The sequence below is a fragment of the Chiloscyllium punctatum genome, chromosome 10, assembly GCF_047496795.1.
Source record: "Chiloscyllium punctatum isolate Juve2018m chromosome 10, sChiPun1.3, whole genome shotgun sequence".
Taxonomy (NCBI): Eukaryota; Metazoa; Chordata; class Chondrichthyes; order Orectolobiformes; family Hemiscylliidae; genus Chiloscyllium; species Chiloscyllium punctatum.
Window position 1 is genome coordinate 68,269,158 of NC_092748.1, and position 121,896 is coordinate 68,391,053.

Here is a 121,896-nt window from a genome sequence, read left to right on the forward strand (position 1 = left end):
GGCTGAGGCTTTCCCATCCCTGCTTCCTTTCCACCACCTCAGGACTTAAATTCTGGGTAGGAGAACCTATAGTCATCAGGGATTCTGGATGAAGGGCTTTTGCCTGAAACTTCGATTTTCCTGCTCCTATGATGCTGCCTGACCTGCTGTGCTTTTCCAGCACCATTCTAATCTAGACTCTGATTTCCAGCATCTCAGTCCTCACTTTTGCCAAGCCTATAGTCACCCTTCCTAACATGCTGCCAATTAAGGCCCTTCTGATCAACTAATGACCATTTAAGGGCCTCATTCTGCGACCAGCCCAGTAACTATGTTCCCCTCATGCTAGAAAAGTGTCAGCCTTCCTGACTAGTATAACCAAGTGGCCCAAATGCCAGGATTGGATGAAGGGCTCACAATCTGCCCCTACCTGAGATCCAGCATCTGCAGTCATTGCTTTTACCTCATTTCCTGTGACCCAGTAGCCTTGGTCACTGCCACACTTTCCTTCTCACTGTTCCAATTCCAAGCTGGTCTCTCACAATGAGCCTATCAGCAGCAAGCACAGAAAACAAACAGCCTATGATTTGGGTGGGGGGGAAGGGGAGGGAGGTTGTGGGGGGAGGCAACTGTTTGGATATTCTGACTGTGTCACTTATTGGGCAAGTTTATTTCCATTGATCATCTCCTTGTTTGATGTTTTCTCCAGATATTTTGGGACGTCTTGGGGGCAGACTTTCTTCATCCCTATGTATTTTGAACCCTGCCAAGAACTGATTCATCAAGACCCTTTTCAGGTGACTACTTAAGTGCCAGACTGGAACCTGATCTGGTGGAGTGTCAGTGGGTGGAGTGTCTCACGAGTAAAGATGTCCCACAATTAATCAAAAAATGTATAGAATAATTTTACGAAATTCAATCTCATACCAAATTGTTAAAAATGGAATAAAATAGATGGACTCTTATTAGCAAACAAAACAATTTGGGCAAAAAATTTCTTATCATCGTTTACTGATAATCACGGTAGTGTTTTTCACTTGTGGTTCAGTGAACTACACTAAATGTAAATTATGCAAATTTCACAATGTATTATTTAAAGCTTGCAATTAAAAAAGCTGCAGAAACACCTATACAGTTGATACATAACATTGCCAACAGAGCTGGAAGATACTTGGAAATTGTAGTTGGAAGCAGTAAATTTTACCACATATTTAAAAATTGTTTAAAACTGTTAAGTGATCATTTTCTGGAAATGTTTCTAGAAGTTTTAAGGATATGGTTGCTTAACCAGAAATGATAGATTTGAGTTCACTTGCCTATATGTCAAACCATAGTTTCTGTATGTTGATTAACTAATGGGTTGGGTGGGTAAAAACAATGACTGATTGAGTAAGGCGTCTCCCTGAATTTTGTGACTGGGTAATCATACAGACAATTCTTAGCAGATTAATACCAGGGACATTTAATACTATTGATGCTTAAAGGTAGAAAAACTGCACCCAAGAGGTCCCAAAGCACCTGGAGAAAAGCTGCTTGGCAGTATAGAACTTGTGTAAGACTGAAAAAGGAGACATTGCTGACAAAGCTCTTCTTGCAATTATAATGACAGAATCGCAAGAATACCCAATCTTAAAGGAAATAATAATTTATACTGCATGACAAGAGTTGCTGGTGGTGTATTTTAAAATTCATTTATGGGATGTAAACTGGCTAGGCCAACATTCATTGTCCTTTTCCAATTCTCAGTTATGAGTCAACTGTATTGCTGTGTATCGTGAATCATACATAAGCCAAACCAGGAAAGGATGGCAGGTTTCCTTTCTCAAATGACAACAGTGAACCAGATGGGGTTTTATGACAATCAACAATCGTTATATGCCATTACTAGTATGCCACCGCTTCTCTTGAAATAGTTGTACGTATGTTCTAATCAATTTATTAGGAGATGTTATTATACACCCTTGGAGCTTGTGGAATTTAAATTTGGGTTTCCAGGCTCAGAGGTAGTGACACTACTGAATTGCCACAAGAACTGTTGGCAAGTGGGTCCTGATTGGTAGATGGAGGATGTATCAGGAAAAGGCCATATGTCAAGATTTTGTTCAATTGAAACAGACATAATGTGTGGGCATAGTCTTTCTATTTGCAGAGGATAGAAATCTGCATGGGAATACATTTGGTTTCTTGCATCCTAAGTATGTGAGACTGGAAACCTGATTGATTGCCTTAAGTTAATGTAATTCGTAACAAATTTTTGTCCAGTCATGGAATCATGTTTAATATTTGATACTACGTTCTGAGTTTTGCAAGTATGTGCTAGTTGGATACATAGGAACATAGGACTTATGACCAGGAATATGCTTTTTGGTACCTTGACCCTGCTTTACCATTCTATATGATAATGGCTAACCTAGTTGTTGTCTTAACTCCAATTTCCTACCTATCTCCTCTAAACCTTGACTCCTGTCTAACAAAAATCTCTCACATTCTTTATTGAATAATTTCAATGATCCAGAGGCCAGGGCAATACCACTTTGCTGCAAGAGGCTTGGCTCAAAGGTAGACATTTTCTAATCAGCCTGTTTAAAGAGGTTGCTCCACATGTCCTGAGCAAGAAGGGTTTGAATTAGGGCCTCCTGGCTCCAAGGTGTGTTCACCATCACTTTGTAACAAAAACCCCGAAAGCTGAATTTGCTGCTTAGGTATTTTCTAATCAACCTATTGAAAGGTGATATTACCCATCTCTGGAAAGGGAGGGCTTGAACATGAGGACTCTGGCTCAGAGGTATGGCAAGGATAGGGAATTAGCAATGGTAGAAGATCAACCTTTGTTGAGCCTTAACGAGAAAAGCTTATGATATAGATAAAGTTTATTGTACAATTGCAATAAGTGGAAGTTACATTAACTATTTAGGTGTAAATACAAAGACTATCAAATTCTAAAGATAATATTTCTGACTCCATTGAAATCTCATATTAGACTTCCTAATTTTTGCTGAAATATTATACAATACCATCAGATTGGGTGCAGCTTAATGCTGTTTCAAAAATAACTGTTCCAGAATAATATCTCCTCCTAAGTTTTTTCTTTTCCTCAGAGTTAAATTTAAAAATCAATGATATAACTACATTTCCATCATCCCATTTATCAGGTTTACAATTTCATTTACTTTACAAGGTTGCAATTGTACTAGCCTCCACCACTTCCTCTGGCAGCTCCTTCCACACACATACCATCCTCTGTGTGAAAACGTTGCCCCGCAGGTGTCTTTATATCTTTCCCCTCTCACCCTAAACCTATGCCCTCTACTTCGGGATTCCCCCACCCCAGGGAAAAGACCCTGTCTATTTACCCTATCCATGCCCCCCATGATTTTATAAACTTCTATAAGGTGACCCCTCAATTTCCAGGGAAAACAACCACAGCCTATTCAACCTCTCCCTATAGCTCAAATCCTCCAACCCAGGCAACATCCTTCTGACACACTTTGCTGATTTTTTTGCCTGAATTTTCCTCACTGTTGTTAGGAATGAAAAACATTTCCATGAGTCAACAAAGTCTGCAACTTCCTTCTTTTTTACTGTATGAAACAATTTTCTTCTGCCAAAATAGGTAATGTAAATAATTTGTTTCTTCTTTTTGGGTTCCACCAAGAGTCTAAAATGTCAATGGAATCTTCTGCTGGTTGCAGTTTGATTTGTTTCTCTTGTTATTCTCTTGGAACTAGTTGAACTCCTTCTGCTATCGTTAGAATGTTGAGGTCAAGACATGCACCCAGGCTCAAAAATTATGTGTTAATTATGAACCATATAAACATTTTGAACTCTTGTGCACTGTTTGCATGTACTGTTACTTGAGGCATACCTTTACATCCATGGTGTCTAATCTGACAGGACACAAATACTTGTTCTCGTATGAAGCTTAAACTTAATCAGATGTTAATTGGCACAAATAAGTTCTGTCAAAATAAGTTTGATTAATCACTAACTTTCTTTAGGAATACCTCTGGTATATTTTCACATATATACTGAAATTTGATCTCTTTGCTTGTGTAGCACATATACTGCTCTGAAACTTCTGCAAATCTTTTGGAAGTGATCTATAATTAGAAAATGTACCATTGTTTTGTCATAGCTGGATGCCTCTTGTGCGGTTTCTTTCAACCACATTGCTAACACTGATTCTTTGCATTTGCTGAATCCGAAAATTGTTACAGTGCAGCAGGAGGCCACTCAGTATATTGTGCCTCTCCAAGCTCATTAAACGGACATCATTACCGAATGCAGATCTCTGGCTTTTTCCCCATATTCTTGCGCACAATTTCTATCCAAATAATCATTCAATGCTCTCTTGAATGCCTCAATTGAAACTACCTCCACCACACTTCCAGGCAGTACATCCCATATCCTTGCAAGAGGGGAGAGATAAGTGAGAGAATGCTGCCTGAACTGCTGTGCTCTTCCAGCACCACGAATCCACATCCCATATCCTAATGACTTGCTGAGTGAAAAAGTATTTTCTCACATTCCCTTCAAATCTATGCCCTCTTACTTTTGTTCCTATTATGAGCAGGAACAGCATTTCCATACCTACTCTATCCAGTGCACTCATAATTTGAAAACCTCTAACAAATCTCCTTTTAGCCTTCTTCTTTTCAAGAAGAACAGTTCCAATATCTTCAATCTAATCTCATGACCAAAGTTTTTCATTCCTAGAACCTTTTATGTAAATCTTTCCAATGTATTCACATCTTTCCCAAAATATGGCACCCATAACAGTACATAACACTCTAGCTAAAGTCTTAAAAACTATCTTAAAATAAAGTTCACCATCACCTCCCTCCTGTTACTCTATGCATCTATTAAAAAAGCCAAGGATACCACATGTTTTACTTACTCCTGTTTTGCCATGTTCAACAGTGTACATATACACCCAGCTCTCTTTGTTCCAGTATCTCCTTTAGAATTGTACCCCTATTTTATATTATCTTTCAACGTTCTTCCTATCAAAGTGCATCACCCCACACTTACCTGCATTGAAATGTACCTGCCACTTAGCTCTCCACTCCACCCTGCTATCAATGTCCTTTTAGATGTCATCACCATCATCCTCATAGTTAAAATTCTTCCAAGTTTCATGTCATTTGCAAATATTTAAATTATCCTCTGCACACCAAAATTCAAATCATTAATATATATTAGGAAAAACAAGGGTCCCAATACCAACCCCTGTGGTACTTCACTATACACCTTCCCCTCAGCCCAAACAAAATCCATCGACCATTATTGTCTGTTCACTATCACTCAGCTAATTTTATATCCATGTTGCTACTGTCCTTTTTATATCAGGTCCAATACATTGTCCTCATAAGTCTGTTGCATGGCACTTATCAAACTCTTTCAAATGTATATTGCTTTCTTGTTTAATTTGGTAATTTATAATATCATCAGGTGCACAAAATATTGAATAGAATGATGTGTTTACTTATTCGACAAGCAGGAAAATCGACATTTCGGGCAAAAGCCCTTCATCAGGAATGAGCCTTATTCCTGATGAAGGCGTTTTGCCTGAAATGTCGATTTTCCTGCTCCTCGGATACTGCCTGACCTGACCTGCTGTGCTTTTCCAGCACCACTCTAATCTTGACTCTAATCTCCAGCATCTGCAATACCCACCTCCGCCTATGTTTACTTATTCAGCAAAGGATTTAATCTTTAGCAATCAAAGTAATTCCAAACACAAAGAACTCTTTTCTCTAAGATGTCCAACCTGTGCTGTTTGGCTTAAAGAGTCTTGGAATCATAGAGATGTACAGCACAGAAACAGACCCTTCAGTTCAACTTGTCTATGCTGATAGGATATCTTAAATTAATCTAGTCCCATTTGCCAGCATTTGGCCCATATCCTTCTCAACCCTCCTATTCATATACCCATCCAGATGCATTTTAAATGTTGCAATTGTACCAGCCTCCACCACTTCCTTTGGCAGCTCATTCCATATACGCACCACCCTTTGCGTGAAAATGTTGCCCCTCATGTGTCTTTTAAATCTTTCCCCTCTCATCCTAAAGCTATGCCCTCTAGTTGTGGACTCCCTGCCCTAGGGCTAAGACCTTGTCTATTTACCCTATCCATGTCCCTCATGATTTTATAAACCTCTATAAGATCACCCCTCAGCCTCCAACACTCCAAGGAAAATAGCCCCGGCATATTCAGCCTCTCCCTCTAGCTCAAACCCTCTAACCCTGGCAACATCCTTGTAAATCTTTTCTGAATCCTTTCACAACATCCTTCCAATAGAAGGGAGACCAGAATAGCATAAAATATTTCAAAAGTGGCCTAACCAATGTCCTGTACAGCCATAAAATGACCTCCCAACTCCTATACTCAATGCTCTAACCAATAAAGGAAAGCATACCAGGCGCCTTCTTTAGTATCCTGTCTACCTGAGATTCCACTTTCAAGGAACTATGAACCTGCACTCGAAGGTCTCTTTGTTCAGCAACACTCCCCAGGACCTTCCCATTAAGTGTACAAGTCCTGCCCTGATTTGCCTTTCCAAAATGCAGCGCCTCGCATTTATCTAAATTAAACACCATCTACTGCTCCTCGGCCCATTGGCCCATCTGATCGAGATCCCACTGAGGTAACCTTCTTCGCTGTCCACTACACTTCCAATTTTGGTGTCATCTGCAAACTTACGAATTACATGTCCTACATTCATATCCAAATCATTTATAGAAATGACAAAAAGCAATGGACCCAGCACCGATCCTTTTGGCACACCACTGGTCACAGGCCAGTATTCTGAAAGGTGAACCCTCCACCACCATTCTCTGTCTTCTACCTTTCAGCCAGTTCTATATCCACACGGCTAGTTCTCCCTGTATCCGTTTGATCTAACCTTGCTAACCAGTCTACCAGAGGAACCTTGTTGAATGCCTTACTGAAATCCATATAGATCTTCTCTCTCTCTGACATTATAAGACCATAAAATAAAAGAGCAGAATTAGGCCATTCGGCTCATTGGCTCTGCTCTGCTACTCAATCATGACGGATATGCTTCTCAATCGCATGTCTCTTTGTAATCTTTGATCCCTTTATAAGTTATAAATTTCATTCCTATGAAATATTGTTTAAAAATACATTTTAATTGATTAGTACTAATTGTTTAAGCAGAGTTATGCAGCCTTCAATACGATACTATTTCTGCTGCATTTCTTCTTAATGTGATTATTTATTCCTATTTCTTTAAAACTGTTTCTAAGTATGCAGTGTTTAGCTTTGTTCTGTTTACCTAAAAAAAATTGAATGATTCTGCAAGTGATGAATGCAGATGGCTTTCAAGACTGTAACCCAACATCAAATCATTGCTGTTTCATTTCTCTTGCAACACTCCTCAAACTTTTAAATGCTGCATAATAGTAATGTTGCAGCATTTTCTTTGTCTGCAAGTCTTTTGAACTTTCTGATATATTGATCCTATGTCATAAAGTTTTCAGTTCTATATTGTGACAACATTGTAGCATGTCACTGCTTTAAATGTCAACTTATTTTTGTCAATTCCATACCTCTGCCCTGGTTACTGATAGTTTTCCTGCTTTCTTCCCCCAATCAAAATGTTGTTTAACTGCTCTCTGCAACCAAGATGGAGGTTTCTTGTCTCTTCATAGGCAAATTGGATGTTTCCCCACCATTCACGATCTAAAGCACAATATATGATCCTTTGTACACTTTTTAAAATAAAGTTCTGTGGCTGCGTGCTTAATATATCTTCTAGTTTAATTTATGATATAAATGATGAATGTTCTGGTATTATTATATTCTTAAAATTCTTCTAACCATTTTCTTCCAATATACTATGAATTCAATCTCTTTTATATTGCCCTTTTAATGTGTTAAATGTGCTCCGTGACCTTTCTGATACCGTGTCCTCAGTATAAATTAATGTCTGTTCCTTGCTCTGTCTGCTGTAGCCAGACCTCATGGACAGAGCTGATGATGTTGGTAACATTTGTTTTGATGGGTAAGTACTCCTTTTGATTTCTATCTTTCCCAGCTGGTCCTTTGCACCGTCATCTTTTCCTTTTTGCCTAAAGGGATTTCTAATTTTACTCATTGAGCTTCAAAATTCTTCAACAGACCCTTCTCCTGGAAGGACTCTCTAACTTCCCATTGTGACTAGTTTTTACTCTCTTCCTAGCCCACACACTTTGTCCTGTGCCCCTTACCAGCTCTGAAGTGGTGCTCTTCTGAAGTGCTGCTTTTGTCCTGCTACTGCTTCCATGAATGCTGCTGACTGTCTGCGCCTTCTTAAAGTGATTGTGATGAACCCTTCTTCTTGTATTCTTTGTTCTGAAAGCCAGCATTCTGGGAAAATGACAACATTGTAACATTCAGAGGTACAGAATGTTCCAGAGTTTCTCAGTATTAAATTTAAACTCTGCGCTGTGACAGGAATGGAGCATATTGCAATGTCTTTGACAGATCACTCAGGACAACTTGGGGTCATTGCAAAGCAGTTCTGAGGTCACAGGTCATTGAAAATTAGACAAGAGACAGGGCAGACTCCCATGTTAGGAGCACTGATTTTTAGATGCCCAGATTTAAGCAGTCAAGAGCAGATGGATGGCTCTGTGCTGTTAGAACAAACCCAGGAACATGTTATAGGAATTAATAAGTAACTAAGAGTTGGAGTCAGGACTTGGAGCTGTGAAATTGGGAAAGTTGTTGGCACTTTGTTGGTGGAAGCCATGAGGTGCTCACAAACAGCCTCTGAACAATAATACTGCAGCTGGGAGATTGGGGAGCTGTATTTGCTTGGTGCAACTGAACAAGATTAGAGTTTAGGTAAAACTCATGAGCATGTTTTAACTTGGTGATACAGGCTCTGAAAAGCTGAAGTTGTGCCCATGAATATGTGTTGGAGTACAGTCTTCAACACTTAGAAAAGGAGGATGATCAAGCAGAACAGGAGCAGCCATTCAGGCAGTCCATGATGAGGCAGCTCTCAAGTTGAATTGTAATCCTTTGTGAAGTTTAAAGAGACTTGATAACCCACTGGCTCACAGAATCTCATTTAAAAATTGCACAACACCAGGTTATAGTCCAACAGGTTTATTTGGAAGTACTAGCTTTTGGAGTGCTGCTCCTTCATCAGGACTCTAATCTAGTGTTGTGTGATTTTTAACTTTGTCCACTCCAGTCCAACACCGGCACCTCCATATCATCACAGAATCACAGATGTGTGACAACACAGTTGAAGCCATTCAGCTCATTGTTAAATGAACTTCATTACTTAGTGATACTTCATACCTCCCCATAGCCTTGCACATTATTTTTATTGAAATAATTATCAAACGTTTCAAGTTGTCCCCACCACACTTTCAGGCAGCACATTCCTTAACCTAGCTACTCACTGTGTGCAAAATGTTTCTTTACTTCACCTGTGCATTTTTTGCAGATCTCCAAATCAATGTTTTTTGTACATTCTGGAAGAGTTTTCCCTAACCTATCCAGCCCACTCATGATTTTGAAAACCTTATCAGATTTCCTTTTTTGCTTTTCTCCAAGGAGACCAGTTCCAACATCTCCAGTCTATCCTCATAACTGAAGTTCTTGTCAACCACTTCTGCACTCTCTCTAATATGTTCACACCTTTCTTATAATGTGACAGCCAAACTGTACATAATACTCCAGCCGAGGACAAACAAGTATTTTGTACAAATTCAACATATTCTCCTTGCTCTTGTACTCAGTACCCCTATTAATGAGGCTCAAAATATCATATGTATTCCATATTGGTCTCTCTACCTATCCTGCCACGTTCAATGATCTGTGCACATGTACACCCAGGTCCCTCTGCTCCTGTAACCCCTGCCCCTTAGAATTGTACCTTTTATTTTATATTGCCTTTCAATGTTCTTCCTACCCAAATGCATCACCTTATAATTCTCTGCTTTGAAACTGATCTGCCACTTAACTGTCCACTCCAACCAACTTTTGGAGTCCTGCTCTGTCCTATTCACCATTTACAATTCTTCCAAGTTTGGTGTTATCTGCAAACTTGAAAATTGTCCCCTTTATATCAAGATCTAGATTATTAAAATACATCAGAAAAAGCTGGGTTCTTCCACCATAAAGCTTCCGAGACATATCCATTGACTGTTACACTCTGATTCTCATCACTCAGCCAGTTTTGTATTCAGGTAAAAACAATGACTGCAGATGCTGGAAACCAGATTTTGGATTAGTGGTGCTGGAAGAGCACAGCAGTTCAGGCAGCATCCGAGGAGCAGCAAAATTGACGTTTCAGGCAAAAGCCCTTCATCAGTTTTGTATTCATGTTGCTACTGACCCCTTTTATTTTGAGCCTCAAACATTGCTCGCAAGTCTGATATGTACCACTGTATCAAACACCTTCTGAAAATCCAGGTACACCATTTCTACAGTGTTACCCCCATTGAGCTTTATGTTACTTCTTTAAAAAATACTAGCAAATTATTTAAACAGGATTTCCCCTTTCAAAGTCCATGCTAACTCTTCCTAATCAACCATATAACCATATATTTTTCCATATAACTACTAGCTCTATGCAGAAGCACTATCTCTAGAAGCTTTCCCATCACCCATCTGTTGTGAATAGTCAAAGCTAAACTGACTGGTCTGTAATTGCTAGGCTTATTCTCACAACCTTCCTTAAAAAAGGCTGTAATATTTGCAATTTTCCTTCCCTGAATATAATGAAAACTGAAAGATTGTGATTCATGCATCTGCAATTTCCACTCTCACCCCCTTCAAAATCCATTAATATCGAGGGGAGTTACACTGAAATAGCATTGGATCGGTATTGATTGCAAATGCTATTTGATGTGTTCTGTGAAATGTATGATCACAGTATATTACCCATGTGTCTGCATGTTAGTTCTGGGTGGTAGAATTAAATTGTACATTTATTGTAGATTGCATTAGTATTCAAAGTGGTATGATGAACTATTACCATTTGTTCAAAACCAGGGAATCTTGTGTTTTTATTCCTAAGTCCCCTTGATCTTACCTTTTGTATACTTAAAAATTAAAAGTTAATGAATAATATGTTGGTGGTCTGGTTTGGGATCATAACATGACACTGTTTGCAAAATGGTAAATTTTTCTACTAGATTAAATTTAATGTTTACCCACCATTGTTACCTTGAGATATTTATACAACAACTCCCACTAGTGGCTACGGTAGGAATGAAGTGCTGCTAATAATCCACCTTTCTATGCTGACTCTAAGGGCATATCTAAGTAACAGTGGTAGAGTGTAAATGACCATTGAGTCTAAACAGAAGAAGTACTTGTCTTACACCAGAAGATCTAGTTTATTGCATGGCATAGGTACAAGTTACACTGTCTAGTTTAGCATATTACAAAGAATATTAGGAGTCAGAGATGACATGCTTGTCACCACTGGGATCTTGTGCTATACTGCTTCTCAATCACCAAAGACTGTGACATCAACAGATTGAGTACAGCTTAAAGTAGCTTTAAAATGAACTTTTTCAGAATTATTCCCTTAGACATCACATCATATTCATAGGTTCTCCTTAATCTATCTTACTGTACTTCTTCAAAAACCTCAGTTAAATGCAATTCCCCTTTTACAAAACTATCCTGACTCTGCTTGGTCAAGCTTGATTATGATTTTCTAAACTATTCTGTTATAACCTCCTTAATCATTGATTGTATCAATTTTCCTATGACAGATGTTAGGCTAATTGGACTATAGTTTCCAGATTTCTGTCTCCTGCCTTTCTTGAATAATGGTGTTGAATTGCCCAATTTCTATGCACTGGGATCCTTCCAGAATCAAAGGAATCTTGTAAGATTGGAATCTGAGCCACTTATTTTAAGGCTCTGGAATGCATGCTATCTAGTCCCGGGGATGAAATGGTACTTTGTCTGTTGTGAATAGTCAAAGATATGTGCTGTTTGATGTGATTTGTCGGTATGGCCCACATACCTGGCCTCACACTAACACTGAATTTATGATACATCATTATTCATTGGCGTGGAGGGCAGAACATTTTTCTGATTTGACAGTTGCATCCTGTTAGTGGATAATGCCATTCTGTGCTACTGCTTTGAAATAACATAAAATGGCTAGCTTCAGCTGTTGTTCAAACTTTTGAGATACTGTACCCTTCCAAATTCATGAGTAAATCTGTCAGAACGGAACATGGTGGCTTTAAGCCCATTTGAGCGTTTGAACAATGTATCATGAGCAATTATCGAATGGGGGTGGTCATCATGGTTCATGGACATAATCATAGCCACTACAAAGGTATGGTTCCAACATCAAAAAGGTGGGAACTAAATATTCATGGAAAGGAAGGAAAACTTGGTGGGATAGCATTGCTAGTATGGGATGGGAGAACAAGAAATGGTCTTGAATCAGAAGATCTAGAAACATAAGGGTAGAGGTAAGAAACAAAAAGGGCAAAACACTGCTAAGAGTAGGCCCCAACAGTAGTTATACTTTGGGTCAGTGGATAAATCAGGAGATAATGATGGCATATAACAAAGGCAAACATTAACCTTATTGACTTTAACTTTCATGCAAATTGGGATAGTCAGATTGGCAGAGCAAGCTATTAGGAAGAATTCATAACAGTACAGGCATACACAAGTAACTATGTAGAGTTACAGAGGGACAGCAGCTTGTCAGAAAGACATGGCAATCATCACAGGAGTTTTTAATCTATATATAGACATGTGAGGTCAGATGGGCAAAGGTAGCCCAGATAGGAATTTCAGAGAATGTTTTCAGGGTAGGTTCTTAAGCCAAACAGCAGAATCCACCAGTTCTACTTTGACCAGTGCACATATTAATTCCTCAAAGAACTTCAATAGATTGGTTAACCATTATTTCACTTCAGCAAAATTTTGTTGATTTGACCTGATTGCTTTGAATTCATGAAAGTGCCTAGTCAAACTTTTTTTATTAATAACTTCTTAACATGTTTCCTCTGACAGATGTTAAACTAACTGAACTGTCCTGAATTCTGGTTCCCTCCTTTTTGAATAAAGGAGCTACATTTGCTATCTTCCAATCTTATAGCAGGTTCCTGAATATAGGAAGCTTTGGAAAATTAAAGCCAGTACATCAACTATCTCATACTCCATTTATTTTAAGACAATGGGATAAAATCCATCAAGACCCAGCTCCAACAATTTACTCAGTTCCAAGTGTCTGGTGATTACAACTTTCCTGACTCCCTCCCTCCCTTTTGTTTAATGATTGAAAGCTACTTTTGGATTGCAATTCTCTGGATCAACTTTGATACCAGATGAATCCCCCAATATGCCTAACAACTTGACAGTCAGCTGTGAGAAGTCACACTTAATGTTGAGCCCTGCTTTTTGAACGCACTGCAGTGTAGCTTACACTCTAGTGTCATACTCTGAGTGTATCCACGAATCAGGATACTTTTCATATGACATTTGACTCCATCCAGTCCATCTAAGATGCTTGACATAATCCAATGGAAGATTTCTGATGCTGATCTGATGTCAGAGGGTGATCTGTTGAAACAAAATCTTACAAACAGCATAATGAAGGCTGTAAACAGCTTAGAATCTTTATCATGGGGTACTTGTCAAAAAGCAGTGTTAACTTTGTTAACATTGAACTCTTACCTAATTTTCCTAAGATATAATCCACAGATGACATAGGATCACAACTTGTTTACATCCAACTTGTTTAGCTGTCTTCTTCTACTCTTCAAACATCTCGAAGCTGGCACAGTCCTTCCTGCTGCTCTGGTTTAGTATCACATATAAGGTTTCAGTGATTTTTCTGTCTCTGTATTGATATATTGAATTCAATTGTCCATGACTTTAGTTTATGTATCTGCTAATTTTATGAATGATTTCTGAAGAGATTTTTTTCCAATGATCATACAGCATCAGAAAAAAATTGAAAATGCTGTGCTTATGTCTGACTTAAAGAGCTGAATGTTATGGATTTTTTGGCTGAAACCAAGTTGTGAGAATCATTTTGCAGGGTTTCTAAGCTCTGGCAAGATCTTACTTCACGAAGTTGCTTTCAGTCCACTTTGACCAGATCCTGTCTTATTTTATTAAAATCAGCCTTCTCCTAATTCAGAATCGTTATTGCCATTCCATTTTTGTCTTTATCCATAATTAGCCATAAAGCTCACTGAATTATGGCCACTATCATTGAAATGTTCTTCCACTACCACATCTACCCCTATTCTGACTTTGTTCCCTAAAGTTAGGCTCTGCAGCACCTCCTTCTTTGTGTGTTAGGAGTTTGTGTGTTAGCTTAAAAAGCTATCCTGGACATATTTTAAGAATTCTGCCCTCTCTAAACCTCTCTTTAAACCATTATACTTGTTGGGTTCAAAGATAATGATGAGGGTTTTGCTAATGCTGGATGCCAATTTTCGTGGATGAAGGATGCATATACTGGTGTCCATGGATCCTGCCCTCAGCTGCAGTTTGATGCTGAACAATAGGAGGTCATTCAGAGCAAGAGGAAAGCTGAACACTCCAGGTAATGGCTCTGGTTTCCACGTCGAATTTTCTTGTTTGGTAAGATAGAAAACTGAACATTAATGAAGTGAATTGGGTCATCAACCAAACAAGTAATCAATGAGAAATAATCTCCCTTAATTGGCAACTTCTCGCTGTCAAAAGGGTTACTAAAATAATCAACTCTTGGAATCCAGCAGTTTACAGCTTATATAAATAACTCACAATCAGACCCTTTATAAAACATCTCCCCATAGAGCTTGATTCTAACCATTTGATTTCATTGCATGTCTTTGACGTTAGTTGCAAATCATCTTGGTACAGTTGGTAACATCACTGACTAGTGGTCAATAAACCCAGGCAAATGTCCTGGAGACATGGGGTGAAGTCCCACAATGACAGCTGGTGAAATTTGAATTCACTATAAATCTGCAATGAAAAGACTGTGTCATCAGAGTTGTTGTCATGAAAACCCATCTGGATATGAAAGGGTTAGATAAATGAAGGATTATGGATAGCAGGCCAGGAGAGAAGAGAAGCCGATTTTTTTTATTCATTCACAGATAGTGGCATCACTGGCTAGGGCAGCATTTATTACCCATCCCTAATTTCCCAGAGAGCAGTTGAGAGTCAACCACATTGCTGTGCACCTGGAGTCAAATATAGGCTGGACCAGGTAAGGAGGGCAGTTTCTTATCTTAAAGGACACTCGTGAACCAGATGGATTTTTTCCAATAATCAACATGGAGTCGTGGTCATCATTAGAATATTAATTCCAGATTTTTATTCAATTCAAATTCCACCATCTGCTGTGGCGGGATTTAAATCCAGGCCCCTATTACCTGGCTCTCTGGAACAACAGTCTAGCGATAATACCACTCGGCCATTGCCTCCCCTTCAAGTAAGTGAGAATGAGACCTGAGAATAGCAGAGAATCATAGAACCTTGACAGTGCAGAAAGAGACCATTTGGCCCATTGAATCTGTACAGACCCTGTTAAGAGCATCCACCCAGACCCATCCACCCAATAGTGCTAATCTTTGTGCCACGATGCTAATTGGATAGTCTGTGCTGAAAGCAAACGATGTAACACGATAATAGGCGTGACAGTGAATGAAAATGGGTTGGCTCTGCTAAAAGCAACCAGTGTCATGACAGAACTGGGTGCGGGAGTGGGTAAAAAAACATGAAAGGATGGAATCAGGCTCTAAAGTTGTTGAACTCAATGACAAAAATAGAAATTGCTGTAAAAGCTCAGCAGGTCTGGTAGCATCTGTGGAGAGAAATAAGAGTTAATATTTTGGGTTGATGCTGCTAGACCTGCTGAGCTTTTCCAGAAACTTCTATTTTTATCTCTGACTTACAGCATCCGCAGTTCTTTCAGTTTTTATCGAACTTGATGTTGAGTCCCAGATACTGTAGGGTCCTGAAGTGGAAAATGAGATGCTGTTCTTTGAGCTTGCTCTGAAGCTCACTGGAACACTGCAGCAGCCCTGCATTAGATATGTTGGCATAGGAATATATCTATCTCTGAACTCCATTCCAACTTATCCACTCATCTCTCCCTTTCCTACTCACCCTCCCATCTTCCCCCAATTTTGTTTTCACCATAAATACCAGCTTTTCCTAACTGCTATCAGTTCTGTTAAAGAGACAATGTATTCAAAACATTATCCTCAGACAATGACAAGATAGCAGTGTCTGTAAGTTAGGCAGAGTTCAGGCTCCTGGGCCTGTCTGCTTCAGGTCGCCTCTTCCTCTCATCTTTGCTTACCCTTTTGTCTTCTTTCTTTTTCATTTTCTTCCTGTCAGTGGAAAGGGTTGACATTGCTGAGGAGACCAGCCTCAGTGGAATGCTCGGTGAGGCGACAGCCTGACCTGGCAGTGGAGCCAGGGACACCTAGTTGTGGTGGGCCTGGAGTGGGAATTCAGTGAGGTAGTGGTTGAAGTGGTGGCAGTGTAGTATGCCCAGAGCAGGGACTCCTGGTAATGGTGAGGCAGCGGCAGCAACTCCTGGTTGTGGTAGGCCTGGAGCCTGGGGCTCCTAGTTGCGGTGAGAGTCTGGATCCAGCACAGGACCCAGCATTGGTGGCCTGTCAGTATGGAGGGCCCAGCAATGAACAGATGGCACCTGAAGAGTAACGATTCTGACACTGGTTGGTCCACGCAGGTGGCAGTGCAGGTGTCGTAGATCGGTGGACTCATGGTAGAGGCGGCGGCGTGAAGATGGCCTTTCTTTCAGCTTTGACTTTTTATTCTTGAAGTATTTAAATGGAGCCAGATTGTGGTTACTGTCGAAGGTTTTCACTGTATTTTACTGTCTTGTTCATTGGTAAGTACAAGTGAGAGTAAAGCATCATTAATTTACATTAACTTTGCATTCTCCCCACAGATGATGCCAGACCTGCTAAATTTCATCAGCAATTTCTGTTTTTGTTTCAGATCTCCAGCACCCACAGTTCTTTGTTTTGTCTTACTTTCTACTTATTTGAAGTTGAACTTCAAAAGCAAATAAGGTCACTTTGTGGCAACCCAATTAGAAAGGAATTGGGACTGGGGATAGGGAAGAGGAAACTGGTTGATGGATGGTAAGGGCTCTGGCAACTAATCTTTAGAGGAAGCAGACAGGAGTGCTGTGAGTGTTAAGAATGGTCAATGGTCAAAGTGAAGCACGCATAAAGAATTGACACAAGAGGTTGAGTATTTTGTTCAAACAGGAAGAGAGTGATGGTAGAAGTAGCAGATTGAAAGTCTCATTAGAAGTGAAGGCTAGAGCAAGGAAAAGGGAAAATTACACCAGGTTCTGTGCTTTGTTCAAGCAGGAAGGGGTACTTGTGGAAATGACATGTTGATAGAAGAGGTATTGGGAAGTTAAGAGCTAGGTGCCATGTTCAGAGTGAAGGAGAGGGGAATGAAGGACAATTGAAGAGAACAGAAGCATTTTCCCACACCACTGAAGGTTATGTTCTCCAACATACTGATCATCTGGAAGGAAAAGGAAGATGAAAAGGACAGAATGTATAATGGAAAAGTTGACATAATAAGTGATACCAATAATTAAGACTTTGCAGAAAAAAATTGATGCAGTTATAAAATCTCTAATATATTATTGATTATGAACAAAGGTCTTTGAGTCAACTTTAGGGCTGCTTGCTGAATGACTGCTGTTGATTGTTGGCCTTACTTTCCTATTATTTAGGTAATTTATAAAATATTTAATCTGAAACAGCTTTATATCAATCTTGGGTGAACCATTACATCAAATGCCTTCTGAAAATCTTATTTAAATGTTTAAACAGGCCTTTGGTGGCACACCTTTTTTTCAAAACTGGAACATGGCTGTGAGTACAATCCTGATGAATAAATTTAAATTCTTTCATGTTGTTTCACTATAAATGTTATATGTTGACAATCTCAGTACATTACAGGTAGTTCTCCTATCATGCGGTAGTTGCATTCCCATGCAACACTGTGTATTAGAAAATCGTGCAATATAACTAATGGGGCCTATGGGAAAAAACAGGGTTGGGGCAAACCACCAAAAATGTCAGTAAAAATCAAAACAAAAATCGTAGTTAGCCTTGCACAAATGATAGCACAGTATAAGCAAATCTTTAAATACACTAAAACACTAAAATCACTGACTGCAGCTCTGTACCTTTCACAAAGTTCTTCACCAGAAAGTGTGTAAGCTGACTGACCACTGACGCTGCTGCAGAAGTCCAGTCCTCCTCAAGGCTCTCTCTAGTTTGAGAGTTCCTTCTAAATGTAGACTACAATTCCCAATTTCTATCCAAGTTTCAAGACTTGCAGAGATGATGCATTCCTGTTTTAGCTAAGCACACTGAATTTGCATTTTGCAGACTGAGGATCCTGAGGCTGGGTATTTTTGTTCAGCTAGTGCCAGGGATGGAATTGTGTAACTGCAAACATGAGTTCGCTTCATAAAATAAAGTTGACAATTCACTAATCGTGTTTAATAAACACGCATTATAGGAGAACTACCTCATAAAAATGTGTACACACACAACATAGTAGAAATCTCACACAGAAAGTCTATAAGGAAATGAGGGAAGGCACAAAGTTGAGGCAAAATAAAAGCAGCTTTGCTCTACATCTGACCTAGTGGTGTCTGATGTTGACAGGAGATAAATGGAATAAATATGTCAAAACCATCTTCTTCTGTGGGCAAGGATAAAAGGTTCATCAAAAAAAAACTTCTCAAGTGTTTTTTAATCTACTGTTTCATGATAAATAACCAAAGCCTCCTAAACAGCATGCATTTCCTCCTGAATAGATTTTTGAACTTGCCCTTCACTGGGCTTCTCACTTTAACAGTTCAGGAATTCCATTTGAACCAAAATTACTTCAGGCAAATTCCTGTCTTGAACAAAGTGCTTACTTACCTTCAGGAATTCTAACAGTGAGGGAATTTGGTGAGTGAGGGGATTTGGTACAGTGAGGGGATTTGGTACATCGAGGGAATTTGGTAAGTGAGGGGATTTGGTACAGTGAGGGGATTTGGTGAGTGAGGGGATTTGGTACAGTGAGGTAATTTGGTACAGTGAGGGAAATTGGTGAGTGAGGGATTTGGTGCAGTGAGGGGATTTAGTGCAGCGAGGGGATTTAGTGTGTGAGGGGATATGGTACAGTGAGAGGATTTGGTGAGTGAGGGGATTTGGTGAGTGAGGGAATTTTGTACAGTGAGGAGATTTGGTACAGTGAAGGTATTTGGTACAGTGAAGGGATTTGGTGCATGAGGGGATTTGTTGAGTGAGGGGATTTGGTGAGTGAGGGGATTTGGTGAGTGAGGGGATTTGGTACAGTGAGGGGATTTCATACAGTGAGGGGATTTGGTACAGTGAGGGGATTTGGTGAGTGAGGGGATTTGGAGAATGAGCGGATTTTGTACAGTGCGGGGAATTGGTACAGTGAAGGGATTTTGTGTGTGAGGGGATATGGTGACTGAGGGGATTTGGTACAGTGAGGGGATTTGGTGAGTGAGGGAGTTTGGCGAGTGAGGAAAGAGATGCTGTTTAGTCCTACAAAATAAGAAGTAGTCCACTAAAGTGGTTAAGGGACAACGAAACCTGAGAGCTGAAGTTCTGTTTGCATTAATCAGGAAATGAGGAAAGTGTAAGTTTTTTCCAACAAACTGGGGCAGTCATTTAGACAAGGATCAGCAAAGTCTGATATGAATACTCTAATAACATACAGTTTAATTAGTTAAATTACTTTATTCAAAATTAATTCTAATTAGCTGAAGATATTATTTAAATAAGTGAAACATGGTTTGTCTAAAACATGGCAATGCGGGTTATATTTTTGAATCTAAGAATTCGAGAATTGGTGGATGACAGGACAGTACTACAGGAGATATCTCAATTTCTAATCTCTCTGTCTTTGAGTAATTGAGCAGCAGGACAAGTTGGAGGCTTGACCACAGAAAGTGAACCATGTTATTTATAATATAAGTACACCCTAGAGGAAAACATTGGTTCAAGAGAGGGAAGGTGTAACTAATAGCAAACTGGATAGCAGGGTCTTAATTATTTACACAATGCTGGTGGTGCTGTTCAATGCAAGGAGCTGCACTTTTGGTGGACAATTTGTCAAAGCTATAGTTATACAACTCAAGGAAACCTTGAAGGATATATCACAGTCACTGTTTCTGTCAAACAGGCATGATCAAATAAAGAGAAAGACTGTAGGTAGGACAGCTACAATCCACATAAAGGAATATGGCTCAAAACCCGATTTGGGGAGAAAAACAGAACATAAACGTGATTGGAATCTGGATATTATCATTTGGAGGACAGATAGCATCCACTATGATTTGAGAATCATAGAATTGTACGTATAGAAGAGGACAGTTATCCCATCAAATCTGCACAGATAAAACTACTCTACATCTACACCAATCCCACTTACCAGCACTTGATGATAGTGTTGAATGTTATGACATTTCAAGTGCTCATTCAACAGTGCACTTTTTAACAGTTGTGAGATTTTCTGCCTCAGCCACTTTCCTGGACTCCCACCACCTTCTTGTAAATTTGTTTTTCTCAAATCCCCTCTAAACCTCCTGCCTTTCATCTTAAAATAGTGCCCCCTTATTATTGACCCTTTAGCTAATGGGAACACCTGCTTCATATTAATCTTGCCCATGCCTCCTACCACCATCCCGTTCCCCAAAAACCCCCATAATTTTACACACTTTAATCAGGCTCCCCCCCAACCACCACTGCTCCCACCCCCAGCTGCTTCACATAGGATACAAATTTGAGGGACAGGATGTAGGTATACTAGGTAGGTAGGCTCCAAAGGAACATCGATGGGGACATTTCCTTGTGGAAAAGTTAAGTAGGAAGCTTGCAAATTGAAATAGTGCAACTGGGGAAGGGCTATGTGAGAAACATAAACACCAAAACGTAAACAAAACAGGGAAAACAAGCATGAGAAAGAGTAGAGTAAGAGAGGACATCAATGCAGGAGAATAAATAAGACAGGAGGCTAGAAATATAGTTGAACATAAATTGAGAGGAAATCCCATTAAAAATGTGTTAAGACGTCTGTATCACAATGTACACAGTGTTTGTAATAAAACAAAGGAGATGGAGACAATCATGCATTAGGAGGAGTTAGACATAAAGGGATTACTCAGGACTTGGAACTAACTATGTCGTCCATCAGTGTACATACCTTGGCTCTACTATCACTGCCAACCTCTCCTTGGACACAAAGATTGACAAGAGAATCAGGAAAGCAGCCTCAACTCTTGCTTGCCTCATGGCTCGAGGATGGACAAATCCCAAACTGACAGTGAAGGCAAAAATGTCAGTCTATGATGCCTGTGTCATAAGCACACTGCGTATGGCAGTGAAACGTGGACTACATATGCCAGACAGGAGAGAAGACTGACGACCTTCCACTTGAGGAGTATATGCCATATCTTGGGCATATTCTGGCAAGACAGAGTGTCCAATGCAGCCGTCCTAACTCGCACTGGCCTTCCCAGCATATACACTCTGCTCAGGCAGCAGAGACAGTGCTGGCTGGGCCACGTCCATTGCATGGAGGATGGCTGAATTCCAAGGGATATCTGGGAAGAGACCCATTGGGCATCTCCAACTGCACTATGAGGACATCTGCATGAGGGACATGAAGGTGCTTGATATCATTACTGAGTCCTGGGAAAGGCTTGCAGCTGACCACATGAGGTGGGGAAGCACCCTGAACCAACACCTCAAAACAGGGGAGAGAAGCTGATGAGCGCTGCAGCAGACAAGCGGGCATGAACGAAGGAGTGCAACAGCTCAAGCAAATCAACGACTGCATACAGATGTGACCTCTGCAACCAGGACTGTCTCTCCAGCATTGGTCTCTTCAGTCACAAGCAATGTTGCTTCAGGGAAGCAGAAAGCTACAACAACAAGGATGCAGCCCATGGTCAGCTATGACCAAAAGAGACCTCATGTGAAGAAGATACAGAGGGAACCATAGAGTCATAGAGATGTACAGCATGGAAACAGACCCTTCGGTCCTACCCGTCTATGCCGACCAGATATCCCAACCCAATCTAGTCCCACCTGCCAGCACCAGGCCCATATCCCTCCAAACCCTTCCTATTCATATACCCATTCCAAATGCCTCTTAAATGTTGCAATTGTACCAGCCTCCACAACTTCCTCTGGCAACTCATTCCATACACGTAACACCCGCTGCGTGAAAAAGCTGCCCCTTAGTTCTCTTTTATATCTTTCCCCTCTCACCCTAAACCTATGCCCTCTAGTTTTGGACTCCCTGACCACAGGGAAAAGACTTTGTCTATTTACCCTATCCATGCCCCTCATAATTTTGTAAACCTCTATCAGGTCACCCCTCAGCCTCTGATGCTCCAGGGAAAACAGCCCCAGCCTGTTCAGCCTTTCCCTACAGCTCAAATCCTCCAACCCTGGCAACATCCTTGTAAATCTTTTCTGAACCCTTTCAAGTTTCACAACATTTTTCCGATAAGAAGGAGACCAGAATTGCATGCAATATTCCAACAGTGGTTTAAGCAATGTCCTGTACAGCCACAACATGACCTCCCAACTCCTGTATTCAATACTCTGACCAATAAAGGAAAGCATACCAAATGCCTTCTTCACTATCCTAGCTACCTGTGACTCCACTTTCAAGGAGCTATGAACCTGCACTCCAAGGTCTCTTTGGTCAGCAACACCCCCTAGGACCTTACCATTAAGTGTATAAGTCCTGCTAAGATTTGCTTTCCCAAAATGCAACACCTCGTATTGATCTGAATTAAACTCCGTCTGCCACTTCTCAGCCCATTGGCCCATCTGAGCAAGATCTTGTTATAATCTGAGGTAACCTTCTTTGCTGTCCACTACACCTCCAATTTTGGTGTGTTGCCTTCCATTGTCAAAGAGGACCAGGCGGGTTTTATAAAGGGCCGCAGATCCTCCAACAATGTTAGGAGATTACTTAATATGATCCAAGTGTGTCAGTGGTGATCGGTTCAGGGATTAGTAATTTTTTTAGATTCAGAGAAGGCATTTGACTGGGTGGAGTGGCCATATCTTTTTTACACCCTGGAATGGTTTGGTCAAGGTGAAGTCTTTACTAGGTGGGTAAGGGTCCTTTGTAGTGATCCTCCAGCTGTGGTTTTCACCAACGGAGTAAGATCCAGTAATTTTTGTATCTGTCGGGGCAGTCAGCAAAATTGTCCTCTCTCACCTCTACTTTTTACATTGGTTATTGAACCACTGGCAGAGGCTATCTGTAGGAATCCTAACATAACTGCCCCAGAAGTGGGATCAAAGATACAAAATTCACATTATATGTGGATGACGTTCTTATCTTTCTGTCAAACCCAGTAGTTTTTGTACCCCATTTGATACCCCATATTAATTTATTTGACTCTTTTTCGGGCTCTAAGATCAAGTTTTCCAAATCAGAGTCTGTGCCTATTGGGGGGGGGTTCTTGGTGAAATATTTGATGTTGAAGGTGAGTCATGGTCTCCCTATAGGTAGTTACAGAGAGGTTTTCTTTTTTTAGGTATTTTGTTACTCCTGTCTTCAATCAATTATTTAAGGCTAACTTTATCCACTTGCTTGACAAGATTAAGCAAGATCTTCAGAGATGGGAGGCTCCTCCAATATTCTGGTTAGGCCGAGTAGCCCTTACTAAAATGAATGTCCTTCCTCGTTTGCTATACTCTGTGCAAACGCTTCCCGTGACGTTTCCCAGGCTAACATTTCAGAGACTTAATAGCTGGTTAGTTCTTTTACCTAGCACCATAGGCAGCCCCTTATGAAGCTCACCAAATTGCAATTGCCTTAAGGACTGGGAGGGACTAGACCTCCCAGATATTAGTAGATATTGATTACCTTTTATCTTTTGTGAGCGACTGGGCTTGTGAGTACCTGTTGTCAATATGGTTGGATATTGAGGCCTCCCAGGCAAAGAGTCCTCTTATTTGCCTGTTGTTCTCAGATAAAATGATGACAGTTGCAGAATACTGTTGTAATCTAATAATTATTAATATTGTCAAAGCATGGAGGACAATGCAGCAGAGTAAGGGTAATATTCCTAAAACTTCTTTTCTTATCCCTGTAGTTGGTATGCCAGCTTTCAAATCCGATAGAGAAAAGAGGGTGCTCCATGCCAAGAGCATTACCTCAGTTAGTACTGTTTATCATCTGTTGGGGAATGGTCACACTGATGATATTAGATTAGATTCCCTACAGTGTGGAAACAGGCCCTTTGGCCCAACCAGTCCACACCGACCCTCCGAAGAGCAACCCACCCAGACCCATTTCCCTCTGACTAACGCACCTAACACTACGGGCAATTCACCTAACCTGCACATTTTTGGACTATGGGAGGAAACCGGAGCACCCAGAGGAAACACACGCAGACACGGGGTGAATGTGCAAACTCCACACAGACAGTTACTTGAGGCTGGAATTGAACCCAGGGCTCTGGCACTGTGAGGCAGTGGTGCTAACCACTGTGCCATCATGCCACCCACAAATATTGAGCGACTATGTGAGGTGTGGGAGAAAGTTAGGACTTGAGATTTCCTCTGCAACATGGGGGGGATATCAATGAAAGTGCAAGAAAGATTTCGATTTGTAATAGGACCCCTGCCATGCAGCTGAAGATTCTTCATAGGGTCCATTAGGCCTCAGACCATCTCTTGAAATTCAAAGTGGAAGTATCCTCAGTGAGCCCCAACTGTAAAATAAGTACTGGTACTCTCACTCACTGTCTGTGGTCCTGCCACAGGGTTCATACATACTGGAGTGCTGTGGCAGGAGTAATAGTGAGGGTCTTGGGGACCGATGCCCCTGGTCTCTCTTCTCCTGGGCCTGCCCAATGTATCTTCTTTAGACACTGATGGGAGAAAGCTTTTTAATATCCTTACTTTCTGCGTGAGGAAAAATATTTTGATGTGTTGGATGTCTGAAAACCCCTGGGAATTTCAGGTTGACATATCCCCTTAGACATTCTTACAAATATGGTGCACCAAAAACCTGAAAATGTTTATAAGATATGGCAGCCCTATTTGGATTACCGAGATGCAGATTTGTCTGCCATTTTAATTAAGGCTTTTCTGTAGCCATGATGATCTGATTTAGCAAACTTGGTACCCTGAGAGGAAGAATTTCGAATAAATACAGGTATTATATTCAATGGGTCTTGAAGTTCAGAAGCTATTGTTTCGTTGCGCTGAGCAATGTTGTTCATTTATTTATTTACTTATTACTTCTACTGGACTGTTTATCTTGCACATGAGTATAGTTTTGTTTATTTTTGTTTTTTTGTTATCTTCCTTTTTTTTATACTTACAGTGTTGTTGTTGGTTTATTGTTGTTGTAATTTTGTAATTTTAGACAAAAAAATCTTTAAAAGAAGACACTTCACTGCCATCTTCTCAAGAGCAATTAGGGACATGAAGCACACTCGCTATTAATGAATTCTTTAAAAGCAATATCTTCAAGTCAGCTTTCACTCGCTGACCTCTTTTTCACTAATCTATTTTGCAACATCTTATTTAGAAAATCAAGGTTAGTTCACCAAATGCTGTCTATTCTCTGTTGCCCCCTCAAAGCAAGATATTCCCTTTTGAAATTCATGCCAATTATTCATTATTACATTTCTCCTTTCTAAATGTACTTCCATTGCCTCTTTGAACATGGATTCCATTATTTTCTTATCACCAATGTTAAGCTGATGGTTGAATACTCACCAGAGTACGTTATGCCCCCTTTTTAAACACAGGAATTACATTCGTGATCCACTAGTTTTCTGGCACTAAACTGTTTTCTAATAATTTATTTTAAAATATCCTTTGAGAAATCACATGGATGGGTTAACTCCAGGAAAGGTAAGAGAGGTAGGCACATAGTGCAGGAGTCTTTTGTGGAGATACCCATTTCAAACAGGTATGATGTTTTGGAAAATGTAGGGGGTGAGGGATTCTCAGGGGAATGTAGCATGAACAGCCAAGTTTCTGGTATTGAGACTGGCTCTAATGCAACGAGAGGTACGTCGGCTTCCAAGAGATCAATTGTGTGAGGGGATTCTGTAGTCCGAGGTACAGACAGATGTTTCTGTGGTCAGCAGCGATAAAGCAAATTGATGTGTTGCTTCCCTGGTGCCAGAATCAAGAATGTCTCAGAGAGGGTGCAGAATGTTCTTAGGGGGAGAGGGGCCAGCAAGATGTCATTGTCCACATTGGAACCAATGATACAGGAAGGGGAAAGGTTGAGATTCTGAAGGGAGATTACAGAGTGTTAGGCAGAAACTTTAAATGGAGGTCCTCAAGGGTAGTAATATCTGGATTACTCCCAGTGCTACGAGCGAGTGAGGTCAAAAATAGGATAGAGCAGATGAATGCATGGCTGAGGAGCTGGTGTATAGGAGAAGGATTCACATTTTTGGATCATTGGAATCTCTTTTGAGGTAGAAGTGACCTGTACAAGAAGGACAGACTGCACCTAAATTAGAAGGGGACTAATATACTGGCAGGGAAATTTGCTAGAACTGCTTGGAAGGATTTAAACTAGTAAGGTAGGGTGGTGGGACCCAGGGAGATAGTGAAGAAAGAGATCAATCTGAGACTGGTACAGTTGAGAACAGAAGTGAATCAAACAGTCAGGGCAGGCAGGGACAAGGTAGGATGAATAAATTAAACTGCATTTATTTCAATGCAAGGGTCCAAATAGTGAAGGCAGATGGACTCAGGGCATGGTTAGGAACATGGGACTGGGATATCACAGCAATTACAGAAACATGGCTCAGGGATCGACAGGACTGGCAGCTTAATATTCCAGGATACAAATGCGACAGGAAGGATAGAAAGGGAGGCAACAGAGGAGGGGCTGTGGCATTTTTGATAAGGGATAGCATTACAGCTGTGCTGAGGGAGGATATTCCTGGAAATACATCCAGCGAAGTTATTTGGGTGGAACTGAGAAATAAGAAAGGGATGATCACCTTATTGGGATTGTATTATGGACTCCCAAGTAGTTTGAGGGAAATTGAGAAACAAATTTATAAGATGATCTCAGCTATCTGAAAAATAATAGGGTAGTAATGGTAGGGGGGTTTAACTTTCCAAACATCGACTGGGACTGCCATAGGATTAAAGGTTTAGATGGAGAGGAATTTCTTAAGTGTGTACAAGACAATTTTCTGATTCAGTATGTGGATGTACCTACTAGAGAAGGTGCAAAACTTCACCTATTCTTGGGAAATAAGGCAGGGCAGGTGATTGAGGTGTCAGTGGGGGAGCACTTTGGGGCCAACAACCATCATTCTATTCATTTTAAAATCGTGATGGAAAAGGATAGACCTTTCAACTTCTAAAAGTTGAAGTTCTAAATTGGAGAAAGGCCAATTTTGACGGAATTAGGCAAGAACTTTCGAAAGCTGATTGGAGGCAGATGTTCGCAGGTAAAGGGACGGCTAGAAAATGGGAAGCCTTCACAAATGAGATAACGAGAATCTAGAGAAAGTATATTCCTGTCAGGGTGAAAGGGAAGGCTGGTAGGTATAGGGAATGCTGGATGACTAAAGAAATTGAGGGTTTGGTTAAGAAAAAGGAAGCATATGTCAAGTATAGACAGGATAGATCGAGTGAATCCTTAGAAGAGTATAAAGGAAGTAGGAGTATACTTGAGAGGGAAATCAGAAGGGCAAAAAGGGGACATGAGATAGTGTTGGCAAATAGAATTAAGGAGAATCCAAAGTGTTTTTACAAATACATTAAGGACAAAAGGGTAACGAGGGAGACAATCGGGCCCCTCAAAAATCAGCAAGGCGGCCTTTGTGTGGAGCCACAGAAAATGGGGGAGGTACTAAATGAATATTTTGCATCAGTATTTACTGTGGAAAAGGATATGGAAGATATAGAGTGGAGGGAAATAGATGGTGACATTTTGCAAAATGTCCAGATTACAGAGGAGGAACTACTGGATGTCTTGAAATGGGTAAAGGTGGATAAATCCCCAGGAACTGATCAGGTGTACCCGAGAACTCTGTGGGAAGCTAGAGAAGTGATTGCTGGGCCTCTTGCTGAGATATTTGTATCATCGATAGCACAGGTGAGGTGGCGAAAGACTGGAGGTTGGCTAACGTGGTGGCACTGTTTAAGAAGGGCGGTAAAGACAAGCCAGGGAACTATAGATCAGTGAGCCTGACCTCTGTGGTGGGCAAGTTGTTGGAGGGAATCCTGAGGGACAGGATGTACATGTATTTGGAAAGACAAGGACTGATTAGGTATAGTCAACATGGCTTTGTGCGTGGGAAATCACGTCTCACAAACTTGATTGAGAATTTTGAAGAAGTAATAAAGAAGATTGATGAGGGCAGAGCAGTCGATGTGATCTATATGGACTTCTGTAAGGCGTTCGACATGGTTCCCCATGGGAGACTGATTAGCAAGGTTAGATCTTATGGAATACAGAAAGAACTAGCCATTTGGATACAGAACTGGCTCAAAGGTAGAAGGCAGAGGGTGGTGGTGGAAGGTTGTTTTTCAGACTGGAGGCCTGTGACCAGTGGAGCGCCACAAGGATTGGTGCTGAGACCTCTACTTATTGTCATTTACATAAATGATTTAGATGTGAGCATAAGAGATACAGTTAGTATGTTTGCAGTTGACACCAAAATTGGAGGTGTAGTGGACAGCGAAGAGGGTTACCTCTGATTACAACAGGATCTGGACCAGATGGGCCAATGGGCTGAGAATTGGCAGAAGGAGATTAATTCAGATAAATGCGAGGTGCTGCATTTTAGGAAAGCAAATCTTAGAGCAGGACTTATACACTTAATGGTAAGGTCCTAGGGAGTGTTGCTGAACAAAGAGACGTTGGAGTGCAGGTTCATAGCTCCTTGAAAGTGGAGTCGCAGGTATAGGATAGTGAAGAAGGCGTTTGGTATGCTTTCCTTTATTGGTCAGTGTATTGAATACAGGAGTTGGGAGGTCATGTTGCGGCTGTACAGGACATTGCTTAAACCACTGTTGGAATATTGCATGCAATTCTGGTTTCCTTCTTATCCGAAAGATGTTGTGAAACTTGAAAGGGTTCAGAAAAGATTTACAAGGATGTTGCCAGGGTTGGAGGATTTGAGCTATAGGGAGAGGCTGAACAGGCTGGCACTGTTTTCCCTGGAGCATCAGAGGCTGAGGAGCGACCTTACAGAGGTTTACAAAATTATGAGGGGCATGGATAGGATAAATAGACAAAGTCTTTTCCCTGGGATCAGGGAGTCCAGAACTAGAGAGCATAGGTTTAGGGTGAGAGGGGAAAGATATAAAAGAGTCCTGAGGGGAAACTTTTACACAGAGGGTGGTAGGTGTATGGAATGAGCTGCCAGAGGATATGGTGGAGGCTAGTACAATTGCAACATTTAAGAGGCATTTGGATGGGTATATGAATAGGAAGGGTTTGGAGGGATATGGGCCGGGTGCTGGCAGGTGGGACGAGATTAGATTAGATTAGATTACTTACAGTGTGGAAACAGGCCCTTCGTCCACACCGCCCCGCCGAAGCACAACCCACCCATACCCCTACATCTACCCCTTACCTAACACTACGGGCAATTTAACATGGCCAATTCACCTGACCTCACATCTTTGGACTGTGGGAGGAAACCAGAGCACCCGGAGGAAATTCACGCAGACACAGGGAGAACGTGCAAACTCCACACAGTTAGTTGCCTGAGGTGGGAATTGAACCCGGATCTCTGGCGCTGTGAGGCAACAGTGCTAACCACTGTGCCACCGTGCCGCCCACGGTTGGGTTGGGATATCTGATCGGCGTGGACAGGTTGGACCAAAGGGTCTGTTTCCTTGCTGTACATATCTATGACTCTATATAAAAGAGACCTAAGGGGCAACCTTTTCATGCAGAGGGTGGTACGTGTATGGAATGAGCTACCAGAGGAAATGGTGGAAGCTGGTACAATTGCAAAATTTAAAAGGCATTTGGATGGGTATATGAATAAGAAGGGTTTGGAGGGATTTGGGCATGGAGTTGGCAGGTGGGACTAGTTTGGGTTGGGATATCTTGTCGGCATCGACGGGGTTGGACCGAAGGGTCCTCTTCCGAGTTCTCTCCTGGAAGATCCAGGTTCCTATAAAGGACTCCATCTTAGCCCGTGTGTCCTCAAAGCCTTCTCACTGGTATAATCTGGAGTAAAATCTCTGAAATGCAGCAATGATCTTCTTAGAATCATAAGTAAAAGTTCCAGTCCCTTCCCTGATTGAGGAAAAAGATTGGGGGCATTCTTTCTCCTAGCCAGATATGCCATATATTTGCCCGGACTGTTGCCATGCTTAAACAATCTTTATTTCACAAAGGAAAGTTCCTTCTTCGCTGTCTGTGTGAGCATGGAATTCGAGGTGGATCGAAGAGCTTTGACCCACTGCAACTTAGCCACTGATGGCCTATCAAAATATACCGTCTCAGCTACCGTCTTAGTTGTGCCTTCTGTCACTTCCGACTAGCAGAGTAAGAGGTAATTATCCCCCAAGTGTAAACCTTGGCAGTCTCCCAGAGAACAGATGGGGTGCTAGCCATATCCAAATTAATGGCCAAGAGTGCTTTAAATTCATTAGAAAAATACTCGATAAACTTACTGTCCTTGAGAATAAAGGGGTCTATTCACCAGTGGCGTAAACATGCTACACTGCCCTTAATCTTGACCACTAGATATACTGCTGCATGATCGATGGAGATGCCCCCAAACATCCATCAATCCCAATCCCATATGTAAATTAACTAGTTGTTTAAAATGCAGACAAAGTTTTGAGGGAGGCCTTTTGGCATTCTGGGGGGCAATAAGCATTCAAAATACCATACTCTTCACCATATGCTGAGGCTATAACAATTATGAACCATCCATACTCATCTTTAATAAGATCTGGAAATTTAAATGTGAGATTCTTCCGAACAAGTATGGCCACTCCCCTACTCCTAGTATTGAAAAACAAAATAAAACCTGCAACAGGGCAATATCAACCCTTTCCTTTTAAAGACTCGTGAGTACCTTTTTCCACTTGACCAGTGATTGACTCCCTTTAATGTTCCAGGTACACCATTTGAGACCACAATTAGCCATGACCCTCTGCAACAACTTCTGAATTCCTGAGACGAAGAATTCGACTTACAAATCACTGAGTATAAATGAAGATGAACTCATGGAGCCTAAAATCTATGCACACTAAAACTACAACACCTAACAAACTAACAGAACTTTGTTATGAAGATGTGGGAGAACTGTAACTTTAAGAGTTACAAGCTAGCAGTGACAGCACCAAGTGTTCTTAATAAAATATAATGTAATCTTTTGATTCAGCAGATAGGGTAGCTGGTTGCCTGGAAACGACAAAACAGATTTGAATTAGGCCAATCAGTTTAAATTATACCCTGAAAAATACCAAACTCCAATCCAGTTTGAATTGAGTATATATGACAATCTTAAAAACCAATGACATAATCCGATGCTTGGGGGGGGGGGGGTATAAAACCGAGGAAAATTGAACAGTTGAGAGGAGAACTGCCAAGCCACCAGTATGTAAAGACTGTTTGAAAAATAGCTCTCTTAAAGGTACCATTATCGATCAGTAACCTGGGAAGTAGGATCCCCAACAAAAAGAAAAGAAGACCAGAATACAGAGAAGACCGAAAGCTACCTGGTTTTGAGAAAAGAAATTTAGTTTTGTAAATCTCAGTTGAGAGTTTTATCATACCAGTATTATAGAAGGAATGGTAAAAGATAACTTAGAGGAAGGACTTGTAAATAGTTGTTAGTTAATTATTCTCTGTTATACTTTAAGAAATAGAGTTGTTCATTTTTACTTTAACTAGTTCTTGGCCTATCAAATGTTCACAGAATACTGCAAGGGATAAAGTTTTTCTGTGATGCTGATTTTAAGTTAAGCAGGAGAGTTTACCCCATGTCATAACAGTTTGAGGGCTCGGGACAGTGATTTAAACTGGTTTAGCCAGATTTGAATAGATTTGGACGTACAAAAAATCCCAACAGATTTAAACATTTGCAGGTTAGTGTCCTAGATCTTTAAATAAGACATAGGTGAGGCAATGTGACTTGTGGTTGATTAAATTAAAACTGAGAGAAATGGCTCCTAAAATTGCTAAAGAGGTTCTGGGATTTGAAGATGACTCTCAAATTTGCCAAGAAAGTGTAGAAGGAAAGAAAAAGGCCATACAATTACAATTAGCAAATAAGTTAGACTTGAGTTTAACCAAGGAAAAAAGTAAAGCTGAAATTATAAGAGGGTTACTCAAACATTTAGGTGTGTCAGAGAAACAGATAAGTGCAGTAGAGGTAGAATAACAAATTACAATTGAGGAAAATGCAGTTAGTAGATAAACAAATAGGGAGAGAGAAAGGGAAAGAGGGAGAGAAGAGAAGGAGAGAGAAAGGGAAAGAGAGAGAAGAAAGAGAGAGGAAAAAGATCGAGAGAGAAAGTTCTTGGCTGAGCAAAGAAAGAGAAGAAAGAGAGAGAGAAGAAAGAGAGAAAAAGGAGAGAGAGAAAGTTCTTAGCAATGCAAGAAGGGAGAGAATTTGAACTTGAGAAGTTGTGACTTAGTCAAAAAGTCAAGTGAACAGGATAGAGATTAAAGGAGAAGGTGGTGATATATATAAATATATCAAAATTCTGCCACATTTTGATGAGAAAGATGTTGAAGCCTTATTAATTTCATTTGACAAATTGCCTAGCAAGATGGAGTGGTCTGAGGATTTATGGATAATGCTTGTTTAGACTAAACTGGTAGGCAGAGCTAGTGAGGTATTTGTCGCACTGTTGGATGGGGTGTCAAGAGATTACGAAGAGGTTAAACAGGGTATTTTATATGCTTATGAATTGGTATCAGAAGCATATAGACAGTGGTTCAGAAATACAAAGCAAGAACCAGTCCAGACTTATGTTGAGTTCGAAAGAATTAAACACAGTTATTTTGATCAATGGGTGTATGGTTTGAAAATAGATAAGGCCTTTGAAGCTCTAAGAGTGATTATTCTGCTGGAGGAGTTTAAAAACTCACTTCCAGAGATGCTAAGAATTCACGTGGAAGAACAGAAAGTTCAGGAAGTGAGAAGGACAGCAGAATTAGCAGCTGAGTACATGTTGGGGCATAAGACAAGGTTCTGGCCAGAATTTCACTCTGTGACGGATAGAAGTTGGGAGAAGGGGAGATACTACATTACGAAACCAAGGGTAGAGAGCACTGGTGAGAATTTACCACAGGATAAAAAAGAAGCCCAAGAGGGTGGAAAGAAGGTGAAAGGCCTCAGATATTTCCACTGTGGTAAAGTGGGACATGTAAAGTCACAGTACTGGTTGTTAAAGAAAGGCACTGTGGGACAAGATGTGGTAAAAGAAACTAACCCAGTGGCATTAGTGAAGGTAGTAGAGGAGACCCCAAGAACAGCAGAGGAGCTGCAGGAGAGTGCAAAGCCTAGGCAGGGGCTGGGTGTGGAGTTAATACCCTACAAAGAATTCACCTCTCTGGGTAAGGTTTATTCAGAAAGAACAGGGGGTGTAAGACAAGAAGTTATAATTTTGAGAGATACAGGATCTAACCAGTCGCTGATAGTAAGAGATGAATGAATATGCATTCTTTCTGATCTGTTACCTGAGAGTGTGGTAATTTGTGGGATAGATGGATAGAAATTTAGCATTCCCCTATGTAAGATCAGATTGGAGTGCCAACTCAAGACTGGGAAAGTTACAGTAGGAATGATTGACAAAGTGTCAGTTCGAGGAATTCAGTTTGTTCTTGGGAATGATTTGGCAGGATCCAAGGTGGGAGTGTACACCTTGCTGTGGTGAAGCCCAAGGAAGATCAAGCAACTGAGTTAAAACAGAAATATCCTGGTATTTTCCCAGACTGTATAGTAACCAGATCCCACTATCATAAGTTACAGAACAAAGTGAAAAATAAAGAGAAAGATGAAGGAGTTGAGGTTCAGTTAGTGGATAGCACAGCAGGTCAGGCAGCATCCAGGGAGCAGGAAATTTGATGTTTCGGGCCAGAACCCTTCATCAGGAATGAGGCTGGGAGCCTGCAGGGTGGAGATCTCTCCACCCCCGAGGGTCTCAGCCTAATTCCTGATGAAGGGCTTTTGCCCGAAATGTTGATTTTTCTGCTCCTCAGATGCTACCTGACCTGCTGTGCTTTTCCAGCAACACATTCTTAACTCTGATCTCCAGCATCTGCAGACCTCACTGTCTCCCCTCAGTTAGTGGATACCCTGTTTGACATAATGGTGCAGGAAAAGCCTGAATACGCAGAGGGTCAGACAGAAGTGTTTGCTCCTGAAAGACTAAGACACTTGCAACAATAAGACAAGACGATAAGAGATATATATGTGGATGCGTACTCTGAAAAGGAGGCAGAGAATATTCCAGAGGGTTATTATCTGAAAGATAAAATGCTAAGATTGAAATGGAGACCACAGCAGATTACTGCAGAGGAGAAATAGGTCAAAATGCATCAGATTGTGTTGCCGATAACATACAGACAGGAGGTGTTACGGTTAGCACATAAACTACCTGTAGGAGGTCACCCAGGGGTACGAAAGACTCAGGCTAAGGTACAGAAACATTTTTTTGGCCTGAAATGCACAAGGATGTGGTTACCTTTTGCCGTATGTGTCATACATGCCAAATAGCAGGTAAGCCACAGGCAGTAATAAAACCAGTACCTTTGTTGCCAATTCCCGCATTTGAAGAACCTTTCACGTGAGTTATAATTGACTGCGTAGATCCCTCCCAAGAACTAAAAGTGGGAACCAGTACTTGTTAACCATGATGGAAGTGTCTACCAGATTTCCAGAGGCAATTCCATTACGGAGTATCAAGGCAAAAAGGGTAGTAGAGGAGTTAGTAGCTTTCTTGTCATGGTATGGGCTACCCAGAGAGATTGAGTCAGACCAAGGGTCAAATCTTACTGCTAGGCTGTTTAAGGAGGTTATGGATAGCTTAGGTGTACAACACTTTAAATCCAGTGCATATCATCCTGAATCCCAGGGAGCTTAAGAAAGGTGGTATCAGACCTCTAGCATACTATCATGACTATCCAAATGATTGGGATAAAGGTATCCCATTAATATTGTTTGCCATTAGAGATACCTCAAATGAATCAGTTCACTCACTTTGAGTTAATGTTCGGTCGTTGAAGTGAGAGGCCCTTTGAAATTAATTAAAGAAAAATTGACAGAACCAAAGTCAGATCTCACACTTAGATGATGTATCAGTGGTGAGGGAGAGACTAAATCGAGTAGGTGAGTTAGCTAAACAGCACCTAAAGAGAGCACAGTGTAGAATGAAATAGGTAGAAGATAAAAGCTCTGAGACTCGGATGTTTTTATGATGGGATGACGTGTTAGTACTGTTACCAGTGATATCCTATCAAATTGAGAAAACATTGAGTCAGGTGAACTCATTAGTAAAGTTGCCAGACAGGAAAAAAGTTACAAGAAAAAGCACAAAGGGTGGTAGATGTTTAGAACTCTTTTCCTCAAATAGCAATGGATGCCACATTTGTTGTTAACTCTAAATTTGAGATTTACAAAGATTTGTTAAGCAAAAGTGTTAAGGGATATGGGTCAAAGGCAGATGCATGGAGTTAGGTCATGGATCAGCCATGTATTCAGTGAATGGTGAAGCATGCTCAAGGGGCTGAATGGCCCACTCCTGATCCTTTGAGTCAGCACCTCTGGTGGGTCTGTCCTGTTGCTATGATAGGTTGTTGCTGACATGCATTTTAATGTTTTTTATCTTATATCTTATCTTGTATTTTTATCCCCATATTGGCACTGCATCACCAGGCGCTAGTAAGAAGGACATTGCAGCATTGAAAGAGCTGAGTTTGTTGTTTTCATTTTCAATATCTGGATTGATGCCAGGTGGTTCATCTAGTTTCATTCCCTTTAATGAGGCCTTTTAGCAGATAGATACAACAAAGATAATTTCAGAGGGCAGTTAAGAGTCAACTGCATTACAATGGGTCTGGAAACACACGTAGACATTATGACAATCAACAATGGTTGCATAGTCATAATTGCAGATTTTAAAATTTGGAATTCAAATTCAATCATCTGTCATGGTGGGACTGAAGTCCAGGTCCCCAGAGCATTACCTCGGTCTCTGGATGACTATTTCAATAATAATACTGCTGCAATATCTTCCCACCTGTGTGGGAGTAAAGGTTAATTACTCAGATGTTCAGAAAGTGGGAAGTGCAGGGACCACTTCTGTTCAGAATTTACATTAATGATTTGGGCTTTAAATCAAAGATACAATTTCTGAATATGCATGACACCAAATTGTGGAGGGTGTAAGGTGGGGCAAAAATTCCAATCAAATACTCTGGAGTAAAACCCTCTGATCTTGGAACATGAGTTTGTGGAATTTACATTTGAACTAAGAAACACTGAGCTGTCTGGCTGAGACAGACTAGGCAACATACAAACCTAAGGGCAACTGTCTGGAACAGGGGTTTAGCTTGTAAAGCTAAAGGAAGACCCCCACAAATGCCTCAGCTAAAAGACAATGAACACCAGCTTGCAGAGCAAACAACCGAGACATCCTGGAGCTTACAAAATTACAAAACCATTCAACTTGTGTTCAGAATACAGGGTCAAAGGCAGGATTCTTGACAGTGTGGAGGAACAGAGGGATCTGGGGATCCACGACCATATTCTGGTTGCGTTAGTTAGTTAATGCAAAAACACCTTTCTTTACTTAAACAAGCAACTGACCCTCCAATTTGATGTTTGAACTTTGTTGATTTTGTTACAGTAAATTTCTTAAAAGACAAAATCTTGTCCTTCAGCAATACAATATTTAGTAATTGATACATTTGTGATCTACATATCCATTATCCTTCACATTACTGAAACTTGCACCTTCCAAGTAAAAAGTGATCTGTCAATGGTTTAACTACCTACCCTTCCTAACAAAACACACAACTTCAGATTTATCAATGTTGAACTTCATTTTTAACTATTTGCCTATTCTACAAGTTATTGGTGCCCTCTGTATTCTTTGCTGTGCTCCTCTATGGTCAGTATCGTCTCCAAACTTACCCCTTGTAGGGAGTGCTGGTCAGTTTCTTGTACAACAGCTCTCTGGTTCTGACACTGAGCTTATGTAGTGAGATATGGTGTGATGAAAAACACAGGAGGCAAATGCTTCTGAGGCAAAGGGAACTCTAATTCTATTAAAACAAGCAAAATTGAGAATATATGTAATCCCTGGCAAGAAAATAAATATTTATAAGAAAACAATGCTATACATCAAGTGAAATGAGACTTATCTGATAGCTACTAACACTCCAGGTGACTCTTGCAGCCCCGACTTGATACAGTGTGTTTTGCATTACAGAGAGCTGTTAATTACTAGGTGACAGAGAAGAGAGAGAGAGAGTTATTGCAAATCCTGGGGTCCTATCCTATTTCCTTTTCCTAAAGAGTGCCCTGTACTGTCTGCCCCAAAGCCTACCCTTCCTACCCTGCCTTACTGAGCTGGGATAGAGTCTCGATGATCTAATGCTCACCTGCAAAGTGGCTTCTGTTGGCTTGGACAGTAGTGGATATCACTGGCGCTGCCCCCAGTCGGTCTCTTGGCTGTCCAGTCACTTCTCGTCAGTAAGTGGAGGCTCATGGATGAGAAGATTGCTCACGTTTCTTCTTTTCCTGAGTCTGCAGTTGGCTGTGGCTGATTCTCTTGATGCTGGCCAGACCTCTTGCTGAACAACACAAGAGGTCTGGGTTCCCAAGTATACTGACTGTCAGCTTCCCTTATCTTCCACCAAGCTGTTATTCCTCCTCTTGGGACTGAATGAGCATCCTGTCACCTAAGATTCCTTCACTCTAACATCCCTTCCTTACCTCAGTGGGACAAACCTATCCAGCACTATCAGCAAGTGCTCCCTAAATATCTCCACATTTCTGTCATGCATTTCCCTGAGAAGGTCTGTTCCTAACTTAGGCACCCCAGTTCCTGCCTAATAGCATTGTAATTCCCCCTCCCCCAATTAAATACTTACTCATACCATCTGCTCCTATCCCTCTCCGTGAGTATAGTAAAGGTCAGGGATTGTAATCACTATAACTAAAATGCTCTCCCACTGAGAGATTTGGCCTGGTTCATTGCTAGCACCAATTCCAGTATGGCCTCCCTTGTAGTCAGCCTATCTGCTTATTGAGTCAGGAATCCTTCCGGGACACACCTGACAAAAACTACTCCATCCAAACTATTTGAACTAAGGAGGTTCCAATCAATACTAGGGAAGTTAAAGTCACCCATGACAACAACACCCTACCCATTTCCAAAATCTGCCTCCTAATCTGCTCCTCCATCTCTGTGCTATTTGGGGTTCTGTAGAAATCTCCCAATAAAGTGACTGCTCCTTTGCTGCTTCTGACTTCCACCCATACTTTAGACCGTAGACAAACCCTCCTCGAAAATTTCCCTTTCTGCAGCTGTGATACTATCCCTGATTAGCTATGCCACTCCCCCACCTCTTTTACTTCCCTCCCTATTCTTTTTGAAATATCTAAACCCTGGAACATCCAAAAGCCATTCCTACCCTGTTGATATCCAACTCTCTGTAATGGCCACAACATCATATTTCCAAGTACTGATCCATGCTCTAAGTTCATCGCCCTTATTCCTGATACTTCTTGCATTAAAATTGACACACTTCAACCCATCGCGTTAACTGCAACTTTGCCCAATCAATGTCTATCCCTCCCCTCAGACTCTCTGCATGCTGTATCTGGCTGTACATTAGATACTCCATCCTCAGATCCGTAGCTCCGGTTCCCACCCCCTGCCAAGTTTAAATCCTCCCAAATAGCTCTAGCAAACTTTCTGCCCAGGATATTGGTGCCCCTCTAGTTCAAGTGCAACCCGTCCTTCTTGTACAAGTCACACCTTCCTCAGACGGTATCCCATTGATCCACAAATCTGAAGCCCTCCCTCCTACACCAGCCCTGCAGCCATGTTTTCATCTACACTTGCTCTCTGTTCCTAGCCTCACTAGCCCATGGCACTGATAGCAATCCTGAGATTACTACACTGTTTGTCCTATCTTTTAGCTTCCAACTTAACTCCCTATAGATGGTTTTCAGGTCATCTCTTTTCCTAGTTATGTCAATGGTACCGATGTGTACCATGACTTCTGAAATTCTTTCACCACTTGCTGCACTTCTGGCAGAAATGTAGCATGATGGGAACTGTCCCAGAATAACTATCAATAGGATCACTTTCGCCCCAACTCCACAGTCGATTAAACCTTTCAGTGTCCTTCCACTATCATTTCTCTTGTGTTCAAGTTTTCTGGATCTGATTATCACCAGTTAAGCACTTATCCAAGAAAGGCATGTCTTAACAAAATTCCCAGTTCCCTAATTCCTCAAGAGTCATATTTGCTCTGTTTCCTTTCTTCTGACAACAACCAAACTCTCACAAATATTCTGCTTGGGCAATAGTACAAAAATGTTCACCTGCTGCCCATGTTTGCTTTGTTTCTTGCCTCAAATGGCAATTGTACTTTTTCTTTGAGTTAAGGTGGATCAATATTAAACTGTCATCCAACACTTTGATGCGTTGCTGTTTCAGTTTCTCTTCTCATGGTGACTGGGTCACATGGGAAATTTCTAAGCTGAGGTGTTTATCGTGACTTCATCATCACCCTTTTCAGAACATTCTGATCCACTGTAAATTAAAGGGGCCATTTTAAAACATAACCATCTCTGGCATGAATTAATGTTCATGATAAGATTGTGAAAAGATTAACAGGCTGGTACCCTCATCTTTTGAAAGACAGTAGCTGAGGAGTGACCTAATGGAAGTCTTTAAAGTTATGAAAGCTTTGCTTAGAGTCAATACAGAGAGAATGTTTCTTTTTCTGGGCAGATGCATAACTAAAGACTATCAATTTAAGCTTGTTATCAAGAAATTCACTTAACCAAAAAATGGTTAGATTGTAGAACTTACTATCACAGGGAATGGTGTAAGTTAACAAGAGGTGAATTTCAGGGAAATACAGATAAACATACATAAAGGAAAGAGGATTATGAGGGTAAATTTAGATGAAGAAAGATGGGAGGAGGCTTGTGGAGTATACATGCTGCAATGACCTGTTTGGGCCTAATGGAAATTTTCCATGCTGTACATTGTATGCACTCCCAACAGTATTGTGAAAACCTGAACACATCAAGCGAGAGATTCCAAATGTTTTCATCACCACATTATGGCTTTATGATCTGTTCAACTATTAGTTCCAACTCACATCTACTATTTTATCTTTGCTTCCTGCCAACTGCCTAACTCCTGTAAAACTGGGGTAAATCTTTTAATACTGGTCTACATCTTTGCTCCTTTACATTCTTTACCAAAGCATTGTGCCATTATTCCCTTTGTTTAAAAATAATCCCTTTCCCTTCTCCCATAATCATTCCTATTTCTAGTTTAACAGCTTCAGAGTAGTGGACAGTGTGAGGAAACAGTCCCAGATCTGTGGCCATCGTGGAGAAGCAGTCCTGGAACAGCAGCTGTTGTAGGGAGCGCGTCCCGGGCGGAGGCTGGCATGGGGAGGGAGTCCCAGGTGGAGGCTAGCACAAGGAAGTAAGACCCTGAGGAAACTTACCATGGAGCAGCAGCTGAGAGCCAGTGCAGAGCAGACTGGAGGCTGAGAGCGGAGCGGGGACAGTTATTGGACTGGGTCTGGTACGGGCGGTCAGACCATGTGTGGAAGCCCCCGTGCTGAGCGACTGCAAGGTAATGCTTATTTGTAATTTGTTTATCTGACTATCATGTTAATCCTTTAACTATGTCTTATTTTAACTTATTACTTAAACAGTAAAGTCATGCAGCTACTTTTCTTTCTTATTCCTCTTTTGTATCTAAGATTTGCACCTAGGTACTTATACCTAGGACGGCTCCATAACACGCGACATTGTAAAACTTCTCACTGTACCTCTGTACTTGAACACATGTGACAAGAAAGGACAGTCTAATTCTTTAGCATATTCTGAGAAATGTTTACTTTGTGGGGTGGGGTAAGACTACGTATATGCAAATTTCTAATACCATATACATAAATGAACTAGGAACCTAACTGCAAGAAGGGTGTATCATTCAATACATGATTTATTGATTTGGTCATGAGTCACTCATACCTTTGTGCACTACTGCATACGAATCAGCTTAATCAGCATTCAAACTAACTTAAAATGAGTTGTGTTTGCGACACTTTGTATCTTGTGATTCAAACCTTGGAACCTATTACTGGCAGCAATCATTTTGATAAGTATTCTTGCAACTTGCACCATAAAAAGTAAAAAAGCCGGAAAGGTTTAAACTGATAGCAGCACACATAGAATGGTTACAGCACAGGAGTCCATTTAGTCCACTGCGTCTGTGCGAGTTGGCTACGAGAGCAACTCAGCGCAGCTCAGTACAGGACGTTGGTTGGGCTAAAGCTGGAGTACGATGTGCAATTCTAGCCACCATACTGTAGGAAGGATCCAATTGCATTGAGGGGATGTAAAGGAGATTCACTAGGATGTTGCCTGGGACGGAGCACTTCAATTGTGAAGACAGATTGGATAAATTGAGGTTTTTTTTTGGAACAGAGATAACTAAGGGGAGATCTGATTGAGGAATATAAGATTACAAGGGGCATGGACAGCGTGGATAAAAAGCAGCTGTTCCCCTTAGTCAAAGGGTCAGGGATAAGGGTGCACACTTTTAAAGCGAAAGGCATGAGGTTTTCATCAAAAGCTTTTGAGAAAAACTCTGTCACTAGAAGGTCATAGAGTCATAGAGATGTACAGCATGGAAACAGACCCTTTGGTCCAACCTGTCCATGCCGACCAAATATCCCAACCCAATCTAGTCCCACCTACCAGCAGCTGGCCAATATCCCCCCAAACCCTTCCTATTCATATACCATTCAGATGCCTTTTAAACGTTGCAATTTTACTAGCCTCCACCACTTCCTCTGGTAGCTCATTCCATACACGTACCACCCTCTGCATGAAAATGTTATCCCTTAGGTCTCTTTTATATCTTTTCCCCTCTCACCCTAAACTTATGCCCTCCAGTTCTGGACTCCTACACCCCAGGGAAAAGACTTTGTCTATTTATCCTGATGGGAGTTTAGAATGCACGGTCTGGGAGGGTAGTTGAGTTGGATAACCTCACAATCTTTAAGAAGTACGCAGAGGAACACTTAAAGTGTCATAACATTTATGTCTGAGTCGAGTGTAGGAAAGTGGGATGCGTGTAGCTAGTGGCATATAGACCTATTCTGTATTGTATCATTCTATGACATGATTCAACCAGCCTTATCTGGTAGCTATGCATTTTAATTTCTCTTAAAAAGATTGAAAGGTTAGCAGGGGTTGGCGGGAATGTGGGTTTGAGGTAACAATCAGATCAGAACTTATTGAATGGCAGAGCAGGTCAGAGGGGGGTCAATGCCTTCATCTATTCCATATGTTTATGTGAATTCTGGAAAGCTTCACCATTCACATTATTATAACATGAAGTCACAGAGTCATATAGCACAGAAACAGACCCTTCGATCCAACCAGTCCATGCTGAACATAATCCCAAACTAAACTAGTCCCACCTGCCTGCTCCTGGCCCATATCCTTTCAAACCTTTCCTCTTCATGAACCTATCCAAATGTCTTTTAAATGTTGTAATTGTACCACTTCCTCAAGAAACCACCCTCTTTGTAAAGCATTTGCGTCTTACATCTTTATAAATCTCTCTCCTCTCACATGAAAAAATGGGCCCCTTATTGTTGAAATCCCCCATCTGTGGGAAAAGACAACTACCACTAACTCTATCAATACCTCATGATTTTATAAGCTTCTATCAGGTCGTCCCTCAACCTGCTACTCTCCAGTGAAAAAAGTCCCAGTCTCTTCAGCCGTTCTTTATAACCCAAACCTTCCATACCCGGCAAAATCCTGGTAAATCTCTTCTGTACTCTCTCTAGCTTGATAATATCCTTCCAATAACTGGGTGACCAGAACTTGACACAGTATTTCAGAAGAGGCCTCACCAATGTTTGGTATAGCCTCAACATGACATCATAACTCCTATACTCAAATGTCTGAGCAATGAAGGCAAGCGTGCTAAACGCCTTCTTAACCACCCTCTCTACATGTGAGACAACCTTCAAAGAACTATGTAAGTGAATCCCGCAGTGTCTGTTCTACAAAATTATCCAGGACCCTACTATTTATTGTGTAAGTCTGCCCTTGTTTGTTTTATCAAAATACAACACCTCGCATTTATTCAAATTAAACTCGAGCTGCCACTCCTTAGTCCAATGACCCAACTGATCAAGATCTCTTCATAATCTTAGATAACCGTCTTCACTGTTCGCTATTTTGGTGTCATTTATGAACTTATTAACAAGCTTCCTACATTCTCATCCAAATAATTTATATAAATGACAAACAAAAGTGGATCTAATACCAACCCCTGTGGAACACTGCTGGTCACAGACCTACAGTCCAAAGCAACCCCTCCACCACCACCCTCCATCCCGTCTCCTATCATAAAGCCAATTTTGTATTGAATTGACAAACTCACCCTAAATGCCATGTGATCAACTTTACTCATCAGTCTACCATGTGCAACCTTATCAAAGGCTTTAGTAAAGTCCAAGCAAATAAGTCTACTGCTCTGTCGTCACCTATCTTTGTCATAACTTCTTCAAAAAACTCAATTGAATTTGTTAGATTAGATTAGATTGCCTACAGTGGGACACGATTTCCCTCATTCATAACCATGCTGACTATCCCTAGTCAATCCTTGCCTCACCAAATGCATGAAAATCCTATCTTTCAGAGTCTCTTTCAACAACTTAGCCACCACCAATGTTAGACCCAGAGGTCTTTAGTTTCCAGGCTTCTCCTTAGATCTTTCTTAAACAAAAGGCACATTAGCCACGTTGTAGTCCTCTGGCACTTCACCCATGGTTATAGATGAAAGAAATATTTCTGATAGGGACCCCGCAATGTCCTCCCTAATTTCTTGCACTAAGCTGGGATACACTTGATCAGGTCCTGAAGATTTATCCACCTTTAATGTTTTCTAAGACCTCCAGCACTTTCCTTTTTTATAACATGAACTGTTTCCAACACATCAATATTTATTTCCAAGTTCTCTACCGTCCATTTCTTTCTCCATAGTAAATACTGACATGAAATATTATAGTCATAGAGATGTACAGCATGGAACCAGACCCTTCAGTCCAACCCGTCCATGCCGACCAGATATCCCAACCCAATCTAGTCCCACCTGCCAGCACCCGACCCATATCCCTCCAAACCCTTCCTGTTCATATACCCATCCAAATGCCTCTTAAATGTTGCAAATGTACCAGCCTCCACCACTTCCTCTGGCAGCTCATTCCATACACGTACCACCCTCTGTATAAAAGTTTCCCCTCAGGTCTCTTTTATATCTTTCCCCTCTCACCCTAAACCTATGCCCTCTAGTTCTGGACTCCCCGACCCCAGGGAAAAGACTTTGCCTATTTATCCTATTCATGCCCCTCATAATTTTGTAAAGCTCTAGAAGGTTGACCCTCAGCCTCCGATGCTCCAGGGAAAACAGCGCCAGCCTGTTCAGCCTCTCCCTATAGCTCAAATCCTCCAACCCTGGCAAAATCCTTGTAAATCTTCTCTGAACCGTTTCAAGTTTCAAACATCTTTCTGATAGGAAGGAGACCAGAATTGTGTGCAATATTCCAACAGTGGCTCAACCAATGTCCTGTACAGCTGCAACTTGACCTTCCAACTCCTGTACTCAATACACTGACCAATAAAGGAAAGCATAACAAATGCCTTCTTCACTATCCTATCTACCTGCGACTCCATTTTCAAGGAGCTATGAACCTGCACTCCAACGTCTCTTTGTTCAGCAACACTCCCTAGGACCTTACCATTAAGTGTGTAAGTCCTGCTAAGATTTGCTTTCCCAAAATGCAGCACCTCGCATTTATTTGAATTAAACTCCATCTGCCACTTCTCAGCCCATTGGCCCATCTGGTCCAAATCCTGTTGTAATCAGAGGTAACCCTCTTCGCTGTCCACTACACCTCCAATTTTGGTGTCATCTGCAAATGTACTAACTGTACCTTTTATGTTCACATCCAAATCATTTATGTAAATGACAAAAAGTAGAAGGCCCAGCACCGATCCTTGTGGCACTCCCCTGGTCACAGGCCTCCAATCTGAAAAACAACCTTCCACCACCACCTTTGAGCCAGTTCTGTATCCAAATGGCTAGTTCTTCCTGTATTCCATGAGATCTAATCTTGCTAATCAGTCTCCCATGGGCCCAGCAATCACATCCCTAGCTTCCCACAGAGTTCTCGGTTACACCTGATCAGGTCCTGGGGATTTATCCACCTTTGCCCGTTTCAAGACATCCAGCACTGCCTCCTCTGTAATATGGACATTTTGCAACATGTCACCATCTATTTCACTAAAGTCTATATTTTCCAGATCCTTTTCCACAGTAAATACTGATGCAAAATATTCATTTAGTATCTTCCCCATTTTCTGCAACTCCACACAAAGGCCTCCTTGCTGATCTTTGAGGGGCCCTATTCTCTCCCCAGTTAACCTTTTGTCCTTAATAGATTTGTAAAAACACTTTGGATTCTCCTTAATTCTATTTGCCAACACTATCTCATGTCTTGTTTTTGTCCTCCTGAATTCCCACTTAAGTATACTCCTACCCTCTTTATACTCTTCTAAGGATTTACTCGATCTATCCTGTCAATACCTTACATACGTTTCCTTCTTTCTCTTAACCAATCCCTCAATTTCTTTCGTCATCCAGCATTCCCTATGCCTACCAGCCTTTCCTTTCACCCTGACAGGAATATACTTTCTCTAGATTTTGTTATCTCATTTCTGAAGGCTTCCCATTTTCTAGCCATCCCTTTACCTGCGAACATCTGCCTCCAATCAGCTTTCGAAGGCTCTTGCCTAATACCGTCAAAATTGGCCTTTCTCCAATTTAGAACTTCAACTTTCAGATCTGGTCTATCCTTTTCCATCACTATTTTAAAACTAATAGAATTATGGTCGCTGGCCCCAAAGTTCTCCCCCAGTCACCTGCCCTGCCTTATTTCCCAAGAGTAGGTCAAGTTTTGCACCTTCTCTAGTAGGTACAGCCACATACTGAATCAGAAAATTGTCTTATACACACAGAAGAAATTCCTCTCCATCTAAATCTTTAACACTATGGCAGTCCCAGTCAATGTTTGGAAAGTTAAAATCCCCTACCACAACTACCCTATTATTCTTTCAGATAGCTGTGATCTCCTTACAAGTTGTTTCTCAATTTCCCTCTATTAGGGGGTCTATAATACAATCCCAATAAGATGATCATCCCTTTCTTATTTCTCAGTTCCACCCAAATAACTTCCCTGAATATATTTCCAGGAATATCCTCCCTCAGCACAGATGTAATGCTTACCCTTATCAAAAATGCTACTCCCCCTCCTGTCTTGCCTCCCTTTCCATCCTTCCTGTAGCATTTGTATCCTGGAACATTAAGCTGTCAGTCCTGTCCATCCCTGAGCCATCTTTTTGTAATTGCTATGATATTCCAGTCCCATGTTCTTAACCATGCCTTGAGTGCATCTGCCTTCCCTGTAAGGCCCCTTGCATTGAAATAAATGCAGTTTAATTTATTCATCCGACCTTGTCCCTGCCTGCCCTGACTGTTTGACTCACTTCTGTTCTCAACTGTACCAGTCTCAAATTGATCTCTTTCCTCACTATCTCCCTGGGTTCCACCCTCCCACCTTACTAGTTTAAATCCTCCCAAGCAGCTCTAGCAAATTTCCCTGCCAGTATATTAGTCCCCTTCCAATTTAGGTGCAATCTGTCCTTCTTGTATCGGTCACTTCTACCCCAAAAGAGATTCCAATGATCCAAAAATGTGAATCCTTATCCCACACACCAGCTCCTCAGCCATACTTTCATCTGCTCTATCCTCCTATTTCTGCCCTCACTAGCTCGTAGCACTGAGAATAATCCAGATATTACTACCCTTGAGGACCTCCATTTAAAATTTCTGCCTAACTCTCTAATCTCCCTTCAGAATCTCAACCTTTTCCCTTCCGATATCGCTGGTTCCAATGTGGACATTGACTTCTTGCTGCCCCCTCTCACCCGTGAGAACATTCTGCACCCTCTCTGAGACATTCTTGATCCTGGCACCAGGGAAGCAACATACCATTCTGCTTTTTCACTGCTGGGCACAGAAATGTCTGTCTGTATCTTGGACTACAGAAACCCCTAACACAATTGATCTCTTGGAAGCAGACGTACCCCTCGTTGCATTGGAGCCAGTCTCAATACCAGAAACTTGGCTGTTCGTGCTACATTCCCCTGAGAATCCATCACCCCCTACATTTTTCAAAACAGCATACCTGTTTGAAATGGGTATATCCACAAAAGACTCCTGCCCTAGGTGCCTACCTCTTTTACCCTTCCTGGAGGTAACCCATCTATGTGACTGATTCTGAGACTTACCCCCTTCCTATAACTGCCATCCATCACATACTGTTGCTGTTGCAAATTCCTCGTTTCTAACTGTTCCTCCAACTGATCCATTCGATCCGATAAGATTCACATCCAACAGCATTTATGGCAGATATAATTCGCAGTAACCCTTAAACTCTCTTTAAACTCCCACATCTGTCAAGAAGTACATATCACTGTACTGAAGGCCATTTTTGCTCCTTCACAATCTACAGACCCAGAAAATAACACTGTCTTATTCCTCTACAAAACACTGCCCCAGGTTAAATTAATAGTTATGGTTTATATTTTAAGTTTAATCAAAAGACTTATCTCCAAAAACGTAATCAAGAAAGAACCCACTATACTCACTACTGCAGCCTTTCTGTTGGACAGATTTAAAACAACGATTAACTTATCTGATTCCGTGTTGTGAACTTCACCCAACTTAATTTAATATCTCTCCCATCACCTCAGGATCAAAACAAAGATAACCTTATTGATCTTTAACGTGCTCTAGTTGCTCTTTTTCTTTTAAAGTATTTGCAGAATCTTTGATTACCCTTTACCTTATCGGCCAAGGCCATCTCATATCCCATCTTTACCGTCCCGATTTCTTCTTAAGAATGCCCCACACTCTTTATACTTTTCAAGAGGTTCATTTGATCCCAGTTGTCTGCATCCACAATTCGCTTTATTCTTGATTAGAACCTCAATATCTAGATTCATCAATTGTTCCTTAATCTTACCAGCCTTATCTTTCACTCTGGATTAGTGGTGCTGGATGGTGAAGGGCTTTTGCCCGAAACGTTGATTTCGCTGCTCGTTGGATGCTGCCTGAACTGCTGTGCTCTTCCAGCACCACTAATCCAGTATTTGATTTTCAGCATCTGCAGTCATTGTTTTTACCTTATCTTTCACTCTTACAGGAACATGATGTCTCTGAGCTCTCGTCATTGCACTTTTGAAAGTCCATCCCCGATCTCAATGCCATATTTCTGCTTTTTCCCCATATACCTTGATGCCTGTAGAATCTAAAAAGTTCTTTCTCTTGCTTAAATATATTCAGTGACTTGACCTTGACAGCCTTCCGTAGTAGAGAATTCCACGACTGAGCGAAGAACTCTCAGTCCTAAATGGTCGAGCTCCTATTCTGGAGTTCCCAATCAGGGAAATCATGCTCCCTGCATTATACTGAAGCTTAATATTTTTTTAAAAACAGGGTTGGACAATCAGAACCCCTCTCATCTTTGTAAACTCTAGAAAATACAGGTTCAGTTGAACCAATCTCTTCTCATAGAATGGGCCTGGCATCCCTGATAACAACATGAAGAACCTCTGCTATACTCCGTCTATGCCAAGTATATCATCTCTGAGGTAGGGAGTCCAAAAGTGCACACAACAATCAAGGCCTTACATAACTACAGTAAGGCAACCCTCTTGAACATCTTGACTGTTAACCATTTCTCCTGAGTTTGTACATGGAATTGCTACTAGCAATTCTCCAATCCTCTGATTGCAACGGTTGTTGTATTGTCAATTCTTCTCAATGAAAAGCTTGCTTTGCTTTCTCTAAACTTGTCATACACCTTTTTTATTCCAACGCCAGTGCTCATCTAAACCTTTTTCACCTTTACTGTATATACATTCTTTTGATTAAAGAACACCAAATCAGGACATCTCTGCTCATCCAATCTTGGCAGAGCATTGACACTCACTTCTCATTTGATTTCTTATGTGGTCTTGGAGACTCAATATTGAGTTCAATAACTTTAGGCCTAGAACTCTCTTCAATCTGCAATTTGAGAGGGAGAGGGTACAATCGGAAGTGACAATTGGAAGTGACAATATTTCTGTTGAATAGAGGGAACTATGGAGCTAAGAGGGAGGAGTTGGCCAAAGTTCAATGCTTAATACCTTAGTAGGGATGACAGTGGAGGAACAATGGCAGATGTGTATAATGTAGAAGATGCAGGATCAGTTCATTCCAAAAAAGAAGAAAGATCCTAGGAGGCAGCATGGGTGGCCATGGGCTGATGAGGGAAGTTATATGAGGGAAGGCTGACGTGTGGGCGGCGCGGCGGCACAGTGGTTTGCACTGCTGCCTCACAGCGCCAGAGACCTGGGTTCAATTCCCGACTCAGGCGACTGACTGCGTGGAGTTTGCACATTCTCCCCGTGTCTGCGTGGGTTTCCTCCGGGTGCCCCGGTTTCCTCCCACAGTCCAAAGACGTGCACGCCAGGTGAATTGGCCATGCTAAATTGCCCATAGTGTTAGGTAAAGGAGTAAATGTACAGGAATGGGTGGGTTACGCTTCGGCAGGTCGGTGTGGACTTGTTGGGCCGAAGGGCCTGTTTCCACACTATATGTTTCTTAAGATTAGATTACTTACAAAGTTAAAAAGAGAAAAAGTATAACATAGCAAAGATAAGTGGGAAAACGGAGGACTGGGAAGCTTTTAAAGAACAGAGGATTACTAAGAAGGAAATACGGAGAGAAAAAAGGAGGTACGAAGGTAAGCTGGCCAAAAATATAAAGGAGAATAGTAAAAGCTTTTTTAGGTATGTGAAAGGCAAAAAATATGGGCCCTTGAAGACAGAAATAGGGGAATATATTATGGGGAACAAAGAAATGGCAGAAGAATTGAATTGGTACTTCAGATCTGTGTTCACTGGAGAAGACACAAGCAATCTCCCTGATTTAACAGTGGCTGAAGGACCTGATCTGAAGGGAATTTATATTTGCCAGGAATTGGTGTTGGAGAGACTGTTAGGGCTGAAGGCTGATCAGTCCCCGGGGCCTGATGGTCTACATCCCAGGGTACTGAAGGAAGTGGCTCGAGATATCGTGGATGCATTGGTGATTATTTTTCAGAGTTCGATAGATTCAGGATCAGTTCCTGCGGATTGGAGGGTGGCTAATGTTGTACCACTTTTTAAGAAAGGTGGGAGAGAGAAAGCAGGAAGTTATAGACCAGTTAGTCTGACCTCAGTGGTGGGAAAAATGCTTGAGTCTATTATAAAGAATAAAATTACAACACATCTGAATAGTAGTAACAGGATAGGACAGAGTCAGCATGGATTTATGAAGGGGAAATCATGCTTGACTAATCTTCTGGAATTTTTTGAGAATGTAACTCTCAAGATGGACGAGAGAGATCCAGTAGATGGAGTGTACCTGGACTTTCAGAAAGCTTTTGATAAAGTCCCACATAGGAGGTTAGTGAGCAAAATTAGGGCTCATGGTATTGGGGGCAAAGTACCAACTTGGATTGAAAGTTGGTTGGCTGATAGGAAACAAAGAGTAGTGATAAATGGCTCCATTTCAGAATGGCAGGCAGTGACCGCAGGGATCCGTGCTGGGACCGCAGCTTTTTACAATATACATTAATGATATAGAAGATGGTATTAGTAAAAACGTTAGCAAATTTGCTGATGATACTAAGCTGGGTGGCAGGGTGAAATGTGAGGAGGATGTTAGGAGATTACAGGGTGACCTGGACAGGTTAGGGGAGTAGTCAGATGCGTGGCAGATGCAGTTTAATGCGGATAAATGTATGATTCTCCACTTTGGTGGCAAGAACAGGAAGGCAGATTACTACCTAAATTGAATCAATTTAGGTAACGGGACAGTGCAGAGAGATCTGGGTGTTCTTGTACACCAGTCAATGAAGGTAAGCATGCAGGTGCAGCAGGTAGTGAAGGAGGCGAATAGCATGCTGGCCTTCATAACAAGAGGGATTGAGTATAGAAACAAAGAGGTTCTTCTGCAGCTGTACAGGGCCCTGGTGAGACCACACGTGGAGTACTGTGTGCAGTTCTGGTCTCCAAATTTGAGGAAAGACATTCTGGCTATTGAAAGAGTGCAGTGTAGGTTCAGGAGGTCAATTCCTGGAATGGCAGGACTACCTTATGCTCAAAGATTGGAGTGACTGGGCTTGTAAACCCTTGAGTTCAGAAGACTGTGAGGGGATCTGATTGAGACATTTAAGATTATTAAAGGATTGGACACTGGAGGCAGGAAACACGTTTCCGCTGATGGGTGAGTGTCAAACCAAAGGACACAGCTTCAAAATATGGAGTAGACCATTTAGGACAGAGATGAGGAGAAACTTCTTCACCCAGAGAATGGTGTATGTGTGGAATGCTCTGCCCCAGAGGGCAGTGGAGGCCCAGTCTCTGGATTTATTTAAGAAAGAGTTGGATAGAGCTCTCAAGGATAGTGGAATCAAGGGTTATGGAGAGAAGGCAGGAATACGATACTGATTAAGGATGCTCAGCCATGATCATATTGAATGGTGGTGCAGGCTCGAAGGGCAGAATGGCCTTCTCCTGCGCCTATTGTCTATTGTCTCTCCTATCCTTAGCCCAACCCCAAAAAACCCAGGCCTTGTTATCACAATCTACCATTACATACAACCCACGGTTAGCTACTAACAGTTCTCATTAATAGCGTTCACCCTCCTAGCCAGCTCATTATGCACTCTTTTGTCTATCCAATTGTTCTTCTTTTTCTTTGAACTCCATGCTCACCTACTATTTACTCCTTACACACTCCCCCCAGTCTATCGTCAGTGAAAAAAAAAACCTGACATTTTCCTTGCTACCATCAGTTCTGAGACCTCAGACATTAACTGATTTCTCTTCAAAGATGATGTCAGACCTGCTGAGCTTTTCCAGCAATTTCACTTTTTGTTTCTGATTTTATAGCAGCCGCAGTTCTTCAAATGTTATTTACGTCACATTTAAAATAAGTTATTGGAAATCATTAATACAGGGAATTCGAGAAATATTACAGCATGGCAAGAATGTGCAATAGCTACGACAAAGAGATACTATGTATATCTGTGTAAAAGTCAATTTCTTGAGATGAATATTTTAGACAAAATGTTAAAGATTGACTTTTACATGGTAACATCTGAAGGCTGTACATGCAAGCTTGATTTGGGCCCACGCAGCACTCATTCAATCCATGCACAGTCTAGCTGCATCCACTGTTTGGCCAGGTACTTTGGCCTGTTGCAGTGATACAAATGGGTGTATCCTGGAGAGGTCCAGTCTGCTGATGTCAGACTGTGCTGTTTAATTCCAAGCCCTCACATGGCAGTGAGAGCAGCAGATTGCTCGGTCATGGCCCAGATCACAGCTCTGCACAATCTGTGCTAGCAATGTAAGCAGAACTTCAGTTCAAGAAAATTTTGGTAAACAAGTAGATTAACACAAACTTTCCTGGATAGCATACTGAACAAAGGCAGCAAGTAAGGTAAGCGTGTGAAAAGGCTGAACAGGAAAGGGAAGGTAACAGCCATCCAGCTTTGATTCTTGATAAAAGTAAGGACAATGTTTACATAAAAGTGATACAAATAACTACAAAATTTAAAGCCAAAAATCATGGGTCGACTTTTAAAGAAGAATATATACAAGTTGAGGCAAAGACCATAGATGTAAGCGAGATGAGGTAGAAAGGAATAAAAGGAACAAAATAAAGAATAGAAGGAGGGTGGAATGAGATTTATGTACAAAATTAATACAAACATTGAAATAAGCCACTTGGTCATAGTGGTCAATGCTGTAAACTTTATGTAATTTATTCAAAATTAAAGGACTAGTTAGACATACACACTTGATGGCAGGCCATTAGGCTTCATCAAACTTGTTCTGGCCCTGTTGCTTATGGAACATTCAGGTAGTACACAATGATTATTCCATTTGTGCATTAGATCGAGATTCAGTATACATTAATTTGATCAGATGGATATAGATATTTTGAAAAAAAAAGTACTGTAGGAATGAGTGTAATACAGGGAATCTAATTCTAAATGCCAGCATCAGTTTTTAGCCCTCAAAAGGTAAACCAAAGTCTGATTTTAAAGATGTTCCACAAAAAAAACTATGAAAAATCTCATTACAACTAATCATGCAAACAACCAAAATATTTAGTTCTTAAGAGAATGCAAAGCGAGCTAAAGAGAACAATCAGATGAGGAAATAGCAGGGTAGAGGGGGAAAATAGCACTAACATGTCAGATCAATGACATGTCAACAGAAATGAGAATCTCAAATGGCAAAGTTACTTTTCTCTGCGCAACAATGCTGCCTGACACGTTCAGTGTTTCTAGCATTTTCCCCATAAATTTCAAATTTCCAAAATCTGGCATCACTTGCTTCAATTAAGTCAGCGAAAGACTATGGACACAATCCCTAACTAGCACAAAACATTAAATGTAACATTTACATTCATGTGTGTTATGCATCTTTATACATCATGTACCTAAAGAACAGTTCTGTATTCACATTTGGTGAAGAAACTGCATTTTTTTAAAAATGGGAGATCAGAGTAAAATGATTTGTTCTTCATCTAAATGAATAAAGATATACTGAATGGTTCTTTTTGCTCATAGTAATCTCATAATTTAGGAATAAAGATTCCTCCCACATCAAAACAAAATTTACTTTATGTATCTGAATATACTGAACTCTTTGAAGCACATTGTGTTGAAGATATTATGTGAAGCATGTTACTAAGTGTTTAAAAATTACCATAAATGTTATGGTACTTTGCAGTTACATTATCTCCAACAGTTGTAATAAATCTAAAAATGCAACAAGTTCATTTTTTTAAACTTTGTATCTTTAATAATTTTATGAACAAAAACTGTTACTTTATTCACCACATCCTATGTTTTGATAAGGCAGATAATTTTACCTGGATCTCAAGTTTTGGTAAATGACATTCAAATGAAATGCACTCAATGTACTACTCAGGCCCAACAAAAAGTCTGACCAATTGATTTAAAACTGCAGCAAGATCCTTATTTGACAGGTGCATGTACTCATGAAAGGAAACACACTTGCACAAAGTAAGAATTTTAACAGAATTTTCTAACAAAATCCAATAACCTATGCTTCTTGCATTTCCTGCAAAATTCTGGAATTCAGAGCTCCTCGGTCAAATTTCATCAAAGCAACTCTGACCTGAATAATCTGCTGCAAATTCTTTATGTCCAGACTCAGTGAGACAAAATATTAAAAGTAAAAAGTAGATTATACATATATACGGTGTGTTGCCTTGCTGCTTAGTTTCTAATGCTAATTTATAAAAAGCTTTGCTTAATTGTTATTTTCTCAAATTATAATGCATGTCCTCATTACTTGAGTGCAGTCATAAAAAACTGCACTTAATGTTTAGTATTATTCTTTGATGATGCTCCACTAGCAATTTCTAGAAACAGCAAAATTGAAATATGAATACAATGTTTAGCCACTTGAATACTATAGGGGCTTTCCTTGCTGCTGCACTGATTCCATTTGTGCTTTACAAGTCCCACTGAGTCCACTAAGCAGAATCGCCTGGTATTCTACTGCTGTCAAAGCTATCCTGCTCCTCTTCAGAATCTTCATCTGTGGCTGTGAAGATTTCAAACAAAAAAGAATTTTAATTTAAAAACTGCACATGCAACAAGACTCAAGAATGTCCAAGATTAAACAAACAGTTTTAGCTGATTAGCAAATTTGAAAACTGAACAGGCTCGTCAATTTTACTGCAGTTCTGTGGCAGGGATTAGGAGTTAACTACCCAGCAGATACTATCAAAATTCCTAAAGCTAAGGCAAGAATCTCATTGCAGCACAGAAAACAAATCAGCCTGATTACCAAGTGACTACTTTCGAACCTAACAACTTAAATTGTCAAAAAAACCCTAAATTGCTCAAACCCATTGTATTTTGGTGGTGGTTTATAAAATCAGTTCCTTGCAAGTCAAAGATAAATCTCAGTTTAAAAAAAACAAGAGATTAAGAAACTACTTTTGCATTGGAACTGGCAAAGAGATGGCAAGTCCAGAAGTGTACTCTAAATTAGGTCCAATTTCCATAAAAGTAGTGAGCTGAGAGAGTCAATTGCATGGGCTTAACAATGTTGTTCCTGTACATTGTTCTCATAAACCTGCTAAGTTGAAGCACACAGGAGTCCTTTTGTTTGCAGGGGAGGGGAGGGAGAGAGGGAGGGGAGACAGAAGTAGAACAGTCCAGTTGTAAGCTGCCAATGGCCGACATAGATTACAGGAACCTAAAATAAGTTGGTCCTCCTGGAAAGTAAAAGTGAAGAGATTTACCTGCTCTTCAGTGGCTTCAAGAAGTCCCTTTAGAATCACTGGCTAGGCTGTGAAGACCAGGAAAAACTGAAATGGAGCATGTTCTGTGTAAATTTAATAGGTTTCACTGTGGGAGCCCAGTTAATGTGTTATCTTAGGGGATTTGCTATATTGTTTGCCTCATTCATTATCTTAACTAATACTGAATTAAAGCACAGTTCAACCCTAATTGCATTCTCTACGGTAAGGCCTTGGTAAATGGAGGAAGTGTAAACAGCCAAGTTCAAAGTTAATTTAAAAAAAATGCAAAGATTGAGCTTATTTCTTTGGTTCGCAGGGCGCAGTTCTATATATGAATGCACACCACTTTTAGCAAGTGTAAGTGACCTATTTATATTTGGTGGAAGGGGCAGGTAGAAAACAGGTCTTTGCACATGAATGCGCAATGGCTTTGTCTGGAAGCGCTGCTGATTTCCACAGTCAGTGATACTGTCTGTCCTGTTTTTCTCTAATGGACTTAAATTGCTGTCCCAGAATTTGCTTAACTTGATACATTACAGCCAGGTTTTGTTCCAGAATAGCCACTGAATCATCTCATTCCACAAGCTATTTCAAATGGTTCAAAGATTCTTGGCATTTCCTGTTTTGTTTCTGAAGAGCTTCCTGCTCTTTTTGAAGCTTTTGGTTTTACACTCTGGATTCTTCTATATTCTATCCACATTTCAGCTTCCACTGGTTTAGAAAATTTTACCTCAAATTGCTCTATGATTAGGAGAGAAACTAAAATTTCAATGACTGCTTTAATGATAATTACACAAAGTACATTCCTTGATAAATCTAGTTATGTTATTCTGCTTAACTGCAACTAATGTAAATTTCAGTACTTAATGTAATGGGACTCTGCTTTGTCAAACCATAGAAAGAAATGCATCATGGATTTGAAAATCGATTGAAGACAACATACTAAAGATCTTAGAGGTATAGATAAGATGGGGGGGGGGGGGGGGGGGGGGGGGGGAAGAGAGAGAAAACACCCTGTTTAGCTCATTCTCATTTCGTGATTGCAAGGAGGCCCCAAAGGTGAGTAAAATTGAATGCAAACTCCCAGCTCATTAGCTGACTTTTATCAGTGACTAAGGAATCAAAAAGTCATCGAAAAATATCATAGCTGTGCTCTTTGCCTTTTAGAAAATTTTTATAAGTTAAGCATTTATACATGACTAAACTTAATTTGGACTAAGTGTAGTTGTGCATTAGAGTTAAGTTTGTTACAATGTACATTTAAGTTTAGAATTGCACAATTCTTTTTAGATCTTAATCATTCAAAATTATGCACTGAAGAATATTTCACTTTTTTTTTTACAATCTTTGACCACTTGTTCAGGTTAGTACTTTATATTCTATATAAAGGTTTCTACACCAAGGTTGCGAACAACGTTTCCCACCATATCTTTTGCCTTTTAAATAAAGGAATAAAAATTATTTCAAAGTTTTCAATCTCCAAAGAGGAAGAAAGAAACAGAACCTTAAATACTTCTAAGGGAGCAAAATGAGTGGTCAATCATAATATCTGATTTAATGTGAATTTGTCAATTAAGCAAAGTTTGAGACAGAGTCTAGAAGTATCAGTCACAGGGTCCTGACTGTATAGGTCTCCCTTTTCTAAAACAGAAGGGGTAAAGAACATTCCAAATTATCCTCTTAGGATAGTCATAAGGAAACAATAAAAAGACAATACTGAAGAGGTTAGGCCCGTGGGAAAATTGGCAACTGAAGGAACCAGACAGAAGACTGGGGTCAGGCAATATCTAATCACTTAAAAACCAATTAGTGATTTTCAAAACAATTAGAAATAAGCCTTGCCTCAACTGGGCCAATCAGAATGTAATTGATCATGATGCAAATTGTGACATGGAAAGAGCTAATTTTAGTAAGCAGTTGCTTTCAGCACATCAAAAGGTGCAAATCAAGTTCAAAAATGAAGTTATTCTGCAAGGGACATAACAGAAATTCCCAAGGTGCTGGAGACACACCGGAGATGAAATATCTACTGTTAGCACTGTTGCCTCACAGCGCCAGAGACCTGGGTTCAATTCCCGCCTCAGGCGACTGTGTGGAGTTTGCACATTCTCCCCTTGTCTGCGTGGGTTTCCTCCGGGTGCTCCGGTTTCCTCCCACACTCCAAAGATGTGCAGGTCAGGTGAATTGGCCATGCTAAATTGCCCGTAGTGTTAGGTAAGGGGTAGATGTAGGGGTATGGGTGGGTTGCGTTTCGGCGGGGCGGTGTGGACTTGTTGGGCCGAAGGGCCTGTTTCCACACTAAATAATCTAAGCTAATCTACCTCTGCGTATTAGACTCAGTTGCAAAGCAACAGCCTTAAGTACACCTCGGAAGTTGCTGGTCTACTTTGATTTATAACTTATGTAAAGTTGCTAGAGTTATTGCACTAGTCTGTCTGCTGTTGCCTCATTTGATTCAAATGAGCAACTTAAGTTTAAAAACTGTACCCTAGAACTTAAACTGCTCTAATATCAGTCCAGCCTCTTAAACTTTCCCCCTCAAGATTGGACTTCTTGCACTTGCCACTTCAATTTCTTTGGTTTCCTTTATATCTTGTTCAAATTCTTTCACCACAGCATCACTGCTGGGATTTATTTCTGAAGGATCATCTGAGGAGTGATGTGCAGTTCCTTGTGTGCACTGTACATCCCTACCGTGTTTTTTTTTGCAGATCTGCCATTTTCTCTTGCATTGCTTTGAGCTCAAGCTGCTATTTCTGTAACTGCTAAGTCAGATTTGTTTTACATTTAATATGCTCCAGATGGTCCTGTATAAATTGGCAATCTTTTTAAATTGATTGATGGTAGAGTTTGTAGTCATTCTGCTTCCTTTCTTTCTCTTCCAGCTTTTTATTCATGTTGTGAGCTGAGCAGAGATATCCCCGAAAGACTTCATCTCAGAGATGATATTCTCAATTCTGGATTTAAAAAGGCAAAGAGCACAGCTGTGATTTTTAAAAAAATGACTTTTTGCCTCCTTGGTCACTGATAAAAGTCAGCTAATGAGCTGGGAGTTTGCATTCATTTTTACACATCTTTGGGGCTTGCACCTTCTTGCAATCACGAAATGAGAATGAGCAAAACAGGGATCCCTGGCCTAATCTATAGTTCTAAAATCTTTAGTATATTGCCTTCAATAGGTTTTCAAGTCCATGATGCTTTTTTGTAAGGTTAAACAAAGCAGTTACATTCAGTATAATACATGCAACCTTTTGAACGTTCATTCTTCACCACACAGCAAAACAAAACCCTGAAATTTTAGCTCCACTAAATCATAAGTTTATTTTCCTCCATATCCAAGTCAGCAAATGTTTCTTGAATACTGTTTTGCAATAAGTGTCCAACTGATTCCATGCATTGCGATGAGTCCAGGGTCACAAACGTACACCTACAATTGTTCATCCAACTTGGAACATCTGTAATCCAGGTAGAATGACTGTAATTACAATCCAACACCATTGATCCTAAAATGGAATTTGTGAATTCCTGTACGTTGAATGTTTCACGATCATAAATTTCATTATAACTTCCCATGTGTAGGTCGAGCTTTCTTTCCAAAAGACTTTGCAACAATAGTAATACTGGCATTTGCCCATGTCAACCTTAGCTAAATGATGAATAGTAGCCAGTTTTCTGAGGATGTACAATTTCAGTTTTTGCAAACACTTCAGATGATGTGATGACACTAACATTTATGATGAGATTGACACTGAAATGTGTTCACCACTGTCAAATAGTGATTTGTCAGTTCTGGTTTATCATTCAATTCATGTATATGCCTCCAAAAGGATACCAAATGGTCTCCGATTGAGGATACTCCTTGTCCATAGTATGGGTTGGTGCATAGCTCTTGGTAGCTGCATCAGTCTTTGCTCTACTGCCAAAGACCTTTTCTGCTGCATGTCTTACAAAATTGATTGAATGCTGGGTAGTTCACTGGTGCATGCAGAAAGCTATACTTTCTAAGTCTTGCTATGTCTGGGTGTTCTTGTGATTTGACAATTTTGCACTTGGATCTGTTATCTTTGTTGACGCACAAGGATCACTTCATATTTATGTCAGTAATTTCAACACAAGAATGCTACAAGTCTTCAGTTTGACTATTAAAGCTAATGAAAAGACCCTGCACAGACAAGCAAAATGAATGCCATTTACAAAGTACTTTTGAGAATTGTAACAAACACTACATTGGACAAAAAGGCAGAAAATTAGCCACTAGGAATCATGAACATCAACTCGCCACCAAAAGACATGACCCACTATCACTAGTATCCTTACATACAGAGGAGGAAGGACACCACTTTGACTGGGATAACACATCCATCCTCGGATAAACCAAACAGAGATATGCACGAGAATTGCTGGAAGCATGGCATTCCAAGTGACACTATTAACAAACATTGATTTGGACCCCATTTTGGAACATCTGGAATAGTGGGTACTTGCAGCATGGGTTAGTACCTGGGATTTTGATGTGGTGGCCATTTCGGAGATGGGTAGAGCAGGGAGAGGAATGGTTATTACAGGTTCTGGGATTTAGATGTTTCAGTAAGAACAGAGAAAATGGTAAGGGGGGGGGGGGGGGGGGGGCAGAGGGTGGCACTGTTAGTCAAGAACAGCATTACAATTGCAGAAAGGGATTTTGAGGACTTGTCTAATGAAGTAGTTTGGGCTGAGATTAGAAACAGGAAAGGAGAGGTCACCCTGTTGGGAGTTTTCCATTGGTCTCCAAATAGTTCCAGAGATGTAGAGGAAAAGATAGCAAAGATGATCCTCAATATGAGTGAGAGTCACAGGGTAGTTGTTATGAGGGAGTTTAACTTTCAAAATGTTGACTGGGAATACTATACTTCAAGTACTTTAGATGGGTCAGTTTTTGTCAAATGTGTGCAGGAGGGTTTCCTGACAGTATGTAGACAGGCCAACAAGGGGCGAGACCAAATTAGATTTGTATTGGGTAATGAACCAGGCCAGGTTTTAGATTTGGAGGCAGGTGAGCACTTTAAATGATAGTGACCACAATTTGGTTATGTTTACTTTAGTGATGGAAAGGGATAGATATGTATCGCAAGGCAAGAGTTATAGCTGGGGGAAAAGGCAATTACAATGCGATTAGTCAAGATTTAAGATGCATAGGATGGGGAAGGAAACTGCAGGGGATGGGCACAATTGAAATGTGGAGCTTATTCAAGGACCAGCTTCTGCGGATCCTTGATAAGTACACACTTAGCAGGCAGGGAGGAAGGTGTTGAGCATGAGAGCCGTGGTTTACCAAAGAAGTTGAATCTCTTGTCAAGAGGAAGAAGGCAGCTTATGTTAGGATAAGATGTGATGGATCGGTTAGGGCTCTTCAGAGTTACATATTAGCCAGGAAAGAGAGAGAGTTAAGAAGAGCCAGGAGGGGACATGAGAAGTCGTTGGCAAATAAGATCAAGGAAAACCCTAAAGCCTTCTATAGGTGTATCAGGAATAAAAGAATGACTAGAGTAAGATTAGGGCCAATCAAGGATAGTAGTGGGAAGTTGTGTGTGGAGTCAGAGGAGATACAGAAAGCGCTAAATGAATACTTTTCATCAGTACTCACACTAGAAAAAGACAATGTCGTTGAGGAGAATACGGAGATACTGGCTACTAGACTAAATGGGATTGAGGTTCACAAGGAGGAGATGTTAGTAATCCTGGAAAGTGTAAAAATAGGTAAATCCTATGGGCCAGATAGGATTTACCCTAGGATTCTCTGGGTAGCCAGGGAGGTATCAGGCCTTTGGTCTTTGATCTTTATGTCATATTTGTCAATAGGAATAGTACCAGAAGACTGGAGGATAGCAAATGTTGTCCCCCCCCCTTGTTCAAGAAGGGGAATAGAGACAACCCTTGTAATTATAGACCAGTGAGCCTTACTTTGAGTGTGAGGTATTGGAAAGGATTAGAAAAAGGTAGGATTTGTAAACATCTAGAAAGCAAGAAGTTGGTCAGGGATAGTCAACACGGTTATGTTAAGGGTAGGTCGTGCCTCACAAACCTTAGAGTTCTTTGAGAAGGTGACCAAACAGGTGCATGAGGATAAAGCAGTTGATGTGGTGTATATGGATTTCAGTAAGGTATTTGATAAGGTTCCCCACTGTAGGCTATTTCACAAAATACGGAGACATGGGATTATGGGTGATTTTGCAGTTTGGATCAGAAAGTGGCTAACTGAAAGAAGACAAAGGGTGGTGGTTGATGGGAAATATTCATCCTGGAGTTCAGTTACTGGTGGTCTACCACAAGGATCTGTTTTTGGGGGACAACTGTTTGTCATTTTTATAAATGACCTGGATGACGGCATAAAGGATGGGTGAGTAAATTTGCGGATGATACTAAGGTCAGTAGAGTTGTGGATTGTGACAAAGGACGTTGAAGGTTACACAGGGACATAGATAAACTGCAGAGCTGGGCTGAGGGGTGGCAAATGGAGCTTAATGCAGAAAAGTAAGAGGTGATTCACTTTGGAAAGAGTAACAGGAATGCAGAGTACTGTGCTAACGGTAAGATTCTTGGTGGTGTAGATGAGCAGAGAGATCTGTGTCCATGTACACGGTTCCTTGAAAGTTGCCACCCAGGTTGATAAGGTTGTTAAGGCGGCTTTATGGTGTGTTAGCTTTTATTGGTAGAGGGATTGAGTTATGGAACCATGAGGTCTTGCTGCAGCTGTACAAAACTCTGGTGCAACTGCGCTTGGAGCACTGCATACAGTTCTGGTCACCACATTATAGGAAGGATGTGGGAGCTTCAGAAAGGGTTCAGAGGAGATTTACTAGGATGTTGCCTGGTATGGAGGGAAGGCTTTATGAGGAAAGGCTGAGGGACTTGAGGCTGTTTTCGTTAGAGAGAAGGTCGAGAGGTGACTTGATTGAAAAATAGAAAGATAATCAGATGTTTAGATAGGGTGGATAGTGAGAGCCTTTTTCCCCAGATGGCGATGGCGAGCATGAGGGAACATAGCTTTACACAGAGGGGTGATAGATATAGGACAGAGGTCAGAGGTCAGAGTTTGTTTCTTTACTCAAGAGTAGTAGGGGCGCGGAACACACTGGCTGCAACAGTAGTAGACCCGCCAACTTTAAGGGTATTTAAATGGACATTGGATAGACATATGGACACGAATAGAATAGTGTAGGTTAGATGGCCTTCAGATTGTTGCACCAACCTGTGAAACCATCGAGGGCCAGAGGGCCAAAGGGCCTGTAGTGTGCGGTAATGTTCTATCTATTATCCTCCTGAGAAAAATCACAGGAAATAACATTACCAACCCAAGGAAACCTAAACATATAAATAGAAAGCGGGACATAACACCCGTGCTTCACTGGAGGCTCACTGATGTTACCTATTATGGTGAGGAAACATCTGAAAACAAACCTTCCAGCTCAGCAAGCAAACTTACATCCGGAACCTCAAACCGAGCTACAAATCTTCTCAAAATTCTGAACTCCGTTAGGAGGTCTACTGTGACCTTCCTTAAACTAAGGAATTTTGTGCACATTCTGACAATATACCTTAGACCTTCCATTGCATGTCACTGGTCTAGCAATACCCTTAACATTAGCCTTACACAAGTGAGTAAACTAGCCTCTCGATAGGATGTACTTGCACAATAGCAAGTCATTTTTAATGCTCTCCACTGCTAAAATGAACAGACTTTAGTATGTAATGCTCTTGACCACATTTCACCTGTAGATTAATTTGCTTACTAAATATTTATTGATACAATTTATACCCTCTGTTCGCCATGTTCTGTTATAAATAATGTCCTAATGAGCAATCATTCATCAAGGTCTTATTAACCCAATGGCAATCGATTTAAAACAGTGGTACACATTACAAGTTAAAAGCAGATTCTGCAGCAAATTGACAAATTTGAAGGTGCAACTTGCAGAATTGCCAGCCAAAATCACAATATTGTATTTATGTATTCCTTAAGAATTGCCCCTCCAAGACAAAACACATACAACATTCTTGCCACATAATCAGCACCGTTTTCTCCTGTAGTATAGAATTGATGCAATCATTTCAAGTTTGGCAGTGGTTTATCCTAATGAGTAGAAGATAAAATGCTACAAGTAACAAGACCCTCTTTTCAGCAATATTCAATTTCTTTTCAATGAATGGACTGTTATCAATTTTATCAAAAACAGCTCCTCAAAAGTGCATGTGTCTTAGCCACCCCTTAAGAAAGAAAAACCTTAACTTTCCATCTTTCTTTTGGGGACGATTTTAAACTGCTCAATCATACTTGGTAATTTCTGATACTGATGAAAAATATCCAAGCTTTTCATAATTTGTTATTCAAAAAATGTTATAATTATCCTGCAAACTCTTTTGTACCTTTCCCTGGTTGTAAGGCTAGTTTCTAATAAGCACCACCCAAAACAGCTACAAAATTCCAGCTGCTGTCGAAACAACTATGTGTACGCAATTACTTTTGTACAGAACGTTTTCTTCAAACATTTAGTCAACTTGTTCTAGTACAAAAGATCTGTGTACCATATGATTGTGCTTGGTTATTGGAAATCTGTTTGGTCCAGACAGGAAATATGCAGTTCAGAAAAGAAAGTAATTGTGCCCAACCAGTCCATCGAGCATTTATTACTGCATTTCAATCTCTTCCCAACCTTTCCGATCCAACTTCAATGCTGGTGAAGAGCAGCATGTTCATAAAGGTTTTCATCTTACATTCAGAACAAAATGCATGAATGGCAAATTTCACACCTACAATTTATACTGAAATTCATTTTCCAATTAGATACGCTATTTACAATATTATTAATGACTTCCTCTAATTAGTTGCACCCTTTCACATTGGCAGCCCAACCCAATTTGGTTTCGACTGCAAATTTAAATTGCTTTTGATTTCAAAGTCTAAATTGCTAACAAACTGTGATCAACAGTGGTGTCAGTACTGATCTTCATGGAGCTCTATTTTCCACCATCTGCCAATCTTGTTTATATTGTTTCCTGCTATTTCTTGCTTCTTACTTTGTGTAGAGTGTGGTGCTGGAAAGTCACAGCAGATCAGGCAGCATCCGAGGAGCAGGAGAATTGACTTTTCGGGCATAAGCCCTTCATCAGGAATGGGGCTTGTGGGCCGGGGGGCCTGAGAGATAAATGGGAAGGGGGTGGGGCTGGAGGAAGGTAGCGGAGATTGCAATAGGTAGATGAAAGGAGAGAGAAGGGTGGAACGGATAGCTGGGAAAGTTGATGGACAGGTCATGAGGGAGATGCCAAGTTGGAGACTTGGAACTGGGATAATGTGGGGGGGTGGGAAATGAGGAAAGTGTTGAAATCCATATTGATCCCGTGTGGTTACAGGGTCCTAAGGTGGAGTATGAGGCATTCTTCTTCCAGGCATCAGGTGACAAGGGTTTGGTGATGGGAGGGGCCCAGGACCTTCATGTCCTCGATGGCTTGGGAGGGAGAGTTAAAGTGTTCAGCCATGGGGCAGTAGATTTGGTTGGTGCGGGCATCCCAGAAATGCTCTCTGAAATGATCCGCAAGTCGGCGCCCTGTCTCCCCTGGTGGCGACATCAGGTGCAATGGATTCAGCAGATGACACTGGTGGAGGTACAAGTAAATTTCTATCTAATGTGGAAAGATCCTTTGGCGTCTGAGGCGGAGGGGTGATCTTATAGAGGTTTACAAAATTATGAGGGGCATGGATAGGGTAAATAGGCAAAGTCTTTTCCCTGGGGTGGGGGAGTCCAGAATGAGAGGGCATAGGTTTAGGGTGAGAGGAGAAAGATACAAAAGAGACCTAAGGGGCAACTCTTTCACACAGAGGGTGGTATGGATATGGAATGAGCTGCCAGAGGAAGTGGTGGAGGCTGGTAAAACTGCAACATTTAAGAGGCATTTGGATGGGTATATGAATAGGAAGGGTTTGGGGGATATGGGCCGGGTGCTGGCAGGTGGGACTAGATTAGGTTGGGATATCTGGTCGGCATGGACGGGTTGGACCGAAGGGTCTGTTTCCATGTTGCACATCTCTATGACTATGAGAAGTTGTTGAGGGTGAGAACCAGTTCAACCAGGCGCATGAAGGTGTCAGTGGAAGGGTACTGGTTGGGACGCGAGAGAGGAAGGAACAGAGAACTTGGAGGCCTTTGTCAAGGCGGATGGATGTGTACAGGGACTGGATGTCCATGGTGAAGATGAGGCATTGGGGGCCAGGGAAATGAAAATGTTGGAGGTGGTGAAGGGCGTGGGTGGTGTCCCGAATGTAGGTCTGGAGTCTTTGGACTAAGGGGGACAGGACAGTGTCAAGGTATGCAGAGACAAGTTCAGTGGGATAGGAGCAGGCTGAGACAATGGGCTGACCAGGGAAGTCAGATTTGTGAATCTTTGGTAGGAAGTATAAATGGGTGGTGTGGGGTTCACGAACAATGAGGTTGGAGGCTGTGGATGGGAGATCCCCAGAGGTGATGAGGTTGTGGATGGTCTGGGAGATGATGGTTTGGTGATGGGAGAGGTGGTGGTGGTCGAGGGGGCAGTAGGAGGTGTCTGCTGTTTGTTCAGCGTGTGACTTCTTCTGACAATGTAGAACAGCGGAGGTCTGTTGCAGGTCTGAGCTGAGGCAGGGCTAACAGCAGGTAGAGTAGGTGGTGGTGCATGGCTTCTAGCTAGCATGGAGCAGAAGATCCAGAAAGAATTGTTACTGAAGTTTTTGGATTTGTAGTGTGTACTAGGTATCCTGTTCAGGTACAAAAATTGTGTTGGTCTGAATGTAGTCTGGAGTCCATGTGGCAGTCAGTCAGTTCCGTAGGCAGGCATTGAGTAATGTTTATTGAACATGTGAATTCTTCTGAGGATTTAGAACAGCTGAGGTCTGTTGCAGGTCTGGGGGAGTGACCAGAGCTGAGGCTGTGCTGACTTGTTTGTCGAGTGTGAGAACTCTTTGGAGGTGTTTGTTGAGGTTGTGAATTCATTTCCTACTTCTTTGCAAGGCATCTATTCTGCTACTTGTCCCCCAACTTCAATGTTCTGACTTTTGTTTTAGCCTCATCTGCTCTACACTGAAGGCCTTTTGGAAATCAAGACATATCTTCTGTATTAGATTTGTCTACTTCCTCTCACCACAACAAGCTCAATAAAAGGTTAATCCAGCATGGTCCACGAGAACAAAACCATGAACTAATATGTAAAGGAATCACGAAAGCTAATCAATCAATCAATCAATCAATCAATCATCGGCAGTCCCTCGCAGACAAGGATAACTCACGTCCACTCTCAGGGTGAGGCTGTAGGTGGCTGTACAGACCAATATTACTTGTGCAGGCTCTATCATACGGGCAGGTGGTGGTCACGGGAAGGGGCATTGGTGTGGCAGTGTGTTCCTTTTGTTTTTGACCAGCTTTCACTTTTTCCTGACAGCAAGTTGAGGTGCTCGAGACCTTCTTGGATGATGCTCCTCCACTTTGGACGGTTTTGGGCCGATGATTCCCAGGTATCTGTAGGAATGCCACACTCTGCCAGTGAGGCCTTGAGGGTAACAATGATATGCCTCCTCCGTCCATCTGGGGTTACCCTGCCCTTTTAGAACGGAGAGTAGAGCACCTGCTTGTGGAGTCTCATGTCGGTCATGCAGATGACTTGCCGAGCCCATTGCAGTTGATCAAATATGGTCAGTGCCTCAATGCTGGGGATATTGGGCGAGAGAGAACGCTGCTGAAGGTGTATCTTTCGGCCCAGCGGATTTGCAGGATCTAGCACAGGCAGCTTTGGTGGTACTGCTCCAATGCCTTGAGGTGTCTGCTGTTGGCAGTCCATGTCTCCAGCCACATCGGAGGGTGGGAACCAACACAGCTCTGTAAACCATGATCTTGGTGTCAGATCTGATGTTCTTGGACACCCTTTTCTTCAGGGTGCCGAAGGCTACACTAACTCTCATCAATCACAGTTTTGACTGACTGGTCACTTCCAACACATAGGACACTCCCAAATGTTCTGAGGCTTCCCCATCGACCTTAATGATCACAGGTTCACTCCACAATTCCAGGCCAGGTTGGTGAAGGACTTTTGTCTTACAGATGTTTGGGTGAGACCTATACTCTCAAAATGCCTTCATAAAGACTGCTGACGATGGAATAGAGTTCATCCTCTGACTGCACATACACAAGCCTCATCTGCATACTGCAGCTCCATGACACTAGTTAAGGTGACTTTGACTTGAAGGAGATTGAATAATTTCCCACAGATTCTGTAAGTTAGCTCCACTGCAGTAGGGAGCTCGTCGGCAGTGAGGTAAAGCATTGCAGAGTAGATCAAGAATAGTGTTGGGGTGATGATGCAGGCCTGCTTGACACTGGCCCAAGTGGGGAATGGGTCAGTGGTGGAACCATTTGCTATAATCACGACTTCCATTTCATGTGGAATATGTGAAGGATGGTGACAAACCCCATGTGCAACAATTGTGGAGAAGGCTCCCCTAATGCTTTGATTGAGAGTGTCAAAGTCCTTTGTAAAGTTGAAGATGGTCATGTACATGGGTAAATACTTTACTCTTGATTTCTCCTGCAGCAATTGCGTGGTGAAAATCATGTTCATTGTGCCCCTCTGTGGTTGAAAGCCACACTGCAATTCTGGGACTAGTTCCTCAGCCACAGTGAGGAGACTGTTGAGGACGACCTTGGTGATGACTTTTCCCAATGGTCGACAACAGGGAGATTCCCCTACAGGTACCACAGTCGGACTGGTTTCCCTTTTTTGAAAATGCTCATGACTGTGGCATCTCTGAACTCTCCTAGGATGCTCTCCACTTTCCAGATAAGGCGGTTTAGCTGCAGCAGGATTTCTTTGTCTCCAGGCTTCAATGCCTCATCCAGGAGGCCATCTGCTCCAGATTTGCTGTTCTTAAGCTATCGGATGGCCTTCTCTCCCTCATGTAGGGTTCGGATGTTGCTGAGCTTGTGGCATGTAGCTTGCTGTGGGATGTGTTCAAGGACACTCAGATCGACACCAGAGCCCTGGTCTAGGTGCTCTCTGAAGTGCTCCCCCCAGCATGGTTTGATCTTTTGTCTCTGATAAGAGTCTCTGTATTTGGCCAGAAGTGGGGTGGAACCTTGGCTGTTTGGTCTGTAAGTGGGCTTGACAGCACAGAAGAAACCCTGAGTACAATGGATGTCACCCATTGGTTGGACCTCCAGTGCTTTCTCCACCCACTACCTGTTTTTCATGTCATGGGTTTGTTGTTGGAAGTCAGCCTTCAGTCACCCGTAGGCCTGCCTTTTCTCTTCAGAGTGTGGTTTTCACTTTAAACTCAAATGCCATGCACTTCCAGCTTATCAGTTCTTGGATCTCCTGATAATTCTCATCAAACCAATCTTGGTGTTTCCTGGTTGAGTGACTGATTGGATGTTTGCAGGTATTAAATGATGCCAAGAGCAAACCAGAGGTTATTGCTCGGATCAGGCAAGGGTCCATCAGCAATCATGAGCTCCTTGTCATGCCGCAGGTGACTTTAACATCTTTCTGATCCTTTGTTCTAACAATGACTTCGTCAAGGAGGTGCTAGTGTTTGAAGCATGCATATTAACATGTTTGAACTTAATATTGCAAATCTCACAACAAACAGAATCTCACAAAAGATTTTAAAATACCATTAAAAGGCACATGTTGCAAACTGCCTGCGACTTTATCAATCAACTTTGAATACAAGATTGCCTTGCTATCTCGGCTATTCTTTCAACCTGTCCATTGTGCTGGTATTTCACCATACATACTACTTCAAGCAGGCTCAAAATACATGGTGATGGGGAGGCAGGCTATTTTACCTGGGAAGGCGCCTTAAAAGCAGGAAAATATGATCACTTCCTGTCATGTCATTAATGAGAAGAAAGTTACCCTGGTATATGGAAGTCTCAGAATCAGTGATGAGCTGCTTTTCCTATTATAGGTACCGTGAATTATTAACATTAATGAGCCTGATTGGAGCAAGTGAGTATATGAGCAGCAAATACAGGAGAGCATCAGTCTATGACTGGAAATGCAGGGAAAAAGTAATTAGCAGCATTTTAACAGACACAAAAGCAACAGTGGTACCTCAACAGGCCATCTTTGCAACATAAAAGCTTGAAGCTGATGAAGCATTACATTAGCAATAGAAGTAAAATCACTAATGTTCTACTGAAACAAGAGCGGTTATCAGATGGATGCAGATTACTTAACAGTGTACGATAGAGTTGGGGGATATAAAGGCAGGCATATAACCCTCCAGCAGTTAAGTCATTCCTCCAACTGCAGTTAGTATAACCTGCCAAGTTGTCAATCATTGATGGCTATATGAGAAATGGCATCCTCCACATCATTCTAGGCTGCCATTGCCACTCTAAGGTTTACCATCAAAACGGAGCTTCTTTTGATGCCATCATTCCCACTTGACCCACGCTGAGTGACCAACTTGCTTGGATTTTCTTAATTTCATTAACTAATTGAAGACTCATTTTAGAAAATGCTTACTTAAACCACTTGTTTTATCATTGCTCCTTATAAAATCTAATAATTGGAATTTTGTTTCCTTCAGGTCAATTGCAAAACAGTGATGTCAAAATTGGACACTGTCCTAGCTTTTGTTTAAATGCATTGACAAATTTGTGCAAATATAATGAATAAACATGTTCATTTCAGTAAGTGAGAATGACAGATTTACTTTAAATTTAAACAATCCTATATATAAAAAAAAGAGAGGGATTTGAAGTCAAAGCTCTTTGTCGATCTCCACAACCGGAAAACTACATGAAACACATTCTTCTGACTGCCTTCAATAGGCAGTAAGCTGATAGTGTTAAACCAGCCAATGCTTGCAAAATGCCGTCATAATGTATAACATTAGAGGTGATTCTGCTATTGAACATCTTTTATTAAGTAAACCAGATTACGCTAAGAATTATACAAGAAAATCAATTTGTTATTTGCTGGGGGCAAAAAAACCCACATTTTTGTCAAAGCTTTTTGTCTGTCACTTATCAGGACAACTCACAAGAATACAAAATACAAAGAGAAAAGGAACATTTATTCTACATGAGAAGAGAATACTGATTGGTTGACTGATTAGTACAGGCACAGCCATGGAGAATGCAACCACAATTGATAAAATTTAAATGTCTTGTCAGTACTATTTATGTACTGAGCAATTATTTATAATAAGGAAAACATCTTATCTATTGATTTAAAGCTCAGAGACTGAATGACATTTTAAAAAATAAAGTTATTCTTTTATTGGATAGGGGTTTCACTCATTCCAAAAGGCACGTGGTGGCATTCCTACACGAGTGGCATCATTGTCCTTCTAGGTGGTTGAGATCACAGATTTCGAAAGTACACGCGAAGGAGTTTTGGTGAGTTGCTGCAGTGAATCTTATAGATGGCCACGGTGTGTCAATACTATAGAGAATGCACGTTGATCGGTGTTAGATGCGGGAGCTAATCAAGTGGGCTGCTTTTCCTGGATGGCGTTGAGGTTAGAGTGTTGTTGGAGCTTCACTCGTTTTTCAAGTATTCTATCACTTTCCTAACTTGTGGATGGGTTTTAAAGGAATCAGAAAGGAAGTTAATTGTTACAGAATTCTTTGCTTCCGAAACTCTGGTCTTGTAGCACAGTTGTTAAATGGCTGGTCCACTTCAGTTTCCGGTCAAATGCTAGCACTCTTGCAAATTCTTTATTTAATTAGAACTGCTGCAGGTTGCTTTGATCCCAATGCATATATAAAAAAGTGTTTAGGAGGAAAATTAAACTGTGCTATCAAACAGTGAACTTCAGGTGACCAAATTGCTCACACCTATTATTAGTGCCATTAAATATAGCATTTGTAGAATGCCAGCATATTGCATACCTAAACAATTAATGAGAATGGACAATGATGGGAATGGAAATAAAACCTAGCTTAGAATGGCAGTTTTATATCACACTTGATCATCATTTGTGGAAATCCAGATGGTACAGCCTGAAGTTAAACCTGTGGTGTTTCTGCCACCTTGACTATTTGGGTAATAAGGATTCTGCTTGAGAGAAATTCGACCATTGTTACTCATGAATATCACAACATTTTACAAGTAATTTCTAACCAGGGTTGGTCATCCATTTCTCACTGAAGGAACGGTACCTTGGGCCAATTTTCCCACCTGATTCAATTTTTAAGACAGCCCTTCCAAAGTTCCACAGACCAACAGAAAATAGGAAAGTGCGTGTTCATCCCACTTGATCCATGCCTTGAGTAACCTACTCAACAGCTAATGAAATGCCTCTTCTTATACCTTTTAACCACCTTGGGAGCAACTCCTCTCTTGGAAGACGGAGGATTCCTGCTTTCTACAACCTGTGAGTAAAGTGAATTATTTTTGTCTTTTGTGACCTAATAAATTACCCTGGTCCTCTTTTTTAAAAGCAGCTTTATTGGATAAATCCTGCTCTTCCCAGCACCAAAAGAGAAATCAATCCTTTAACAGACTTCCCTGGACAGTTCACACTTCCTGTGGTGCTGTTAATAATAATGCCTGTTGTATTACAGATTCTTCCAATGAGCTACCAGAGGAAGTGGTGGAGGCTGTTACAATTACAATTTAATAACAGCATTTAAAAGGCGTCTGGATGGGTATATGAATAGGAAGGCTTTAGAGGGACATGGACCAAGTGCTGGCAAATTGGACCAGATTAAGTTAGGATATCTGGCTGGCATGGACGAGTTGGTCCGAAGGGTGTGTTTCCATGCTATACATCTCTACACTATAACCAAAATATTAAGAAGCTTTTCTGAATTGTTATTCCCTTTCACTTTTCCGATTAAGTAATTCAATTTCCATCTCCTAAAGGCATTGATTATTTGTTGCAGTATAGCACTTCAGGGAGTGATTGCTTCTCCATTTTACTAGCCAAGATGTTGACACATGTGAGCCATCAACAGCGACAATAGCCATTTCAGGATTTCTCAAACTATTCTGTCTGGGAAATTCTTTGGAACTACAACTTTTCAGTGCATAACTTTGCCAGAAGTGCTTCAGAAACTCTATTTAAGACCTTAAATATCTATTCAAGTGCACTGTGGGTGATGCAAGTCATCAAAACAGGAATAGAAAAAGGAACAGATTTCACTGAAAAGAAAACTAATGCATCTCTTTTTGGGATCAGCCGCATCAGCAAGATGGACCACACTCTCCAGACAAGCACTGTGAAGGAATCATTTACAGCTAGTTCCTTCGTTTACATGGAGGTACATTACACAAATGATGAAAAGCCAGTTTTAACACATCTACAGAATCAGAAACTATGCAGGAGTAGGTCATTCAGCTTGTCAACCCAGTTTGTAATTCGATATGATCATGGCTAATCCTCTATTTCAATGCCACATCCGAGGAAAGGACATTTTCCTCATCTCAGCCTAAATGATTCATCACATATCCAGAGACTGTGTTCCCTGGGTCTCGACTCCATAACAGGGTAAATGCCCTTCCCGAATTAAATTGGTCCAGTTCTCTTAGATACCCTTCATCTTTCAATCAGATACCCTCTCATCTTTCTAAACTCTAGTGAATACAAGCCAAGTCAAACCAAACCAATCTCTAATCACATTGTAGTTCCAGCGAGTTTTGAGAAGATTTGTAGCTCAGTTTGAGGTTCTGGGTGTAGGTTTCTCACTGAGCTACAAGGTTCATTTTCAGACATTTCATCACCATACTAGGCAACATCTTCAGTGAGCCTCCGGATGAAGCGCTGCTGGTGTTTCCTGCTTTCTATTTATATGTTTAGGTTTCCTTGGATCTGTGATGTCATTTCCTATGATATAATAGGAAATGGCATTATAATAGGAAATCGCGTCACCATAGAAAATGACATCACCAACTCAAGGAAACCCAATAGAAAGCAGGAAACACCAGCAGAGCGTCATCCAGAGGGTCACTGAAGACGTTACCTAGTATGTTGACGGAACGTCTGAAAATGAACCTTCCAGCTCAGCGAGCAAACCTACATCCATATTTATAGGTCTTTCATCCTCAGAATTAGCCTAGGGAAATTCAGCTACCTCTATGGCAAATATATTCCTTCTTAGGTATGGAGACCAAATCAATATACAATACTCCAGGAATGGTCTCACGTATAACTCCAGTTAAAAAACCCTACTTCTGAACTCAAACCCCCACCCTTAAATAATATAATTCATCCATAATTATTTGTATTTCCTTGGGATGATCAGAGGGATGTATGCGCTTGTCATTCCTAAATCTGAATAAGTTGAGATATCGAAAAGTAGTTACTTGGAGTCAGAAGTTGTACTAACACATATTCCTGACTTCTTGTAAAGAGTTCATACAGTATATTGTAAAATGGGGGCAAATGCAAATATTTCAATTGTATCAGTACTGCTTCTTTAAGAATCATTACGTTTTCTGGTAGATGTCTTTGAAACCTGTTGTACACATCTATCTTTTCAGTCAATAAAAAAAGTGCTCAATTTAATTTTTAAATTAAGACAACTTTACACATTTACAGTGTCTAGTTTTAGCATTTTGGGATTATAACTTTCTGAAATGTTCTTGTGCTTGGACTTCCAGAACAGCATGCCAATACGTTTTCACAAACAGACTGAAAATACAGTACAATTTTAATAATGGGCAACAAAGACCAATTTAGGGCCCTAAAGGGTATCCAAAAAACCTACTTTCAAGATCTTGTATGTGCTGCTGAAGGGTTCTTGCCAGATGGATGAACTGAAAGTAAGAAAAGTGGATAACGTCAAAACCAAATATCTGGCTTCACCCATGTACCAAAGAGGGGGGGAACAAAAAGGGCAGTACAACTTTCAAACACAACACCACCCAGCTGGTAGATAGTCTTGTTGCACAGTGCTGAATTAGTAACATTCAGTTTACAACCGCATCAATGAACTTTGCACTGGTGAGCCACTTCCTCAAATGATCCAAAGTAGTCACTGATTTGGTTCTTCCGATACGATTTACACAAGCTAGGAGGTTTCACATGAAACTCAAACAATAGTCCACAACTTTATAAATAAGGTATCAGGAAGCTAGCAAATCACATTTAACCTGATTAAAATTTTAAAATCCCTTTTGCATCCTGAAGTAAATCAAATAACTGCTTGACTTGTTGCCTACCTTGCAGTGCAGATAATTTCAGAAAATAGCTGCCCACAGTGACAAAGCATTGAAGTGACTTAAGCTATTTGCCATTAAGTTGACAACAATTACTCAGTTACATAAAAAGTTACTCTGATGCAAATAACACACTGTCAATGTTCAAAAGGAAATGCTTTAAAATCACATTTCTTAGTTTCTACTCTTCAGATTAGTTATTTTTGTATTCCATATTTCACTTAATCACTTACCCGAAGTCTAGTCCGTGATTCACTTGTGCCACCCACTATGTCAGAAAATCTCTGTTCACACAGATGAAGTAACAGAACAAGGTAGAGACCAGAACTGATGAATTCATATTGTGCCTAAATAAAATTGTAAAAGAAATTGCACAGAACCTTAAAACAAGAAATCCATACGACTGATAAGCAAATATACAAAGATTTATTGAGTTTACTATCTTTACTCATTAAAAATTAGTGCAAGACTGACAATATGCAGTTGTTAAAGGCCCAAAAAGTGAGACAGAATTAACTTTGAATAATGAATATGTACTGTACAGGATTTCCTTTCAGCAGGAGAAAGCAATAACTGATTTTTCAAGTTTCAGCTCCCTTTGCCTGCACCTGCATATTTATTCAGTGTTTTTAAAAACCTAATAGATGTATGGGATTTAAGCAGAATTTTAAAAAAGGGAGAATATTTTCTTCCAGAAAAAGAAAGTGAATTTCCAAATGTCAGATTGAGCCAGATTCACATGGCAACTCTTGCAGGTAGAAATAGCTTACATTACAATATTTCTCTCCCGATCATCTATGAAAGTTCCGTTTACATCGGGAGAACAATTCAAATATCTATTTACAACAGGATAGATTATTCTAAACTGTAGGAATGCACAAGTACAACTACGATATTCATAAGTCTTTTAAATATATATATAAATAGAGCTCTTGTGGAGCAGTGGTAATGTCCCTACTTGTGGGCGAGTGGCCTGGGTTCAAGTTTCATCTAGACCAGACATGTGCCTGAACAAATTGATTAAAAAACATCCAGAATAGAGAGTTTGCCATTCAAGTTGGATTTTTTTCCTTTGAGACCACATCCAGGAGCAAATTTGTATTGGACTTCCATTGCATTGATCTTAGGCAAACAGGAATGTTTCATTGTTGGATAACACAGGATAAGAATCCTGGTCAACTTTCTTCTTCCTCACTCTGGGATATTGATGTCAACTGTAGTGCCCCAGAGACTTTTGAGATAATGTGAAATACCTTTACTCAAGCAGAAATTAGCCAATTTGGCACTGATCAAGCACCAAAACTGGACTCTCTTGGTCTTGAAGTCTCACTAAACAAACAGACATCAGAACACTTGAACTAGCTGTGGGAGCTGAGTATTTTTTTTCTCTTTCCCTTTTTTCTCCCCTCCCTGTAACTCTCACTCAAAAACAATATCCCACTGACTCATCCAAGAATTGCTCTCATTTAGAATTGAGAGGCTAGATAACAAGGACTGTATTTTAAAAGGAAATAAATACTTGGCATGAAATTTAGTAATTGCACACTAACACAGATGCAACGGATTGGAAATTTGAATGGGGAATTCAAAATCCTGATCATTTCCCAACAAGATTGTTGCTCAAACAGAACAAAGTTCCAGGGGTGACAGAAAGAGACATAGCAACTTTTAAAATATGGTGCCTACAACTGTTCCAGAGAATTGAGAGTCAAGCAAAGCTTTTCCTAAATGGATCCCTAGAATTACAGGACAATACAAAGTGAATACCTTGCCAAGATCAATAATGAATTTCATAACAATATGAAACAAATAATTAACTACATTCAATATTTGCATTCATTGGAAACAGTCAATTATAAAGGCTATGCAACCTATACACACCTGTTCATCTGCATGTATTCTATACAATTCGTGAACGTCAAAATCTTCAAAATCCAGCTGCAGCTTCTCTTTACACAATTCACAGGTGGTTATAGCAGTCAAATCAGCACCTGTATTGGGTTTAGTAGACAATATCTATTCAACGTGTTTGGTTATACATTTATTATTTTGTTAATACAATATAATCATGCCTTAACACACACGTCAGTTATTCTTCATCGTTATCATTCACATGAAGTATACAAGTATGCTAATTAATGCTGCCCCCTCATCAATTTATACTGAGTCAGACAGCAATCAATCCTGGATAGTTTGAGATGACGAAAATCAAATATAAAGTGAATGCCAGTTGTGATTTGGTTCTCTTAATTCACATGAATCCTAATCAAGACAGAACCTTCAAAAAGTAAATGGCAGGCGGGTAGACAATCTGTTCAATGGCCTTCAACAGTGTTCAAATCGATAGGGACTTTATTAATTGGGAAGTTTTACTTCTCATCAGTACCTGAAGCCCATACATTTGAGAACATACAGGGGTAAAAAAAAAATCAAAGGATCCATATCCCAATACTTATTTCAAGAAGAATATAGATCTTTGGGTGAAAGGAATCAAAGGGTGCAGGGAGAAAGCAGGAACAGTATGTTAAGTTGTATGATTAGCTATGAGAATGGCCAAGCAAGCTCGAAGGGCTGAATGACCTTTTCCTGCTCCTCTCAGGACTGTTACAGCGCAGGTGGTGGCCATTTGGTACTAAGGAATAGAACTAGTGCAGGCACAACCTCCTAACTTTGTCCTGTATCCCTTTACACCATTTCCAGCCAAATCATCATCAGTGCCTTCCTGGACGCAACAAATGAACCAGCCTTCACCACATTTCTACATTCCATAACCCATGTGAAAGATTCAAGCAACATCTTAAATCCATGCACTCTCATCTTTTTCTTTTATGAATGGGAACAGTTTCTCCCTATCTACTTTGTCCAGTCTGCTCAGATTTTGAAAACCTCTGCCAAATCTCCTCTTTGCCTTTTTCTCTCCAAAGAAAACAGTCCTAATTTCTTCAATCTATTGTCATGCCTGAAGTTTCCCATTCTTGGAAGCACTTTTATAAACTGCTTCTGCACTCTCTCCAATTCATTCACGTCTTTCCTATATTGTGGCGCCCACAACTGTGCACAATTCTTCTTGCAAGGTACAACAATTGTCTTGTGTAAGTTCAAAACCACATCCTTGCTATTGTATTCCATGTCCCTTTTAATAAAAAGTTGAGAACATAGTATGCTTTACAAAATGCTCTCTCTACCTGCCCTGCTCTTATTTTCTAAGCTTCTATTCTATTAGATATAGAAACCAGAGCTCGCAGGGGAGGGCTGTAGTTTTAAGTGCAGCTCCATCCTGAAAGGTGGTAGAGCATGATCAAGGAAAGACAAGCCTTTCAGAAACACTTTTGGCAAATAACTTGGAAAGTTCAGTCCAAATCCAAGTTATTGAGCATCTAGCTGTAAGAAATAAGTAAGATCAAGTATTTACTGGCCACCATACTGCTCACCTAAATGCACATATTACCTGAATTTATTTTTGATTGCAACCATTTCTTCATACATTCCTGATGAACATATTGCAAGCTACCAGTACAATTGCATGGCTGTATTAAAGGATTTGGAGGTGTCGTAGCTCCAGCTCCCATTTGGCAAATACGGCAGATATCACCTTCGTCATCATCAGAATCCTCTAAAAGCAAGCTGTCATATAGAAACATACATGAGAAAATTAAATACACAATCTTGCATTGTTGCAACATGAAACAGAAAAATAGAAAGGCTGCTGCTACAACATTAAAGATTTGAATTCCAAGTCGTTATCGTCATTAGATTGAAATTTCTAGTTCAATATACCAAAACATCTAACTTGATCCATCTTTTAAAAAACAGCTTTTAAGATTTTTTGCAACTTATCTTGTTGTAGTATTGTTGGATTTTTAAAGATTTATTTTCATACCATGAAGAAAAATTGAGGAATGAAGTTGGACAAACATGGACTTTAACAGGAAGTTGACCAAATTGGGGCCTTGCTTTACTCCAAAAGTTTATTAGCAGCACAGACTCTACAATTGCTCTGGGGTACTGCAGAACACAGATTCCACCGGAGTGCTAAAATCAGTATCCCTGGACTAGGGAATTGCACACAAAATCTCACTGCCTACTCAGTTATTCTAGCATGAAGGGAATGCATTGACACCAGTTAAGGATTGATCCAGGCTTATGTGAAATTTTCAAATAACCAAATATCACACTTCCAGATTTGCAAAGGAATAACCACATCCGAGTGAACATGGTTTCACAAAAAAATAACTGCGCCTTTAAAATCCCTAAAGCAATTTAAAACAAAATTCAGGACAGGAGTTCTAGTCCTCTTGAATGTTAAGAGACATGCCTTGCCCATTGCATGGATACCTTTGGACTAAATCAGATCCTGCATTAAGAACAATACACACACTTAGAAGTTTCAACTTGTAAAATTTGCATAATTAGAAATAAATCATAAAAGATAGGCACTCTGATAATCTTGGCTAAAGAAGTGGGAGGTCCAACTATCGGTCAACAAGTTTTACTCAATGAATTTGTGAACAAGTTATATCAATATTAGTAGGAACATTATCTGACTGTTTGGGCAGGGAGGTACTTGTTGAGGTGCAGGTTGTTCTGCTATAAGCGACAGTTGTGTTCCTCTGCAACCTCATGCTATGGAAAACCGTGATAGAAAATTGCTCATAGGAAAATTGCTATACCTGTTCAGTAGAATGTTTGCGTTATCCAAACAATGCGTCAATCACATTATAGCCAATTCACGCCGATGAAAAGATGTTATAGCGGAACAACCAATTATATGGTGCTTTCTAATATCTGGGCTTTCCATGAAATAATTACGAACATCAGCAAGTTTATGTAGTTTAATTTTAGGCTTAGCTTTCCAAGGCTTTTATTTTAAAGTGTTCGGGTATTGATCAATACCCGAATATTGGATCAAGAAAGAACTCCAATCAATATGATTAAAAGAGTGAAAAATCAAGTATACTATTGAAAGTTAAGTTGACTTCTATGCCCAACAGGTGAATAAAGTGATTCATATGTTCAACAATCTGTCTGTTCCCTCTCCCTCTCAAATCAGGCATAGAAACAGTATCTAAAACCAGAAATTAGTCATCTAACAAAGGACATCAAGCTCTCTCTTGTTTTGCAACCCCAACAACACAACGAGAGAGGACAATGCTTGGTCAATTTGAGGGACAATGGCTTGCTGCTCCTTTCAAAAGTTAACATTTCAGTCTAAATATGATGTATAGCAGGTAGTTCTTTGGCAATTCTATTAACTAAAAAGACTCTTCCTGTAAAATATCATTTGAAAACAAACGAATGCATACAAAATTGACTCACTTTTAGAGAGTACTATTTTCTCAGCAATTTCATCAGTTATTTCAAATTGTCAGAAATGATAGATTCATACCACACACAGTCGAAAATAATTTGACTTTACATGAAAACATTTGTACATGAAATTGCAATAGCGGTGTGTGTGGGAGATCATGTTTCACAAACTTGATTGAGTTTTTTTGAAGATATAACAAAGAGGATTGATGAGGGCAGAGCAGTAGACATGATCTATAGGGACTGCAGTAAGGTGTTTGACAAGGTTCCCCATGGGAGACTGGTTAGCAAGGTTAGATCTCATGGAATACAGGGAGAACTAGCCATTTGGATACAGAACTGGCTCACAGATAGAAGACAGATAGATAGTGGTGGTGGTGGTGGAGGGTTGCTTTTCAGACTGGAGGTCTGTGACCAGTCATATATCACAAGGATCGGTGCTGGGTCCACTGCTTTTTGTCATTTATTGAAATGATCCGGATGTGAACATTAGTTACTAAGTTTTCTGCTGACCCCAAAATTGGAGGAGATGTAGTGGACAGTGAAGGAGGTTACTTCAGATTATAATGGTATCTTGATCAGATGGGCCAATGGGCTGAGAAGTGGCAGATGGAGTTTAGATTAGATTAGATTACTTAGTGTGGAAACAGGACCTTCGGCCCAACAAGTCCACACCAACCTGCCCAAGCGCAACCCACCCATACCCCTACATACCCCTTACCTAACACTACGGGCAATTTAGCATGGCCAATTCACCTGACCTGCACGTCTTTGGACTGTGGGAGGAAACGTGAGGTGCTGCATTTTGGAAAAGCAAATCAGAGCAGGACTTATATACTTAATGGTAAGGTCCCAGAGAGCGTTGCTGACCTTGGAGTGCAGGTTCATAGCTCCTTGAAAGTAGAGTCGCAGGTAGATGGGATAGTGAAGAAGGCACTCGGTAGGTTTTCCTTTATTGGTCAGAGCACTGAGTATAGGAGTTGGGAGGTCATGTTGCGGCTGTACAGGACGACATTGGTTAGGCTAACGTCAGAAGGATGTTGTGAAACTTGAAAGGGCTCAGAAGAGATTTAAAAGGATGTTGCCAGGGTTGGAGGATTTGAGCTATAGGAAGGCGCTGAATAGGTTGGGGCTGTCTTCCCTGGACCGTCAAAAGGCAGAGGGGTGACCTTATTGAGGCTTACAAAATCATGAGGGGCATGGATAGGATAAACAGACAAGGTCTTTTCCCAGGGGTGGGGGGAGTTCAGAAGTAGAACGCATTGGTTCAGGCCAAGAGGGGAATGATATAAAAAGGGACCCAAGGGGGAACTTTTTCATGCAGAGGGTGGTGCGTGTATGGAATGAGCTGCCAGAGGAAGTGGAGAAGTCTGGTATAATTACAGCATTTAAAAGGCATCTGGATGGGTACATGAATAGGAAGGATCGATAGGGATGTGGGCCAAGTACTGGCAAATTGGACTAGATTAGGTTAGGATACCTGGGTGGCATGGACGAGTTAGAGAACATAGAACATAGAACAATACAGCACAGAACAGGCCCTTCGGCCCACGATGTTGTGCCGAACTTCTATCCTAGATTAAGCACCCATCCATGTACCTATCCAAATGCCGCTTAAAAGGTCGCCAATGATTCTGACTCTACCACTCCCACGGGCAGCACGTTCCATGCCCCCACCACTCTCTGGGTAAAGAACCTACCCCTGACATCTCCCCTATACCTTCCACTCTTCACCTTAAATTTATGTCCCCTTGTAACACACTGTTGTACCCGGGGAAAAAGTTTCTGACTGTCTACTCTATCTATTCCTCTTATAAACCTCTATCAAGTCACCCCTCATCCTTCGCCGTTCCAACGAGAAAAGGCAGAGAACTCTCAACCTATCCTCGTACGACCTACTCTCCATTCCAGGCAACATCCTGGTAAATCTTCTCTGCACCCTCTCCAAAGCTTCCACATCTTTCTTAAAGTGAGGCGACCAGAACTGCACACAGTACTCCAACTGTGGCCTAACCAAAGTCCTGTACAGCTGCAACATCACTTCACGACTCTTGAATTCAATCCCTCTGCTAATGAACGAAGTTGGTCCAAAGGGTCTGTTTCTGTGCTGTACATAGAGTCATAGAGATGTACAGCAATGGGAACAGACTCTTGGGTCCAACCTGTCCATGCCAACCAGATATCCCAACCCAAATATAGTCCCACCTGCCAGCACCCAGCCCATATCCCTCCAAACCCTTCCTATTCATATACCCATCCAAATGCCTCTTAAATGTTGCAATTGTACCAGCCTACATCACATCCTCTGGCAGCTCATTCCATACACGTAACACCCTCTGTGTGAAAAAGTTGCCTCTTACGTCTCTTTTATATCTTTCCCCTCCCACCCTACAGCTTTGCCCTCTAGTTCTGGACTGATTTTATGAATCAGGCCAACAGGAACAAAGATTATTCACTAAAATTGAAATATTTTTCAGTACTCATTACATAACGCAACAATAGAAGTTAATTTTCTATTGAGAAACCAAGGAACAAACAATCTGAAATGGCCATTGCACATCCAGTACAACTACAAAAATATGTTTTAACATTGTTGAGTTGTTAAGGTGCTTCTGCGCGCAGAATAGAGAGGGGAAGAAATGTCTTCAAACCCATTACTCATCAAGCTTATAGACATGTAAACTTTAAGCTGCTTACTTCAAAGAACGAACAGCCACTTGGCTCAGAAATCTTCTGAAGAACCTCTATTATTCACAATACCTCCAGACCAAGCCAATTCCCACAAAGATGACAGTCATTATTTTCTCCTCCTGCTACAAGTCACAGGCTGGAGTATTATATTCCCTGCAAATAATATCACATCCAAAGACTCATAATAAAAACAAAAAATATTGGAGAAAAATCAACAGGTCTCGTGGGGGGGAGATGGGGGGGGGGGGGGAAGGCGGGGGGAGGGTCATCCCTCAAGCAGTGGTCTTCATCTAACACTATGTCCCTACCTCAGTGAATTACAGGCACAACACAACAAATCAACTTTTCTGCTGTTACCTTCGACTCCCTTCTTTGGGCAGGAGTCCTCTCTCTGCTCCATACTGGACTTGTATAGTCAGCTGTTTCTCTCTCCATAGATGCTGCTAAGCCGGCTGAGTTTCTCCAGCATTTTGTGTTTTTATTTCTGAATTTACAGCAACCTGGCTATTGCATTTGTATTAAAGATGTAGTTGTGATGTAGTAAAGAAAATCCCTTTTGTGAACAAACAACAAATATACAGGCCAGCTAATCAAGGGAAATCTGATTGAAGTGCAGAGAAAGTTTCGGAGTATATCAGCAAACTGATGCTTAGAGGAATTCTACAGGTAATAGGTTATATTAACAAGTGCATAAAACATACCTTTCCTGTATTTTTCTGAGTTTTTCTGGGTCCTTAGATGCACTTGCAGTTTTCTGTTTCTCTTGATGAGTATTTACATGGTTTGCGAAGTCAACTGCTATCAGTATATTATCTGAGAATTCATCTCCAAGGCCATATGGCATAGAAAGGCGAATGACAGAATTAGGGAATATCCCTGCAATTCCTGAAGTACTTCGACCTCGAGGGCTCTCTGGTACAGATGGAGTGCAAAAGGTGGAGCTCAAAGCCCCTGAAGCAGCTGCAGTAGCACCTTGGGTAACATTTGATTGTTCCCTGCTTGAGTTTTCAAACATTCTAACTTCTCTTTGGAGGACTGATGGCTGTTCTACTCTGGCTTCATTAATAGTACTACTAGGTGTGGCAGCCATTCTTGCAGTTTCATCCCTTCCTTCTCTTCTCCTTCTGTTGAAAAGAGGGGTGCATCTGTTTCGTAACGAAGATGATAACCACGAAGCAGTATTTCTATATTCAGAATCATCTTGCCTCAAGTTTGGCAAACTCTCTACACTATCATTAGCATTTTGAGACTGTGAAATGTTTGATACTCCTAGTCGTCTCCATCTTAAAAATCCAAATCCCTGAGAAGATTCAGAGGATCGATTATTTGAAAAATTGGTAGCTTCACGCCTACCAGAGCTATTAGCTTGTGCTAAATTTTGTCTTTCACCTAATGAAATGTCGGTTGAATGACCAATGGAACACGCTGCTTCAAAAGACCTTATATTTGAATGCCCTTGGTTAGGTCTTCGGTTGCTAGAGAAAGTTGAAGACATACTGGATGCCAGACGGGACAATAGCTGTCTTGGTCTACATCTGCTGCTAGACTCTGATGCGAAGTCATTTGGTGATCTTGGCTGCAACACAGACATATTTCTCCTTTGTGAGGTTATTGATTCCGAAGTTCCAGAGCCAGCTCTACTCAGAATAAAACCACATTCTGTACTTCTTTGTGGTGTCACTTCAATGTTTGAAAAGGCAGTGCTGTTATTAGAGGACCTGGGAGAATTTCTGCTAGAATCTCTCAAGAACACAGATCGGCCATCTGAAGGAGGAGAGTGTAATTCACTTAGATTTGATGCGGTGTGTCTCAAAGAACCAAGCCTTGGCCTTGCGCCTTGTGCAGTGGATAGAATTCGATTTTCAACACCTGCAGTAGGAAGTATATCAAAATTAAACAAACCCTCAAATTAAAAAACTCTTAATATAGCTTTACATATATTAAAGAAGTCCATGCAAATGTTATGAGTACCATAATAGAGTGAATGCTTATTTGGCAGCTGACCTACCATATCAGATGCATCAGTAGCAAACCAGTCAATAGAATAGAATAACAGGGTAGTTATTATGGGAGACTTTAACTTCAATATTGACTGGGAATATTATAGTTTAGATAGCTTAGATTTTGAGACACGGTTCCGTTAGAGCCAGGAGGGGACATGGTTCAGTTTTTGTTCAAATGTGTGTAGGAGGGTTTTCTGACACAGTACGTAGACAGGCCAACAAGGGGTGATGCCATACTGGATTTGGTACCAGGGAATGAACCCAACCTGGTGTGAGATTTGGAGGTAGGTGAGCACTTTGGCGATAGTGACCACAATTCGGTTATATTTACAATAGCAATGGGCAGGGATAGTTATATACTGCAGGGAAAGAGGTATAACTGGGGGAAAAGGTAATTATGATGTGGTAAGACAAAATTTAGGATGCAAACGATGGGGAAGGACACTGCAGGGGATGGACACATTTGAAAATGTGGAGCTTATTCAAGGAACAGCTACCGCAGGTCCTTGATAAGTACATACCTATTAGGCAGGGAGGTAGTGGTTGAGAGAGGGAGTCATGGTTTACTAAAGACGTTGAAGCTCTTGTCAAGAGAAAGAAGGCAGCCTACGTGAGGATGAGGCATGACGGCTCAGTTAGGACTGTTGAGAGTTATAAGTTGGCCAGAAAAGATCTAAAGAGGGCTTAGAAGAGCCAGGATGGGGACATGAGATGTTGTTGGCGGACAGGATCAAAGAAAACCCTAAGCCCTTCTATAGGGATACCAGGAATAAAAGAATGACAAGAGTAAGATTAGGGCCAATTAAAGACAGTCGTGGAAAGTCGTGTGTAGAATCATAGGGAAATCATAGTGCTTAATGGGTACTGTTCGTCAGTATTCACATTGGAACAGGGCAATGTTAGAGTGAATACGGAGGTACAGGCTACGAGATTGGATGGGATTGCGGTTAACAAAGAGAAGGTTTTAGCAATTTTGGGAGATCCGAAAATAGATAAGCCTGTGAGCCGGATGGAATTTATGTTCAGATTCTCTGGGAAGCCAGGGAGGAGATTGCAGAGCCTTTGGCTTCGATCTTTATGTCACCAATGTCGACAGGAGCAGTACCAGAAAACTGCTGTTCTTTTGTTTAAGGAGGGGAGTTGGGTAATTATAGGCCAGTGAGCCTTACGTCAGGTTGTGGGTAAGGTGTTGGAAAAGGTTATGACACATGGGATTTGTAATCATCTGGAAAGGAATAATTTGATTAGGGATAGTCAACACAGTTTTGTGAAGGGTAGGTCGTGCCTAACTAATCTTATCGAGTTCTTTGAGAAGGTGACAAAACAGGTGGATGAAGATAAAGCAGTTGAGGTGGCATATATTGACTTCAGTAAGGCATTTGATAAGGTTCCACACAGTAGGTTATTGCACAAAATACTGAGTTTCGGGATTGAAGTTGATTTAGCAGTTTGAATCAGAAATTAGATTAGATTCCCTACAGTGTGGAAACAGGCCCATCAGCCCAACAAGTCGACACCAACCCTCTTTCCCTGTGACTAATGCACATAACACAATGGGCATTTTAGCATGGCCAATTCACCTAACCTGCATGTCTTTGGACTGTGGGAGGAAACCGGAGCACCCAGAGGAAACCCATGCTGATACGGACAGAATGTGCAAACTCTACACAGACAGACAGTTACCCGAGCCTGGAATCGAACCTGGGTCCCTGGCGCTGTGAGGCAGCAATGCTAAACACAGTCACTGTGCCAAGCTGATTTGACTAGCTGAAAGACGACAGAGGGTGGTGGTTGATGGGAAATGTTCATCCTGGAGCTCGTTACCAGTGGTGAACTACAAGGATCTGTTTTGGGGCCACTGTTGTTTGTCATTTTTATAAATTACCTGGATGTGGCATAGAAGGATGGGTTAGTAAATTTGCAGGTGACACTAAAGTTGGTAGAGCTGTGGATAGTGCCGAAGGATGTTGTGGGTTACTGAGAGACATAGATAAGATGCAGAGCTGGGCTGAGAAGTGACAAATGGAGTTAATGCAGAAAAGTGTGAGGTTGTTCACTTCGGAAGTACTAACAGGAATGCAGAGCACCAGGCTAATGGTAAAGTTTTTTTTTAGATTAGATTACTTACAGTGTGGAAACAGGCCCTCCGGCCCAACAAGTCCACACCGCCCCGCCGAAGCGTAACCCACCCATACCCCTACATCTACATCTACCCCTTACCTAACACTACGGGCAATTTAGCATGGCCAATTCACCTGACCTGCACATCTTTGGACTGTGGGAGGAAACCGGAGCACCCGGAGGAAACCCACGCAGACACGGGGAGAACGTGCAAACTCCACACAGTCAGTCGCCTGAGGCGGGAACTGAACCCGGATCTCCGAGTTCTTGGCAGTGTAGATGAACAGAGAGATCTCAGGTGTCCAGATGCATAATTCCCAGGTTGATAGGGTTGTTAAGGAGGTATATGGTGTGTTAGTGTTTATTGGTAGGGGGTTTGAATTTTGCAGCCACAAGGTCAAGCTTCAGCTGTACAAGACACCGTTAAGGCCGGACCTGGAGTACTGCATACAGTTCTAGTCACCGCATTATAGGAAGGATGTGGAAGCTTTGGAAAGGGTTCAGAGGAGATTTACTAGGATGTTGCCTGGTATGGAAGGAAGGTCTTATGAGGAAAGGCTGAGGAAACGGAAGCTGTTTTCACTGGAGAGAAGGTTGACTTATCGAGACTTGTAAGATAATCAGAGTTAGATAGGGTGGACAGTGAGAGCCTTTTCCCCGAGATGGTGAAGGCTAACACGAGGGACATAGCTTTAAATTGAGGGGTGATAGATTTCGGACAGATACCAGGGGTAGTTTCTTAACTCAGTACAGTAGGGGCGTGGAATGGTCTGCCTGCAACAGTAGTAGACTCGCCGACGTTAAGGGCATTTATATGGGCTTTGGACATACATATGGATAATAATGGAATGGTGTAGGTTAGATAGGCAGATTAATCTCATAGGTCAGTGCAACATCGAAGGCCGAATGGCCTGTACTGTACACTATGTTCTATTTTTCATGTGCCACGTGATTCGACCATGCACCTCACTGTTTACTCTTACACATAAAATACTAATTCTCCTAAACAAAAGGATGTTTCTAGAATTCAGGAATTATTTCAGATAACACATTATAAATGCAGAAAAGAAATCTAGAAAGAAAGCCAAATTTCCTGAAAGCAGCAAGGATTACACCTTTCTTATAAAGGACTAGTGGAAGACTGTTTCCCCTTTTAACAAAACATTTGTTTTTAAATTTGTTCTCCCCTGAAGGTCCACATGTGAATTCAATATTTTAATATACAGAGCAGGGGCTCAAATGTTGATTTAAAATCTCTGTGGTTAGTGGATCCTGCACACAAGGAAATCAGGGTGCTTAAAATTTGCCAGCAGATATTTGCAATTATACAAGTTGAGACCGCCAGCATACAGGTATGAGATCATAATGAACTTGACTGCAATATCATGTAGACTGCTGACATTTACCATAGTAGCCACGTGGACGAATCAATGGATTGTACTTGGCACCAAAGGTGAAATAAATGTGCTGCTAACTTGCAAATTATTTTATATATAAAGATTTGGTGCAGTGCTTGAGTGAAGATTGCAAATCTTAAAAATCTGAACCACAAACTCCCATTACAAATTTGAAAAAAATAGGTGCCCTCATCCCTTTGCTATTACTCCTAATAGTGATTCGATTGAAAATCTTTATTCCTGTTTTAAATACCTATTGAAGTAGAGGCAATCTGGCAACAAGTTCACAAAAAGTGGAAAAATCTCTTAGAAGTTCAGTTATCTAGTTATGCAATTAAGTAACATGCAAGATGCTATACTACAAGTAAATAAAAACACATTTTTACATCGCTCTTTCCTTTCCTCAAGTACTCAGCCCAAAGGTAAGTCCCATAGTGGTACTTCATCACAAGCAGGAGCCAAGAATCAAATGGCCACCAATCTGACCCACACCAGCAGCCCAGTCAACTGGCACCTTAAGGAGTCAGAGCTGCTCAAGTCACATACACTTGGAGTTGTGGCCTGAAGCTAGGGAAAGTGATGGGACAAAATTCCTTTTATCATGTGGCTGACCAAGAATCTCTCCTATTCTTACCACCTGTCACTGGTGTACGTTTGAACTACTAACAAGTCGACACTCAATCCAAATGGCCATGTTATGAACACACCTTCCTTGGTCATAAAGTCCTGAGTGGGATTGGAATGTGAATTCAGAATTTCAAGTTCACATGCGGGGATGTTATCACAAGGCCTCTTTATCGATGGAAAAATGAAACTACCTACTTCAAAGGTCTCAATAATTATTGGAGTTTAATGTCGCAAGCAGTGTGGACATGATGTTGATTGTAAAACACTTCTAAAACACAAAGCTGACTATCATTTTTTCGAGTTTAAGAATGAAACATTCAAATGCTTGGTCAATTCAGTCAATGGACTGAGGAGTGGCATAGAGTCATAGAGATGTACAGCATGGAAACAGACCCTTTGGTCCAACCCATCTATGCCAACCAGATATCCCTGCATGATGTAACATTTTAGTAAAACTTAAGGGCAGGATAGTAGAATAGAGACACCTAGGGGCTCAAGTACATAATTCTTGGAAGTTTGTGTCACATGTGGACAGGGTGGTTAAGAAGGCATTTAGCACACTTGCCTTCATTGCTCAGACCTTTGAGTATAAGAGTTGGGATGTCATGTTGAGGATTGCTCAGGGTGTTGGTGAGGCTAGTTGTAGATTACGGTGTATAGTTCTGGTTGCCCTGTTATAGGGAGGATATTATGAAATGGGAGAGGCTTCAGGAGAGATCTATTAGAATGTTGCTGGGAACATTTGTTTTAAACAGTGGTTTTCCAAAGGAAGTGGTGGATGCAAGTATAGTTACAATGTTTAAGTGACATTTGGATAAATGCATGATTAAGAATATGTTTTGAGGAATATGGACCAAGGGCAAGCAGCTGGGACTAGTTTAGTCTGGGATTATGGTTGGACTAAAGGATTTTGCTGTGCTCTGTGATGCTAAAACATTTCGAATGGGTAAATGGTATTAAGTTGTACCCATGGTTAATTGTTATTTCCATGACTAAGTTTGTCACCTTCTACAGGTCTGGACTCTGTTCTCCTTTCCATCTCGATTCCTTCACTGAAGATAGTTTCACCTCTAGATGTTGAATTGAATTGCACAGCTGATGATCTTGGAAACGGAGAGCACCTCCACATCGAATCTGAGACACAAGGAAAAAAATTCTGTTTACCAAATTCTGAAACTACACAAGGAATACAATCCAAATCAATACAATATTGAAAACAAAAAAAGTAAAACAGTGATCTGCGCAGCTATGTAATTGTCAGCTTTTAAAAGAGTGAACAATATTATAAATATTAGCGTACACTATCTAATGAGTCAGCTGTGCTCTGGGCTATTCTTAGATACATTCACACAGAGCTCTTCAGCAGTTATTATTCAGCCAATTCAAATTAAGAAACATCATGGAAATCAAATGAATTAACCAACTCATTTGATCAAAACAATACACTCAGTTCACAAGACATTTGTCTTCAGGCCCATTTTTTAAATGGCAATCAAGACTGAAAGAGACACTTTAAACCAATGACTGAAAAGTCAAACTGAATGTCATTTGGAATTTTATTACTCTCCATATTAAAAAGCAACATTCCATTTTCCAGGCTCTCATTCTCAATTTTTCAATTCAACTATCATTATGTTATAAATAAAGTATGGATTGCCATCAAACTTTAAGCAAATATTTTTTTGCAAAACACGTTACTCACTGTTAGCTGCTGCATTCTGGATCTGCATAATGCATTGAGGGTGGGTTTTCTGCACTTCATTGTAAAATGTCAAGGATGAATCCATCTCCACTTAGTGTACCATGCTTTAACTTATACATCTCTAAGAACTGTCCTGCTATAGAGCGGTCAGTCAATTGGAGGCTCTGTACATTGGCATACCAGTAAGAGCAGTGTCCAAGGCTCATGCTGAAAGGTGCAGATATATCAAGGGTCTCACCGGGACTAGATTGACAGACTTAAACTTGCACAGGGTTAAACCTGTGTGGTGGAGGAAGCCAGTAAGTTAGAAGCATACAGGCAGTGAGGAATAGGTGCCTGCCAGGCAGTTTAAAAGAACTAGCTAGTCTGTGCAGAGTCCCAAGTCTATGGTGCTTGCTAACCGGTATTCCATTTTGGATTTTGGTGAGGAGCAACTGTCGTCAAGAAAATTCAGCCATTGGCATCACAGATGTGGGTGAAAGGGTAATAGTGATAAGAGAATCCAAGTAAGTTCCACACAGGACATAATAGCTAGGGACTTTAACTGGGGACTAAAATATCAGTGGAAACTAGTGTGAAAGACCCAGCAGGCACACAATTGCTGAACTGTATTGCAAGCTTATTTTTAAAGCTAGCAGGTAATGAGGCCAATGAGATGATGGAATTCTAGATTTAGCTTCAGGGAAATGAAGCTGAGCAAGGGGTTAAAGTAGCAGTAAATGGCACTGGAGATAATGATAATAGATTTAGCATCATGATGGAAAGGTACAAAGATGGAACAAGAGTAAATGAGGAGGACTGCCCAAGGCTCGCTGAAGGAAAGTAAGTGACAAGTCAATGCCAGGCAAAAGTGAGATTCGACAAGCACAGTGTAGATGTATTCTCATTTTTAAAAAGGTGGTACTGTCAAATCTGGAGTTAAGATAAAGTTGAAAATTAAGAGCTTATGACAATCTCAAAAAAAGTGATACTTTAGGAGTCTTGGAGAAGTACAGAAAGTGAAGGGGTGAAGTGAAAAATAAAATTAGGAAAGCAGAAATGAAAGATTCAAAGAAACACTGACCAGTAATTTTTTTTTCATTACATTGAGCAAAAGGTGTCTATGGAAAGTCTGTGCCTGTCAGAGATCCACATAGTAACCTGTGCATGGGTGCAGAGAATATAGGCAGGGCTCTCTATGAGCATTTTCTCTCTATCTTCACAATGGAGAGGGAAGATGCAGATATTTCAGTTGAACAGGAGAAGTGTGGAAATACTATATAAATAAGCATAATGAGAACAGAAGTACCAAAGTGATCAACCTCTTTGAAGATGGAGGAATCGCCACGGCCAGATGAATAGTATCCTAGGTTGTTTAAAAGGAAGTGAGGAAAGAAATAATGGATGCTCTGAGGATCATTTTCCAAGCCGCATCAGATGTAGGCATGGTGGCAGAGGATAGGAAGTCTGCAAACTTTGTTGCATTATTCAAAAATGTTGCAATGGATGTTTCAAATAATTGCAAGGCAGTCTGATCTCTGATGGGTAAGTAACTGGAATCAATATTTAAATAGGATTATCTGCTACTCGGAAATGCAGAGATTAATCAGGGATAGTCAGCAGTGTTTTGTGAAGGGAAGCTCACATCTTGCTAGCTTAGTTGGTCCTTTTGAGGAAACAAAAAGGATTGATGAGGGTGGTGCAATCAATTTTGTCTGTGGATCTTAATTAAGGTCGCAAATGGCAGATTGTTAAAAACTGAAGTCACTGAAATACAGGGGAAAGTGATTAGTTGGATCCAAAACTGGCTCGGTTACAGGAAACAAAGTGTAACAGTTGACAGATGGTTTTGCAAAGGGCAAGTAATTTCTAATGATGCTTTGTTTTGGCTCCATTGTTGTTTGCGATATGTATTAATGACTTGGTCTTGAATGTAGGCTGTATAATTGGAAAATTTGCGAACCACAACAATTTGACATGCATTTGATTGTTGATGATTGTTGATGAAGTTTAAATGGACAGAAGTGTAAAATTAGTTTGAGAAAGACAAAAAGCAAGAGACTACAGAATAAACAGGAGGATATTGACAGAATTGCATGGACTGTTCAGGGATAGTCAACATGGCTTTGTACATGGGAAATCGTGTCTTACTAACTTAACTGAGTTTTTTCAAGTAACAAAAGAGAATTAATGAAGGCAGAGTGGGTGGATCTATCTGGACTTCGGTAAGGCATTCAACAGGTTCTGCATGGTAGACTGGTTAGCAAGATTAGATCATATGGAACAAAGAAGAACTAGCCACTTGGATACAGAACTGACTCAAAGGTAGGAGACCGAGAGTGATGGTGGAGGATTGCTTTTCAAATTGGAAGCCAGTGACCAGCAGTGGGGTACAAGGATTAATGCTGGGTCCAATACTTTTCATCATTTATATAAATGATTTGGATGTGAACATAGGAGGTATAGTTAATAAGTTTGCTGATGACACCAAAATTGGAGGTGCAGTGACAGCAAAAAGTACAATGTGACCTTGAACAGATGCGCTAATGGACTAAGGAGTGGCAGATGGAATTTAGTTTAGATAAATGAGAGGTGCTGCATTTTGGAAAAGCAAATCAGAGCAGGACTTACACACTTCTAGTAAGGTCCTGGGGAGTGTTACTGAACAAAGAGACCTTAGAATGCAGGTTCATAGTTCCTCAAAAGTATGATCTCACAGGTATATAGGATAGTGACAGGAGTTAGGAGGTCATGTTAAGGCTGGACAGGACATTGGTTAGGCCACTTTTGGAATACTGTGATCAATTCTTGTCTCCCTGCTAATAGGAAGGAAAGAAGAACTTCAAAGCGCTCAGAAAAGACTTACAAGAATGTTACCAGAGTTGGTTATAGGGAGAAGCTGAATAGCCTGGGGCTATTTTCTCTGGAGTGGAGGCTGAGGGTGATCTTATAGAAGTTTATAAAATCATGAGGTGTATGTGTAGGGCAAACAGTCAAGGCCTTTTTCTCAGGGTAGCAGAGTACCAAACTAGAGGTTTAAGGCGAGATGGGAAAAGATTTAAAAGGGACCCAAAAGGACAACTTTTTCACGCATGAGGGTGGTGTGTGTATGGAATGAGCTGCCAGAGGAAGGGGTGGAGGTGGGTACAATTACAACATTTAAGAGGTATCGGGATAGCTATCTGAATGAGAGTTTAAGAGGGATATGGGCTAAATGGTGGCAAACTGGACTAGATTAATTTAGGATATCTGGTCGGCATGAACAGGTTGGACCGAAGGGTCTGTTTCCATACTGTACTTGATAACTCAGAAGTAAATGGTATTTACAAGCTTGGATTACACATCCCCAAGTCTCTGTCGGTGACAGGACTGGTAGATTTAGTGGTAAAGAAGGAATATGGGATGCTTTTCTTTATTAGATGAGGTATTGAATATGAGAGCAGGGATGTAAATACTGGAACTATTGAAGATATTAATGAGGTCACAGACAGAATTATGTGCACAGTTCCTATCACCACATTACAAGATTGACATAATAGCTTTGGAGAGAGTCCAGAAGGGACTTCCAAAACTGTTGTTAGTGCCTGAGTAGTACAGGTCGGAGGAAAGGTTGGGTAGAACAGAGGAAGCTGAGGGACAACTTAATGGAGGCATACAAAATAATGAGGGGCTTGTATAAAGTAGACAGGGAAGACCAATGGTCCCTAGCAGAGAGGTCTGTTACCAGGGCACAGATTTAAGGTGATTGGTGGAAGGGTTAGGGTCTACAAGAGAAAATAATTCATTGCCTAGTTGGGTAGTGAGACAAAAACCCTCAACTTAGTTATAATGAACCTGGATTCTGTGTCTGAAGGCTATGAACCAGGGCAGAGTGGTAGATGTGATCTACATGGACTTCAGTAAAACGTTCGACAAGGTTCCCCATGGGAGACTGATTACCAGGGTTAGACTCATGGAATACAGGGAGAACTAGCCAATTGGATGCAGAACTGGCTCAAAGGTAGAAGACAGAGGGTGGTGGTGGTGGAGGGTTGTTTTTCAGACTGGAGGCCTGTGACCAGTGGAGTGCCACAAGGATCAGTGCTGGGTCCACTACTTTTCGTTATTTACATAAACGATTCGAATGCGAGCATAAGGAGGTACAGTTAGTAAGTTTGCAGATGACACCAAAATTGGAGGGGTAGTGGACAGTAAAGAAGGTTACCTCCAATTACAACATGATCTTGCGCAGGTGGGCCAATGGGCTGAGAGGTGGCAGATAAATGAGAGGTGCAGCATTTTGGGAAAGCAAATCTTTGCAGGACTTATACAGTTAATGGTAAGGTCCTAGGGAGTGTTGCTGAACAAAGAGACCATGAAGTGCAGGTTTATAGCTCCTTGAAAGTGGAGTCGCATTTAGATAGGATAGTGAAGGAGGTGTTTGGTATGCTTTCCTTAAATTGGTCAGAGTATGGAGTACAGGAGTTGGGAGGTCATGTTGCAGCTGTACAGGACATTGGTTAGGCCCCTATTGGAATATTGCATGTAATTCTGGTCTCCTTCCTATCGGAAAGATGTTGTGAAACTTGAAAGGGTTCAGAAAAGATTTACAAGGATGTTGTCAGGGTTAGAGGATTTGAGCTACAGGGAGAGGCTGAACAGGCTGGGGCTGTTTTCTCTGGAGTGTTGGAGGGTAAGGGGTGACCTTCTAGAGCTTTACAAAATTATGAGGGGCATGGATAGGATAAATACACAAAGTCTTTTCCCTGGGGCCGGGGAGTCCAGAACTCGAGGGCATAGGTTTAGTGTGAGGGGGGGAAAAAGATATAAAAGGGACCCAAGAGGCAACTTGTTCACGCAGAGGGTGGTACGTGTATGGAATGAGCTGCCAGAGGATGTGGTGGAGGCTGGTACAATTACAACATTTATAAGGCATTTGGATGGGTATATGAATAGGGCGGAGTCGGAGGGATATGGGCCGGATGCTGGCAGGTGAGACTAGATTGGGTTGGGATATTTGGTCAGCATGGACAGGTTGGACTGAAGGGTCTGTTTCCATGCTGTGCATCTCTAGGATTCTAAGTGGGATTTGAATTGGCGGCTAGTTAATTTGGCCGATAAGCAAGAGGCTAGAAGCACACAGCAAACCAGGCAGCAACAGACGATGGAGAAGTCAACATTGAGTGCAACCCTTCTTCAGTTCATTTGGCCAACATGACTTATGGCTCGGGCTGTTCACTTTTCTATGGTCCTAATTCTTTAAAAAAAACTCTAGGTTTCAACCATTTTATCTTATAAGATTTTATATTTAAAATCCTGACTGTCTTAGCACAACTAATTTTAGTCTGTTCCACTGAAATGACTTATTATCTTGTTTGAGCTACATGCATGACCCTTTAATGCCATCTCCCACTTGAACAATTCATGGATTTCATGAAGTTCGACAAAAGCTTTAAGAACAAGACTTGAACACATTATAGCCCCCTGGTCAGACTAATGACAGGCTGATTTTTACAAGTGTTAACTTCAATGTCATATTTTCAACTAAGTTCATGGAGATGTCAAAATAAACAAAAAAAAAGAGAAACGAGGAGATAATAGGACTGCAATTTCCCCTCCAACTTGGTCAACAATGCCTTCCAGTGCATCCCCTCCGCTTCCCACACCTCCAACCTTCAACCCCACACCTCCAATCACAACAAGGACAGACTCTTCCCCTCGGTCCTCACCTTCCATCTCACCAACCTCCAGATATAATGCATCATCCTCTACCATTTCTGCCACCTTCAAACAGACCCCGCCACCAGAGACATATTTCCCCTCCCCACTCCATCTGCATTCCACTGAGACCATTCACTCTGTGACTCCAGTGTTGGGTCCTCGATGTCAACTCCCCCATCCCACCCCCCATCAACCCACCCTTCACTCCCAGCACCTTCTCTTGCCACTGCAAGAGGTATAAAACCTGCACCCACACCTCACCCCAACCTCCATCCAAGGCCCCAAAGGATCCTTCCACACCTGGCAGATTTTCCTGAACCTCCATACGTCATCTATTGTGGCCATTGCTCTGTGTTCTCCTCTACATTGGACAGACAGAACGCCAAACTACAGAACATTTCAGAGAACAACGGGACACACTCACTAAACAACCCCACTGCCCTGTTGCCGAACACTTCAACTTCCCCTCCCACTCTGCCAAGGACATGCAAGTCCTGGGCCGCCTCCACTGCCAAATTCTAGCCACTTGATTTCACCTCTATAGTCTTGGTTTGAAAGTAGACAATAATGAGGTCAGGAGTTGAGGGTTCTGGTGGAATCCAAACTGAGCATTAAGGGATAGCGTTACAATTAGGGTTAGAGTTGTTGCTCAGCAAGGGCTACTTGCTCGCATTGTTGATGGCACCTTCCATAAGTTGACTGATGATTCAGAGTATTCTGATAGCCTGGTAATTGGCCAGTTTGTTTTGGTTCTGCTTTGAGTGTACAGGACAAATATGGGTAGCTTTCCACATTTTTGGATACATATTAGTGTTATAGCTTAACTAAAATAATTTGGCTGGGTGAGCAACAAATTCTGAAGCAAAACCCTTCAGGATTTTTGCAGGAATGTTGTCAGGACCCACAGCCATTGCTAAATCCAGTGACTCCAGTCATTTCTTGACAGTCATAATTTTTTGACATAATTAACTCCAAAAGGTAAAATAGATAAAGGAACTAATTTTGCTGATTGGCGAGTCAAAGATTAGTCAAAAAATATAGCCAGATCATTCAGGACTGAAATAAGAAATATTTGTGTCCACAAAGATAGAGTTCTAGCACTCTTCGATAAGCAGCATTTAAATGGCATGGATTTGCTAATTTTACACCTGGGATTGATAATACCTTTATGATAACAAAAACAGAGGAGTATGGGTATGTGGAATTAGTTGGCAGATGAAATGACCTCATCAACTGGCAACACTGCTTCAAATGGCAAGTGCTATTGCTATACTTAAGAGTTTTAGTGATGGATGGGAGAAGGCAGTCAATTGAAAAGGTGGAACAAGACCATTTTTGTAATGGTTAAGATCGGGGTAAATGCAGTGACAAGTTTGATTTCTGCTCAAATCAGTCCAATAGAACTCAAGATACTTGGCACAAAAAGGGATAAGGAGCAGTTAGCTTGTACAGGTGAGCAAAGTTGATGGATTCAACTTTCCAAATACTTATCCAGAGAAAATTCCACCTTACCCAAGACTGAATACTGGACAAGCATTCCGAAAAGATCAGGAGAAAAGGAAGAAGAGGTAGAGCTGGCCATCAGTATTTATCATGAAAATGAAGTTCATGTCTGTGGATAACATTACAAAAGCAGCGGTAGGTAAGAACAAGGAGGGTGCCCGAGGGAGAATGTTCAAACTATCAGCTTGCTAAAACAAGCCAAACTTCTCATTCCCCTAGCCTTGTTTTTTTTTGCCACAAATATTAATTGGAACTTGAGAAAAATTGGCAGCCTCTAATTAAACATACTTATTGCATAACATGCTACTCCTCCACAATTCTCCCAGAACAGACATGCAAATTCTACATGCATTCCATAATAAAAACCCACTTTATGGCTTAATTTACTTACATTAAGACTTTCTGAAAACTGCAACTATATCTTTAGGTATTATTTTCGATTAAGCATTTACTTCAATTTCTTGTCCTTTGCCCCAAATATGTCAAATCACATTTATTCACATCAAATTGTATGTTTTCCATTTTGTTTAATATTTTATAGCTCGAAGCACAACTTTGTTCAACTTTCTGTTTCAAAGTTCCAGGATAACAGTACCTACAACTAAATCCAATTTATCTACAGATCAAGAACAAAGAAATGCTAACAGACTGCTTCTGGTTTCTCCCTAGTGTGATACATTAGAAATATTTCTAATAAGCTTCCTCTTAGGGATAGAGGATCCTGGATGCACCCTTCATAATTTTCAGAATATGAAGTTCTTGCATTTATGCATGTACAGGAGAAGGATAGCTGTAAGTATGAGAATTGATTGATTTGCTGCAAACCAATCCTAAGTTCAAGAATGGAGTTTGTGTTCTTGGAGTGGACCAGGCCCTTATCCACTTACAACTGGACGAAATGCATTGTTTAATTTGAATTCTGTGTTTTTAATCTAAGTTGGATCCTTTACATTTTTAATTTATTTCTTGCATATTGACCTCCTGTCTTCCCACTACTTCTCTCCTACTTTTGTTCAATCCATTTTACTGTATCAACTGTGATATTAATCTTAGAAAGAGCAATTGACAAGTAATTAGCAAGTTATTAAATACAAACTCACCATCTGGTTAGTGTAGCTGTACAGCTCTAGTCCTAGAATCAGAAGATGGAGGGTTCAGGGCCCACTCTAAGGACGTCTGAAAACCTGGCTGTCTTTTAGAGGAGATTAACGTCTGCCCTCTTAGGTACCATAGGTGCAATCTGAAGAGGCACAGGGAGAGCTCTCCCCACTCTCATGGTCAATAATAACTTTGTAACAATTAATAAAAAACTGACCACAATCCAGTAGCTGTTTTGAGCAATTTGTGCGCAAATTGAATGCTGCATTCATTATAACAGTAAGTGAAAATGTGCTCACATTGTGGATAGGGTGGAGTCCTGTTGTAGATTGCAACGAGACATTGACAGGATGTAGAGCTGCGCTGAGAAGTGGTAGATAGAGTTCAACCTGAAAAAATGTGAAGTGATTCATTTTGGAAGGTTGAATTTGAATGCAGATTACAGAGTTAAAGACAGGATTCTTAGCAGTGTGGAGGAAGAGGGATCTTGGGGTCCATGTCCACAGATCCCTCAAAGTTGCCATTCAAGTTGATAGGTTTGTTAAGGCGACTTATGGTGTGTTGGCTTTCATTAGCAGGGGGGGTTGAATTTAAGAACCGTGAGGTCATGCTGCAGCTCTATAAAGCCCTGGTTAGACCACACTTGGAATACTGTGTTCAGTTCTGGTTGCCTCATTATCGGAAGGATGTGGAAGCTTTCGAGAGGGTGTCGAGGAGATTTACCAGGATGCTTCCTAGACTGGTTTTTCTCACTGGAGCGAAGGAGGATGAGAGGTGATTTGATCGAGGTCTACAAGATGATGATAGGCATAGATGAAATTGATAGCCAGAGACTTTTTCCCAGGGTGAAAGTGTCTACTACAAGGGGGCATAATCGGAGGAAGGTTTAGGGGAGATGTCAGAGGTAGGTTCTTTACACAGAGTTGTGGGTGCGTGGAATGCACTGCCAGTAATGGTAGTAGAATCAGACATTAGGGACATTTAAGTGACTCTTGGATATGTACATTGATGACAGTAAAATGAAGGGTATGTAGGTCGGTTTGATCTTAGAGCAAGATAAAAAGGTTGGCACAACAGTAAGGGCTGAAGAGCCTGTATTGTACTGTTCTATGCAGCTATCTGGAGGTTATGAAAAGATGGAACTTGTCAATACGCCATTATTTTTCCAACCATGCCAAATACCTGTTTATCTCAGACTTCAGACCGAATGAAAACACAAAACAATAACTTGTTCTTTCTTGATTCTTACTTGCTTGTTGTATTATTTTAAACCATTAAATGCTTTAGTATGGACCTACACACAAGGAATCAAAAATTCCAAACCAAAACCTACCTCAGTGAAATATGTAATGGAAGATTATTACATTAGAAAGTCAAACTCAGAAACTAGTTTCCTTTTTTGAGCTTCAAAGCACATCATATATGTCCCAAATTCTACATTAGCAGCTCACATTTAGGATAATGAACCTTTAAATACGACCTTTTCTATCAAGGAAAGCCTAAGTTAGTACAATTCAGCGATGCAATGCTCTTACATTAAAATGAGAGAGAGAGAGAAAACCGTTCCAGTTATGATTTGTGTTAAAGTTATAGAGACAATAACAATTGCATTAAGTAGGTAATGTCAATACACTAAAATTAATGCCTCCAATACAGATGTTTCTTATTCTGGGCACTTTCCAACCCTGACATTACCATTACTCCCACATAGCTGCAATATCTGTTTTCTCCATTGGTGATAACAGTAAAAATTCCATCTCATCCTTCTTGAGCTAACTTGTCACGACCTACTCTCTCTCCAAACTCAGACATCTGCAAAGAGTACAAAACAAGCACTCGCTGCACTTTCCAAATCATGCTTCTGGTTCAAACAGCAAAAAGTGAAAGAGGCAGCGAAGAGCAATGTGGAAGTAAGGAAGACAGCAGGACAGCAATAGGCAGGTCAGGTGAAGATGCAAAAGGAGACCCGTGGATGAAGTAGGATTTGGGAAGCAAGTGCAGATGACTTAAGGCAGCATTAAAGGAAGCACCTTGTCTTGGCCCAACAGTAAAGCGGTATAAAAGAGTGTGATTGCAAACGTGGGAGTGGAAGCAGCAAAACAAAAAGACTTAAAAGCTGCAAATCAATTCTCAACTTAAGGAGAAACGTAATTGGGTTGGGATATCTGGTTGGCGTGGACGGGTTGGACCGAAGGGTCTGTTTCCATGCTGTACATCTCTGTGACTCTTTAACATGGTGCACCCAGTGACTGGAGATTTGCAACTACATGTTAACTGGCACTCAGTTACATGTAAATTCCCACAATGAACTTCCATTGTAAATGCTGAATAATTCAAATTTAGTAACAGTTTTGTGGATAATATTTTCTTTCAGAAACAAAAAGCATGCAAACACAAATTACAAATGAATTTTGTATGGCGGGGGGTTGCATTGGGCTGAGAGAGATTTGTACAACTTACTTAAGAGCTAACAAAGATTTAGTACCCACACCATTCAATGCTTTCCAAAATAATTCAATTAGTCTCTAGATAAAACACAAAGATTTCCATTGTAAGGAATTTTTGAAACATACAGGTATTCAGGTTAGAGCTGAAAATGTGTCGCTGGAAAAGTGCAGCAGGTCAGGCAGCATTCAAGGAGCAGGAGAATCGACATTTCGGGCATGAGCCCTTCTTCAAGCTCATGTCCGAAACGTCGATTCTCCTGTTCCTTGGATGCTGCCTGACCTGCTGTGCTTTTCCAGCGACACATTTTCAGCTCTGATCTCCAGCATCTGCAGTCCTCACTTTCTCCTAGGTATTCAGGTTAGTTTGGATCACAAACAGTTAGTGGGGCCATAAAATAAATGGAGTTCTGAATTTTGCCAAAGGATCTTGTGAACAATTCAAAATATTTATATTTGCAAATGAAAGATATATAAAAAAAAGACTCCAGTTTTATCCTACCATGCATGGTGTTAATAATGAGGCAACTTAAACTGCAAGAATGAGGCTCAATACTTTCAGATTATGCCAAATGGAAAAAAAAGCTTATTTTCACTATGCTGACGATTATACATATAGGTAGATACAAAGAGACTGATATAAAGCAAAACCATATTAAGTTTAAGTGAATAGCTTCATTTCCCCTCTGTGCTCCTCTGCCTCCAACTGAGCAATCCACTAACACTGGGATAAACCAGGAAACTACAGTCCAGTCTAACCTTGGTGATGGGGAAATTACTGGAAGCAAATCTGAGGGACGGAATTCATCTGCAGTTGAGAGGCAGGGATTTATCAAAAACAGCAACCAAAGTTCTGATAAGGGAAGATCAAGCCTAATAAACTTGACTACATTTTTTAAAGGAGTGACCAAATGAGTGCATGAGGGAAATGCATCCAACATAGACTTCATGGACTTCAGCAAGATGTTTGATAGAATCGTGCATAGGAGACTTATAGCAAAGCTAAGAGCCCATTAGATGCAAGGAAACATGGTAAAGTGGGTCCAAAATTGGCTGTGGCAGACAGAAGAGGCTGACAGTCAAGGAGTGTTTTTATAATTGAAAGACATCATTCAATGGAGTTCCACAGGGATCAGTGTTGAAGCCCCTGCTGTTTGTAGTCTGTATGAACAATTTAGACTTGAATGGAGGAGGGCTCATCAGTAGGTTTGCAGGTGATATGAAAATTAGTGGGGTGGTAAATAGTGAGGATTGCTTTAGATTACGGCATGATATATAGATGGCTGGTCAGATGGACTGATCAATGAAAAATAGAAATCAATTCAATGCACTTGGACAAGACAAGAGAGAGTATATAATGTACAGCAAGGCCTTGGGAAGCACCCAGAATCAGGAGGACCTTAATGCGTGGGTTGACTGGTTCCTTAGTGAGACAGTTATTATTTCACTGTTAAGGTGGCACAGTAACTCAGTGGTTAGCACTTCTGCCTCACAGTGACAGGAACCGAAGTTTGATTCCACCCTTAAGAGGCTCTTTCAGTGAGACTTGCACATTCTCTCAGTGTTTGTATGGGTTCTTCCAGGTGCTCCAGTTTCCTCCCACAGTCTGAAGATCGACCATGCTAAATTGCCCTATAGTGTCCTGGGATGTGTAGGTTAGGCGGGTTAGCCATGGGAATTGAGGGTTAAAACTATAGGGTAAGGGGGGAGTCTGGGTGGGATGCTCTTTGGATAGGATAGGCCGAATGGCAAATTTGTACAACTCTATGGTTCTATGATTCAAAGGTAGATAATGTAAACAACATTGCATATGGGATATTTGGCCAAGGCATAGAGTTTAACAGCAGGCAGGCTATGCAGGAGCTGTATAAACACTAGTTAAGCTGTAGCTACAGTACTGTACGCAGCTCTGGAATCCAAATTTTGGGATTGCACTTTCCAGAGGAAATTCATCATGATGTTGTCTGGGCTGGAGAGATTTTGTTTTAAAGGCGATTGGACAGACTGGGGTATTTTTCTTGGAGCAGCTGCAGTGACTTATTATTCAACACTCCACTTACACCATTTTTATGATCTTTTTGATCATTCTGCTTATAAATTCCATTAAAGAAATCACAACACCAGGTTATAGTCCAACAGGTTTATTTGGAAGTACTAGTTTTTGGACTGCTGCTCCTTTATCAGGTAGCTTTGGAGTTGGATCATAAGACACACAATTCATAGCAAAAGATTACAGTATTATGCAACAAACAATATATTGAACAAACCTAGATTGCTGATAAGTTCTGGATGTGGGTTTGCTCACTGAGCTATAAGGATTGTTTTCAGATATTTTGTTACCATAATAGGTAACATCATCAGTAAGCCTCCGGACGAAGCGTTGGTGGCATGGCTCGCTCTCTACTTGCATTTAGGTTTTCTTGGGTTACTGATGTCATTTCCTGTGATAATGTCATTGCCTGTTCTTTTTCTCGGAGTGGTAAATGGGATCCAAGTCAATGTGTTTGTTGATAGAGTTCCGGTTGGAGTGCCATGCTTCTAAGAATTCTTGTGCGTGTCTCTGTTTGGCTCGTCCTAGGATGGATGTGTTGTCCCAGTCGAAGTGGTGTCCTTCCTCATGTGTATGTAAGGCTACTACTGAGAGTGGGTCGTGTCTTTATGTGGCTAGTTGATGTTATGCATCCTGGTGGCTAGTTTTCTGCCTGTTTGTCACATGTCTTGCAAGGTATTTTGTAAATGACATTAGTTTTGCTTGTTGTCTGTATAGGGGTCTTTCAAGTTCATTAGCTGCTGTTTTAGTGTGTTGGTGGGTTTGTGGGCTACCATTATGCCAAGAGGTCTGAGTAGTCTGGCAGTCATTTCCAAGATGCCTTTGATGTAGGGGAGAGTGGCTAGGTTTTCTGGACATTTTTTTGCCTGCTTGTTGGGGTTTGTAGCTGAGAAATTGGCAGTCTGTGTTCATTGGGTCTTTCATCTTTCATTGGGTGGCACAGTGGCTCAGTGGTTAGCACTGCTGCCTCACAATGCCAGGGTCCCATGTTCGATTCCAGCCTCGGGTGACTGACTGTGGAGTTTGCACATTCTCCCAGTGTCTGCGTGGGTTTCCTCGGGGTGCCCCGGTTTCTTCCCACAGTCCAAAGATGTGCAAGTCAGGTGAATTGGCCATGCTAAATTGCCCATAGTGTTGGGTGCATTAGTCAGAGGGAAATGAGTCTGGGTGGGTTACTCTTCTGAGGGTCGGTGTGGACTGAAGGGCCTGTTTCCACGCTGTAGGGAATCTTATCTTTTAGAATGGGTTGCAGGTTTTGATTCATTATTATGTAAATCCTTGAACTACTTTTAAGTTCTCAAGAATGTAACTTAAGGTTTGTATAAAATGGTGACATCTCAGCTCATAGAAATGTATTAAAGGTGTGAGGTTAGAATGTGTCTGTTTTACAATCTTGAGTTTTTACAAGACTTTAAGTTATCTCGAGAATGTGACTTAAAGCAAGCACTGGGATTTACATATTAATGAAATGAAACCTGCAACCCATTCGAAAAGATAAGACTTAACAGCAATCTAGGTTTGTTCAACATATCATTTCAGTTTCGTGATACTGTAATCTTTTGCTATAAATTCTGTCTTATGATCCTGCTCCACAACTACCTGATGAAGGAGCAGCACTCCGAAAGCAAGTACTTCCAAATAAACCTGTTGGACTATTACCTGGTGTTATGTGATTTTTAAAAAAAAACTTTGCCCACTCCAGTCCAACACTGGCACCTCCACATCATAAATTCTGTGCCTGCGTGCTTTTCTTCATTTCAACTGATGAAGGAGCAGCACTCCTAAGGCTTGTGATTTCAAATAAACCTGCTGGACTATAACCTGATGTTGTGTGACATAAGAACAGTTACAGTGGAGGTCAGCAACTAAAAATATCAAGCAAATAGTAATGCAACTTCTTGTTCAATGTGATAACATGGTTCTGAATATCATGTCAGTTCTCCTTTACAGTAAAGAGACAACAGAACCAAGAGGTAGCCGTAGCCACTCACATCTCATTGTAATACTTGTCTTAGAACAATATGTTGAGGATCATAAAGCTAACACCTGTAGCTATAAGTCCTTCAAAAAGCAGAGAGAGAGAAAGTGCTGATTGCAAATGTTCATGAAGTACCTGAATTGTTTCTCTCACAATTGGCACCATTTCTAGGAGAATACGTTGACACAAGTTTAGGCCTCTTGGAATCAACATTCTGGGGTGTTAAACATCTTGAAGATGCTCCTGGAAGTCTCTCTGTTTCATTATATAAAGTAGACTGCAAAGGTGCAGACAAACGGCAACCTTCAGATGTGGAGAACTGTGAAAAAAAAAAATAAATTTGATAGGGTTTTAAATGTTAACACTATTGTAAAATTAATGGATCTTTAAATCAATAAGCAGCAATGACACTTCATTTCCAAATTTGAAATTGGTATACCATTCTGTTTCCCGAAAAACCCACAGGCCATGGTCTTTCAGATCTTGAGTTGTGCGTTGAAGTGGTAGTTGATAGTTTCAATGGATATTCACTGCATTCTGGTTCAGATATAGGAAAGCCTCCACGGGCATTATGATGCAATTGAGACTCCTGCACAAAATACTAACAGTTGTAAGGCAATAAATTGGAAGAGTTGACAAAAGGGAGCATGGGGAAACCTGGATTTATTGAAAAATTAGAAGGACAAAGCAATTTGAGGCAGAACTCAGACTCAACAATCAACACAATAAAATGCAGCAAGTTTGCATGTTATATATTAGTAACAGCAGAGGTATCTGTTCCCATAACCAATACATTCTGAATATAAAAGACAAAGAACTAGGATAAGGCGGCTCCTTGAACCGATAACATGTCACAGTAACGATAACCAGCATACCAGCGCACTTCCAGTTTCCTGGCCCTAACCATCATCTTTTCACCAATGACACCCAAATCACCTAACCTTTGACTGCAACACAGTCTGAGAGCAAAGCTTATTCCTTGAATGGAAGCCGACACAATCCCAAATCGCCCTCACCTAACTTCCTACCTTGCTGAACTAATTCTCAAAAACAAATCTCACTTTAAGTCCACCCACTTCCTCCAAATAAAGAATATGTTGCAATGGAAAGCAATTTGGTCCCAGCTATGAATGCCTTTTTGAAGGGACAGACCATGGGTTCCAACTGGTACTTCAGTTCTGAGATGTAGGTCAAATTAGAATATGTTTCTGCTGCCTTGGAACAAAGTTTCTGGGTAAGCAGTTTTATTGAGCCTTTGTAGAACAAATGATACATTCCAAGATGACAAAGAATTGAGGAATCAATGTTGCTTGATTTTGAAATTATCCAAATGCTGGGCAATGGCATCAATGTAGGATGAAGGTCAAACAAAATGAGGATAAAAACACCTTTAGCAGATGTAATTATTAGTGTAAATGACAATTAATATAAATAAAAATGAAGGGATCTAAAGAACAGTTAATAAGTACTTCTAGAGTGACTCAAAGTATCATTACGCAGTGAATTGCCCAAAACATAAGAGGCAGGATCTCCAGAATTGCACAAAGTTCTGAGGAAGAGGGTGAAGAAAATGATGCATTCCAACAAATTACACTGACCACAAGTTTTGGTCATTGAGTGAATGTGTTAGTTGTACACTGCTTTAACTGTTTGATAGGGTTGGCATTTCAACAATACGTGCAACAATTTGAGTAAAATGTCATTTTGATTCACTAAGTAATGAGGATCAATACAGCAACAGCACTACTTGCTTTAGATTTGGAATAATACAGATGGCACTGAAGAGTTTGAATTTTATAGAAAATGGTTAGAATAAGCCTCTTTAAGTAGTGATAACATTTATTGTGAGATGCCTCCTGTTGAGTAAACCTATCAAAGGAAAATAAAACAAAACAATTCAGTAGTTGACGACCTGTATCTAGCATTTCATTTGAGTGTTCCTGAAAGGAACTTAATTGTTTCTCTCTACAGATGTTGCTTGACCTGAGTTTCTCCAGCAATTTCTACAAAAGAAAAATACAACTGAAATGTGATTTGGGAGCATATCAGGACAATTTATATTTGGAAAGTCAGAGGATCTGTGTTTAACCAATCAAAACATTATTATATCCCCTTTACAAAACCTGCGTACCTCAGAGTGTGAAGAGGAATATTAGTGGCATTGATCAGAAAGAAAAAAAAGACAAGGATCACAGACAATTTCTTCATCATACTTGCCAAAGGTTAAAAATTGTGTGAAATTAACATAGGTGCACTTGATGGAAAGCATACAAGGTTAACAGAGAACCATTCTAAAAGTGTGGTGCTGCAAAAGCACAACAGGTCAGACAGCGTCATGTCCTGTTGGCTTGAAACAAATCTGGAGAGAAAGGAACATGCAAAGTTAATGCTGGATGCAAGTTGTGCAACTAGTGAGTTGCTTTACAAAGAGGAATATGCATCTCAAGAAGTTATTCAGTGGGTTCCCGAAGTGGTGTGTCTTGCAATATGAGGTTTGTACAGAATATGGAAATCTGATTCATTTCATTTTAAAGTAATTATATTTTGAGAGAAGGGAATTTGTTAACATTACATTAATTATGTTTATTTGTATGCAGTTGATGGGCAGTAACTGGAATTTCATTTATGCAACTGAAACAATGGCCCTTAGGTTAAAAGATGTATGCTTGTAATGTACAACTGAAAATAAACATTTGCTCAGGTTTTTAACTTTCAACTGGCTTTCTGGAAGCATTAAAAAAATCTCATCGATTTTAAAATTATTTATTGACCTTTCATTTTGCAGCTTTACCCATCCTCCATATTCTTCAGTCATATAATTTTGACCTTCTCTGCACCTCCTCACGGTTGGTAGAACACCTCACCCAAATTTCCAAACTTCTTGCCATTGTCAGCACTATTAACATCCCTTATAAAACCCATCTTTCTGATCCAACTACCATCTCCAAAATACCTGACATAACCATTCTTTTTCTTCTCTTCCCTACCATAAAACAACTTTAAACATTTTAGACATCAAAAAGGTTATATTGCAAGTTATTGTAGCTTAAAAATAAATATCATAATCACCACAAGATACATAAAAAGGAGCTGTTACCTGAATTTCATTTTCAATTTTATTTGGAGTTTCTCTCGTTGCATACAAGTCACCCAGGCCATTTGATCTACTCTCGTACAAAATTTTTGTTCCTGAAGGCGGCGCAGGTAAAGAGTTGTGTCCTTCAACAGGCAATCTTGTGGATTTCCTGGAAGGCTTGGGCTCCATCCCAGAAAATACTGCAAAACAAAAATCAAAATGAATCAGATGTTTGAACATTTTAAATGCAGCTGGGAAAGCAATAGATAGATACATGTGGGGGTTGATAGTGATAAGTCAGAGAGGAGGGTGGAGTGGAAAAGTGGGAAGGGAGCTGGACAGTTCAAGAGGGCAGCACCGAGTTGGAGTGTTGGATCTGGGATGAGGTGGGGAGAAGGGAGGTTAGGAAACTAGTGAAGTCAATGTTGATTCCGTGCAGTCTCATTGAACAGGAAATTATACACTGACAAGAGCTCGGTCAGAGAAGCTGCAGCGGAAGAGAGAAGAAAATCTGGAAGTGAACAGCAGACGTGGAACTTCTGGATGGAAGTTTGAGCATCAAGGCCCAGATCAAGTTCACACAGAGCAGCAGTGGGAGAAGAAAGGAGCAGGTGCAGCTTCCAAATGAATTCAGAGGCAGAGCACTTGAGGTGACATCATGATTCAATAGGAACTAGCTTTAGAGACTGAGAGAGTCGTTCCAGGAGGAACAAAGTGTGGTCGGTATTGTGTTAGGAAGAGAGTGAGACAGAAAAATCTGATTTGGTGAGTAGTGGGTAAGGTTGAGTAATTTGTTCCTAGTTTGTTGTCTGTAGTTGGTAAGGTTTAAAAGGCTGGAGAACCTGATGCCGTAGAATGTACTTCAAGTGCCCATAATGACCACGTGTACAGGAAGTGTTCAGTGGAGAGGTGGGGCTTTGTATTAGTAACAAAGGAAGGTATCACTGCAGTAATGAGGGAGGATGTCCAAGAAAGGTCTTCAAATGAGGCCACCTAGAGAACATTACAATGCAGTACAGGCTCTTTGGCCCTCGATGTTGCGCTGACCTGCGAAACCAATCTGAAGCCCATCTAACCTATACTATTCCATTATCATCCATATGTTTATCCAATGACCATTTAAATGCCCTTAAAGTTGGCAAGTCTACAGGCAGGGCATTCCACGCCCTTACTACTGAGTAAAGAAACTACCTCTGACATTGGTCCTATATCTATCACCCCTCAATTTAAAGCTATGTCCCCTTGTGCTAGCCATCACCATCCAAGGAAAAAGGCTCGCACTCTCCACCCTATCTAATCCTCTGATCATAAATGTCTCTATTAAGTCACCTCTTAACTTTCTTCTCTCTGGTGAAAACAGTCTCAAGTCCCTCAGCCTTTCCTCATAAGACCTTCCCTTCATACCACGCAACATCTTCTAAATCTCCTCTGCACCCTTTCCAATGCTTTCACTTCCATCCTATAAATGCAGCGACCAGAACTGTATGTATATTCCAAGCGTGGTCACACCAGACTTTTGTACAGCTGCAACATGACCTCATGGCTCTGAAACTCAATCCATCTATCAATAAAGCTAACACATGGTTTGCCTTCTTAACCTCATCAACCTGGGTGACAACTTTCAGGGATCTATGCACATGGACACAGATCTCTCTGCTCATCCACACTACCAAGAATCTTACCATTACCCCAGTACTCTGTATTCCTGTTACTCCTTCCAAAGTGAAACACCTCACTTTTCCACATTAAACTCAATTTGTCACCTCTCAGCCCAGCTCTGCAGCTTATTTATGTTCCTCTGTAACCTGCAACATTCTTTGGCACTGTCCACAACTCCACTGACTTTAGCGTCATCCACAAATTTACTAACCCATCCTTCTACGCCCTCATCCAGGTCATTTATAAAAGTGAAAAACAGCAGTAGCCCCAAAACAGACCACTAGTAACTGAACTTCAGATGAACATTTCCTCTCAACCACCACCCTCTGTCTTCTTTCAGCTAGCCAATGTCTGATCCAAACCAGCTAAATCCCCCCTCAATCTCATGCTCCTGGATTTTCTCCAATAGCCTAACGTGGGGAACCGTATCAAAATGCCTTACTGAAATCCACAGACACCACATTAACTGCTTTACCCTCATCTACTTGTTTGGTCACCTTCTCAAAGAACTCAATAAGGTTTGTGAGGCATGACCTACTCTTCACAAAACTGTGTTAACTATCCCTAATCAAATTATTCCTCTCTAGATGATTATAAATCCTCTCTCTTATAATCCTTCCCAACATTTTAGTTACAACCAAAATAATTACCAGGGCTGTCTCTACTCCCCTTCTTGAACGAGGGGACAACATTTGATATCCTCCAGTCTTCTGGCACTATTCCTGTAGACTATGAAGACAAAGATCAAAGCCAAAGGCTCTGCAATCTCCTCCCTGGCTTCCCAGAGAATTCTAAGATAACTCACTGGGGCCAGATGGGATCTATTTTCACTCTCCAGAATTGCTAACACCTCCTCCTTGTGAATCTCAATCCTGTCTAGTATAGTCTAGCTAGAGCATAGAAATAAAGAAGGGCGATTACTTTGCTGGGATTATACTATAGTCCTCCCATCAGAAGGAGATAGAGCAGATATATAGGCAAATCACAAAGATGTGAATGAAACAGGGTTACAGTTGTAGCATATTTCGACTTTGCTACCATCAGCAAAGACAGCCGCATTAGATGAAATTATTAGATAAGTTCAGAGGGGGAGTTTTTGAAGTGCATCCAGGACAGCTTTTTATGCCAGTACATAATTGTTCCTCTCAGCAGAGGAGGAGGAGGAGGCAGTGCTAAACCTAATCCTGGAAATTAAGCCAGTCATGTGGCTGAAGTTTCAGCAGGCAACCATTTTGGGGATAGTAACCACACCTCTCAGTTTCAAAGTCATTATGGAAAGTTTTAAGGATAGTGCAAACTGGTGCCCAAGTTGAGGGAAGGCCAATTTCAATATCAATAGACAAGATTTGGCAAACAGACTGGGAGCAGCTACTTACAGGCAAGTCGACATTTCAAAAGTGGGAGTCTTTTAAACATAGTATAGTTTGAAGGCCAGCGTGCTCCTCTAAGAGTGAAGAGTGAAGTGCCAGATTCCCTGGCAGTAAGTCCAGGGAATCCTGGATATCAAAGGTTTTTGAGAGTTTAATGAAGAAAAAGCAGCAAGCACGTGTTTTGTAGAGGGGAAAGATTTTGTAGCTGGAAATTTAAGTTAGGATGATGAGGTTGCAGAACACATTAAGATTAATGAGGAAGAGATTTTAAAATGTTACAGTGGTTATAAAAGGTGCATAAATCCTTAGGGCCTGATGAGATGCATCCCAGGCTGCTATGGGAGGCAAAGAAGGAAACTTCTGAGGCCTCGTAGAGAAATCTAATATTATTTTGGCTATAGGTGAAGTTCCAAGTAACTGGAGGATAGCTCATGTGGTTCCTTTGTTCAAAAACAGCAACAGGGTTAGGCCAGGTCATTACAGACCAGTTAGACTAGATAGGCTTGGTGTTTGTTGGTTGGCATAGACATGGTGAGTTGAAGGGCCTATATTTCTATGCTGTATGACTAAATCATTCATTAACAAGTAAAAAAGCTTTGGATGATGTCAGAATTCTTGACTCAGTGGTTAAAACACTCATTTCAAGGAGGGATTTAATCTTGGCATGCTTAAAATCTGTGTAAAAACAATAGGCACAATGAAATGGTTGGTGGCGGAGGTTGTTTTTCGAACAGGAGGTCTGTGACCAGGGATATACCACAAGGATTGCTGCTAGGTTCACTGCTTTTTGTCATTTATATAAATGATTTGAATATAGGAGGTATGGTTAGTAAGTTTGCAGATGACACCAAAATTAGTGGACAGTGAAGAAGATGATCAGAGTACAAATGATCAAATGGGTCAATGAACTGAGGAGTGGCAGATACAGTTTAGCTTAGATAAATGTGAGGTGTTGCATTTTGGCAAGGCAAATCAGGGCAGGACTTATACACTTAATAGTGAGATCCTGGGGAGCGTTACTGAACTAAGTGATCTTGGGTTCCTGGGAAGTGGAGTCACAGGTGGACAGAGTACTGAAGGTGGTGTTGGCATGCTTGCATCCATTGGTCATTTGCATTGAATATAGGAGTTGGGATGCCATATTGTGGCTGTTTAGGCCACTATTAGAATACTGCATCCTATTCTAGTCTCTCAGATATAGGAAAGATCATAGAATCTCGAGTGTGGCAACAGGCCTTTTGGCCTAACACATCCACACCAACCCTCTAAGGAATATCCCACCCAGACCCACTTTCCTACTTTGTTACTCTGCATTTCCCCTGCCAATTCACCTGACCTGCACATCTTTGGATGGATGCTGTTAAACTTGAAAGGGTTCAGAAAGGATTTACAAGGATGTTGCCAGGATTGGAGGGTTTGAGCTATAGAGAGAGGCTGAACAGACGAGGGTTATTTTCCTTCAAGTGTCAGAGGCTGAGGGGTGACCTTATAGAAGTTTATACAATAATGAGGGGATGAATCAGGTGAATAGCCAAAGTCTCTTTCTCAGGGTAGGCGAGTCTAAAACTAGAAGGTATAGGTTTAAGATGAAAAAGGAAAGATTTTTAAAAAGTGACCTGAGGGGCAACATTTTCATGGAGAGAGTAGTATGTGTATGGAATGACCTGCCAGAGAAAGTGGTGGATGCTGGTACAATTAAAAGGCACCTGGATGGGTACATGAATATGATGTGGAGGTGACAATGTGGGACTTGGGTGAACAAAGTCAGATGTCACACAAACACCAAGTCAAAGTCCAATAGGTTTACTTGAAATGGGGCAAGAGATAAACCCTCATCTTGCAACTCTTATAGCTACCATATTATTCCAGCCATTTGGTTTATCTTAAGAACCATCTTATTTTTGATTTTTTGTGTAATTGAGGGGGCGCAAGCAAGGGAGGGCATCTCTGTTCGCCCTCTGATGCTGCCTAATTTGCTGAGTGCTTCCATAATTTTCTGCTTTTATCTTGGGTGTTCATAACCTTGCTGTGGATGATTCCAGTGATATCACATCTGGGCTGAAACTTGGCTCACACATGTTGACACCTTTGTCCTGACTCAAAAAGTCAGCCTTACTTAACGTTCCACCATTTGCTCTGAGCAAAATGCCATAGTAACCAAATCTCATTTTGTTAATTCCCAGGCTGTGTTAAAAAACTTTCTTGTCCTTTGAACCAGCCAAGCTGTTCCAGTTACTCAATCTCTTCCTTGTAATTCTCACTCCTTATTGCACAACAAATTCAATCCTTGGTTTCTGACAGATATTCTAACTCCTTTCAGCCTTCAGCTCCTGTATGGAAAAAATGATTATCTTGGGTGATTTCAACCTTCATCTCAACTCACTTTGCTTAACCTCAAAAGGTCACTAATCTCCTGTACTCCCTAAACCTCGCTTGCCACAAACTCCCCTACCCATATTTATGGCCACCATCCTCAATCTTGTATCTCAATTTGAATATTCTGATCACAGACAAGATCCTTCTTTCATATTCCACTTCCTTCTGCCACAACCTCATACAATATCAACTGTCAAAGATCCGTTGACCCCCCCCTCACTCCCCAACATTTCTACAATACCTTGACTCAATCAATTCCTCATCTTTGCCTCCCTTATCCTCAGTACAACTTTTACTAATTCACTGAAATATTTTCCCTTGACGATGACCCAAACTTTCTCCCTTTGAAGTCTAAGGGCTATAGATTGTTTCATAGACTAATATCTACATGTTGTATTAGGCAACCAAAATCTTTCAGAGAACAAAACCTTTTTTTATAAATCTATAGTTGAACACCAATATCAGTTTCCACCCTTCCCTCAAGACATTATTCCTGTTCAGCAACTTACTGCCCCATTTGGGAAGAACACTACTTTTCTTTAAAAGAAAACCAACTGGTTTTGATTTATTATGACACATGCTTGGGTCAGGCCAGACTTGAATCTAATCATCCAGCCCAGAAACCATCATTGCACCAAGAGAGCCCTCAATACATGACTCTGACAACGCTGACAGTGCAGCGCTCCTTCAGAATTGTCAGCCATAATTTTTTGCTCAGATTCTGGAAATGTGTGGTTTGGAACTACGTGTGCTAGCGTTTAAGCCTCTTGTGATTTGAAGAAGCTACCCTCTGGAGCCAGACATTCTACCATCATGCCACAAGCCCAGACAAGAACCAAGCTCTTTCTAAAGGAGCTGTGACGTGAATAGTTGAAAAAAACAAAGGAGCTTTAATTATTTTAAGCAACCTGTTCTGGCGTGTCAGGACACACCTGCGGGCAGGTGGGACCTAAGCTTGGGCCCTCCAACATAGAGGCAGGCATAGTACCACTGCGCTAAGAACCCAGCATTTAGATATTTTTAATCAACCGTTCAGAAATGTTATGGCATACCTCTAGAGCAGGTGGGATTATATCCAGACTTCTATGCAGCTGTTCTGGTTTACCCTTGAAGTAACTAGTAGTTCAAACACTGACAGACTTGTTTATTTAGCCATTCATTGCCAGATCCAGCTTGACCACAAGCACTCCTGGCTGATCAAATAGCCTTTTTCAACTGGATGATCTGGAATGCTTTGGATAAATGCATGAGGTTCATTAATGCCATTAAGTCAGTCTAAGTTACTGATATCAAATGGAGAAGGAAGTCCATATTAACCCTTTACCAGAAGAGTAGCTCAAGCTTGATGAATAATAAATAGGTTTTTATATATTACTTAATTTTTAGTTATATCACATTTGAGATACATGTTAAGCTAACAGCAAGTACATAACATTTACAGAGTTTGAGACAAACAACCAGTTAGGTCTTTACAGGAACAGTCCTCTACATTGCTGTGGGCAACGCTTCTCATGATGTCAGTTAACCCTTTCAGATACTGTCTTATGTAACATCTATCATGAAGTTTTTTCTAGTTACTGAAACAGTTATAAAAGAAATTTAAAATAAGTCACTTTTCCCATCATTTTGTACCCTAAAAAATAGATGACATGCACTGCTTGAGATATTTGTGCGCTTTTTAAAGTGGAAAAATTACATTGTACTGGCATTATGGCTTTAAGAATATTTTCCGCTATACAATTAAAAAGATGTATATTCCTGTCAAGATAACTTTTATAAAAAAAATCTCAGATTTTTCCACTCAAATTATTTTAACTATTTTCTTAATAAGCAGCCTTTCTGCAAAATTATTTTGCAATTGCCCTCCTCATTTTAAAACAATTATAACTGTTTGTTTACTAAATATTTACACAAATCCTTGTAGATCGCGACACAAGCCTTTTCTGTAATTTTCACTATTTCTAGCTTTAACTTCTAGAGGCAGGCTTAGCATTGTGATCAGTTATGCAGCATTTTTAAACTGGCAGCTCCGTTCACAGAAGCTAACTGACTGTGTGCTTGTACACCCACAACTTCCTAAATTTTGATCTTCCTCCTTAGATGGTTGTGGTTTTTTATAATGCTAACCTGAAGAAGTCTCAAGCTCTATCTAGAGAATCTACACTATTGTTCACGGTGTTATATGTTACAGTGGTGCCCACTGCAGCTATCATCTCAATGGCTAAATTAAATCTTCAAATGATCATTGCTTATAACGTCATGGTTGTGTGCACGTGCACCATTTGGGATGTGACAACTAGATTATTGCCACCAATCCTGCTTTGAGATATTATTCCAAGTTACTAAGACCAAATGGAAAAGGATACCTCATTAAGTCTTTAGGAGAAGACTGGCTTAGTCTTGATAACAGGGAGAAAATGAGGACTGGAAAAACGAATGTCAGGTAATATCAGAGCAGAAAAATCGACGTTTTGGGCATAAGCCTTCATCTTTCCTGACAAATAGCTTATGCCCAAAATGTTGATTCTCCTGCTCCCCAGATGCTGCCTGACCTGCTGCGTTTTTCCAGCACTACACTCTCGACTTTGATCTCCAGTATCTGCAGTGAGGATTGCAGATACTGGATTCAACTATTCCAATATTCTTCTTGGAAGTTTCCCCATCTTGCACACTCCACAGATTATCACTCAGAAAATTCTGCACTCTGTATCCAAGGGGACATCAAGTCACATCCACTTTAATTCTACGGTCATGGATCTACACTTATTTTCAGTCCACCAATCCAATCATGAAAAGTTACAATTTTCTGTCTTGTAGTCCATATTCTGCCTTCGTATCTGTAACCTCCTCCATCTTGCAGCACTCTCAGAACTCTGGGTTCCTGTGATTCTGGTCTTGTTTGTGACCTCATGTCATGTTTGATGCCAGTGGCTATTGTGCTTTCAGCTCTGTAGGTTCTAGCGTGTAGAATGATCGCCACTAAATTTCTGCCCCTCCACTCCTTTGACTAAAAACTTTTTCACTAATCCCAATAGCTCTTCCTTTATTCATCAGTTCAGAGGAAAGCTCACTGGACCCAAAACGTTAACTCCAATTTCACGTCACAGATGCTACCAGACTTTCCGAAGTTTACTTTGGGTTTGATTTCACTCCTGTGAAGGGTGACACTTTCCTGAATAAAGATCCAAAACGTTTGTGGAATATAGCCAAACATTGAGTCGGATTCATTCTTTAAAAGGATAACAGCAACAGGAAGACTTGTAATCGCATTCTCAGTGTTTACAGGTATTAAACAAGTTTGTTATTAGTTTCATTACAAAACACTAAATTCTAACGTATCATTTCTGGTTGAGCTAAACACATGGAATAGATTGTAGTAAATTGCATGAAAGAGTTAACAAAGACCGATTGTATAAAATTCCCATATTCGTTCTGAGCACTTGATGCTGTGTAGAGCAGTTCAAGGATCTCTCAAGAGAAACACGAGCATAATGATTGTTTTGGGATCAATAATCCAGAGGACTGAACTAATGATCCAGAGGCAAGAGTTCAAATTGCACCATGGCAATTTGGTAATTTAAAGTCAGGTAAATTACATCTGGAATAAAATGCTCACAGTGACTATGAAACCACTGGAAAAACTTACAGATGAATGCTCATGGATAGGCACGTCAAAGTGGGTCAAGCCTGCAATCATTACGAAGTTGATAATTTGGAAATTAACTCTTTGTATAGTTTTGGACAAAAACACTGATTGATTGATTGATTGATTGATGTTCCAGCTTCCACTACAGCAAAAGCCCAATTAAAATAACACACAGGCACTAGAGTTGAATTTCAGACAGCTGTCATGCAAAGTTAACTTATTTCCTTGCAACTTCAGGTGCTACCTTTTTATGGATTACAGTATTCAAAAGGTGTATACAGGGAGTCACAGCAGTTCAGCAATCTAACCTTCAATAGAATTGTTAGGATTACGAGACACTTTCCTGGGTAAATTTGTCCACAAACTTGTCCCACTCCACCATACCTTTGCTCTTACATGGCCCACCAAATCCAGACTGCTGACATCCAATTTAGGATGTACTACTTCAGCCAGCTCTTGTAGGCCCTGAGCCACTCTAGGTTGTCCTCCAAGGACATTTGCTGTCTCCATGAAAAATCAACAACATTCCACCAGCCGCTGGGATAACACTGCACTGGAGCAGTGAAACAGACAGATTCACACAGTTTAGATAATCTTAAAAAAAAAGAGTAATATCCATGTAAAGGGAGGTAACTCAAAAGTTTCACTGGGTTGATTACCAAGGGTGAGGAAAGGTTGAGCACATTGAGCCAATCCTTAATGGAGTTCAGAAGAATAAGACGGGATGATATCAAAACATTCAACATCCTGAGGAAGCTTGACAAGGTAGATACTGAGAAAATATTTCCCTGTGCGAGAGAACTTGGAACAAGTGGCAAAGTACGAGAATTAGTGGAAGAGGAGAATTTAGCCTCAGGGTGATTAAAAATATACTCCAGACAGCACAGTAGGTTAGGTCATTGAATATATTTGAGGTTCAGCTAGAGAAATTTCTGATCTACACAAGATATGCTCTTAATTTGTAGTGATCTTATTTTTGGACAGCCACACGGACACAGGAAATTGGTGCTGTTATTAGTGGGATTGGACACTTGTGATTTCCACAGGCATCTCAGCCACAAAAAGGACTGTCTGGATTACCTGTTCTCTCTTTCTCAGCAAATACCTGCTGCCAACACACAACTCTCTCATATCGGTACAATTGTACAGCATGAAGTAGACATGTACCAGTGTCACTCTGCAGGCCCCATTCAAATTAGCATTTCAATGGTCTCTCACTTTCTATAAGCACTCCAAACATTGTACTTCCAAATAAATCTGTTGGACTATAACCTGGTGTCATGTGATTTTTAAACTTTGTCCATCCCAGTCCAACACCAGCACCTCCACATCATGACTTTGCATATGCATAGTTGCACAATGGAGTTATCTACCACGTTGAGCAAATAGTCACCTAGTAACTAAACTTTGATATGGTGGTTCAAATGGAGTTTTCAGTTCAGACAAAAAGTATTATGACTGCTGCCAGGATGCTGGGCATTGACTTAGGCAACAGTGGAGCACTGAAGGAAAGCAATCCCTCTTAGTTCTGGTGTAAGACAGAAGTGACATGCAGTGCCAGCAAAACATTAACTGTGCAGATGATAACATCCTGAACCATAGTCTGAACAAAAACACATGCCTGCTTCTCCCTAATAAATGAACAAAATGTAGTTAACTCCCTAAATGTAGGGAATAGCAGATGGCAACTCAAGGGGCTGCTAAAATCTCTTCGTCAAACTAGAAAGAACCAAACAGGTTACAAGTTCATAACCATGGTCTTTGCTCTACTGAGGCTTCAGTTGAGAGTGCAGTAGGTAGTATACTTCAGGAAGGTCATTCTTACTGAAAACAGCAGATGTTTCAATCATCATTCATCAGAGGTTCAGGATGGAGTACTTTGGGCAGAAATGGCCCTTTAGGGAAAAATATTTCTCAACCTCCCTCTTCCATTAGCATCCATTGCTATGCTTGGCCAGATTATATTTGAAGGAGATTGCCTACAACACATACGTTTGGGATCAACTAGCTTGCCAGAGGCCTTGAAATCAGCAATCACTTTACTACCAAACTGCTTCCTGTAAAAATTCTGCAACTTTAAAACAAATATAGAAAGGAAATACCCCCAAGTTCAATATAAGGCTGCAAATATTTCTTTAAATAGCATGAAATCGATGGTGGGTAGGGGAAGGTCCTTCCTACCAACTGACACATACTCATTTGCACTATAAGATGTGATAGCTTCCAACATGTTACAACTGGTGTGAAATCACTACTGTATACCATACTCTGCATACTTATAGATGCTTCACCACTCACCAACATAGCACTAAGCACAATCTGTCCCAAGTGTGCACAAAATATTTTTGAGGTCTAACAGTATCTATAGCATTTCCATCTCTCCATCATACCCCTTTCCCAACAGTATTTTATCCAAAAGCCGAGTTTAAAATTAAATCAGTACACCGACAAAACACAGACTCCAAGTTACGCTCTTCAATGTCTTGAACATTCCCTTATCTCCATTAGGATTACCATCGCAGGTTTCCTCCAGAACAAAGTTTTTAAAAAAAACTTAATGATATTAAACCACTGTCAGACTTTGTTCATACTTCTGCGATGATGTATTCCAACGTTACGAAACTGTTAGCCCGAATGGCGATCAGACGATTGGGGTGTTAAAAGATATGCGTACACCGATAGAAATCGCGAAAACCGTACAAGTAATTCGAAGCAATTTCTCCAAGGTCAGATAAAAGTTAACTGTTTTTCATCGTATTTTTCCACAAACCAGTAAGTAACTGGTTCTGAACAATCCGTGGACTATCCAGGCGTTTGGCTCGAGTACTTCCTTCCCTGCTGCAGGCCCAACCCACCATTAGTCCAACAGACCGGCGGTGTTTAAACTCTCAAACACTTTTTAAAGGCAGCAGAAACAAGCTACTTACGTCCCTTCGACACGCACCAGCCGATATTTACAAGAGAACACGAATAACTCACCTTTTGAATATTAACTGAACATCGATAACAACGAGCACTGCTAACAGCGTCTTCCGGTGAGAATCGGGCCGGCCGGATGTAGATTACACGTCAGTTCCGGCGGCGGTATCCATTCTGAGGTCACTGCCCTCAGGCAGGGGGAGGCTCTGACAGACTGGGCCTGTGTGTCAAATGTCACACTGTTTGTACCAAAGCTAGTTGCTGTTTCGTACTTTTAAATCGGGAAGCACATCCACGGTTTTTTAAACTCCTAGTCACTTTTCCTCATTCCGCGCAGTTATACCTTAGGTCATTCAAAGCTCCTATTGGCTGTCTTGAAGTCGAAACAAATCCTATTTCCCCATCTCTCAGTGAAACGGAAGATGTGAGGTTTTCTGCCTTGGTAGAAAAAACGTGAGGAAGGCGGATTATTATCTGAATCGCTATAAATTGAGATTTTAATTTGATTTATTGTTGTCACATAGCGTCATAGAGTCATATAGATGTATAGCACGGAAACAGACCCTTCTGTTCAACCCGTCCATGCCGACCAGATATCCCAACCCAATCTAATCCCACCTGCCAGCACCAGGCCCATATCCCTCCAAACCCTTCCTATTCATATACCCATCCAGATGCCTTTTAAATGTTGCAATTATACCAGCCTCCACCACTTCCTTTGGCAGCTCATTCCATACACGTACCATCCTCTGTCTGAAAAAATTGCCCCTTAGGTCTCTTTTCTATGTTTACCCTCTCGCCCTGAACCTATGCGTTCTACTTCTGGACTCCCAACCCCAGGGGAAAAAACTGTATATTTATCCTATCCATGCCTCTCATGATTTTGTAAACCTCTATAAAGTCACTCCTCAGCTTCCGACCTCACAGCAGGTTTTTGTTTTGCCTGCAGTAACAGGCAGATCATAGAACATAGAACATAGAACAATACAGCACAGAACAGGCCCTTCGGCCCACGATGTTGTGCCGAACTTCTATCCTAGATTAAGCACCCATCCATGTACCTATCCAAATGCCGCTTAAAGGTCGCCAATGATTCTGACTCTACCACTCCCACCAGCAGCGCATTCCATGCCCCCACCACTCTCTGGGTAAAGAACCCACCCCTGACATCTCCCCTATACCTTCCACCCTTCACCTTAAATTTATGCCCCCTTGTAACACTCTGTTGTACCCGGGGAAAAAGTTTCTGACTGTCTACTCTATCTATTCCTCTGATCATCTTATAAACCTCTATCAAGTGACCCCTCATCCTTCGC

At 40.9% G+C, this 121,896-nt stretch overlaps 1 protein-coding gene across 2 annotated transcripts; it reads right to left on the bottom strand.

The window, feature by feature from the left end:
• Window positions 1–53,211: 53,211 nt before the first annotated feature.
• Window positions 53,212–120,768, bottom strand: marchf7 (membrane-associated ring finger (C3HC4) 7). 2 transcript variants are annotated; one of them, XM_072579430.1, is made up of 11 exons: window positions 120,641–120,768; window positions 108,632–108,810; window positions 105,974–106,123; window positions 105,670–105,853; window positions 90,086–90,214; window positions 83,634–84,801; window positions 78,383–78,558; window positions 76,816–76,925; window positions 75,168–75,281; window positions 74,484–74,532; window positions 53,212–55,055 (listed from the first exon to the last, which is right to left on the bottom strand). In XM_072579430.1, exons 2-11 carry the CDS (start codon window positions 108,797–108,799, stop codon window positions 54,985–54,987), a joined length of 2,319 nt encoding a protein of 772 aa, XP_072435531.1. In that variant the 5' UTR covers window positions 108,800–108,810; window positions 120,641–120,768; the 3' UTR covers window positions 53,212–54,984. The 2 variants fall into 2 exon arrangements, with proteins under 2 accessions (XP_072435531.1, XP_072435532.1); XM_072579431.1 differs by lacking the exon at window positions 105,974–106,123.
• Between the last annotated feature and the right edge of the window lie 1,128 nt (window positions 120,769–121,896).

Excerpts from the sequence above, each read along its gene's own strand:
- marchf7 (XM_072579430.1), bottom strand. The coding sequence starts at position 108,799 with ATGGAGCCCAAGCCTTCCAGGAAATCCACAAGATTGCCTGTTGAAGGA. Across the intron at positions 75,282-76,815 it reads GAATACATGCAGATGAACAG|GCACAATATGAATTCATCAG; the intron begins GTGTGTATAGGT and ends AATTTTATTTAG. Across the intron at positions 74,533-75,167 it reads AATCACGGACTAGACTTCGG|TTCATCCATCTGGCAAGAAC; the intron begins GTAAGTGATTAA and ends TCTTACTTTCAG.